We start from the raw sequence: 115,296 nt of genomic DNA on the forward strand, positions 1-115,296 counted from the left end.
TGCCAAGTGCGTAATTTTTGCTCTGAAATGCCTGCTGTGGGTCTGTCATCGTCGAGAAAGGCCCAGTGATCAATGGCACAGGGCTCGAGGCAACCTGCTTCACCTGCTATGGCTGAGCAGCCTTCCGAGGGAGAAAGGACAGGTTTGGGCCGAAATGCGGGAGTGGGGCCGGAGTTGGCAGGGCGGAGGGGTGTCAGAGGTTGCCACGTTCATGTCCCTCTTGGAGCTTCAAAGCCCAGCCTCGACTGACCTTGCTTCCTGTGTGGCTTTGGGCAGTTACCTTGGCCTCTGAGCCCCGTGAGACGAATGAGTTCAGTGAGCTGATGTGTAGGCAGAGGCTTAGGGGACCCGATGGCTTGTAACGAGATGCCGCTTCATGGAGCTTCATTCACTCATTCATTTATTCCACATCAGTTTCTTGAGCACCTACTGTGTACCAGGCTTTGGGAACGCAACCGTGACTAGGACAGCCCAGGACCCCACCCACTTGGAGCCCCCAGCGTAGCGGGGTTATTAACCATAAGAGTGGTCAGTGCTGAGCACTATACCTACGGGGCCCAGGTGGCACCTAGGGGGTACCAGGGCAGCACATCGTGCCTTCTCTCCACCCCTGGTGGAGAACGAGGAGCCCGCAGGGGCATTTCGGGGCATCTGCTTCCCTGGCCCTGGGAGCCTTTGCTCCAGCATCCAGTTGTGATGTGATAAAAGCTTATGAAGGAGGAGAGGTAACTGCTGGGGCCCCCTCCCTGGCAGACGATCAGGCTGCCAGGAGAGCGGGGGGCACAGCAAACCAGCCTGGGTGCCCCCGACCCCGGCCCTATACCATCTGGGGAAACCGTAGCCCAGGGGTTTAGGAGAGATGCTGACTTCAACCTCCGGAGCACCCCAGTCTGGCTGACACGGCTGAAATGCACACTCCCTACTCTTCCTGGAAGAGACTGTTATCTTTCTTCAATGGCTTCACGGCGGTAAGTATGTCACCACCCAGACCCTGGGGCTTTGCCGCCCTTCCTCCATAGCTGTCTCCCTCAAAGACAGAAATAAGTTGATCCAAATTTCACCGGCATCCGGATCGGTGGTCTCCGGGGAAGCAGGAGGGATGTAGGGCAGACGGACGAGGAGCAGGACAGGTTGCGAACGGGTGTAGGCTCCATGGACCCAGAGTTGGTGAAATCAAGCACAGAAGAGTGTGATGGGGGAGGGGGGCCGGGTTGGCCGTGGAGGAGGTCGGCTCTAAGTCAAATCTTGCGGAAAATTAAGTTGTTTGGGAAGGGCAAAAGGGAGGGGGTATTTGCCCGGTCCTTTACATTTTTCGAAAAAGGCTTTTTTTTTTTCTTACTATGAAAGTGACCCAGAATGTACCTCATTAAAGAAGCAATTGTTTTGGTAGCAGAATCGCACTAAGGAAAGACTGCCAGGAAAAAAAGAAGGGTATTAAAGACCACTCTTCATCTTGTTACCTGTGATGTAACATTTTCACGGGAATTAAATGAGACAAGTACATTTCTTTCCTTTTTTTTTTAAAGTACATTTCTTTTTTAAAGCAGGCTCCACGTGCGGCGCCTGGGTGGCTCAGTCGGTTAAGCATCCAACGCTTGATTTCAGCTTGGGTCATGATCTCACGGTTCATGGGATCAAGCTCCTCATGGAGCCCCGCAGGGGGCTCTGCACTCACCGCCCGGGGGCTGCTTGGGCCTCTTTCTCTCCCTCTCTCTCTGCCTCTCCCCCACTCGTGAGCACATACTCTCAAGATACAGAAGCATTTAAAAAAATTTTTTTTTCTTACATTTATTTATGTTTGAGAGACAGAGAGAGACAGAGCACAAGTGGGGGAGGGGCAGAGAGAGAAGGAGACACAGAATCCGAAGCAGGCTCCAGGCTCTGGGCCGTCAGCACAGAGCCTGACTCGGGGCTCGAACTCACAAGCCGAGAGATCATGACCTGAGCGGAAGTCGGATGCTTAACTGAGCCACCCAGGCACCCCTTTTATTTTTTATTTTTAAATGTTTATTTTTGAGACAGAGAGAGACAGAGCATGAACGGGGGACGGGCAGAGAGAGGGAGACACAGACTCTGAAACGGGCTCCAGGCTCTGAGCTGTCAGCACAGAGCCCGATGCGGGGCTCGAACTTACAGACCGTGAGATCATGACCTGAGCCGAAGTCGGCCGCTTAACGACTGAGCCACCCAGGCGCCCCCAAACCTTTAACATTTTAAACATGAACTTCGAAGGGTCCTCCCGCACACACGCACACACGCACACACACACACACACACACGTCTGTTGCCTGGCAACCATATATGAGCCAATCTCTCCACATCCTCGCTAACTCTGGGTACACGGGTGTTATCATTTTTTAATGTTTTTGCTGACTTTATCCGCCTTTGCTCTTCTCCCCTCCTCTGGGAGAGCTCCATGTGTATACAACTGACAGACTGTTTTTCCCTGTCTGACTCCTGTCCCAAAGATATCTGGTGTGATCCTCACTGGCCGGGGCATCTATGGCAGCTTCAGAGGGGCTGTCCTGGCGAGGGTCCTCGCGCTGTCCTCCGCATACCTCCTTCACGTTGGCTCCCTGTGCCCGGCAATGAGCTGCCTCACGGGGCCGCTTGGCTTTGCCCGGTGGTCTGGAGCAACCAAAGGAGGCAGAGACACTCTCTTGTTTGTAAGTCGGATCTGCACACAGACCCAAAGTACCCTCCCGTGTGAATCCTTCCTCGCACGCATCACAGCCCCCTGACAGCAGGCATCCCCTACTCTTCAGCGTTTGTGGTCTCATACGACGGCATCAGAATGCATCCGTGTTCTTCCTTTATGTTGTATCTCGGTCGGGACTCGTCTCCCACCCAAGGCCATAAATTACAGTCTCCCGGGTCTTCTTCCCATAATTTTAAATCTTGCTTTCTCACTTTTAGCTCTTTGGCTTTTGTAGGTTTTATTATCGGAGCGTGGTGTGAGGTAGGGGTCAGTCCTCTCCCGCCTGCGCTAATTTCCATTTTTCTTGGGTCTTTTCTGGGCACGCTGGTCTGTGTCATCAGCCCGTGTGTACGTTCCCACTCACGCAACACTGTGGCCACTGTCGTGTGTGTCCAAGTTCACGAGGTACAAGAGTGTTGAGCACGATCGTGCAGACGGCGTGTTGCAGATTGTACGTGTCTTGCCCCATCCGGCCTTGGCTAACCCCCCAAAGTCTGGCCCCCAGTCTCCCCACTCCCATTTCCCTTAGAATCGTGTCTGAGTGGATTATCCCACCCTAGGTAAAATTTGTCTCCAGCATTTTTTGTTTGTTTGTTTTCCTTCCTCCACTGTGTTGCTGCAAAACTCTGGTTATTTCAGGGTGGGGGGTTTCAGGGAGACCCTCAATACGGTCATCTCCCAGAGCGTAAACCACCTCCACGATTAAAAGCACCCCGCCCCCACTCCCCTCCTCCCTGAAGCTCTCTCATCTTGATTCTTCAGTTACTCCCTTCAGCAAATAGTTATTTATTGGACAGGTCCCGTGCCTGAAATATTTCATTTCCTTTTCAATCTGATGCAGACGCTATTTGCTAGTTTATTTATAGTTTAACTTGGAGGAATCCGAGTGCTCTCTCTCACACGCCACGTCCAACCCATCAGCAAATCCGATTGACCTTACCCTTAGTACCTGTCCCTCCAAAGCCTCTGAGAAGTCAAAAAAAGCAAACTCAAGGGGGCGCCTGGGTGGCTCAGTCGGTTGAGCATTGGACTCTTGCTTTCGGTTCAGGCCGTGATCCCAAAGTCGTGGAATAGAGCCCAGTGTTGGGCTGTGCGCTGAGCACGGGGCCTGCTTAGGATTCTCTCTCTCTCTCCCTCGGTTCTCTCCCCCGCTGTCTCTGTCTTCTTAAAAAAAGAAAAAAGAAAAATTAAATTAAAAAAAAGCAAAGCAAAGCAAAGCAAAATCATTTTGATGGTGTGGGGAGCCACAGAGGATTCTGAGAAGAGGTAGGAGCCCTGACTCAGGGACTCACGGGCGCCCTCTGGTGGCCCTTGGGGGAATGGTGTGGGGAGACCGCTCTGGAGGGACTGTGCTGGTCCAGGTGGGAGACAGTGGGGGCTGGGAGGCATGAGGCTGCGGAGGGGGGGAGAAGCGGGCAGATTAGGGGTAGGTTCTGAAAATGGAACCTATCAAGGACATACAGACGCCTGGATATCAGTACTCTGGCCACCTCGGTCACCGAGAGGCGGGGACATGGTAATAACATTAATCCTCGCTATCTGTCCCATGAGCCGCTAGTCTAGGGTTCCACAACTGCTAAGCCCTGCATCCGTGTTTGTCCTTGTGGGTCCCTGGATGTGTACCCGCTGCTGTGCCTTCCTGCCTTTCCTAGCTAGATAAGGCCAGCCACGGGCCGGTCTGGCAACTCCAAGCCTGGATGTGCAAACAGATTTTAAAAATCATGATCATAATAGGCAAAGATGGGAATAGATGAAAGGGGGGCCAGGAGCTGACCTTCCTTTGCCCCCGTCTGACCCCCAGAAGCTCTGCAGAACCCACTGACGCCCCTGGAGCTGGTCCAACCCCCACATTGTACAAATGGGGAAACTGAGGCCCGGGCTGAGCAGCAGTTTCTCCTTGAGGGGTAACTTGGAGACATCTCCTCTGTTTGCTGCCTTTCACATTGTTTTCCCCTGGGCTGGTGAATTTTGTCTGAAACATAAGCCAGCAGACCTAAGTCCCCCCCCCCACCACCCTGTAGCCACTAACCTGTCCCCCCGTGTCTTCCCTACAGTCCCCTTTACCTCTTCCCCCATTTGCAAAGGTTTTCAGCCCGTTTCTCCTCCCCTCCTCTTGCCTCTGTTCTGTCCTTCCAACCCTCCCTCCTGCTTCCTCCATGGGCACACAGCCTTTATTGACCTGGAGGTCCCTCATAGGTCTTCCTGATGCCCAGAAAGTTCTGGGCATGACATGGAGGTCCAGCTAGTGGCTCCCAAGAAAACCTCGGTGCCAACATCCTGGCCAAATGCAGGAAAATGACACACAGAGGAAATAACCCCCACACCCCACCCAGGCTGAGTTCTTTCAAACTGAAGAGGCTACGTGGCCTGGAAATGAGGGGAAGAAGGACAGGTCCCTCCCCTGCAGGGACAAGGTTGCACAGGCTCCCAGCCCCCTCCCTCCCTTCCCTCCGCGTCTTCCAATGTTTCCCGTTCGTGGTTATCATTCTCATCGCTGAAATCACAGTGGTCCTCGCCTTCTTCCCCATTGTAAGCACAATGTTGCCTCTCCCACGGCACATTACAAATCAGTCGAATCAGTAGAGGCACTGCCCCTCCCTCCCCCACTCAGTGATACCTGGCCCACGGGTCCCTGGGATGGGGTACCGGGTCTCCACAAATGGGGTGAGGAGCCAGAAACCTCCGCTGTCCCCTCAAAGCCCTCAAGAGACTGGCCGAGTTAATTTCACCATCTCTGCTTCTCTCCTGCATTTGGTGGTAAGGTATCAGAAAGGAATGGGGGAAGAAAATAAGACAAAAAATAAATTTAAAAAAAAGGTAATGGGAAAAGCGGTAAAATTTGTTGGGGTTTTGAAACGTGTTAGAAACAGAGGGCTATTTAGCAGAATCCGTCAAGATGATGAGGCATGGATGCTTTGACCCAACTGTCCCATCTCTAGGAATTATCCAAGGATTTGCTTGCTCAGGTGCAGAAGGACATATAGCTCAGGGCGTGCAAAAGACTGCCACGGGCCTCGTAAGCCTCGGGAGGTGGGTGGCTAATTTATAATAACGCATACAAGGAAGTCCAATGCAGGGGGAAAGAAGGAAGCAGGAGGCTCCCCATGCACGAGGTGGTGCCTTCTCCGGGACAAGACGCTCTCCTCCATTGCATCAACCCCTCCAGAGGCAGACCCTGAGACGAGGTTCTGCAGGTTCATGGTTTATTAGAGAGGTGGTCCCAAGAAGCACCTGTAGGGGACAGGGGAAGTGAGGCAGGAAGGGGACGCAGCCCTTAAAGGGTGACGCTGCAGGGCTGCCGGGCTCATCGAATGTGTGCCCCCACAGGGGACAATGTTGACGTACCTCCCATCGGGATTGCCTGAGGGCCGCCCCCAGGGCACCTGTGGGCTGAGAGGCCACAGAGAGCCAGCCCTGGGTTGCTGGCCGCGTGCGCAGAAATGACAAATGCCATGGGGATGTGAGCAGGGCACCGAGAGCAATTTCTACTCTTGTTGAGAGCAGCCAGATGCCTAGGGCGCCTGGGTGGCTGGGTCGGTTAAGCAGCTGACTTCAGCTCAGGTCAGGATGTCACGGTTCGTGAGTTCGAGCCCTGCGTCAGGCTCTCCGCTGTCTGCTCGGAGCCCGCTTTGGATTCTGTGTCTCCTGCTCTCTGTGCCCCTCCCCTCTCTGTCTCTCAAAAACAAAGAAACATTAACAAAAAAAAAAAGTTTAAAAAATAATAAAAAGAACAACCAGATGCCGACCAGTGAGAATAGTTACAAAGCAGGGAGAGGAATGATGAGAATATGCTTTGCTTTGACACACATTGAATACCTCTTTTGGGACACAGGAAACAGTAACAGTCACCCGCGGCCGGGTGGGAGGCACTTGTTGGCTGGGAGAAAAAGGTGGGAGGGAGACTTTTTCGCCGCGTCGCCTTCTGGGCTTGGTGGATATTGTGCCACGTGACTGCTCCACCTCGTCCAAAAAGCCTGTTTTATTTAGACCCTTATTTAAAAAAAAAAAAAAAAATAGAAAATTACATTCGCCCCTTTTGTGCGGAGACCGATTCCGCGGCTAAAGATGATCGCGGAGGCTTTAATGGAGTTACAGCCAAATCGGGGGTGTAGCAGGCCTGTGGGCGATTCAGAAGAGCGGACGATTCAGGTTTGTGATGGGTACAACCAGATGCACGAGCTCAAGACCCACGCTCTTCTCTGGATGGCAGCCAGGATTTATCCTCCTTCAGTGCAGACCCAGAGCTCAGGCGGGGCATGGGCTGTGAAGGGGACAGAAGGGGGCAGAAGGGACACCCCCGCCTCGCCGCTCTGTCCCCGAGAAACCTCACCGAGCGGGGCACCTTGCGCTGCCGTGTGTCCGTCACTTCCCTGTTTCGTCTCTGAGGTTCAAGAAGTGGCCTTGGAGCACGTCTTCGCGACCCTGAGGAAGAATCTGTAATTACAGTGAGCCGGGCGACTGTTCCGCGGAATGGAACTTGGTCACGGGGACGGTGAGGCTCACACCTTGTGTGTGTTATTGTGGCAAAAGACACGCCACATGAAGTTACCCGTCTCAACCGTTAGAAAAATTTAAAAAAAAATTTTTTTTAATGTTTATTCATTTTTTTGAGAGACAGAGCGCAAGCGGGGGAGGGGCGGAGAGAGAGGGAGACTCAGAATCCGAGGCAGGCTCCAGGCTCCGAGCTGCCAGCACAGAGCCAGCCCGACGCGGGGCTCGAACTCGCGAACCGCGAGATCGGGACCTGAGCCGAAGTCGGACGCTCAGCGTCTTGGTGTTTAGGGAACCGGACCGGCTGGCCTGTGGTGTCTAAGCTCTTGGGGCGGGTGGGTTAGCAGCGTCCCTGAAGCCAGGAAGGGTTTGGAAGAAGAGAGCATTCCCTGTCTCTAGAAGTGTGTCACATCCGGGGCTTGGGCCCGGAAACTGCTGTGGGGCCACGTTCAGGCTTGGGAGGGGGCCCCACCGTGGGTAGGCGGCCTGCCCCATCCCAGTTTTGGCTCCCGAGGCTCGAGACGGGAGAGAACGTCTCTTATACATTCGTACGGCCCTTGCCCTGATATTTATTGAGCACCTACTGCGTGCTGGGCACTGTTCAGGGCTCTGGGGACACAGCAGGGCACAGAGCAAAATCCTTGCCCGGTGTTCCTGGCGCTTAAGTGGGGACACGGACGAGAAATCAGTAAGTGAGCGTGGGTGTCCGAGGTGATACGTGCCGTGAAGAAGAACAAGGCAGGGAAAGGGCAGAGAGAGTAAGGGTCTGGTAGTCAAAGGTGCTGTGTGTCATCCATTGTCATCACACAGTGGGATGCCGTGTCCTGGCCCCTTTGCGGGGGTCCTGCCATGCGTTCCGGCCAATGAGCCGTGGCCGGAAGTCTTGTGGGTCGCTTCTGGGCCAAATTATTTAATTGCCAGTGCAGGTCCCCCCCCCCCCCCCCCCCCCCGAGAGCTCTCTTTCCTCCTGCCACGACCGTAGGACATCTGGACGGTGGCTGCTTCCCCAGCCTGAGTTCCTGAGTCATTCTGATAAAGCAGAGCCCCCCTGCCAAGCCGTGAGGGGCGTGTAGCATGCGTGGGAAGTGAACTGTGGAGATTGAGGGGCCATCTGTTACGCAGCATCACCTGACCCCGCCTGGCTGATACAGGGGCTGTGGCTAACTTGGAAAGAGGGTACAGGGCAGGCCTTCCCCGGGCGGGACGTTTGAATAGAGAGCTGAATGAAAAGTGAGTGAGAGACCCGAGCAGGTATTTGAGGGCATAGCGTTCCAGAAAGAGGGAACAGCCTGTATAAAGGCCCCGGGGCTGGAGGTGGCTAAGTGCGTTTGAGGAACCGTGAGGGGACCAGCGTGGCTGGCGCTGAGTGAGTAAGAGGGAGAGTGGAGGGAGATGAGGGCCTGGGGGTGACTGGGCAGGTCGCGCAGGGGCTCGCGGGCCATGGTGAGGAGTTCAGCTTTTACCGCCCAGTAAGATGACTAGGCACCGAGGGCGCCTGGGTGACTCAGTCATTCCGCATCTTGACTTTGGCTCAGGCCAGGATCGCACGGTTCACGAGTTGGAGTCCCACACTGGGTGAGCTCGTACCCCGCTTCTCTCTCTCTCTCTGGTCCTCGCTCACTTGCACCCTCTCGCTCTCAAAAAAAAAAAAAAAAAAAAAAAAAAAGATGAACACCCAGGGAGGGTTCTGAGCCTTGAACGGCTAGAGGGAGGGAGGCATTTAGCACGAGAGCCCCCGGCATAGGCCTATGTTGCCGACTCTAGACCGTAGCCATGGTGACCATGCTTTCTATTGTGTTCATTATTTCCAGAGTTGAAAGGGCACCTTCAAGTGCCTATCCTCCTCTCTGCAGCTAAAGTGCTGTGGGGCAAGGAACTACACAGGCTTTTCTGGGTCTTCCTTTGAAATGACTGCTGGTCCCTCGGACCCCAGGGGCTGCAGCCCACAAGGGTGACACCATCCACCAGGGGGTCACTCAAGATTTTGTTGGACGGCACCTAGATAGACCTCCTCACCGCCCCCCCCAACACACACACCCCTGCCCAGGGCTGGTGACTTTTATAAAAATTGTCTATTTGCAGGAAGCCCAGCAAAAAAGGTCAAGGGAGGAAGAACGTAACTGGAGCTGGGTGTTCAGCTCATTCTGACCCCACAGCCTTGGTGGGGGAGGTCAAGGTTACCACGCCCATTTCACAGACGGGGCAACCGAGGCTTGGGGGAAGGGACGGCTCAAGGTCACGTGGCCTTGGCAGAGCTGGGTTGGAAGCTGGGTTCGGGGCTACACTGCCTGCCTTACAGAGGGGCTGAAATACAGCGATAACGAGGAACAGAGATCACTGTAGGATGGTGACAGCGGCCACAGGACCAGGCACTCAGTTTGTGAGTTCAGTCCCCATCACATACCTTGAGGTGGGGACTGCTTTGCTCCCATTTTACAGATGAGGAGACCGAGGCACAGAAAGGTTCCGAACAGCGAATCGGCACCTTGACAGTGTTATCGCTGTGTTTTTCACCTGTGTTCGCCACTCAAATGTTGGCTCGGCCGAGGCAGGGGTTACGGCTTGTTTCGTACATTGCTGGGCTCCCAGTGCTTGGCTCCCAGCAGGCACTCAATAAATGCCTATTAAGTGAAGGGGGCCGGCCAAGAGCAAGGTCAAGGCAGCTCAGGCTTCCGGAAGCAAGAACTGCCAGGGGCCTAGAGAGCGGAGCTTCTTTGTGACTGTCCCCTCGCCTGCAGGTGGCTGTTCCGCCCACACACCGGGGCTTCCGCTCGTTGGCTCTATGACCGAGGTCAGGACCCCAGCCTCCCTCTCATTTGTAAGTTTGCGCAGGCCCATTGTTGAGTCGCTCGTGATGGGGAGGCCATCCGAGGCTTCGCACCATGTCCTACCCAACTGCAAGCCATGAACTGATTCTGGGAAGTGACTGTCACCAACGCCAGGGAGGTCCTGCCCAAGGGAAGGGTCCCAGGGAGGCAGTGGTGGAAAGGGGATGACTTCTCCGTCATCTTCTTCTTTGAGGTGCTCTCCCTCTCTCTCTGCCCCTCCCCTGCTCGCGTGTACATACACACACTCTCTCAAAATAAATAAACTTTAAAAAGGAAGAAAATCCTTTGAAAAATAAACAATAAAAGCTTAAAAGAAACGAGGCATGCAAAGAAACAAGAAAGTGGGGAGAGAGAGACAGAGACAGACAGACAGACGGCGTGAGTGGGGGAGGGGCAGAGAGAGAGTGAGGGAGACACAGAATCCGGAGCAGGCTCCAGGCTCTGGGCTGTCAGTGCAGAGCCCGACGTGGGGGCTTGAGCCCGAGAACCCCTGATCTGTATTTTTTAAATAGGCATTTTTTTCATTGTACAAACTTATATTGCATCTATGTTTACAAACGATACCACACCCTCTTCCCCCAAAGAGGTCACGATACTCAGGATCCCAGCAGGGAACAGAATCGAGCCCCGAGGTGGTCCTTTTAAGAAATTTTCAAGGGCGGGGCACCTGGGTGGCTCAGTCAGTGAAGAGACCAACTTCGGCTCAGGTCATGATCTCACCGTTCATGAGTTCAAGCCCCGCATCAGGCTCTCGGCTGTCAGCACAGAGCCCGCTTCGGATCCTCTGTCTCCCTCTTTCTCTGCTCCTCCCCAACTCATGCTCCATTTCTCTGTCTCTCAAAAATAAACATTTAAAAAAGAAAAAAAGGAGTTTTCAGGGGCTTCCTTGCTGAGGTGCGGGCAGGGTTAAGAAAACAAGGGATGAGGGGCGCCTGGGTGGAGCAGTCGGTGAAGCATCCAACTTCAGCCAGGTCACGATCTCGCGGTCCGTGAGTTCACGATCTCGCGAGATCTCGAGTGATCTCGCGGGAGTTCAAGCCCCGCGTCAGGCTCTGGGCTGATGGCTCAGAGCCTGGAGCCTGTTTCCGATTCTGTGTCTCCCTCTCTCTCTGCCCCTCCCCCGTTCATGCTCTGTCTCTCTCTGTCCCAAAAATAAATAAACGTTGAAAAAAAAAATTAGAAAAAAAAAAAAAAAAAACGAGGGATGAGGCACCGAGAGGCTAGCAACATGGGGAGCTTTTTACTTCTAAGTCTGAAGGGGTAGCAGAAGAGGGGCCATCCGACCTACGGCTGCAGTCTTGGAGGGCTCAGGGTGGGCAGAAGAAAGGAGGGAGTGGGGAAGAAATACTCCAACTTTTCCTCCAGCCTCGCCCATCTCCTGAAGGTGTTTCCTATTGGCCAAAGCTAACAGGAAGTGGAAGGGCGGGAGGTTCTGGGAAATGTAGTTTGCACGACCCAGGGCAGAGCGGAAGAGAGTGAAGATAGGTGGGAAACAAGGGGAAAACGGCCAACGCTCATGATGAAAGGCCTCCACTTTCTGCTTCTAAGACTGATTGTGTAAACCGAGCAAAGTCGCTCCAGCCTGACCATGAGGGGCCTTCAGCTCTTTGTCAAACCCCGCCCTTTACTTTTCTGGAAGAAGATGCTTCCCTTCTCAGTGTCTCCAATTTGATTTGGGTTCCAGAGGCCCCTCAACTTGGTTCAATATCTCTTTCTTTTTTTTTTTTTTTAAGTTTATTTATTTATTTTGAGTGTGTGTGTGTGTGTGAGAGAGAGAGAGAGAGAGCGCGCGAGCGAGCAGGGGAGGGGCAAAGAGAGAGAGAGAATCCCAAGCCAGTGCAGAGCCCGACTCGGGGCTCGAACTCACGGACTGCGAGATCGTGACCTGAGCCGAAGTCAGATGCCTAACCGACTGAGCCACCCAGGCGCCCCATGAGAACTTTTGAGATGTGCTGTCTTAGTAACTTTCAAATATGAATTAGGGTATTATTAATTACAGCCCGCATGCTGTACGTTACATCCCCAGGACTTACACATTTGGTTTCTTTGAATCGGATCCAAATAACGTGCACACATCATGTCTTCTTGTCATGTCTCCTAAATCCCTTTTACTCAAATTAGAGCGTGCGTTAAAATCCTCTGAATATTCTGTTCAAGCCCAGAGGCCGGCGGCCCCACCTCCAGGGCTTCTGACTCCAGATCCGGAGTGGGACCCAGGGCTCTGATTTCCAAACAGGTTCCCGGCCGGTACTCCAGAACATGCACAGAAAACCGCTGTTCCGGGTTCTTCCTCCTCGTCTCCAGTCCCACCAGCGTTCGATTTGTGGCAGAAAGAGCGGGGAATACTGGGGAATGCCATGCCTTCTGGATTGACTCCTCAGTGCTGTTGTGGTCCCTTTATCTTCTTCCTCCCTCCCCCATATTTCCTGTAAGTCACTTGTTGCCAGCCCTGGCTGTCCCTTAGAACCTCCTGGAAGCTTTCACAAAATACCCAAGCCTGCACCCCCTCTCCACCTTCTGGTTTGATTGGATTGGGCGGGGGGCCTGGGACTCGGATTGAATTGGATTGGATTGGGCTGGGGACTCTTACATTTACCAGACGATTCTGAGGGGGTGGCTACGGTCATTGCGGAGAATCGATAAGCGAAGGGCTTCATCCAATGACCTCAGCCACCTGGACCAGTTCTGTCACTGGGGATTCCAAAATGGCGGTTTCTCTCATCTTTCCATCCTTCCTTTGGGGGGATTTGGAGAAAGACAATATGAGTACGTGTGGTATTTGTTATTGCTGCAATCACTTCCCACTTCCGGAAAGGAGGCTCCCGCTTTCCTCTGGAGCCCCAGCCCACCTCTCCGATTTCCATCCCTAAGCCTGTCGGGCAAGTGGTCTCAGTCAGCCAATCAGAATGTTCCAGCTTTCTGTCCCATGTTCTGGTTCAGGCAAGGGACCCAAGCTGGTCAAGGATGCTCGGCTTGGGGACTTTGGATACGGTGCCCAGCTCCCATGAAGCTCACCTCGCCTCGTGAGGGCAAGGCTGCAGAGCAAAGGCACTGGGAGCGGCCGAGAATCCTGGGACGGTATGCAAGTCCCTGGACCCAGCTCACTCTTGAGCCCTGCAGTTCATACATTCACTCAACAAACATCGTGGCGTGCTTGCTGTTAAGTCACAAATGAACCGTTTTTACTCACAACACTTCTGGCACTGCGTGTGTGTGTGTGTGTGTGTGCGCGCGCGCGCACGTGTAGGGGTTTCACAGCCAACAATTCTCTCCAGGGACCAACTGGGTGTCCTAGAGTTCAGTTCCGACACTACCCAGAGTTTGAGGCAGATACCAAAAATGTAGAGACTCAGTCCCACGAGACTGCCCCCACTTCAGACACCGGTTACAAGGATTGGGTCCCCAGGTGACCTATACTGTCTGACTTGGCCCCCAACCCCAGGCAGAGGGTTCCAACGATACCCCTTCCCTTTCAGGCTTCATAATTAGAATGACTCACAGAACTCAGTAAGTTTGTCAGTTACTATTGTTAATTAGGCACTTAAAAAAATTTTTTTTAATGTTTTATTTATGTTTGAGAGAGAGAGAGAGAGACAGAGTGTGAGCAGGGGAGGGGCAGAGAGAGAGAGGGAGACACAGAATCCGAAGCAGGCTCCAGGCTCTGAGCTGTCAGCACAGAGCCCGACGCGGGGCTCGAACTCACAACCCTGAGGGATCAAGACCCGAGCTGCGATCAAGAGTCAGAAGCTTAATGGACGGAGCCACCCAGGTGTCCCAAATGATGAAAGGGTATAAATCAGGAACAGCCTAATGGAAAAGACGCACCGGGCAAGGTATGGAGAAGGGGCGCGGGGTCTCTGTGTCCTCTCCAGGAGCGCCCCCCACCTCCCTAGCCCCTTAATTGGCCATTGGGTATGAACTCGATCTCCAGCTCGGGCCTGTCTCCCCTCCCCGGAGGTCAGGGTCTGGGCTCGGAGTTCCCACCCTCTCGTCTTGGCTTGTTCTTTCTGGAGACCAGCCTCCATCCCGAAGCATACAAAACACACTCTTAGCACTCCAGAGATCCCAAGGGCTTTAGGAGCTGTGTGCCAGGAACCCCAGGACAGAGATCTAATATTTCTTTTTTATTCTGTCAAACAGGAAATGAGCTGGGGGTGGTGGCGAAACATTTTTAAAAATCCCTGCATTTGAGGAACTGTCATTGTATTGAAAGAGGCACTTGCTTACGTTAAAGAAGTAAATTGTATAGCAGTTTCCATTCTAGGGGCTATGTGGAGAGGGACACAGGGAAATGACATTAGAAATGCTGCAGAGACCCCTCTCTCTCTCTGCCCCTCCCCCGCTAGCACTCTGTCTCTCAAAAATAAACATTCAAAAAAATTTTTTGAAAAAATGCTGCAGAGAGGTTACAGCACTAAACACGGGGAGGGAGGGAAGAGGGAAAGGGGGTCAATGAGAAGGTGAGATTTGCACAAAGAGGGCTTGAGTGAGAGGAGCCATTTGACTTCAGGCAGGGGGCATAGCCAGTGCAAAGGCCCTGGGGCAGGGGCCTGGTGTGTTCAAATAGCAGCAAGGCCAATGTGACTGCAGCATTGCAAATGTGGGGGGGGCAGGTGGGAAGAGCTGAGGGAAGCGAAGTGACAGGTCAGATCATGCAGGACCTTGTGAGCCGCAAGGAAGACTTAGGCATTTACTCTGAGTGGGAGCCATGGAGGGTTCTGAGGAGAGGAGCAATCTGCCTCGACCCGGGTATTCACGGGCTCCCTCTGGCTGCAGCGGGGAGGACAGATGTCTTACCCCGCCCCCCCCCCCCCCGCCCCTCCCCACCACACAGCAAAGTTTCCAGGGCCCAGGTGGTGGGCACGAACCTTGGCTAGAGGCAGCCCCAGACCCGAGCCTCTCTAGCCTGATTCAGGTTCTGCCACGGAACGCACGGCCCTCGACCAAGCATCTACTTGGCTGATTCAACCCCTCTCTTCCTGGAAACCACGTTTCACTAATGGAAATACAAGAACAAGGGCATCTGGGCGTAACGGCTTTATTTTCTCTTGTGGATAAAAGTGCTCGTCTTGCCGAGTGGACATCAAAGAATCGCTTACACAGGAGAACCACATCCAGTAATACAAATGACCCAGCCGAGAGCTCCCTCCGTAGTGTTTCGGGATGGAGGCGAGAAGCCGGTTCGTGGCCTCTCCCGACTCCACTCTCCCCGGAGAAGCGGCTTTCCCGCGGCTTTTGGCTTCGTTTTGGTTTGTAAAACTCAACAAATCTCCGTCCCCCTGCCCGTGATCTTCGAGGACATTGGTTGCGGTTCCCCAGAGACCATCGTGAGTTAAGCCTCCCACCTCAAATTATAAAATAACCACTTGCATTATTTTTAGAAGAAACGAGCCAAAAAAGAAAAAAAAAAAAATCCCTCTCCTACATAAACCTAGTCTTGAGAAAACCCAGAGGCAGCTCGCTGTCTCAGGGCTACTCAAAGCTGAACTGTTCAAAAATCTTGTGTAAACACAAGGCTTAGCCCACGTCAGTTACGAGACACAGGTTGGGCCGTCCCCTTAGATAATAGCAGTCTGGTCCACTGTTTTGTTTTGGTTTTGTTTTCTGGCAGCAGCCTGAGAAAATGGGCTGGCCGACACACTCTTGATAGACCATGATGCATCTTAACAGGCTTTTTCCTAGCTGTCTTAATTTCTCTTTTACGCTAGAGCAACTAACATTTGACTCCTGCCCCGAACGTTCCCCAAACTCGCTGTGCGTGTTTCCAGAAACTTGTCCGTCTCACCCCTGTTGTCTGATGTGTTGGCTTACAAAGCTACCCTCGCTTTGAAAGCTCTAAGGGCAGCCCCCGGCAGTGGGATGAACGGGGGGCCCTCTAGAAAGAAATTCAATCCACAGCTTCTACAAAGGGAAGAGCTAAGTTGAATTTCCAGCAGGAGGAGGCTGAGATCTTTAAGGCTCCAGGAAGTCATTTTGGTGTCAGGGGCTGGGAGTGGAATACGAACCATCTGTTCAGGCCATCCTCACAGGGCCTGTCAAGTTATGGGAGGTTAGTTGGTGTGCCGGGGCCCAAACAGGTGCCATGCCACCAGAGTTCGGACTTCGGGGGGTAGGAGGGACACTGAGTTGGGGTGGGGGATGGAGGTCAAGATGTAGATCCTCAAACTGCACATAACCTCCCAGCAGGAGCCTCCCTGCCGGCTGGGGACCCCAGTCAACCGGGGAGACTGATTTCCAGCCCACCCCCATCAGCCTGCCCCTCCCGAGCTGTATCTGCGAATCCCATGTGGCAATAACCATTGCACAACGCTGCCTTCTTGCCTCTTCTGCCCAACCCTAAAGCCTCCCTTAGAGGGACGCCTCCATTTGTAGGAAGCATCACATCACTGGGCCCCACCACTGATGTGACTCAGGAAATGGACTCTGGGTCCTCAAGGGTCCTCGATGGGGAAGAGCCCAAGTCCTTCGGTCGGCAAGCCGCCAGCAAGAGCAGGCTATAGGAACATTGCTCAATTTCCTTTTCTAGCAGGATGTAGGATGTGGAAAGACCTTGCTTAAAACATCGCCAGGCAAACGGGGTCTGGGAGAGGCAGGTATGGGCAGGAGGGCCGGGGCTCCTGGCTCTGAGGCTAACTCCTGGCAAAAAGTCCCAGGCAGGAACACCCAGGGTTGGGCCATTCTCTGCCCAGCCTGATGCGGCCCATAATTCTGGAATTCAATCCAGGGATCAGAGATCTAGCGAATAGAGTAAAACAGTGGCAGGGTTGTGGGTGATGTGGAATACTGGGGAAGCTCAGAAGGCACTTCTGGGGTCCCTGAAGCCGGCGGGGGGGGCAGGGGGGGTCCTGGGGGGTGGGGCTCTGACTTCCTGTCCCTTTACAATGGGAAAACCTGCTTTAATACTGTGTTCACAGGCAGCCGATCTGCAGGCCAGAAGGGAAGGGTCTGTGTGCGGGCCAGAATCGCCTCCCCGCCTTGGAAGCTTGAGGTCTGAGGAGGTTCACGGGCAGGCTTGGGACCACCCCGGGGGACCCTGAGAAAGGAGTCGCCTTCCACATCTCCGAGGGTGAACTCTGAGGACTCACACCGCAGGAGGGAGAAGACGAACGAACCAGCTTGTGAATTCCAGGCAACGCCCAACACAGAATGGACGAGAACAACAGTTCTAACCCAGAAGGCACTGTGGATGCCCCTCCTCCAGACGGGGTGGGACAGGCCGCCCTTGCTCCCTCCATTAAAATGGCTGAAAAGCAGCAAGCTCGCGCACGTCAACATCCCCAGACCCCGCCTGCCGTGCAGAGACCCCAGGGTCTGGAGCTCATGATAAGGCTGCTTTGGGCAAGTTGGCGGCCATGGCGAGAAAATGAGCCATGCGGGAGTCGGGGCGGCTGACAGCTGGGGGGAGGGAAGGGGGTGCCCTGAGCTTAGCAACAGCCCTTGTGGCTCATGCCTCAGTCACAGTCCCTGCCGAGGCAGGAAGGGGTGGACAGGGGTTGGGGACCATCTCTAGCAGCTGCAACCGCTGGGCTCGGGGGGTGGGGTGTCCCCCAAGGCCGGGCCTTTCCCATTGCTGCCCGGGCCAGAGCTGGGTTCTAGGGACTCATTCATCTTCTCACAGATGACGTCCACGAGGCGCTCGAAGACCTGCTTCACGTTGATGTTCTCTTTGGCACTGGCCTCGAAGAACTCGAAACCTGGACGGACACAGGGTGGGAACACCAGTGAGCCCGGGCTGTGGCATCACCCAAACATGGCTTCCGAGCCCAGGTCTGCCCTTCGTGCAGCCGTGGGACCTTGGCTGAGCGCCTCGATCTCTCGAAGCCTCAGTTTGCTCATCGGTAGGATGGGAACGACGCTGATGCTGATAAGACCTGTGGCGGCAGCCCCCCGTGGGGACTATTCTAAGACTCTCCTTGTCACAGAGCAGTGGCCGCAGGTGACGTTCTGGTGGCCAGCAGGCACGTAAGGAACGGCAGGTTTCCCAGGGGTGTACGCGATGCATACCGTTCTTGACCCACAGAACGGGCTAAAGATGGTAATAAGGATAATACTAAATAACAACAACAACAATAACAATAATAATAAGCAGTGCTGACGTCATCCTTACCATGGCAAGTGCTTTTCTCAGCATTTTCTGCAAACTGACTCATTTCATGACGCTCTGAGGTTCATGCTGTCAGAGTCCGTTTTACAAATGAGGAAACCAAGGCAGAGAGAGGAAAAGCCACTCATCCAAAGGTATCACACGGCAGAGCTGGGATTCACACCCAGGCCGCCTGGCTTAAGTGACGATAGTTAATAAACACGAAGTACATATTTCGGATCTAAATAAATAAATGATGATAACTACCCCTACGGTCCCACCTTGGGCCTCAGGAGGGAAGACACGCTGGTTGAGTCCTTCTGGGGAGGAGGACACGAGGGTCCTTTATATATATATTTTTTTACCATTTATTCATTTTAGAGGAACGGAGAGACAGAGCACGAGTGGGCGAGGGGCAGAGAGAGAGGGAGACACAGAGCCCGACGCGGGGCTTGAACCCATGAACCGTGAGATCATGACCTGAGCCGAAGTCAGATGCTTAAGCGACTGAGCCACCCGGGCCCCCCAGGATTTTTTTTTTAGGATTTTATTTTTAAAGTAATCTCGACACCTCACGTGGGTTCAAACTTACAAGTCTAAGATCAAGAGTCGTATGCTCTACCAACCGAGCCAGCCAAGTGTCCCTGAATATATTCTTAGCATCAGAGTGACCAGCATACCTGTCTCTCATTTTAAAAAAGCTTGTCCTGGGGCGCCTGGGTGGCGCAGTCGGTTAAGCGTCCGACTTCAGCCAGGTCACGATCTCGCGGTCCGGGAGTTCAAGCCCCGCGTCAGGCTCTGGGCTGCTAGCTCAGAGCCTGGAGCCTGTTTCCGATTCTGTGTCTCCCTCTCTCTCTGCCCCTCCCCCGTTCATGCTCTGTCTCTCTCTGTCCCAAAAATAAATAAACGTTGAAAAAAAAAATTTAAAAAGCTTGTCCTGGGGCACCTGGGTGGCTCAGTCGGTTAAGCATCCGACTTTTGATTTTTGGCTCAGGTCATGATCTCACGGTTCGGGGGTTTGAGCCCCATGTCCGGCTCTGTGCTGACAGTGTGGAGCCTGCTTGGGATCCTCCCTCTCCTTCTCTCTCTGCCCCTCCCGTGTTCCCTCTCTCTTTCTCTCAAAATAAATAAATAAACTTGAAAAACAAAAAACAAAACAAAACGAAACTTGTCCTCTCAAACGTGGAAGGTAGTAAATATACTTTGGGGACTTGCCTATCGTCCCTCGGCTACAAAAAGCGGGCTGTCAACCTAAAAATAAGGGCGTACACGTACATGACAAGGCTTCCCGCACCCCGGAAGGCTGGCTCAGGCTCTGCCTAGGGGTCCCCGATATGTCCGCACCCACCACACCTGCCAAGTTGGGCCAGGGATTCAAACACCCACCATACTATGCACACAGCACCGGGCAGACAGGCCTCTCTCCCAGCACCTGTCATCCCGCACTATAAAAATGTAATTGCAATTAAGTAATTACGTGTGTAATTACCCATTTACTATCCGTCTCCACTACTGGAATGCCAGCTCCAAGGTGGATTTCTGTCTGCCTCGTCTGGTGCCTGGCCCAGAGCAGGTGCTCAGAAACTACTTGCTGAATGAATGAATGAATGGATGGATGAACAAACGAACGAATGACAGAGGCAGGGCATGAACTCAGATCTCTTACTCCAAGCCTCGTGATCATAAGTGTCACTCCACTGTCCTCCTAAGCAAGACTGGCATTTCCTTATCTGCGTGCAGCTCTGTCTCCAACAATCTTAGTTTTTTTTTTTAATACTTTTTTTTTGCTGATTATAAATATTCAGTGGAGAAATCCACTGAAGAAGTTAGAAACTCCTGAAAACTACCAAGACAGAAAAGCAACCTGTGATTTTATCATTGAGAAACACTTACTATTGGTGTCTTGATATTTAGCTTTCCGCTATATACTTTTTTAACATAAATACACAATCATTGGGGTTGGGTCTGCAGGGGGTATGTGTGCGCGTGTGTGCGTGCTTGTGCGTGTGGTTTTTTTTATTTTTTTAAGTTTCGAGAGAGAGAGTGCAAGCAGGCGAGGGGCAGGGAGAAGAGAGAGGGAGAGAATCCCAAGCAGGGTCCGCGCTGTCAGCACAGAGCCCGACGCAGGGCTTGAACTCACGAACCGTGAGATCTTGACCTGAACCGCAATCAAGAGTCGGACGCTTAACCGCTGAGCCATCCAGGTACCCCATGTGTGTATTCTTTTCCCTACAAAACTGGGGTCAAATTCTGCCTCCTGCTCTGTATGTCAATATTTGAAACTTAATGCCAGGTCAGACACCACCCCCCCCCCCACTAGATGTTCTCTGCAAGGTGTGGGCAACATCCCCAAGGGTTCCAGCCCATGGCTGGGTCATAGCTGATTTTTCCCGGTTCCGGGCAAATTGGGGATCTAGTCCCCAGCAGCAAAAGCTGACTCCCCAGCATACCTGCAATTGAGAGCCAAAGCCAGAGCTCCCAGAAAACACAGGGAACAAAGGAGCAGGCTAAATGACACCGCGAGGGAGCAAAGAGGCAAATCTCAAATGGGAAATATTCCATAGAACAAAGACCCAGTTTGTCCAACAAACAGATGGTAAGAAGAAAAAAAAAAAAAGAGAGAGAGGAGAGGGGCGCCCAGGTGGCTCAGTTGGTTAAGCGTCTGACTTCGGCTCAGGTCATGATCTCACGGTTTGTGGGTTTGGGCCCCACATCGAGCTCTGTGCTGACAGTTCAGAGTCTAGAGCCTGCTTCGGATTCTGTGTCTCTCTGCCCCTCCCCCGCTTGTGCTCTGTTTCTCTGTGTCTCTCAAAAATAAATACACATTAAAAAAAATTAAAAAATGACAGAGCTATAATTAAAAAGAGAGAGAGAGAGAAAACCGTTCTAGTCCGGGGTCCCTGACCTTTCTCTGTAAAGGGCCAGATAGTAACTACTTTAGGATTTGCAGGTTGTTATAAGGTGCCTAGAGTTTTTTGTACAAAGCATCAATAATAGTTCACAATCACGCTAGCTGAGATTCCGATACATTCTACGTGCGTGCCCGGCTGTGATACCTGCTTCGTAGGTCGTAACTCATTTAACCCCCGCGACAACTTGACGCGGTGAGGCTGTCACTAAATCCACTTCACACAAGAGGGAGTGCGGGCCCAGAGGGCTGAAGTCACCAACACAAGAGCACAAACCGATCGAGAAATAATACGAGTTAACGTTCAAACGGGGCCAGTGTTGGCTTATGTCATCTTTCTAACAGCGCTAGGAAGTAGGCACAGTTTTCACTCTGTTTCCCAGATGGAGAAATGGAAGCACAGAGAGGGGAGGCGATGTGTCCAAGGTCACACAGCTAGTGGGTTGCATAATGGGATTCTAGCTCCTGAGTCTGGGTCCTTAACCCACCTTCCCCTACAGTGGTCACACCGTCTCCTGCAACGGGAGTCCTAGGCAGGGCTTAGGATACTAGAATACTCCAGGCCAGATTCCCTTTGAGCTTAAATTTCCATTTACCTGATTCAAAAAGGTAGGCTGAACCCTGGCCTGGGAAACCCTGGCTAGTACCCTGGCCCCCAGTTCTCGGACACACACAGATCATTGCTGTGACCAGATCCCTTGTATCCTCCCGGAGTGTCTTCAGGCAAACATAAATATATATTCTTATTCTTACCCTTTTTATACACTAACGCAGGGGTCAGAAAACTTTAAGTCACAGGCAAGATCTGGCCCATTGCCTGTTTTTATAAACAAAGTTTTGATGACAGTCACACTCACTCATTCAGTTATTTTCTGTGGTAGCTTTCAAACAGAGCTGAGGGGCGACAGAGACCCTAGGGCTGAAAATATTTCCTATCTGGCCCTTTAAGAAAAGATTGGCTGATGGGGCACCTGGGTGGCTCAGGCGGTGGGTGTCCGACTGTAGATTTCAGCTCAGGTCCTGATCTCTCAGGGTTGTGAGTCTAAGCCCTGTGCTGGGCTCCACGCTGGGCTTGAAGCCTACGTAAGGTGGCTCAGTCAGTTAAAGCATCAGACTCCGGCTCAGGTCACGATCTCACAGTTCGTGAGTTAGAGCCCTGGGTCGGGCTCTATGCTGACCGCTCAGAGTCTGGAGCCTGCTTGGGATTTTGTGTCTCCCTATCTCTCTCTCTCTCTCTCTGCCCCTCCCCTGCTCACGCTCTGTCTCCCTCTGTCTCTCAGAAATGAATAAAACCTTAAAAAAATTTAAAACAGGGGCACCTGGGTGGCTCAGTCAGTTAAGCATCTGACTTCAGCTCTGGTCATGATCTCGCGGTTCGGGAGTTCAAGCCCCGTGATGGGCTCTGAGCTGACAGCTTGGAGCCTGGAGCCTGCTTCGGATTCTGTGTCTCCCTCTCTCTCTGCCCCTCCCCTGCTCACACTCTGTCTCTCTGTCTCTCTCTCTCCTTCAAGAATAAATAAACATTAAATAAAATGTAAAAAATAGATCAGTAAAGTTAAAAAATGACAACAACACTTGCTGAGCCGCAGACTAAAGGAAGCAGCCAAGCCCATTTTTCCACAGTAAGCATATAGCCCAGAGATCTTGCCAGAGCAGAGCATAAGGAAAGTGCTCGCCCTTTTTCACAGCTGTGTAGTATTCCACAACGTGACTATACTTTATGTTTGGCTGCTTCCCCCACCGTGAGACATTTAAGAGGTTACCGAGGTTCCCCTCCTGCCAACAGCGCTGTGACTCGATATCCTTGCCACTTCCCACATGCGTGGCATGTTTGTAGGATACATTTCCAGGAGTGTTTCGCGGCAGGGAGGTGGGGAATACCTGTAACTGAATTCTCTGAAATTAAGTGCGGAAGGTGCCGCGCATATGGGTATTTTTCCTAGCAGATCCTCAAAGGGCAAAGGGTTGCTGACTGCGGTTGGACCTGGAACCCAAGGGCGGGGACTGGGGTTTGGTCTGAGGGGTCCGGGGCCTGGGGCCCAGGCTGGGCACTAACCAAGGTCATCAGCGAGCCTCCGGCCGTCCTCGGTAGGCACAACACGCTCATCCTCCAGGTCACATTTGTTCCCCACGAGGATGACCTGCGCGTTGTCCCAGGAGTAGGTCTTGATCTGAGTGGCCCTGTGGAGTGTGAGGGCCATTAGGCTAGAGATTGAGGGTCAGGGGGAGAGGGCGAAGGTCAGGGTGTCAGTGGTCAGCAAGCACTCACCAGTCCTGCACAGCGGTGAAGGACTCCTGGTTGGCAACATCATACATGAGCAGGAAGCCCATGGCGCCGCGGTAGTAGGCCGTGGTGATCGTGCGGTAGCGCTCCTGGCCCGCCGTGTCCTAGGAACACAGCAGGGTCAGGCGGCTGGGTGCTACTCTGCTCCCCACCCCCCCCTGCAGGGTCCCAAGCGGGGCACCACCCCGTGCTCATAGCCCCGGTCTGCCGGAAGACGTGGCCCTGCCCCTGAGGAATTGCCAGTCTGAGGCGTCAGTGCCTCCCACAGACTCGTAAGCTCCCTCGACCTCGTCTCCAAGACTAACGTGGCGACCAGGGTCAGAGAGCGCCGTCTTGACGCAGACACCCCGGGGCTCAATACCATGACAATCATCACCAGCAGCCTCGCTGGGAGGGAGAGCATCTCCGAAGAGCGCAGAGGCTCAGCGGGGGGACCCTGGGCTCGCCCCTGCGATGGTACCCAAACCTCTGCCCCGCTGGTCACCAGGACATCTAACCTGCCTTGGATGGGCACTGTCTGCCCCTCAGACCCCACAGGGCAGGGCCTACCCCCCTCATCTTGATGAATTCATCTGTGGGAGGCCGGACCCCGGTGCCAGGCTGAGACCGGGTCGAGCAACGGCTCCCTGTTGACTCAGCCTGGCACCGGGATCCGGCCTCCCACATTCATCTCATAGATACTATCCCCCTCCTCTTCACCTCTACCCCAAGCCCCCTCCCCAACCCTGGACCCCTCCCCACAGCCCCACACCCTATCATGGACATCCTCGGAGGAACCCCAGGCCCTCCCGGCCCGCAGACAGACTCCCGTCCTTTGCCACAGACCCACAACAGCCGCCCGGCCCACCCAGATCTGCAGCTTGATCCTCTTGTCATGGCGATAGACCGTCTTGACCTTGAAGTCAATGCCCACGGTGCTGACGAAGGCAGGTGTGAAGGAGTCGTCCGCGTAGCGGAACAGGAAGGACGTCTTGCCCACGCTGCTGTTGCCGATAAGTAGCAGCTTAAACATGTAGTCGAAGTTCTGGTCCGCTGCATCCCGTGGGCCTGTGGGGGGGTCTCCGGCCGATGCCATCTTGGCAGAGAGCCTGCTGGGGGCGGAAGGGCTGTCGCCCTGCAGAACAGTAAAACACCAGGAATGGCTGCGGTGTATACACCAGACCTGGCTTCAAATCCTCCCTCTGCCACTTGGAGGCTATGCGACCTCCGACGCGTCACTTGCTGTCCGTGGGCCTCAGTGTCCTCGTCTGGAAAATGGGGACGTTTATCAAGTGCAAGGGCCCAGGTTGTAGGGGGCACACGGAGTGCCTCCTGTGGCCACTGAGGAACCAGACCCTGCAGAAGGCGCAGGTGTGGACTTTGCCCCACAGTGAGCAGCTGGCTGGGCCCAGGTGTGAGATGGGGGGGAGGGGGGGCCTGCCAGCTGGTGGATAGAGCCCCCCCCCCCGCCCTGCTCCTGGGCCTGGGTGTTGACTTTGGCAGGGACACCTGCCATGACACCCCCTCCAAAGCTGGGTTTAACCCCCTCCCTGACCTCCACGGGGAGGGGGGATTTCAGGGGACACAGTCCAGGCTTAAAGCCCAGATCTACCCCCAAATGGGTACTGCCACCTTCTGTTTGTCAAAGGGGTGGGCCCGTCTCCCTCCGGGCAGGGCTGACTCACCCGGGCCCCAGCCCCAGCCTGCAGAGGCTGCAGTGACAGTCCCCAACTCCAAGGAAGCCACACAATAAGAACCCTACCACCACCCCTCCACCCCTGATCCTGCCTTTCCTGGCAACCTGTCCCCACAGCTGGGCTGCTTCAGCTGCGTCAGGGACCCTCCCTCAGCCCTCACTGCCTCCCTAGGCCTCAGTTTCCCCAGCTGTCTATGGCTACTCCCTGAGCTACACAAGGAGGCGATCCAGGAGGCCTGGTTGAAAGGAAGGCACCCGGGCGGAGGAACCCTTAGCAAAGCTATTTCTCAACTGCCTGTGGGGCTTTTTTCCATTTTAAAAGAGGACCGAACCTGTGCGCTTTCCTGCCCAGCCCTCGGGGCCCCACCCGGTGTTCCGGGAGAACGAGTTCGAGGAGGGGAAGACGAGTGGCAGGAAACCTTTCCCCATGCTGGGCAGGGCCGCCAGGCTGGGGCCCTTACCCCACCCCCCAGCCCCAGCCCACCTGTCAGCCTGTGCCACCTCTTCCTGACCATCTGCCCACCCTCGCTCACGCCTGGCACTAGATGGGGGGCCCCGGAGGGCCTGGCCTTGTCCCTCTGCTGGATTCGGGGCGCCCCCGCCGGTGCAGGGGGGCTCAGGAGCTTCCTCCCATCACCATATGGTCCCATCTCCGGTTCCCAGCTGGACTCTCCGCCCCGCCCGCGCCCCACTAGCGCTCCCCGGGGAGCCCAGCTGGGTGGGGGCGAGGGAAGAGGCGTTCCCCCTCCGCTCGCCTTTGTTCCCGGGGCCCCGGGCCCTCCCTCTAACCCCCGGCCCCCCAGACCTGCTGGGAAGCGGATGTACGGGGCAGGCTACGCTCCCTCCGAAGGGGTCACCTCGCGTGGCGGAGGCGCTCCCCGCGGGCGTTCGTCCTCCGAACTCGCTGCGGCCCGGCCCCCGCCCCGACGCCGACCCCTCAAGCCGCCGCCGCTGCCACCGCCGCTGCCCGCAGCCACCCGGATCCCGCGCCGGCTCCGCCCAGGCGGGGGAGGAGGGGCCGCTCCCCGGAGAGGGCGGGGCGGGGCCGAGTCCGGGGCGGGGCTTGTAAAAGCCGGGGCCGTGAGGCGGCGGGGAGGGGGTAGCAGAGGCTGGAAGCGGCCCTAGGCTTGGAGCAGTCTAGAGCCCTCCCGTCACCAATAAACTTCTCATTTTTCCTAACTATATGTAGAGCGCCTACTACGTGCACAGAAGTGAAGAGCGTGGATTCTGGAGTCGGGTTCGAATCCCCGCTCCATCAATGTCTAGTTCTGTTCCACTTTGGACGTGTTCCTTAACCCCGCGGGCCTGGTTCCCCAACCGTCCAGGGGTCCATAACAAGAGTCCCTACCGCACAGCGCTGTGTGAAGGCTCTGATCGGAGACAGTGCTTGTAAAGTGCAAACCCTGACCCTAAAGCCGGCTAGTCCCTGCGAAATACACTTCCGGGCCCTTAGAATTAAAACCTTTTACAGATAAGGAAATGGAGGTTCAGAGCCGGGCAGTCCCTTGCGGGACACACTTGGCATCCAGGCCCAGCTGAGGCCCCAGAGTTTTTCTTCAAGCCATGAGAGGATCTGCAGGCTTTGCTGGGATCCATACCCCAGTAACTGCACCTGAAGCCACTTCTCCGGGTCCCCTGTTGCTTCCAGGAACAGTAGGAGCTCCCTCTCAGGGCTATCACGTGCCGGTGGGGCACGCACGATTCAGGAAGGGCCGCGTGGGATCAGTGACAAGCAGTCCCCAAATCTCCATGGCACTCAACATCCAAAGCGTGCTTCTCACTCGCCCTGGTCATTGTGGTGAAGGGGAAAATGTGGCTAACCGTGCATGGGCTCCCACGCCCGTGACTCTTCACATTTCCGTGGCTTTGGCAAGTCCTGTGGCCTTCCCGATGTCGGGGGGGGGGGGGGGGCGGGAAATACGATTGTTCCCTAGGGATCAGAACCAGCCGTTGTTACAATAAGACACGGTTTGTGCAACGGTCAGTGCCGTGTCCGGCACACGGAGGAGCCCAGTCAATGGGCCCTGTTATGGGAAGAGCTTGGGGGCTGTGATGGTAACATCCCGAATCATCAGGCCGCGGGAAGGAGGTCGCGAGGCTCTACCCTGGCCCCCGCCTCTGCCAGCTTTCCGGTTGGGAGAAAAATGACAGCAGCCGTTTCCAAAGAAGTGTTTATTGACACCGGGGCCCTCAGCAGGGCCAGAGAGGCAGCGGGTGCTACAGGCTACTGAGGCCCAGGGCGAGGCCTGCAAGACACAGCCCGTTGCTCAGGACGCAGCCCAGGTTGCACATGGAGGACAGGCCGTGGTAGTGGAAAAAGATCTGGCGGAGGACACCGTACTTGGGGTCCTGTCCCCGCAGCTGGCGGTAGGGGTCGGGGCCCTGGTGGCTGCCGGGCACCTCCCCGCCCAGGCCCCGCTCCTTCTCCACTGCGTGCAGGGCCCACATGGCGGCCGTGGTGCGGGGCTCTAGCCAGCGGGCGTTGATGGTGGACAGCGTGAGGCTCAGGAACAGCAGGAAGAGCTGGCGGGGTGGTGGAAGGGCAAGGTGAGTCACGCGCAGGAGGCAGGAGGGGTCCCCCTGCGTCCTTAGAAGCCCAGAGGGGGGTGGGAGACAGCATTAGGTGAAAGCGAAGGCCTCCCTCTCCTTCCCCGAACCCAGTCTAGAGGCCGCAAACGGAGCTCTGGCTCTCAAACCCTTGAGGCCAGCAGCTCCTAAGGAAAGGCTCTATCACTGTCTCCTCTGTTCCCCCCAACACCTTCTGAGCCTCTCCTCCTCCGATACCCAGACTGGAAGTTTCCACAACACAGCCTTGTCTCCTCCCTTCCTGTTCCCCCAAACTGGGGGCATCTCAGGGCAGAACCTCTCTTTCCCAAACAGAGACAGAACACCATAACCTTCCCCCCCCCCAAAGAGAGACGAAGACGGGGTCCATCTCCTCTGTGAACCCCGCCCAGACTCCAGAAGCCGAGACTGGGCCCACAGGGAGCGAAGAGAAAGTCCTGTAAATTCTAGTTACAGATAGTCCTACCCTGTCTCAGTGGGATTATTCTGGAAACCTTTGTCAGGCCTCACCTGCCTACAGCTGCGGAACATAATGGGGGGGGGGGGCAGGGGGAGGGCAGGATAGAGAAATATGAGATGCAGAGATGGTTCCCTGCCTTGTGGCTGGGAAAAAGTGTGGATGGGAGTGGGGAACTGTAAATTCCCAGTCGGGCTGGTTTTTAAACAATGAGCTGGGGTCACTGCCCCAACCCAGCTGAGTCACCACAACTTGGCAACAGGCCTAGCCAGGGAAAAGAGAGGGAGCAGCAGCCAGCAGAGAGACGCTGGGGGATAGACAGGGCTACTAGCGATGGTTGTGCAGGCTGTGCACTGCTCAAGGGTATCCAGAGCCCAGCTTTGTACCCACCAGGAAGGTGCAGTGGCTTGTTTTTTGTTTTTGTTTTTGTTTTTAGTTCTCACAAAGGTATAGCCATAGGTGCTCAGTGGGGTCTCGGGAACGAGTCTCCAGAGGGCAGTGGAGCCCAAGCCCGCATACCTGGCTGGCTTCCCAGAATGTGAGCTGAGCCCAGGCATGTTGTGGAGCCAAGATGCAGAGGTTGATGAAGGCACAGCCCATGGAGATGTGGAAGTAGAAAGGGAAGAGTTTGCTCTGCACGAGGCCGAAGGTATGTCGGGGAAGGCTTCGGAAAAGCAGGAAGCCTGTGGGGTACAAGGGACCACACACCTGTTAGGACGGTTCCAGGTCCCCCCCCCATTCCTGTCTCCACCCCGGGCACCCATGATGTCCAGGTGGAGGGTGCCTACCTGAGACGAAGGTCACCCACATTTGCATGCCCCAGGCCCCTGACAAGACCAGTAGATGGACCATCTTAATCAGGCTTCCTGGATTCCCACTTTCCTCCATCCTGCAGGCCTGGGAAAGAGGCACCGGGTGGCTCAGAATTTTACCTTTGCCCCATGGCCTTCAGCCTGTGAGCCTGCTCAAGGCCAGGGTCACCGCCAACCCAGCAGAGATCAAGGGATACCAGCCCGGGGAATGGGAGTGGGGAGGACCCAGAACAGTCCTGTGACAACCTCCAACCCCATCTCTCCAAAGGTCAGCCTTCAAGATCTCAGGCTCTCTGGACCCCAGCATCCACGCCGCCTCCGACAGCTGAAAATTTCAGTTAGGCCCAGGAGTACAAATTCACAGCCCTGGGTATTCAGAGGTCTTCCTAGTGATTCCCCCCAGTCAGCTCAGGGACCTAATTCTGACAGTAAAGACCCCTGTTCTCATCTCAGGATCCCGGATATCACTACGAAGATCCCCATAGCACCCCCGGAGATCCCGTCGAATCCTGGGAAACCTCAAATCTCATCCCGAGGACACCGACCCTACCACTGCACCCAGACCTCAACCCGCAGCACCCAGGAGTCCGAGAACAGAGGCACCCAGGCCGTATCTCGTAGGGCAGGTGGCCTGGGCTTGCTACCTCACTCCCGCGCTCCTAGGTAGCCCGCAGACCTCGTCAGCCACCTCTCAAGAATTCATCCCGCCTCCCAGCGAAGTCCGAAGCCAATTGGATCTTAGATCTGCCGCCCCCCGCACCACCCTCTTAGATATTGACTAATCGATTAGCGGAAACCAGCCTGGAATCCCGCCCCGTCGACTAGATTTTATCCAATTACACCGCGGCTCCTAAGATCGGCGGAAGCAGGAAGGCGCCAATGAGGCCTTTGGCTGCATCGGAGGGGGCGGAGCTAAAATGTCAGCCACACCCCTCTCTGTGACTCTACCTTTAGGCTTTGCGCGTTTTAATGCGATGGTGTCCCCACGGGATCAAATTTCAGCGTCACAGCTGGGGACTGGCTTTGCGGTCCCTGAGGGGAGAGCATGAGCAGGTGGTATGTGATAGGTGGGGGTGGAAGGGGGTAGGGAGCCAGGAGGGCGCAGGATTCTCGGTCCGGAGGGCGGGGCTCAGGCTAATGACCCCGCCCCCTTCCTCCAAGAATTCTCCCGGGGACAGCGGGAGAAACAGATGATGTGGGAGGGGTAGGAGGAAGGTTATGGGGAAGGGAGGGGGGCTCGACTGGGGACCTGCCCGCAGTTGGGGCTCAGAAATGCATCTTTCCTTTTTCCCTTCAAGCCTCCCAGGGCTCCTATGGTTTCCCAGGTTCTCAGCGTGACGTGGGAGGACAGTTGCCCACTGCTGTATGTCAGGCACTGGCATAGATTAATTTACTTAATCACAATAACCCAGCAAGGTGGATAGTATGACATCCCATTTTTATAGCTGGGGACGCCGAGGCATGGAGAGAGGTTCAATAACTCTCCAACATCACACAGCCAGGAAGGGGCAGAGCTAGGATTCGAACCCAGGCCACCCAGCCCGAGAGTCTCCTCGCTTAATCATCATGCTCTACTGCCTCTGGAAGTGCGGGCCTCCCGAGACAGTGATTCTTGAAGGGGTAGCCTAGAACATTTCGGGCAGAAGAAAAGCTCCTATATCGCAAAATGGGTATAAAGACCCAGTGAGTGCTTATGGTGGTGCCCAGCACTCAGTGCGGTGCTCAGAAAATATGAGCTTAAAAAAAAAAAAAAGACTAAGGAAGATTTTACAAAGCAAATGCTGAGTAGAGTTGTGAAGGGCATAGAGGAGTCTTTTAGGAGGACTGGGCCAGAGGAAGGGCACCAGCCAACCCAGCAAGGGCAGAAGGAAAAGCCCTGGGGTGTGGGCTTTTTGGCTGAATGTGACTCAGGACAGAATGCCTTTCGCCTGGGAGTTTGTCCAGGCAGACCTGCCCCAGGTCTCCATCTGTACCAGACCTGACAACACTGGAATGTTGAACAGGGGGCATGAACAGGGGGCATGAACACCGAGAGCTGTGTTTTTAAACTTCCCTGCTTGGCTTTCAGTGCCTTGCTTGAGCTGCCCTGCTAACCTCCCGCTTCTTCTTGGACCCTACCTTAGCCATCCTGAATTTACCAGCACAGAGCACGCGGTTCCACACCTCCATGTTTTTGCAACACGCTCTTCCCTGCCGGGAATGCCCTTCCTTTAGTGCCCAATGCCAAGATCCTTTTTTGCTTTTAGGCTCTTCTGAGGCCTCACTTTCTCCTGTGGGGGGTCTTCTGGATCCTTCTCACTACCCAGCCAGTGCCTGGGGCTGGGATCATCTTTCATCCAGCTTCTGCTCCTGCCATAACTGGGAGGCCTTGGGTTCAGGGCTGAGGCCTCTCTGGGGTATTAGGGAAGGTCTGGGGGTGTCAGGACATGGGGGCTGGTCTCAGGGCAGCCCCCTGTCCCCCCCTTGTTGAAGCGACCCTCTCCTGGCTGGCCTACCCCAGGACCCTGACTACTCTCTGCCCTGCTCCTCATCTCCCTTGCCCTCCAACGTGTGTTTGCCTGCTAACGGGAAGTGTGACAAGTACTGGGGTTTGTTGAGGCGCGTCCCTAGGGCTGGGGAGCTGGGAGGGGCTGGAGGGCTCTGGGTTGGCCCCAGAAAGCCCTCACCCCCTCATTCTCCCACCCCCACCCTCTGTTCAGACTCTTCCTCAGACAAGACCTTGGACTATACAATTCACTGGTCCAGGACCCCAGAGCCAGAGATCTTGGGGCCAGCTGCTTCTGAGAACACAGTGCGGAGTATAGACTGGAGGCCTGGGAGGGACTCAGGGCCTCAGTCGAGTGGGTCTCCTCTCATCCAGAGCCCAGACTCACAGGAGCAGTGTAATGACCAGGACCTGAAGAGGCATCAGAGCATCGCTAAGGTCACCCCCACCCGGGGAAACCCCTCCTGGCCACACCACAGTCTACTGCTCCGGGACTTAGGGAGGGAGCCATGGGGGAGGGGGACGGGTCCTCCTCAAGATGTGTGTCTTCAGCACCCAGAACAGCACCCGGTGCTCAGCCGGCCCACACTAAAAATGTCTTTTTTTTTTTTTTAATGTTTATTTATTTCTGAGACAGAGAGAGACAGAGGATGAGTGGGGGAGGGACAGAGAGAGCGGGAGACAATCTGAAGCAGGCTCCAGGCTCCGAGGTGTCAGCACAGAGCCCGACATGGGGCTCGAACTCACAGACTGCGAGATCATGACCCGAGCCAAAGTCGGACCCTCAACCGACTGAGCCACCCAGGCGCCCCAAAAATGTCTTAAATGAGTGGATGAAGGGATGAATGGAAGGGACGCATGATTGTTTCTTTGTGGGGTCTTGTCTGTGATTGTGTCTATGGTGGCGGTTGTGGTCGTGCGTCTGAGATGGAGGCGGGTGGATGCCCTGGCTGTTACCACCTGGCGGGCATGGCTGTGTCCGAGCTTGTGTGGCTGTAGCTGTGTTTCAATGATCGTGCGTGGTTGTGCTTCGGGGCTGCTGGAGCTCCCCATAGGCATGGCCTATGTCATTTGCCCCTAAGGAGGAGGGCCGTTGCCTGAGCCCAAGCCAGGGACGGGGCTCTGCAGGCGTGTGCTGTCATACAGGGGCAGCCCCCGGGTGTGCGCAAGAGTATACCCCTGACCGTGTGTGGGCCGGTCGGGGGGTGGGGGTGGGGTGGGCGGTGGTGCGCACAGGTGCATAGAGGCAGCTTTGCCTGCACGCAGGGTCCGGGACACCCAGCACTCAGCAGACCCAACTCACGCCCAGCCCCACACACAATGGGTTGGGGTGAGCAAGGAGAAACACAGAGATGAATTTCTACTGCCCTCATGTCCCTGTTTCCTAGAAGCCCTTGGAGGCCAGCTCTCCCAAAGCCAAAGGTGAGAAACCTCCCTCCCAACACAACCGTGTGTGGAAGATCTGCCAGGTCCTACCTCCACCCTCTGCCCCGGCCTGGGAGGAGCCACGCCATTGCTGCCCACTTATCAGCTGGAGTTTTGCCCCTGACCTTGTCCCGCACGCCTGCCTCTCTACCTCCGCCTCCACAGACCCTAGCTCTTTACTTTGCCCCTGCCCCTCGCTCTCCCCTGAGTTTCTGCTGACCCCTGACCCCACCTTGCCCCCGCCCCCACCCCTCCTGGCCTCGGCTGACTCTTGCCTCTGCTCGCAGTTAAGTCCACCATGATGATTCCTGACTCCCAGAAGCACCTGCGATGCGAGCTGGAGTCACTCAAGAGCCAGCTACAGGCCCAGACCAAGGTGTGAGCCACCTCTGCCCCTGGCCCTGTTCTCCCAACCTCTGGCCCTCTTCTCCCGCTCCCTGCCCCTGTCCCCAAGCCCCACCTCTTCCTCGCAGGCTTTCGAGTTCCTAAACCACTCCGTGACCATGTTGGAGAAGGAGAGCTGCCTGCAGCAAATCAAGATCCAACAGCTTGAAGGTGAGGACGGGCCAAGGGTCAAAGTCAGGCTGGGGGCTGGTCCTGTTGAGGTCAGCTGGGTTAGCCCAAGGTGAAAGAAGTTGGGCGAGTCTAGGGTCAGGGTCAGGGTCAGGGTCTGGCCAGGGATAGGGCAAGCTGGGTTCAAAGCCGGGCGCAGGCGTGGAGGGGGCTCAGTCAAGATCCCAGTCTCATCTGCAGAGGTGCTGAGCCCCGTGAGCCGCCAGGCAGAGAAGGAGCGACACAAGTGGGGCGTGGAGCAGGGACGGCAGGAGCTGTGTGGGGCCCTGGCTCAAGGCCTGCAAGGGCTACAGAGGACCCTGCGTGACAGTGAGGAGGTACAGAGGGCCCGCACCACTCGCTGTCTGCAGCTGCTGGCCCAGGAGATCCGGGACAGGTGGGCATCGTCAGGAGGGCAGGTGGGAGATGGCTGTCGGGGGGGGAGGCTCAGGGAGAAGGAACGGAAGGTGGGATGAGGCGGGTGGGACTAGGACCCTGGAAGGCTTGGGAGACAGGCGAGGGGATGAGGAGGCAGTGAAGCAATGGTGGGGGGAGGGGTGTGTGGGAAGCCGGAGGCCAGAAGGCAGGGAAGACAGGAAGCCGGTGATGGGATGGGGAGAGAGAGCAGGGGATCAGGAATCTGGAGGTGACCTGGGAAACCGGAGGGAGGAGAGGCTGAGGGTATGGGAGTAGAGTATGGGAGGCCAGAGGGGCAGAAGGCGGGAGACGGAGGCCAGGCAGCAAGAGGCTGAGGCAACGGGAGGGAGGCCGGAGGTCAGGAGGCGAGGACGAGGGGGAAGGATTGGAGGTGGGGGAGTAGCTGTAGGAGGGGCAAAGTGGGCTGGCAGGTTGCGGGAAGGGGCAGACCCTGGGGGGGTGTGGGCGGGTGGTTGACCAGATGGGAACATGGGAGCTGGAGGCTTGAGGAGTCAGGCTGGCAAACGGGAGGGCAGAAGGCCAGGAAATAGGAGGCCGAAGGCTGAGCAGGGGCTGTGGGTCTAGGCTGCACTGTCCCCTCAGCAAGAAGTTCCTGTGGGAGGAGCTGGAACTGGTGCGGGAGGAGGTGACCTTCATCTATCAGAAGCTCCGTGAGTGCCCGGAGCCCACAGCCAGGAGGGGGGGTCCTTCTGCAGCTCTGGCCCCCCTGAGTCCCCTCCCCCCTACAGAGGCTCAGGAGGACGAGATCACGGAGAACCTGATGAACATCCAGAAGGTGCAGAAGACACAGGTGAAGTGCCGCAAGGTGAGCGGAGAGGACGGGACCCTGTGGGGGTTGGGGGCAGGGGGAATCTCTGTCGGCCTCCTCCATAGGACTGGGGCTGGAAGGTCTGGGTTCAAATCTCAGCTCTGCCACTTACTGCTATGTGACTGTGGTCAAGCCACTTCATCTCTCTGGGCCTCAGTTTCCCCATCCATATAATGGGCATAACAGTCCATCCCTACCTGAAGGAGTAGCTGCATGAACCGGATGGTAAACGCTTTGAGGGCAGCCTGACGTGTAATACACAGTGAGCGTTTTTCACCACGGCCATTGTTAGTACTATTGTACTAACATCCCCCGCCCCCCATCCCCACCTCGGCCCCAGGTCCTGACCAAGATGAAGCAGCAGGGGCATGAGACCTCCCACTGGCCGGAGACTGAGGAGATGCCACCAGGAGGCAGTGGCTCCTGGAGGGATGACCTCCAAAAGGAGCTGAGTGACATATGGTGACGCCCTGTTCCCACCTAACCTCTGACTCCTGACCCTCACCGCCCCCCCCCCCCGCCCTCCCACCAGTCAGATCAAGCAGCGACCACCAGAACCCAGAACCCACCTGAGTCCAGACGTCCCTCTCCTGCCAAGACTCACCTCTACCCGTGTCCCCACCATGGCCCTCCTGCCCCAGCCCTGAGCAGCCTGGAGTCCGCCAGGGCCCCCACCTCCCCATCTCCCTGCAGGTCCGCCGTGCACTTGCTGGAGAACTCCTTTGATGGCTTCACCATGTCCGCAGGGGGCTGCCCCAGGGCCTGGAACCTCAGGGGTGAGGGGGATGAGATGCCCTCTGGGGAGGGGGGAGGTGTGGGGGGGTTCCTTCTCCAGTTACACACATAGAGGTCACGTTCAGAGGCTGTGTTCAGGGGCCACATCTGTTGGATCTTGTTCTAGGGTCGTATTAAGGATTTCCATCCAGGGGTCACTCAGGGGCACTGGGATCTTTTTAAAAGATCAGTGGGGTAAAATTCAGGGGTCACTGAGGTCATACTTTGGTATCGTGTTGGGTCACATTCAAGTGGCATAATCAAGGGCCACTGGCCCCTGATCATGATGCCACTCAAGGGTCACACTCAGGGCTCGTGGGTAAAAGGCCAGAATTGCACCTGTCCCTCCTGCAGGCTACAAGGGGCACCGATGCCTGAGCCCTCTGTTCCCCTCCTGGGACTCGGACTCAGACTCAGACCAGAACCCTTCCCAGCCACCGTTCAACAAGAGCCACTCCTTCCCACCTGGTGCGGATCCCCCCTTGCCTTACCCCACCCTTCCCCTCTTGGCCCGCCCTGGAACGGACCCTCCCAGCTCCCCACCGGGGCATCGGCTCCCTGACCTCCAGCCCTGAGGTCCTCTGGGCTAAGCCGGGCCCTGACCCTACTCTCTCTCCACAGCCTGAGCAGCCGGGACTGCTCTCCCTGAAGACCCCTCCAGAGAGAAAATAAACTAGCCAAGACCCTCTTCCACCTGTGGACTTGCTCCTGCTGCTTCCTAGGCCTGAGAATGATCCTCAACATCCTCCCCCCCCCCCGCCCCCGCCGCTTCCCCACCCTAGTTTACTTCCCAGGGTTGGGGGCGGTGTGGAGACCCCAGAGGCTGTTCAGGATATGTAGGCTTAGGGTCCGGGGACAGAGTGAGGCCAGATTTAGTATATAACAAAGTCAGGGGTCAGTCTGTCCAGATAAGAGTGTCCAGACGGGATCGTTATTATACTAGCCACCAGAGTTCCTTTGGGGGGGGGGGGCAGGCCATCCAGCCTGCTGCCTGTACTGCCCCAAAGGGGAAACTGAGGCACCGGGAGAGGGTCGAGGCCCAGGGTCACCCTTTCACACCCTGCCCTCCTCTTCCCCTCAGCGCCCGTCCCCCCCCCCCCCCACCTAGTTCTCCCTCCACCTGCAGCCCTCATTCCCTCCCGAATTTGTTCTAACGCTCTGGGTCCCCAAGAGCAACGGTGGTGGCCCCGCCCGACCATGCTGATAAGACGCCTCGAGTCCCCGCCTCACAGGATTATGCAAATGAGGCGCCCGGAGGCCCCGCCCCTCGCCCCTTCGCTGAGTCTGCGCGGCTCGGCGGGGCCGACGGAGTCTCCCATCTCCGCGTCCGCCCGCCGGGCCTGCCGTCCGTCTGTTCGTCCTGCTGCCCGGGTGACTTCTAAGCGGAGCGGGGGCTCAGGCGGTGACAGCCTCGACCCGGTGAGGGAGAGGGGCTTGGGGCGCCCCCTGCTCCCCCCCCCTCTCGCGGGCTTCCGATCCTCGGTCTGTCTGTCTGGCCAAGGTTCAGTTTCTGCGGGTCGGGTCCCCTGTGGGTCCAGCCCAGGGAGGGGGAGGGGAGGCAGTGAGCTGGGGCTCGCGGACCGGGTTCGGGGAGGGGAGCGTGGAGAGGGGACCCCGGACCCGAGAAGCCAAGCGGCGGTGGTGAGGGTGACTGTGATTGTGTGGTTGTCATTATGTATCAGTGTGTGGTTGTGTAACTGCAATTGTGTGGCTTTGGCGATGCCTGTGTGGCGCGCGTGTGACTGTCTCTTGGGGCTGTCGTTGTGTGGCTGTCGTCACGGGGTATCACTCTGAGGGTGTGTGTGGCTGTGTGGTTGTGTGCACATGACTGCCATTGTGTGTTCCTCCTGATGGTGTGGGGGGGCCCATTTCTATGTTTCAGTGTGGCGGTGATCACGCGCCTCTCTTGTGTGGCTTGGCGTGCAAATCCGTGTCACGGTCCGTATATGTGCCCTTGTGTAGCCGTGTGGCTGAGCTGGTGGATGACATCGTCTCCTATGAGTGTCCGCGTGGATGAGAGATGGTTAATGTGCGTGGCTGTCATTGAGTGCCTGGCAATTGGGGGCGTGACGCTGTGCCCGGCCGATGACCCCCACTGTGTGTGGTGACTCTTTCGGATGTGGCTCCGAAGTGTGCTGCCAGTATGTCCCTGACGATGGGGGGCGGGGGTGAGCGCTTGTGTGGGGCTGTATGCGGGGCTGCGAAATGTGTGGAGGGCCTCCTCTTGTGTCCCTGAGTCTGTGTGTGTGTGGGGGGGGGGGGATTGTTTGATCTGTGTGGGTGTCTGTGACAGGCCGTGTGCACACTGTGCCGTGTGTGTGAGTGTACCGTTGTGTGCGAGTGGGTGTTGGGCACCTGTCTGAATGAGCAGGCCCGTCTTGTTCACCACAAGCCAAGTGCCTAAAACCCGGCAGGCCCTGGATCCCTGTTTGTGGGATGGACAGACGCCGCGCCGTGTGTGTGGTGTTGGCCACGGAGGCTGTGGCTGAGTTGTGTACCCTAGGGATGCCAGCACGTGTGGTTGTGTCTCTGGAAGGGTGAGGGGCCGTGGCCAGGTGCGCATCTGAGATGTCTGGTGACCCTTACCCCACATGTCACACTTCAGGGCAAGCTGCGTGGATGGGGCACTGGACCCAGAGTGCCTACCCTCACCTTCCTGGGCCTCAGTTTCCACCTCTGTGCAATGGGGTTGACCGTCCCCGTCCTGCTGGCCGCCAGGAGCGGCTGTGAGTCTGTGGGTGTGGCGGAGGCCTGTGGGAAGCCATAGGGCCTTTTCGCAGGTGAGGTCAGCCTGGGAGAATGGGTCGAGCAGGTGTGGCTGTGTTGGCCCCTCCGTGCTGGGGACTGAGGTTACATATTGGGGAGAGGGGGCTTGTTGGGAGAAGATAGCCCCCTCATGATCCAGAGAAGCAGACAGGCTGGGAAGAGGGGGAGAGGGAGAGGCAGCTGGGAGAGAAGGAGGGCCTGGCCATCAGCCCAAACTAGTTAGGCACAGCCCATGGGGACAGGAGAGAGAGGCTCCTATGGGCCATGGGGGAAGGCGTTTAGAGGAGGAGCCTGGGAGGGGTGGGGGCCACGGAGCAGGGGGTCCCTGATAAAGCACACGGAGAAAGAGGATGGGGTCCCCTAAAAACCAGTGGGGGCCTAGATCCCTTCTAAATGGATCCTTCTCTGTGGGGGAGGGGTCCCATTAAGCGGAAGAAGCCTCTTCCAGAGGCCGAGGGGAGGTGACCTACAGGGTAAGGAGGAAGGCCCTCCTAAAAGGCATGGGGTCTGAATCTCCTCTGTGGGCTGTCGGGGGAGACCACTGGAGAACCTCTGGGATCCCTGGCAGAGGCTGACCGCTCGTTGGGTCAGGGGAGGCCGGAGCCTCCGATGGGCAGCGTCCTGGATGTCCAGAGTCCGGGCCAGGAGGCTCAGTGGGTGGAGCCGGGACTCCTTTGTGGTAGTGTTGGGGCCTAAGGGGCCCAGGCGACCAGAGCCTCCCCCTGGGCCCCGCCCTGGCCGCCCCATTCCCTCCCCACCTCCGCAGGCCCGGCCTTCACCATGGCAGGAGGGAGACCTCAGCTGAAGAGGAGTTTCTCCATCATTCCCTGCTTTGTCTTCGTGGAGGTGAGGAACCCGGGAACTCTCTGCCTGCGCCTGCGTGCCCCCCTGACTTGCTCCCAGACCCTCAGCGGGGAGGAGGTGCGTTCAGGAGCCACACTCCCAGAGTTCGAATCCCGCTGTGTCCATCCTTCCCGCCGAACCCTGGGTACCTCGCATACCCTGCTCTCGAGCCTCAGTTTCCTTGTCTGTCAAATAGGCACATAGAGTCCCTTTCTCCTAGCGTGGTTATGAAGGTAAAATGTATTATAATTCACGGATGAGGGTTAGCATGACACCCCAGCAAGGATTGTACTATTTATCTTCTCCCCTGTTGGTCTGTCCTCCCCCCACCGACTGACCCTTCTCTCTGGTCTGAGCCCTGGCCCAGTCCTCACTCTCGCTCTCCCTAATCTCATCTCCTCTTTCCTTCCCATTCTATGAGTCCCTTCTCTTTCTCTTCTCCCTTCCCCTCCCCTCCTCTCCCACCTTCTGTTTCCATCTTTTTGTGTCTGCCAGGCCCTGACCATTCTCCACCTCTCTCTCGCTCTCTCTCACCCTTTTTATCTCTCTCAGTCTTGATCTCTCTGTCTCTTCCCCCCCCCCCCCCCCCCCCCCCCCCCCATCTCTGTCTCTCACCACGGCCCCAGCTTGGACCTGACCCTGTCTCTTCTCTCTCTATCTCTCCGCCATGACTGGGTGGCAGTCAGTGCTTCTGGGCATCGTGGTCCTGCTCGCTTACCGCCTGGAGTTCACGGACACCTTCCCCGTGCACACCCAGGGGTTCTTCTGCTATGACAGTACCTATGCGAAGCCTTACCCGGGGCCTGAGGCTGCCAGCCGAGTGCCTCCTGCTCTCATCTATGCCCTAGTCACTGCTGGGCCCACCCTCACGGTGAGACTGGGGGTAGCCTTGGGCAGGCCCAGGCAGCGGGAGGACGAGGTGGAGGTGTTGGGGTGGGAGGAGGGTTGGATTTGAAGGCCAGGAAGACCCTGCCTTGATCTTGCCCACAGATCCTGCTGGGGGAGCTGGCGCGTGCCTTTTTCCCCGCGCCACCCTCCGCTGTCCCCATCATTGGGGAGAGCACCATCGTGTCAGGGGCCTGCTGCCGCTTCAGTCCGCCACTGCGGAGGCTGGTCCGCTTCCTGGGTGAGTGACATGGCCAGCCGGTCGGCTGTGCAAAGGAAACATGGGCCAGATTCAGCCATAATAAGAAGTTTATAGGGCAGAGGGCCTAGAACTCTCATGATGGTGACTTCCTGGAGCAAAAGGGGACTTGGGCTGAGGCCAGGCATGATGGGGGTTCTAGGGACATGGGTGGGGCCTAAGCCAACCACGATGGCAACCGGGAGGGCTCCCAGATTGCTACAGGGAGAATCTCAAGGCAAAAAAGGGGGACACAGGCCCAGCCCAAATACCATCCCACCTTCCACCGCACCCTGAACAGGACGGTGAGATCCCACTGTGCTTTAAGGGCGATCCCAGCCACAAGTGGCGGAGAAATGTAGGAGAGGGGCAGAGCTCATCCCAAACGGTGGCGTCTGTGACAGAAGGCTACAGATACAGCTCTGGCTAATTGTTCGTCCGGGGAAAAAGTGATCGGCTCAGTGAGTCCAGGACAGGTGCAGAAAGGCCCAGAAATGCCATCAGGATAGTCCTAGGAGGTTCCAGGCATAGGCCCAATCCTGATGTAATGCTGTTGAGGGGTCCTGGGCCTGGATATATGGGGGTCCCAGGGGCGGACCCCCTCCTGATATGGCAGCAATCCAAGAGAGAGGCAAGATGCTCAGAGTGCCATCAAGGGAAGAGGACCTTGGCCCAGCTGTAAGGTGATGTGGCTTTAGGAGGATTCTCAGCTGTGCTTTAATGACGGTCGCAGCAGCAAGGAGACAGGACGCCCAGATGAGCCATAGGGACTCGCAGGAGGCGGGCCCCTGGCATCTCAGGGGCCCAGCACGAACCCTGTCTCCCACCCCACCCCCAGGAGTCTACTCCTTCGGCCTCTTCACCACAACCATCTTCGCCAACGCTGGGCAGGTGGTGACCGGAAACCCCACACCGCACTTCCTGTCCGTGTGTCGCCCCAACTACACGGCCCTGGGCTGCCCACCGCCTTCGCCCGACAGGCCGGGGCCCGACCGCTTCGTCACCGACCAGGGTGCCTGTGCCGGCAGCCCCAGCCTGGTGGCCGCTGCGCGCCGTGCCTTCCCCTGCAAGGATGCTGCCCTTTGCGCCTACGCGGTCACCTACACAGCGGTGAGCCCCAAAATAGGGGCACAAAAGGGGGGGGGGGCGGCCAGTGGGTAGGAGGCCACCCTGGGCTGGAGCCTCTGATTCCTTCCCAGGGTAAGGTCATGCCCCGGTGCTGTGATACGGTCCCTAGGGTGGCCCCACCCCTCTGGATGGCCGGTCCCAGAGTCTGAGTTTATTGCTGTGTTCGTGACTGCCCCTTTTGGGTCTGGCCACGCTGCCTGACCCAGGAACGCTGTACTCAAAGGAGGCTGTTGGCTCCACCCTGCGGGACCAAAACGCTGTTCCTGGAACACTGGACTCCGTTTCCGGGAGCCTAGCCATGTCCCCATGATGCTACAGGTGCTAGATACTGGCTGGGAGACTGGACAGAGGTGCTTTCAACTTGGTCCCCAGGAGCCTTTTTGTCCTTGCCCTTTGTTGATGTGGCCATGTCCCTGACTTGACCCACTGGGACTTCCTTTGTCCCCTGCTTTTCCCTGGTTCGCACGTCCTGTTGCTTTGACTCCTTTTTCCGGTGTTCGTGACTAGCTTCTATTCTTGTCAGTGGTCCGGGGCTTTGGGGATTCCACCTCCTGGAGTTCTTGGACCTGCCCCCTGAGCCTTGACTACACCCTTTGGGCCTGAAGCTTTGTGTTAACCTAGCAAGCGTCTTCCCCTGTCTCTGACTGGTCCTGGGGAGACCTGGGCCCCAGACTCTGTCCTCTGCTCTTTGGTGCCCTGGCCACTCCCCCATCCCTCCAAGGGCCCACTGGGAGTTCACGACTCCATTCCCGAACTCCCGTTCCCCTGATTCTGTTCCCTGGAGCCCCTGGCCGCAGCCTCCTGCCCCAACGCCGTTCCTAGAGATTCTGGCCACGCCCCCAGCCCGGAATGCCGTATCCGGGTTCGGCAAACTGCACTGTGTCCCCTGACTGGTTGGCTCCTGCAGATGTACGTGACGCTTGTGTTCCGAGTGAAGGGCTCCCGCCTGGTCAAACCCTCGCTCTGCCTGGCCCTGCTGTGCCCCGCCTTCCTGGTGGGCGTGGTCCGCGTGGCCGAGTACCGCAACCACTGGTCTGACGTGCTGGCCGGCTTCCTGACAGGCGCTGCCATCGCAACCTTTCTGGTGAGCCATCCATCCATCCCGATACGGGAGACCCTCTGTCAGCTCTGACCCGAGAAGCAGGACCACATGATAGTGAAGGGTGTGGCCTCTGTGTGACCTTGGGCAAGTCCCTTACCCTCACCCTGCCTAGATGTTCTTCTCATCTGTGAAATGGGATAACAGGATGAGGGTAAGTAGAGTGAGGTCCTCGCTATGAATGCAGAATTTAAGGGGGCACCAAAACAGTAATCAAGGAAGATAATGTCTTAATGAAATATTTTTAAAAATCACAATGAGTGCAAAAACACATAATGTCCCAAGCATCGAAAACTTAAAGACACGATCAGATCCTGTCCTTGCACGACTTAGCTCTACTTGTCTCGCCCTAGTCGTGGCCCTGTGGGATAAATAATAATAGTACCTACCTCTTAGTAAAGTAGAAAGAACAGGGCCTGGCACATAAATGTACTGCTAAAATGTTAACTGAGGTTAACTGAGCCTCAGTTTCCCGATCTGAAAACTGGGGATGGTATTTACACAACGCCTACAGTATTGGCTTCAGGCTTCGAATGCACCTCTCCCTCTGCCCCAGGTCACCTGCGTTGTACACAACTTCCAGAGCCGGCGGCCCTCTGGCCGAAGGTTCTCCCCCTGGGAAGACCTGGGCCAAGCCCCCACCATGGACAGCCCCCTCGAAAAGTTAAGTGTGGCCCAGGTAAGGGGGGCCGGGGTCTGCTCCCGGCTGGAGAGGGTGGTGGGTGGAGGGGGACCAAGGAGGCAAGGAATTCGGGCAAGAGGTGGGGGTCTCTGGGCCACAGGGAGATAAAGGGATTGCTCGTCTTTGTGGACCTAGGTCCTGGGGGACAGTCACACAAAATAGAAGAATGTGTCATGGTTAATCTGGAAAACCCTAGTTGTCTTTTCCATTGGGCTCTCTCCCCAAAGAGCCCCTCATGGCTGTGGCCGGTGGGGCCCAGGGGGCCGCTAGCCCCTTCCCTCTGCCTCTTTGTCTCAGGAACCCGAGGCCTGCAGGCCGCATTCGACACCGGCACGGCTCACCCCATCCAGTGAGTGTCGAGGGGGTGGGGGGATAACCGGGGGGACTGCCAGGTCCCAGTCACTGCCACAGAGGTCTCGCCTATGCTCTTGTGGCCCCCTCCCAAGCTTTCTGATCCCCTGACCTCTGACCCTGACCCCCAGAGTCGCAGAACTGTGCCCGCCGTGGCCACCTGATCCCCAGCTGCGTGTCCTCCAGGGCTCCAGCCATGTGTTCGTCGCCCCGTGTGCCCCGCCCTCGATTGAGGTCTGAGCCGACGCCCCTGCCTCTGCCCCTGCCCCTGCCAGCACCAACCCCCAGCCAGGGCCCCTCACCCTCCTCCCCTGGGCCTGGGGGGCCGGGTGGGGGTGGTGGACGTGGTCGGAAGCTGCTTCTGCCCACACCCCTGCTTCGGGACCTGTACACCCTTAGTGGACTCTATCCCTCCCCCTTCCACCGGGACAACTTCAGCCCTTACCTGTTTGCCAGCCGTGACCACCTGTTGTGAGGCCCCACCACCCACCCAGAATCTTCCAGGTCCCCATTCCTTCCCTGCCACACGTGAGTGTGCGTGTGCCATGTGAGTGCCAAAGCCCCCTGTGCACAAACCAGCCAGGCCTAGATGTTAGAGGCTGGCTGGAAGGACATTTGGGGGGCCCCTGCCTCTCTTGCCCTCTGGAACATCCAAGTGGGCATAACTGGGAGGTGGGCCCTTGCCCCCAGGATGGCTCTTTTAGGGCCCAAACCTGACGCCATTGGCCATTGCTGAGCCAATGGGAGTCCCCAGTTCTAAAACTTCTACTCAAAAGGAGTTTACTCCAGCCAATGGAGCCTCCCCTCACGTCTTAGAATCCTCAGGCAAGAGGGTAACTCCAGTTTGTGTTCAGTGTCTGAACAACCAGTAGGAGTCCTTGGTTTTCAGAACTTCTAGGATGGGTGGGTATGATTCCAGTCAATGGGGGACCGCCAATGTCTAAGCATGTGCAGAGGAGAGGAGGGAGATGGGGTCATCCTGTGTCATTGGGTCCTCTCTCAGAATCAGAGAGTCCAGCTGGAGAATGGGGGGCAGGCTCCCCCGTGGCAGGGTTCTTGGAGCACCCCTTCCTCTCTCAGCCCCTCCCCCATGTGCAACCTCTCACTCAGTCCCTCCTAACTCCCAACTTACACAGGGCTTGCCCCAGTTCAGAGGTTTTGGGGTTCAGGGTGCTGTCTCTCCCCTTGTCTGTGCCCAGGTCACCTCAAACCCCTCTGTTATTAGGGCTGTGGGAGGGACTTTTTTTTGCCTTGGAGTCTGTCCCTGTTCTTTACACTGCCCCCACCCCGGGCTCCAGCCTCATGCAGATGTGCCATCATGGGGGGCATGGGTGGAGCAGAGAGGGCTCCCCTGCCCCAGGCAGCCAAAGGCAGTGGGCAGAGGAGATACTGCCCCCCTTTCCTGCCCCCACCTTATCTTTAATAAAGACCTGTTTGTAACAGAAGTTTGGCCACCTGCCTTCCTCCTCCCCCAGGTGTTGGGGTGTGGAAGACTTTAATTGTGGGTCTGTAGGTGAGGTTGGGCGAGGGTTTATTGTCACAGCGTATCTGAGAGGGATGTGGAAAAGCAGTGTGGGGCCATTGAGCCAGCGGCTTGGGTTTAAATCCTGGCTCAGCATTTCCTGGTCGCGTGACTTCAAGAAAGTTCATTAACCTCTCCGTTCTCTTGTTTCTTCATCTGTCAAACGCAGACAGTGCCACATGTAAGGCACACAAACACATGGTGAGCAGCCTCACACGACCGCCTCCTCCAGGCAGTTGGCCTGTTTTTGACTATGGTCAGGTGCAGAGGACCTGGGGAATAGGGTGAGGGCACTAGGACCCCCATGCCAAAACCTGGCTTCATGGATGAGAGCAAGGGTTCTGACTGTGAGGTTGTGCTGAGACCCAACCCTTGAGGACCCAGTGGAAACCAGGAGGGTAGGAGGGGCATGGAGGCACAGACCTCCCCACAACCCACTGCGGGTCTGAGGGGCTTCAGACAGGCCATTCGGGCCATGGAGTTATTCCGGAGCCAGGAAAGGGTTATCTGCTTCCCTTCCCCCCTTATTTCATTCATTCATTCATTCATTCATTCACTCATTCATTCAACAAACACTATGGATCAGCTACTGTGTGCCAGGTTCTGTGTAGTTAGGTACAGAGGTTGTAGCAGTGAACAGAAGAGACAAATTTCTGCCATCAGGAAGCTAATATTCTAATATGTGAGAGACAGACAACAAGATAAATACACTAGACACAGAGTCACAACTCCAGATTTCAAAAATGTCTGAAAACCAAACTTCTTTCATAGCTCATTTGTGGCAAAGCCTGACCTTTACTGACATACAGTTATTATAGCTTTTATTTACTGAACTTTATGTGAATATTCTTTTTTAAATAAAGTTTATTTATTTATTTTTAAGAGAGAGGGAGAGAGAGAATCCCAAGCAGGCTCCATGCTATCAGTGCAGAGCCCGATGCGGGGCTTGAACCCATGGACTGTGAGATCATGATCTGAGCCAAAATCGAGAACTGGAGGCCTAATCGTTTGAGTCACCCAGGTGCCTTTTGATTTGAATATTCTCATGTTTCATTGCAGATAAAGGAAATTGTTTGATTTTGAGATGTTATCCCAGGCCCCACTAGGATGTTATGCAATACATAGTATTTATACCATAGTACCTTTCAAAAAAGATCTGAAGAATTCTGAATTCCAAATTCTAGGATCAACGATTTAGGTCAGGGTTTGGGTCTCTGATACATTAGATATTGACAAGCGATAGGAGAAAATTCAAGCTAGAGAGGACAATGGACACCTTTGGGATGGGAACAGAGCTTGCAATTTAAGGGGGCATAAAGGGGAGCCTGAGTGGCTGAGTTGGATAAGCATCTGACTCTTGATCTCAGCTCAGGTCTTGATCTCAGGGTCATGAGTTCAGGTCCCGTGTTGGTCTCTGCACTGAGCGTGAAGACTAGTTAAAAAATAAATAAATAGGGGCGCCTGGGTGGCGCAGTCGGTTAAGCGTCCGACTTCAGCCAGGTCACGATCTCGCGGTCCGTGAGTTCGAGCCCCGCGTCGGGCTCTGGGCTGATGGCTCAGAGCCTGGAGCCTGTTTCTGATTCTGTGTCTCCCTCTCTCTCTGCCCCTCCCCCTTTCATGCTCTGTCTCTCTCTGTCCCAAAAATAAATAAATGTTGGGAAAAAAAAATTAAAAAAAAATAAATCTCTTAAAAAAATAAATAAATAAAATATAGATAGGTAGGTAGATATAAAGAGTTCAGGCCCTGAGTTGGGCTCTATGCTGGGCGTGAAGCCTGCTTATAAACAAACAAAAGCATGAGGAGGAAGGGAGAGAGCCATGTAAATAGGCAGGGGGGAAGGAACGTTTGAGGCAGAGGGAACAGCAAGCACCAAAGCTCTGAGGTGGAAACCAACCCCCTGTGTTCAGGGACCAGTGAGGAGACCTGTGCAGCTGGAGCTGAACGAGGCAGGGGGCAGATAGGAGAGGAGGTGGGGTAGGTGGCAGGGCTGACTGTGGGCCATGGGGAATTATATGGGGGCATGAGAGGGCTTAAGGCAGAGGAGAGAGAGAATCACGGAGCCCTCTTCTTCACCGAACAGAGCTTCTATTTCCAGGGATCCCACCCCTGAGACCTTGGTTCCTTCTGTTACACAGCTACCTCCACACGGGCCAGGAAAGAAGCAAAACTTCAGCACAGCGGACAGCGTTCCAGCCAGCCCAGCTAGCGCTGTCCGTGGTTCTGAAACCAAGTGCCGGCTAAGAAAGGGTAAAGTGAAGGCCGCCAGACACAAAGAAGTGTTTGGGCCTGCTAGAGGGGGTGGAGACGGCCGATCTTACCTTGTCCACACCCCATCCCAGGATGGATAATTTTAGGTAGAAAACCCAGACCAAGGTATATGTACTTACTCAAAAGATTTGTTGACATGCCCTGTACGCTTCACAGAATCTCAAACTCAACTCAACCAAAACTGAATTCTGGTTTATCATGCAAGTCAGACCACAACCTACCTCTGCTCAAAACCTCTCATGGCTGGTTCCCATGCATCCTGGTAAAAGCCAAAGTGCTCCCAGTGTCTCAGGGCCTTTGCACTTGCAGGTGCCTCCACTTGGAATGCTCTCCCTCCGTGCTCTACATGGTTTACTCTCTCAGCTCCTTCAAGCCTCTTCTCAAACGTCACCTTCTCATTGAGACCTGCCCCCTCCACCACCCTCTTTAAAATGGCAAGAAACAAACAACTGGTCCTTTCAGCTTCCCCCCCCCCGCGGGCAAAATTTTTTTGCATACACTTATCCACTCATAGACTACTTAAACTCCTCTTTATGCTTAGTGGCCATTATCTTCCCCCTCACTAGGATGTCAGGTCCACGAGGACAGAGACTTCTTTGTCTTTTTACTGCTGAAGCCCCAGGGCCTAAAACAGGGTCCGACACACAGTAGGTCCTCAATAAAATTTTGTTAAATGAATTATTTAATCACGTGACGCTGAAAAACAAGGGAGAAACACAGACTGACTGAGATGTCTACTCCCCAGTCTCCTCACCCTTTGGTCCTCCCTCCCAGGACCTTCTCTGTGGTAAAAGTCCTTCCATCGGGATATGAAGACAGGCTTCTGAGAAAAGAAAGAAGTACTGTGTGTATAAAAAACATGCCAAACCTCTGCATCTCTGCCAATGTACTCAGTCTATACTTATGAGCACCTGCTGTGTGCTGAGTACTGTTCTAGGAGCTGGGGGCCCAGCAGTGGACAAAAGAAAGAACCTCCCTGGTGGAGCTGACATTCTAGTGAGGAGAGAGGCAAGAAGAACAAGACATTGGAAATGATAAGTTATTTGAAAACAAAGACGGTGAAGCCGTTAAAAAGTGTAGGGCGTGCAATGTCACACAGGTGATCAGGGAAAGCCTCTGCAACGAGGTGATATTTGACCATGACCTGAATGGTGTGGGAACATGAGCCACAGGGATATTTGGGAGCTGAGTCCCCTCAGCAAGGGAATAGTGAGTGCAATGGGGCTGTGTTGGACGTGCTCTTGTGTACGTAACTGCTCGACGACGTGATATACGTGTCACTACTGGGTGTTTGTGCATTTGGAGTGTTGCGAAGTGAGGTGAATCATGGTTGTGCATCTGCTGCGGGGGGATTGAGGTGATGCCTCTGACAAGGAATGCAACACGGTGGTGTGTGTGTGTGTGTGTGTGTGCGTGTGTGTACAGAAAGAGCTGCAGTCACATTAGCTAAGGAAATGTGTCTGGGTGTGTGCATGTGCGTGTGCATGTGTAATAGCAATGGTATGGTTGTATCAGAGTGTGTTCTTGTGTGTGTGCAAGGGAAGGAGTGTGGGGACATAAGAGTGAGAGAAAGTGTGTATGGGATGTTTTGTGTTAGGATAGGGCTGTGAGCATGTGGGTGATGGGGTTTTTGAAAGTGGAATATAGGCAGAGATGCGTGTGGGTGTGCGCGCGCACACGTGTGTAAGGGGGGGGGTGTGAGGTGCCCAGCTGTGTGGGTGGATGTATTGCGGGATGTGGCGGATCTGTTTTCTGGCCCCAGAGGGAGAGAGAAAGCCCAGGAAATATCAGTTCCACCCCGCCCCTGTGTCTCCTGGCAACAGCACCACTTTGAAGTTACCAGGAGAGAGTTGCCAGGGCAACAGGGGTGATTGGCAGCTCTGGGGCGAGGTCTGGGTGAGGAGACCCAGCCAACCCTCACTTAACCACTCACCTTGTTTCTCCTCTCCCAGTTTCTCAAAAATCCTATCTTCCTTTCTTCACTCATTCATTTAACGAGCATATATTGAAAATCTGCAACCATCTAGTCACTGTTCTGGGCGCTGGGGACACCTAAGTGAACAAGACAAACAAGGTCCCCTGCCTTGGCTGTCCCTTAGTCTCCCACCCCCTGTCTTTTTGTCTCTCCTGGTGCTTCTTTGATCTGTGGTCATGCCCACCCCACTTATTCCAAGCAAAACCCGAGGAGCCCCCAGGCCAATAAGGAAACCGGTTGAGATTCCTCTTCTCACAGACCCTCAGAGACGGTTGCTGATGTGTTGCACGTGAATGTTCCTGAGCCTGCAAGCCTCCAACACAGCTTGTGCAGATACTAAGGTGCAGAGGGAGAGACAAGCACACAAGTGCCTCCCTCCCTCACTTCCTCAGTTGTCATCGGGTGACATCAGCAGAAACACACACAGACAACATTCCCATCACAATAGTCCTCTGAGATATCACGAGCTCCATTTTATAGGTGAGCAGACTGAGGCTAGGAGACTTTAAGTAATGTGTCAGTGATTCGGGCCTGCTTCCTCCAACTCTCAACCCTTGTATGTGTCTAATTAGCTGATTAATTCACAATAGTAATATTCGCGTTGCTTCCTTCAGCGGACTCGCACAAGGGAAGGGCAATCTCTCCTTCAAGCGCCTCTATGCCTCCTCCCTCAGACTGTTATTTGCCCCTTCACCAGGGGAGGAGCCAGTAAAGGCCGATCTAACTTTGATGGCAGATCCATGGACCAATGGAGACGCTAAGTGCATTGTAACCAATGAGACCTCGGCTTGGGCGGGACTAAGGGCAGGAAAGGGCCGCTGACTGGACAGGAGTATCTTACGAATGGCGGAGACGCTGAGGCGGGTGCTAAACCTAGGCACCTCAGCAAGGTCCGGGGAGGAGGATACAGCTGAGGCTGGACCGCCTTTGCTGCTGCTCGGCGGCCCAGGGTCTGGAAAGACAGCGCTGCTATTCGCGGCGGCCCTGGAAGCGGCAGGAGAGGGCCGAGGCCCCGTCCTCTTTCTGACTCGAAGGCCTCTTCAAAGCCTGCCCCGCGGGACTGGCGCAGCCCTCGACCCCCTGCGGCTACAGGTAACCGAGGGGCGGGACCGGAGGCGGGCTAGTGAGTACTGGGCGAATTGAGGATTGAGTGACAGGTAGACAGACCAATGGAGGAGAAGAAGGAAGAGCGAGCCTTAGCGGCCATTGTGGGGCGGAGTCATGAATGCGCGGGGCGGAATGATAGGGGCGGGACCATAGGAAGCTTTGTTAAGATTGGGAAACCGTTTGGTGGGGGGGCGGAGTTAGCGAAGAAAGGCGGTGCCCAGCGGGTGGGGTTAGTGGGGGGGGAGTGAGTAAGGGGTGGGGCTAAACCTGAGTCCAGTTTGAACGGCAGCTTTTCCTTTGGAGCCGATCAGGAGGTCCGACTAAGAACGCTACGGGCAGGTTTTCCGTGGAAAGATTGCCTTAGATACTTGGTAAGAAAAACATACCTTGTTCCTAGCTAACACCGGGCAGTGATAAATGCGGGATAAAAAACGGGGGTGGGCGCAGAGCATGTGACTCTTGAGCATGTTGAGTTCCAGCCCCACGTTTGGCATAGATGACTTAAAAATAAAACCTTGTTATTAAAGAAAAGGGTGGTGAGTGGGTACGAATTGAAGAGCATGCGGCCATTCTGAACGGCTTCACTCGGAACCAGCTGTCTGGGGTCTGAGAGCCTAGTGCAGGGAGGTATATACAAGGAAGCAGGGCAGCTCTAGCTTGGAGCCTGCCTTCCTGAGCTGAATCTGGCCGTTTCCTTTTTTCCAACCTCTAGAAGATCCGCTTCCAGTACCCACCCTCAACCCATGAACTCCTTCAGCTTCTGTGCTCTGCCCATGAGGCCCGCGGTCCAGCCCCCTCCCTGCTGCTACTGGATGGCCTTGAGGAGTACCTAGTGGAAGACCAGGGACCCCAGGACGCCGCCTACCTGGCTGCGCTGCTTCTGGACACAGCTGCCCACTTCAGCCACCAGACTGGGCCTGGCCAGGGCTGTGGGCTCATTGTGGCCCTACAGACCCAGGAGGAGGGAGTCAGTGGGGATGCCCTGCAGGTGTCACTGCTCCAGCGGTATTTCCCTGCCCAGTGCTGGCTGCAGGCAGAGACACCAGGCCCAGGACAGCACCGCCTCCGAGCCTGCCTGGATCCAGGTGGGCTGGGGCCTAGGGCAGAGTGGTGGGTGGCTTTCCGACCAAATGGAGAGATGACAATCACCCCGTGGCCTACCCAGGCTGGTAACCTCAGCTTAGACAAAGGTTCAAGCTCTGGAGGCCAGCCTTGAGCTTTGGTGTGTGACAACCTCTCTATGCCTCAGTTTCCCATGCCTGGAATACTTACTTCAGGGACACATGCACATTCAAAGACCTAAAGAATATAGGGACACATGCAGATTCAAAGACCTAAAGAATATAAAATGCTTTTTCTCATTTAAAAGTAGCATTATCAGGGAACCTGGGTGGCTCAGTTGGTTAAATGTTGGACTCCTGATTTTGGCTCAGGTCATGATCTCATGGTTCGTGGGATCGAGCCCCACGTCGAGCTCTGCACTGACATCATGGAGCCTACTTGGGATTCTCTCTCTCTCTCGGCCCTTCCCCCACTCCCTCTCTCTCAAAATAAATAAATAAACTTAAAAAAAAAATAAAAATAGCATTATCATGTACCTGTTATGCCCAATTAACATTGTTGAATTTTGCTGTTTTGAACTTTATAAAAAGTTTCATGATAAATGTAATCTTCTGAGACTTCCTTCTTCTCCCACTCAACATTATCATTTAAGATGAGGCCAGTTTTGGGGTGCCTGGGTGGCTCAGTTGGTTAAGTGGCCGACTTCGGCTGAGGTCATGATCTAGCGGTCCATGAGTTTGAGCCCCGCATCGGGCTCTGTGCTGACAGCTTGGAGCCTGGAGCCTGCTTCACATTCTGTGTCTCCCTCTCTCTCTGCCCCTTCCTTATTCGCACTTTGTCTTTCAAAAATGAATAAATGTTAAAAATTTTTTAAAAGATTAGGCCACTTTTTAGTTCACTGCTTTCTCCCTACTGCATATAGTTTCATGGGTGACCATATCCCAATTTATTCATCAAAGGACATATCTGCTGCTATGAACATTCTTGCACACATGTCCTGGCTCACGCGTGTGAGAGTTTTTAGGGTATTTAGCTAGGGGTGGCTTTGGTAGAGCTTCTAGAAGGCCTGCATATGCCCATCTTTCCTAGGTCATGTCTAACTTAGTGATATCATTATTATTCGTGGCAGAAACTAGCCAGAGGCTCAGGCAACAGCTTTCCTTCCCCCAGGGAGCACAGCCAAACTGCATTTCCCACCCCACCCCACCCCCACCAGCAGTCCATGGATCAAGCTGGGGTCCTGGGACTGTTTCTAATCCCTAAAATGGCCCCCAGCATCTTCTGTTTTCTCTTTGCTGCTCGGTTAGCAAGATGCCGGGGGGTCCATCTACAGACCAGCAGGGTCTGGGCTTCTGACTCATCCCAGAAATGGCTGCCTGCCTGCTTGCATTGGAATATGAGAGAGAAACCATTTGATGTGTAGAGCCAGTCATATTTAGGAGGTTTTTGTTGTTGTTGTTATGGCAGCTAGTATAACATATACTGAGTCCTTCATTCTATTAGGATTATTATTCATATCGCCAGGTCCAGAATTTCAGACTGAGCTCGAGGCCTTTTCCCGTTGCCCCTATGGTCTGGGCCCAGGGAAAGATGGGGCCTCCAAGGATGTTTGTAGAAGTCATGAAAGGGGGAAAAAAATTACATACACACACAAACACACATACACTCATACAACTCTATACATTTTAAAATACTCCAAGGTTGTACTGAGCAGGACGGATTGGGCAGAAAGCCGAGGTTAGCAATGCCCCTGGTCCTGAGGGAGCCCTCACCAACCCTGCTCAATAAGTCTAGGGCCTGGGCTAGCACTTGAGGTCACGCTGGGTCCCCAAGCATCTGAGGGCTGGAGTCCTAGGAGCAGGCCACGTAGCTGGGCGGTGAAGGCTCAGTGGCCGGGATGAGGCTGTTCTCATAAGGGTTCAAGTAGGGGCCAGTGGATGAGTCCCCCTGGGCTTCCTGGGAGCCCCCTGAGCTGTAGTCCGTTGAGATGCCAGAGTCAGACACCATGAGGTACAGGTACTTTATGTGGGGTGGGGTGGGGGGCAGCTCAGGGGGCAGCGCTCTTGGGCGCAAGAGCTGGGAGCTGGGATCCAGGATCGTGTACTCAAAGCTGGCACCCAAGGCCCCCTCTGGCCCAGGCTTCAGGGACAAGGCAGATGAGCAGGAGGAGGCTTCTGAGCCTTTATGCATGGCTACCATGTCCAAACTGCCATCAGGCCGCGGGAGATCCTCGCTGGGTGGGTTCCGGGGCAGCAACCACTTGTCCAGCACCAGGTAGGTGTCTTGGGTATGTTCACTGCCCAGCGGCTCCAGCAGGGGCCCCTCCTCTGCCCCCGGCTCCGCTGCCTGGGTAGCCCCCCAGCAACGCTCAGAGAGGACTTCCAGGGGGGAGGGTGGGTCCTCTGCAAAGGGAGTGCAGGGGCTCCACCAAAGACAGCCCTCATTCTGGTACAGCCACAGCTGGGGAAACAGCACCGGCCTGCTCAGAGACCTACGGTTCAGCCACAGGAGCAGGGAAACCCCAGGCCCCGAGGGGACAGCCAGGCCACCTACCTGGAAGTTACCCTTGTGGGTGGTGAAGAGGCCCTCAAACTCACTCTCGGGGCTTGGGATACCAGGCCAGATCTTCTGCTTCAGAGTCCTGGTGAAGCCAACAAGAAACAATTACATGGGTATGTGTCACTGGATGCTCACCAATACCCCCCTAAAAAGCAGCCACAGGGGCACAGATAGTCCTAGTCCCTCATAATCACAAGGCAGAGGAGTGCATAGGGGCTGAGGAACAGAGGCTCTGGCTGAAGCATCTGCAAGGCCCCACAGATGGGTGACTGGAACAGGGTTTTGAAGGATGCATAGGAGTTCCACATACACTGCCTGGTGCTCTCCCTTAACCTGGCCCAGGCTTGTCTGGAGGTTCATTATGTTACTTCCCTTCTCACTCCTTTCCATAATTCCCCGAATGTACTCAGAATAAAATTCGGGGGCACCTGGGTGGCTCCGTCGGTTGGTTGAACATCCGACTCCTGATTTTGGCCCAGGTCATGATCTCACGGTTTGTGAGTTCGAGCCCTGCATTGGGCTCTGCACTGACTGCGGAGCCTGCTTGGGATTCTCTCTCTCTCTTTCTCTCTCTCTCCCTTTCTCTCTGTCCCTCTTCATCTTACGTATGCTTTCTCTCTCTCCCTCTCAAAATAAAGTTAAAATATTTAAAAAAAAAAAAAAAAGAATAACAATCTCTTCTCCACAGCCCTGCAGACAACCTTGCATGTTCTGACCCCTGTGACCTCCCTCACCTCATCATTCACCACTTCCTCATAATATATTCTGCTGTAGCCAGAGATACCCTCTTGGCAGCTGTTTCAGTGCTCCCAAGCTCATTCCCACCTCAGGGCCTTTGCACTTGCTGCTCCTTTTCAATTGTCTTGCGGCTGCCTTTGTCCAACCGTCAGGTTTCCATCCTGATATCATCTTCCAGAGGCCTCCCCTGACCATCCTGTCACGGCCCCACACCCCATTTGCTTCTGTGATAGCACTTACCACAATGGATAATCAAATATCTGTTGGTGGGGTGCCTGGGTGGCTCAGTCGGTTGAGCAGCCAACTCTTGATTTTGGCTCTGGTCATGATCTCATTGTTTGTGGGATCAAGCCCTGCGTCGGGCTCTACACTGACAGCATGGAGCCCGCTTGGGATTCTCTCTCTTTCCTCTCTGCTCCCGTTTATGTTGGTACCCTTGTTTGCTATTCGACTCAGCTTTGAGATCCACAAGGTCAGAGAGATGTTTGTTTTCCACTTTCTCCCCAGTGCCTAGCACAGAGTTGGCACTCAGTATGTATTTTCCAACCAAATAAATAAACAAGGCCCTTAAAGACAACAGAATACTGCTTGGCAGACAAGGCAGGAAAGGCATTGCAGGCAGAAGGAACAGCATGTGCCAAGGCTTGGGGGTATGAAACCACATAGTATGAGCTACGAATAACAAAAACCTCAGGATGCCTGGTCCTACCATAAACAATCTAAGGAGCTTGATAACAGAGGCAGGAGGCACTCAGGATGTTAATTAAATCTTTCCATGCGGCCCATCTGGGGATTTTACAAAAGTTGATGAAATTGGGAAAAGGAACAAGCAAAGGAATTCAAAAAGGAGCAACCGCTGAGGTTCAAGGAAAACCAGGTGAATGTTCCCAAGAATTTTAACTAAGATTCTGGATATGGTCTGGCTTGCATCCCAGCCCTGCCACGGACTCCTCACTGTGTGTCCCCGGGCAAAGTGCCTTTCCGTCTCTGAGCCTAGCTTTCCACAGCAAAAGGAGAACGTAAGTGCGTTGGAGTCTGGGCTAGGTGCCCGAATGGGGCGCTCACCGGCGGTGGGAAAGCAGGGCGAGCACGGCCAGCAGCAGCAGGATGAGCACGAGGATGAGTGAGAGCGTCAGGATGAGAGGGTCCAAGTCTACAAAGCAGGGAGGAAGTCAGGGCAGTAGGATTACCCCATGCTCCTCCCCAGGCCCTCCTAGCTCCTAGCTGGGGCCTCACCACTAGCTGTCAGCAGCGACGCAGGCTCGGACCAGGCGCTCCAGAAGCCACCGAAGCTCGGCTCAGCCATACGCGCGCGAACCATAAAAGTGTAGCGCGTTCGGCCGCGAAGGTTGCTCAGTGCGCACTCAGTGCGGCCATCCAGGATCTCCACCTGGGGGCGGGGCCTGGGTGAGAGGCGTGGTCAATAGGGGCGGGGCGAGCAGAGAAAAGCTTGGGGGGGCGGCACTGAGCCAATCAGAGAAAGGAAGGACAGCTTCGCAACTCTGCGGTGAGGGGGAAGGGCAATGAAAGCAAGAGGCGGGTTCCAGGAAGGCTCGGGCCAATCAGGACGGAGGCCCAGGGAGCAGGGGGCGGTCTCGGGCTATTTAGGGGCGTGGCCAGGGAGCCAAGGGTCGGGATGTTGAAGGGGTGTAGTATTTGGGACAAGGGGGTAAGTGGGCTTTGGGCTTGGGTCCAGGTGGACTGGGAGGCACTGGGAAGGAAGACATGTCAGTGGGAGTTGATGTGTTTTGGGCAAAGAGATGACGGGCGTCAGAGGTGGACCTGGAGGGGCGAGGCCAGGAGGCGGGGCCATGCTGGCCATCGGGGCGGGATTTAGAAGGGGAGGCGGGGCTGTCCACCACACAGCCTTTTGGACTGGCGGTCGGGGCGGCCTCACCTTCTGAGCGCCCCCTGCGACGTTGCCTGAGGAGATGTTCACTTCGTAGCGGATCAGACTTGCGACGGGGGCTCCAGGAGGCGGGAGCCAACGCAGTACCACGTGGCCGCCCTCGTCGGCCCGCCGCGCCAGCAGCCCCGCGGGGGGGTCCAGGAGCACTGCGAGAGGGGTTGATCAGGTGGGCGGTGACCGAGACTCCCTCACCCGACAATTTCCCCATTCCCTGCGCACGTACCCACTTCGTTGATGTGGATGATACGGTGATAGCGTGGAGCGCCCGAGGATACGGCTGTGACGCGCAGCTCTAAGGGCACAAAGCTCGACGCGTCGGCCGTAGGCAGCGAGCACCAGAAACGCACAGCGCCGCGAGCCGTGGGCGCCTGGTGCAGGCTGCATGGCTTCCACGGTTCGCCCCTGTGCGCCAAGGGGCCAGAGAGGGAAGGGAGCAAGTTGGGGGTGGGGGGTGCGAGAGAGTTTGTATTGCCTGGAGCTGGGGCCCGGTTTGGACACCACCACCAGGGGGCGTCCGGCCCCCGACTACGCTACGCCTTCGTCCTAGTGGGAGGGGTGCTGGCCCCGCCCAAATGTTTGGGATCGCTCCGCAACAGAGATCGCGAGACTGTTCCGGCCCCAGCCACTAGGGGGCGCGTCGGCACTGACCCCGGGGCTTCCCACCAGTGACCGCCAGTGGCCTCGCGTCCCACCAGTGTCCTCCCGCTCCCGACGCCAGCAGATATCCCAAAGTGTGAGCCCCTGCCCACCCGCCCCCTCCTCAGAGGATGGGAGCGCCCCACCTGCCCCGCCGCACTCACTCGAGCTGGTAGAAGAAGCTGTAGTTGTCGGGGCCGACCCCGGCGCTTGCCGCTTCCTCCCAGAAGCACACCAGGTCCTCCAACCGTTCGGTGAAGCACAGAAGCTCTTCGGGCCCGCGGGCAGCCAGCAGGGCCGCTGCGGGGGGGAGGGGGACACGGGGAGGGGGTCGGGAGAGCCCAGTCCTCGGGCCACAGCAGCCTCCCCCTCCCTCCCGCCGCCTGTGCGAACCGATAAGCAAAAAGCCCCGCCTCGCTCGCTAGCCCAAGCGGGGGCCCTCGAAGGGTCCGCGGAGGTGGTGCCCCCCGCCCCGAACTCCGAAGCGCTGGTGGCTTGCCTTACTGTTCCCACACACGCCCCCGCCCACCCCACAACCCGCTGGACCGCGCGCGGCTTGGAGGGCCGCGGTCCCCCGCTGCCCGCCCCGCCCCGGCCCAGGACAGGCGAGCCACTGGACGTGTGCGGAGAAGGCGGGGCCCCCTATCGGCCCCGGCAGGCTGCCGGCAGCCCGATAGCGCCAACCGTGAACCCCTCCCTCGCCTCTTCCCTCGACCCGGCAAGCCGAGGCTTCTGGCGCCCGCATACAAACCATGTTTACAGTCGCCTGAGGCCCGGCCCCTCGGCCTCGACGCGGGCTTTGTCCTCCCTCCCCCGGTGGAGGGTCGGCCAGATCCCCTCTCCTGGGGACTCTAGATTTCGAGGCCTAGACCCAGCACCAACCCTGCCCCGTTAGGATTTATTATGTCCCAGGCTCCCTGAAAAGATAAAACGGGAAACTTATGCCCCCCACCCCCCCCCACCCCCGCCCACAACACAGTCTGGAGTCTTAGACCCCAGCATGCTACGCCAGGTGCCACTCTAAGGAGGTTCAGCCCCCAGCCCCCAGATCCTAGACTGTAGGGTCAGAACCCGGCGTGGCTCCCAGGACCCAGGCTGGAAGTTCAGGCCTCGGCATTGCCCTCCAGGAACCATTGCGGGGGTCTACACACAGATCCATCCTTACCTTTACTTTCGAACTTGGGGTCCAGGGGGTTGGGTGGGGGAGCCCAGGCGGCCCCAGCGAGCAAGAGACAGAGAGAGCCGACTCCAGGCCAGAGGGGCGCCCAGAGGTGATCCATGATGCAACCCCCCGCCACGGGGGGCGCAGGGCCCCTGCTCCCCTTCCGCCCCTGGCACAATCCACAGCTGGGTCAGCAGCTGCCTCCGCCGGACACAGCTGACCAGGCCCTTCCCGGCCAGGCGCCTCCAAGTGGCAGCTCCCCCGAGGGGGCGGGACCACACGCAGCCTGGGCCGAGATAAGCGGGAGGCGGCCGCCCTGCCGCCCCGGCGGGAGGGGGCGGGGCCTTAGAGACCCCGCGCCTGCTTGGGGGTCAGGGTCAGTGCCGGTTTCTGCACTTTCTTACTGTGTGTCTCTGGACAGGTGGCTTATCTGAGCTTCAGCCTTCTCATCTATCAAATCCGGTTTGGCACATAGCAAATATTCCAAAAATGTAACATACTGGTATTATCGTGCTAATCAACATCTCTTCCCAGTCTGGGTAGGAATAAATAATCGTAATAGCGACGGGCGGTTGAGTGCGCAGTGCTAGACAGTGTGGCCAGACGATATATACCATACATATATTCTGGCATGTTGGTAAAACAACATTCTGGATGTTGAAACTTGTGATTTTTAAAAACGTTTTTATTTATTTTTGACAGAGAGAGAGACAGAAAGAGAGAGAGAGGGAGACACAGAATCCGAAGCAGGAATTACAGTACAAAGCGTGAAAGCTATTTGCTTGGGCTCAGCTTCTTAAACTAGGGTTAGCACCGGAACAGAGGTAAGTGCTTGGGGGGAAGGGGTGGATACTTGCGCCTGCCCTGCCCCAGAGTAGCCAATCAGAACACTCCATTTTCTGGAGCACTGTGATTGGTCCAGCGTGGGCATGTGACCCAAAGGGATCCAATGAGCCTCCGCCCTGGGACTTTACTCAAAGTTACTGGGAAAAGGGTGACTGTTTCTATTGGGCCATGAGGGCGTATCCAGAGGTATCTTCTCTACTAAGGGGAGAAATTACCTGATGGTGAAGCTAACACAGGTTTTTACACCCTGTTACCTCTATCTGAAACTCTTCCTCTAAATATCCACGGGGCTCAGTCCTTTATTCAGGCCTCTGCCCAAATGTCACCTCCTCAGTGACATTTGCCCCCTGGGATGACCCCATTTAAAATAGCGCCCATCTGGGGGTGCCTGGGTGGCTCAGTCACCCAGCTTCCGACTTCGGCTCGGGTCATGATCTTGTGGTTGACGAGTTCGAGCCCCATGTCCGGCTCTGTGCTGACAACTCAGAGCCTGGAGCCTGCTTCAGATTCTGTATCTCCCTCTCTCTACACCCCCCCCCCCAACTTTCTCTCAAAATAAATAAACTTAAAAAAAAATAGCGACCTTCTCATCCCACACCCCTGTCGCCCTTAAATGGATGATGGTGATGATTTTACATTCCCTGTTTATTATCACCTAATAAGCATTTGATGTTCTGTTACTGATTTGCCGCCCTCACTAGTTCATTTTGTTCATTTGTGTATCCCTAGCACCTAGAACAGGGCCTGGCACACAGTAGGAGAAATAGTTGTGGAGGGGTACGTAGGTGGTTCAGTGGGTAAGCTTCCCACTCGATTTCGGCTCAGATCATGATCTCCTGGGTTGTGGGTTTGAGCCCCATGTCGGGTTCCTCGCTGACAGTGCAGAGCCTGCTTGGGATTCTGTCTGTCTCTGCCCCTCCCCTGTTCTCTCTCTCAAAATAAATAAATATATCTGTGGAGTAAAAGATTAGAGAAACACAAGCCAGGAGATGTAAAGAAATGGGTGATACTGTGTCAGCCCCTGGATACAGCTGTGCCTGAGCGCCCCTGAACTTAAAAAAAAAAAAAAAAAGCCATAGTGATGCAGCAGTAATCCCTCCCTCAGGCAATTGGCCTTTGCACCGTGCGTGAAAGAGCGTGAGAGGCAGAAAGTATAAGCTGTGGTTATGAGAGGAAAAGTAACCCAGTGGTTAAGGGAGGGCATGTGTTCTGGCACATCACACATCATTCAAGTTTGAGCCCCAACCTTGCCACCCTGGATAAATTACTTAATCCTCACTAGGCTCAGTTCTTCATGTATAAAATAGACATATGGAATGTATGCTATTCCATAAAGCTAGTATCAGGATTTGGTGAGCTCGATTAGGTAAAGTTCTTAGGACAGTACATAGTAAGCCCTCAGTAAAAATAAGTTATTTTATTGAAATATAACTGACATATTACATTGCGTAGCAATTATTATTTGCTTAAGCTATGTCAAGAAGGATACTGTTACTTACATCTGACTGGTCCTATGGTCTTAATATTCATAGCCACAACAACAAAAGCCTGCAAAATAGCATGTTCTGTTCTGTAATTGGTCTTTTTCCAGACGGTACGTGATGCTTAGGTTCTCCTTTTTGTTGTTGTTGTTGTTGTTTATTTATTTTATTTTATTTTATTTTTGAGAGAGAGAGAGGGAAGGCGGGGCAGAGAGTGAAGGAGACAGAGCAGAGGATCCAAAGTGGGCTCGCCCCTGACAGCAGACAGCGCGACCCAGGGCTCGAACTCAGGAACCATACATTCATGATCTGAGCCAAAATCAAGAGTCTGATGCTTAATCTACTGAGCCACCCTTCCCCTAGTAACCGTACTCAAATGTAATTTCCATGTATGCGCCCTCCCAGGCTCTAGTCTTTGTGATCTGAAGTTGCTCTTCTGGCTCAAAGCATGGGCACAGGACCCAGACCTGGACAATCTGCCTATTAACATTTCTCTGAGCACAGTGATTGGTGCAGGGGTGGCCACGTGACATGAGTTGGTCCAATGGGCATCTGTTCTGGGACTTTTGCTTGACCTGATGGAAAGGAGGGGCTCTCCTTGCATGGGAAGGTGTGAGCCTGCCTTGCAGTGGGGCTATATTAATTAGATGCTATTTTGGCTACTGTAACAGACCCAAATAATAGTGGCTTAAGTAAGATATACATCTATTTCTCTCTATGGAACAATCCAAGTAGCGCCAATACAATATGGCTGCACCCTGGTCTCAGAGGGCCAGACACCTTCAAGTTTGTTGCTCAGTTATTCAAAGAACATGAACCCCCCTCAATCCAAGATGATCCACTCCACTGCTTCATTCTAACCAGCGCGGGGGGGTTAGAAAAGAGGGAAGGGGAGGACACAGGCCTTAAACCCAGACTAAAATTTGCTCACAACCCATTGGTCAAGACTTAGTCACATGACTGCACTTTGCTGCAAGGGAGACTGGAAATGTGTTTTCTACTCTGGGTGGCCAGCTAAAAATCAGTGGTTGCTCTATTCCCACAGATGGTGGCTAGATTTGGTGGGGGGGGGGGGGGGGCGGGTACAGTCTCCTCAGCAAATCAGAGCCCAAAGACCGCAACAAAATCCTGATATGTTTGGAAACACTGGATCCAACGGTGACTGACGCTGGACTCAACTGAACTTTTCGAATACACGAGCCATTCGTTTCCCGTTTTGCATGTCTGTTTGAATTGGGTTTCTGAACACTCGAAGCACAAAGAACCCTGATTAACAGTGAGATATATAAAGCCCCTAGTTGATGTACAGCATGGAATAGAAGTCCCTACGTGAACACACTATTGCTAAGAATGCGGTTGTGGCGGGCGCCTGGGTGGCTCAGTCGGTTAAGCGTCCAACTTCGGCTCCGGGACATGATCCTGCAGTTCGTGAGTTTAAGCTCCGAGTCAGGTTCCGAGCCCCGCATCGCACTCAGCGCAGAGCCTGCTTGGGATTCTTTCTCTCCCTCCCTCCCCCTCTCTCTCTCTCTCTCTCTCTCTCTCTCTCTCTCTCTCTCTCTGCCCGTCCCCACCACACACTCTCTAAATAAATAAATAAACTTACAAAAAAATGAATGTAGTTGTTTCTGTTGTTACGACTGTGTTGCAGGTGGCCTTATGGGTCCCTTTATCTCTACCTGCTGTTTCTTCTTCCTACCCAAGCACAGAGAGACAGGGTACCCCTCTCATCCTCACACCCCATTGACTTAAGGGTGATGATGTCGTTTGTCTCAGATGCCAGTGGAACTTGACTTCTTCAGTCTCCCACACCCATGGCGGAAAAGCAGCGTATCGCCCCTCCAAATGTTGGGGAGTCCCGCCCCCTGCGTGTGTGACAGCCCCTCCCCCTCCGGCATCCGGTCATGTCTCGCCCAGACCCTTTCATGAGGCCGTTGGGGTTTTTTTTTCAGTTTTTGTTTTTTAATTTTGATCTTGATCAAGAGAGAACACGAGGCACAGAACAGACAAGACCCATCTCCTGTTTCATAACCTTGGGCACTGCTTTCATCCACTTCCGTCCGCCCCGGTTGTCAGATTTCTCTGGGGAAGGGACTGACCCCCCCCCCCCCCCCGCCCCCCTCCGTGCCCCACCTGCCTTCTATGTTTATGGGATGAAACTCTTCATCCGGCCACTCATGGACTGATGGCTTTGGAATGGGGATCAAGTACCGGGAGTGTCAGAGAGATGGCATTCGATGAAGCTAGGGGTGGGGGGTGGGGGTCACACGGTACAGAGCACAATGGCTCTATGGGGCAATGGGACTTTTCTGGGAGAGGAGGCCTCTCCCCACATCCATGGGGGCAGGGACCAGGCCCCTAGAGGGAGAAGAGGGCCCCCTCAGGTCGAGGAGATGGTAGCTGTGTGCCGGGCCCCGGTCTTCCGCCGCAGCACAAAATCTCTAGGGGCGGCGGGACTCATTGCATAGAAGACATTGGCGTTGTCAGGAATCGGCAGCTCTGGCCAGGGGTGGACATGATGGTAAAAGGCCTGCACCACCTCATATCCCACCACGAAAGACCGAAGTAACCTTCTGCCATTTACTCTGGCACGACCACCTTGGGTCCCCTCAGCCAGTGCTGAGCCGTCCTCTCGTGGGGAACCTGGACAACTTCCCACTCAAAGCCTGCACAACCTCAAGTCTCTCCCACCACATCCACCACGGACCTGGACAACCTCCCGCTATATCTCTCTGGAGTCTACGCAGCCCGTGCCGGAAGGCTGGACAAACTCGGGTCACCCATCCCAAACAACTTCCTTTTCACCCGGCCAACTCCCAGCCAAGTTCCTGCCGCCCTCACCATGAACTTGGACACCTTCTGACTTCTTACATCCAGCCTGTATAGTCTGTGGCCCTCACACTTGATAGTTGAACAATTTCCTATATGCCTTCTTAACGTCCCCCCAAACTCATGTCGTGCCCTCTCCTTCTTGAGAACTGGGGAACCTTCGATCTGTGTCTGGATTGGGCATCATTATGTTCCCCCTATCCTGAATTTCAATACCACGTGGCGTGCCACATTCAGAGACTTCAGGGTCCCCATGCTGAGCTGGGACAAACCCATTTCTTCACAAACTCAAGCCCAGACCCCTCTTTAGACCCCCACCCCGCCAGGCTGAGCCTGAACAACCTCATGATCCTACAAATTTAAGCCAAGGCAACCTCCTTTCCTCCCTCTCCCATGTGACCCTGGACAATTTCATTTCCCCACAGATCCCAACAAGACACCTGTCGTGTCCCCCTTTCTCTCACACAGCCAGGGCAACCTCATGACCCCACAAAATCAAGGCACGGATATTTTACTGCCTCTTACCCCCACCCTGCTTTATCTTACCCTTACTCTGTGTCCAACTGGAACCACCTCATGGCCCTGTTAAGGCCAGTCTTGACCCTCGTCAACCTGCTGCCCTCCTAGCTAATCCCCAGTCCAGCCTCCAAGCAGTCCCTACTCACCCCTGTCCCCCGGAAGGACTTGGAAAAGCTGGTAGTCACGGGCCCAGGGCTCGGCCACATTGTGCTTTTGCAGGGCTCGCTGCACCACGCTGGGGGCCTTGTCCTGACTGGTGAGCTGGGAAGAGAAGGTGGGTGGTGAGGTGTGACCGCCAAGTTCCAAGGGCAGGGCTGCCCCGGCAGGTTCCCGGCTCAACCCCTCACCAAGATGCTCCGATACAGGTTCCCGTGGTCATTGTCAATGCTGACGCGGATGACTCGAGCCTCTGATCCCTGCTTCCCCGGTAAGGAGATGTGAGAGCTGCTCAGAGGCAAAGCCAAGGGCCGGGGGCCTGCCAGGTCCGGGCTCAGGGGCAGCTGTAGGCAGTGGGGGTGGGGGCTGATTGGTGGGAGCCTTATACATCCCACTACACAACTGGAGCCTGGGGACGGGCAATCAGGGTGCACTCACGAGCCCACATCTACACCATCCCATCACATACAGACCTTCGTGCCCTGTTACAAAGACAAACTCACACATGGCCATAGACACATGAGAAATCCTATGTACACGGACAGCAGCAAATACACACAAACGCTTATGATTGTTGTACATCCACAAGTCCATCAACAGCCCCGTTCACGATCCCGTGGATACTGGGGATATTTATGCCCATGTTTCCACTCTAGGTATGCGCATTCCTGGGGACACACATATCCTTGCAAAGGTATGATCACACCCAAAAGTGCCCTGTGGGCAAGCTGACTCATGGGTCCAGGTCCGAGCACAAGCCAGACTGAGGGATAATCCCTCAAACAGGGCCATGGAGATGCACGGGGTCTCCTGGACAGACACCCAGGGTGCTCACCCAAGCACGTGTACAGTCTCTTATGTACATGCCCGGTCATGAAACCACACACGCGCATGCACGTGCACACACACACACACACACACACACACACACACACGCACACACGGCCCTGGATGCCCACAGTCCCACACGCACACAGGCAGTCTCGGTACCTTGGTGGTGGGGCTCTGGGGCCCTGGAGAGGCCGGGGGACTGCCAGGAGGAGGGTCTCTGGTTCTAGGACTAGATGGCGGGGACCCTGGGGAAAGACTGAGGGAGATACAGAGCCTGAGGTCGAGCGGCTGCCCTGACCTCTGACCCTGCCATCTCCACTCCTTTCACTAACTGGGATACTCACCTGGAGGTGGGGGACGAGGGGTCCCCAGGACTCCCACCAGGGGATGAGCCCTTCTCTCGGGACAGCTTTCTAAAGATAGAGACAAGGGATGAGGAGGAGATCAGTCTCGGGCCCGGGAGCGCTCTCCCGTCTCTGCCCACCCCTGTCCCCACGCACACCCCGAGACTCACGCACTGAGGCGCTTGGTGAGGCTGAGGCGCCGTCGGATGCGTGGGGAGCTGGGGCAGGAGGCAGCTGGCGGCTCAATGACACGGGAGACATGGTAGCTGAGGAGTCAAGGTGCACATGGGGCGGGGTGGGGCCAGGAAGCAGCAGGGAATGAGCTGAAAGCTTGGCTAGAATCAGTGAAGAGCCGCATTTTGGGGGCATGGAGGGGGGGGTGCGGCAGGAGTTGGGCACCAAGTGTCAGTGTAGGGGTAGTAAATGGCGGGCTATTAGGCCACCGGGGTCTTATTAGTTATGAGAAGGGATGGCTTGGTTGGCAGGTCACGTGGGGATTGGCTGCGTGGGATCGAGGAGTAAAATTGGGTCAAAGATAGAGTTCCAGGTCGAGTGATCATTGGGGTCAATGGCAGGGGCAATGGATTCAACAGAATGAAAAGAAACGGTTGGGAGAGTTGAGTTGGATGGTCAGATGCACATCAAAGTTGGAGTCAGTTATTCAGAACCGGGGGTCAATGACTGGGCTCAGAGATCCAGACTGGGGTTACACATGGGGTCACAGGTCAGATAGGGTCAGAAGGTGGGGGGGCAAGCGGATGGGACAGGTGACTGGAATGGCCGGCTGTCCCTTAAAGGCTGAAGTCAGAGGGTCAGATGGGGTCAAAATCTGAGGGGAACTGGGACCCTCGGTGGACTGGGGAAAATGCAAGGTCATAGGCTGGGGGTCGGGGCTCAGGAGGGTGTCTGAGGAGGTGGAGCGATGCGTGTGTGCCATCGCGGGGGGATGGTGGCTGGACTGAGTCACCTCTGCTCCTCGCTGAGCTGGCGCTGGGCACGCAGGGCCACCAGGATGGGTGCGCGGGGACTCAGGCAGTAGTTCCGACAGCTTTTCTGCAGCTGCTGGATGTGGGCCAGGATCTCCCACTCCTGAGGGGGCGGGGCCTCTGAGAACCTGCCCTGGCCCTGCCCCCACCCCGTCCCCCCCCCTGCCCACCCAGTGCCACTCACCTTCCTCCTCTTCTCAAAGTTGATGAGATCCCCCTGGGGGCAAACTTTGTCTGAACTGGAGCCTCCAGAATCGAGGACTGAGGGTCAAGGTCAGGGGCTGGGATGTCAGGAGCCCCACTGCGCTAAGGGGGCCGGGGTAGGGAGTGCGGGCAGGGTCAAGGGGAGGATGTCAGGAGGCCCACTGTGCTGAGGGGAAGTGGTGCTGGGGTCAGGAGTCAAGGGTCAGGGGTCAGACCTCCAGCATGTCCGGCAGGGCTGTGTCCAGCATAACCAGGTCCGTGAGAAAGGTGCCAAGGTAAGGGACAGGGCCTGGGGGCAGTTTCTGTGGCCCCAGAACTCCAGTCACTCTCAGCCGTCACTGACCCCATCACGTAGCACCCCATTCCGTGAACATCTGCTCGTCCCCCCATCCCAAACCACCTCACTCACTGGGGGCGGGCTTCCTGGAAGGGGGTCCTCCTCTTGGGGGCCCTCGGTGGCCTCCTCCTGGGGGAAGGGAAGAACTGAGCAGTCCTGGGGTCTCTCTGACCCTTTTCTCAGGAAACATGTCTCAAGACCCACCACCTACACCTGTTTGCCTTCAGCGGCCACCAGCCAGTTGTAAAAACCAAACCCAGGGAAAACCGAACAAGGGAAGCGAGCCGATTAGCAGCCTCCTCCAGGGCTGGCCTCCACCCGGGCGAGAAGGCTTGTCCCGGCCTGAATGGCACAGGCCTGCTATCCATACCCTGAACCTTGTCTTCACAGCATCGCTCTATCTGGTAATTCATTATATCATCGCTAGGCCGTTATTATTGCGTTGTGTGTCTCCCTATATAAGGCCTGATATCCCCCCCCCCAGGGCAGGAACCTCGTCTGTCTGGCTCATGGTAGGAGTCTCCTGGCACAGTGCCCGCCACACGGTAGGCGCTGAATTCAGAGCTCCCTGCTCCTTGACCTCTTATCCTTATTCGAGACATGCATTCACTCACAGATATTTATTGAGCAGCTACTCTGGGCCAGGCTCTGTTCTGAGCGCTAGGGAGGGAGCGGTGAGCCAAAGAGACCAGAAAATCCTGGCTTCGCAGAGCAGACATTAGCCAGGGAGAAGCAGCAATAACCAAGCTGCACATGTACCAAGCAGAGATAAGGGCGATAAGGCAGCAAGCGAAGCGAGACCTGAAGAAGGTGAATGTGAAGAATGTTCTGGGCCGAAGGAACAGGCTTCGCATTCCATCTAGTCTGGATTCACCCTAAGAACCAGCACCCAGCTGCAGTTAAAATCTAAATCTGGCCTACACCTCGTCTGCCTTGCGGGCACGTAAGTTTTAGTTTTGCTTCTCAAAGTCAAGTCCTAGCACAACTTTATTTTTTTACTCTTTGCTAGGACTCTGGCCCCAAGCGACCTTCTCCATGTAACTTCTGGTATTTGTTGAATGAATAAACAAGGCAGTCACTGCATGTGAGCTGTAAGGAGGGCGGCCGAGGCAGTAAAGCCCTGGGCTGTCCGCTAACACGGGGGGGGGGGGGGGGGGGGGGGGGGGGGGGGGGGGGGGGGGGGGAGGGAAGGTCATCGCTGAGGTGTGTTGGAAGGACACTGAATGTTATGACAATGACAAGCCATGCCCTGCCCGGCCCCAGGTCCCTTTTTTGGGGGCCGGGGATCCTCGGGGTCCACACCCATCTTTACCTGGGAAAGAATCTCTCTACTGCTGAGGTGGTTGTTCTCATCGGAGAAAATCTGCGAGAGTTTTCTGAAAGTGGATAACCGTTCCCTGGGGCGGGGGCAAGAGAGGGGTCACGGATCAGCGCCTGGGAAGGTCAGAGCGGCGCTGGGGAGGAGGAGGGCCCGCCCCAGCGTCACCAACCCTCCTTCCCTCCTTCTCCCGTCCTCACCGGCTAACGGCGCCCCAGCTCCGCTTGAGGCGGTAGATGGGGTTAGACTGCAGGGCCGACAGTATGGCGCGCAGGGAGGAGAAGTTCCGCAGTTCGCGGCAGCGCTGGACGGGTGGGGCGGGGGCGCTGGTCACACCCCAAGCCTGACCCCCAGCTATGATCCACCTTTGATCCGAGACTTCTGACCCCAGGCCAGACTCCTACAACTCGCCCCCCATCTGACAGGCTACCAAGAGTCAGCATCCTCCCTCGGGATCCTCCACTCTCCCCCACCTGCCCCTCCACGCCTTACCTGGCACCTGTCCCCGTTCCTCGCTTCTCCCCGAGCCCTAGAGGTACCCACAGTATCTCCCCAGGACCCAGAGCTCTCCTCCCCGAAGCTATGTCTCACCCCGCGTGGGTATCAACCGTTTACCCTCTTTCCCCCCTCTCCCCCCCCCCTCCCATTCTAGTGGGCCCCCCATTTGTTTCTCTTCTTCAGCCTTGAGGCTCTTGCCCCGCCCCTACCCTACCCAGTCCCTGTAGGGACCTCCGCCCCCTTCTCCGGGCTTCGGTCCTTCCTCCAATCCACGGCCTCCCCATTACCTTCTCCCACCCCATCCTCTTATCCCTAAACCCACAGTGTCCCTCTGCAGTCCTGGACCCTAGCCCGGGACCCCTTCCAGGCTTTCCCTTAGGTACCTCGCAACCCCAACCCTCCCCTCGTTGCCAGAGCCCTGTCTTGGGCCTTCCGCCTCCAGTCCCCGGCCTCTCACCAGGCCTGTTCCCCACCCCATGCCCCACCCCCGCCCCCCACCCCCCAACAAGCACCTGGGCGATGCGGATCCACTTCTCCAGCCGCTGCGCCCTCTGTGGGGCGGCCAGGCCCTGCGCTCCGAGCACCGAGCCCAGCACGCAACCGATCACCATGTTGAACTGGGTCACAGTGGCTCGCACAGTGGGGGCAGTACCTGCGGCCCCTGGACGGTCTCGCTGTGACCACACGGAGCCCAGGCACTCGCAGGGCCGCACCCGAGAAAAGAGCTCCTGGGCGAAGGGAGGCGGCGGGGGTGGGTGGGTAGGATCTGTGCTCCGCGGAACCCGCCCCGTTACCGCGTCCCACCCGGGCCTCACCACATCCATCAGGGTCAGCTGCTCGGCCACTTCGTCTACACTGAAGTCTAGGAGCTCAGGGCCTTCCCGCGCCACTGCTTCCTCCTCTTCCCAGCAGCCTTCTGGGGAGTCTGGGCGTGGGGTCTGGGTAGCTCCAGGAGGTACTGAGGGAGTATAAGAAGGGGTTCGAATCCAGGACTGGCTTTGGGACCTTGGACGAATGCCTTAGTGTCTCTGAGTCTCACTTTACTTATCTGCAAAATGGAAACCTCCCTGAGGATTTTTAAGGGTGTCAGAGCAACAGAAACGTTCATTTAGCGCCTTGGGTGGTAGTCCACACTAGGCGATTTAACACAGTAACCCAGTGAGGGAGGTATTATTATCTACCTTCCACAGATGGGGAAACTGAGGCAGGAAAATTTTGCCCTAAGTCGCACCTTCAGGGAATGGCAGGGCAGGGATTTGAAGCCAGGTGCTTACAGGTTAGAGTAGAAGAGAGAGGTTTGTGGGTTTTGTTTTGTTTTGTTTTTGAACCTATATTAAAATAAGATCTGTCTACCCTATTGTGGCAAGAGGTGGTATAATTTTGTAGGTAAGGGAAGGCTATTGGCAGTCCCAAGTCCAAATCCAAATTTGTCCACCAGGCTTGCTATGTGAACTTTAACCTCCCTTGTGCCTTGATTTCTTTATCTGGATTTTTAAAAAAATCAAACAGGATCATACATACTTGACTGTCATAAAATAATCAATAGGAATGATTTTTGGGGCGCCTGGCTGGCTCAACCAGTACAGCATGAGACTCTTGATATCAGGGTCGTGAGTTCAAGTCCACATTGGGCGTGGATTCTACTTAATTAAAAAAAAAAAAAGATTTTTCCCATAGTGGGATTCGGTGGTGGCGCCCCCTAGAGGACATTTTGGAAATTGAAATCTGCCACCAGGGAGCTGACAGGCTCAGTGAATTTGTGCCACTCCACCTCCAAATGCCACTTCAGGACATTTGCGTCTTTGGAAAACCTGTTTACAGTAATCTGCACCTACAACCCAACTCTCTTGCTCATGACCACCCATTAGTTTGGCTCCAGGACTGCAAGAGCTGTCAAAGTCTGGATCCTTTGTGTTTGGAAATTACGAGTGTTCGCCATTCTGGAAAGCAATGTCCCCAGTGTTTATGCTACTGCACCTGTGTGGTGCATTAGTTGGTGTTTGTGACTGTCACCTTCACCATGACGCTATGAGAGACAAAGGCTCTGGACAACGTCATCACGTCCCCTAGTAAGACATGCCTAAGGGCTAACACAGCAACAAGCATAGTTTATTATTGTATGAACTGCTTTCACTTTATTTCTCCTTCATATTAGAGTTACAGCACCATAGTATTATTTTTTACTTACCTTTGTAAGTGCATTTAATTAGCTGTCTTTAATTTCAAATTAGGACAGATGGTGTTGCAAAATCATAGTTTTAAAAAGTTGTCATTGGAAAAAAAATTGCACCTCAATTAATCAAATCTGTAGGTCTCACAGCAAATATGGGGATAGAAGAACATGCTACATGTCACCATGAGACAGCGAACAGGTAAGTGGAGAATGTGAGACCTTCCTCAGGACAAATGACTCAACCCCCCGCCTACCCGCCCAATGACATAAACAAAAGGCAAAGGGAGAATGTGATAGAATAAAAGAGACCTAAGAAATGGAAGACCAAGTGCCCTGGGGTGCCTGGGTGGCTCAGTCAGTTAAGTGTTTGACTTTGGCTCAGGTCATGGTCTCACGGTTCATGGGTTCAAGCCCTGTGTCGGGCTCCATACCGACAGTCTGGATCCTGCTTGGGATTCTCTCTTGGCCCCTCCCTCATGTACACTTTTTCTCTAAATAAATTAATTAATTAAAAAAAAAAAAAAGGAAGGAAGATCAAGTGCCTTAATGGATGTTTGGATTTCAAAGAAACAACTGTAAAAAAAAAAAAAAAAAAAAAAAAAAAAAAAAAAAAAAGAAGACCATTTAGGGACAATGAGGGGATTTGATTCTGGACTAGGTTTTTTTTTTTTTTTTTAATTTTTTTTCAACGTTTTTTATTTATTTTTGGGACAGAGAGAGACAGAGCATGAACGGGGGAGGGGCAGAGAGCGAGGGAGACACAGAATTTGAAACAGGCTCCAGGCTCCGAGCCATCAGCCCAGAGCCTGACGCGGGGCTCGAACTCACGGAGCGCGAGATCGTGACCTGGCTGAAGTCGGACGCTTAACCGACTGCGCCACCCAGGCGCCCCGGTATTTTTTGATATTAAGTAATTATTGCTGATTTTGTTGGAAAAGATTGTAGGCACAAGGTTATATTAAAAAAAAAAAGTCCTTGTCAGGGGCGCCTGGGTGGCTCAGTCAGTTAAGCCTCCGACTTCGGCTCAGGTCATGATCTCAAAGTCTGTGAGTCCGAGCCGGGCTCTGTGCTGACAGCTCAGACCCTAGAGCCTCCTCCAGATCCTGTGTCTCCCTCTCTCTCTGCCCCTCCCCCGCTCACACTCTGTCTCTGTCTTTTTCAAAAATAAATAAATATTAAAAAAAAAGTCCTTGGCAGTTAAGGTGCATACCTAAGTATTTACGAGTGAAGTGACATCAGCATGGGATCTGTTTTCAAGTTATCCTGAAAAGACATTTTTGTGTCAAATTCTTAATTGTTAAAAATGAGCAAGGGGTGTCTGAGGGCTCTTTATATCATTCTCTCTACTTTCCTGTGTGTCGGAAATTTTTCATACTAAAAAGTAATGCCCCCCAGAAAGGTGTTAAAATGCAGTGTGTCCCAGAGCAGGGCCCACAGTAGGTGTCCAATAAATGCTCATTTCTCCTCTGACTTCAAGAACTCACAGCTTAGGGCGGTTCTTTCAATAGAATTGTCTGCAGTGGTGGAGACATTTTGCTACCTGCGCTGTCTACTATGGCTATGAGCACCAGAAATGTGGCCAGTGTGACCAAATCGCTGACATTTTTATTTTAAGTTCAGTGTCTATAACCCCATGCGGCTAGTAGCTACCCCATTGGACCATTTAGCTCTAATGCCTTGAAATCAGCTGGCGAAATCCTGCAGGCAGAGGAAGAAAGACACTTAAAAAAACCAAGAGGGAAGACGGAGGGATAAAATATACATAAATAACCGAGACTTTGTCACCAGGGAGAGAAAAAAATAGCTGCTACTTTGTAAAGCAGAGAGGAATGTGGCCGCTTTAATCTGAGGATTAAAAGATGGGGGTTAGGGATTTAGATGCTTTTGTGATAGGGATCAGTTCGAACACAGATGGGTGAAAGATGATACTTTATAAGCAGGATGCAATTATTCAGTCAACAAATCTTGGTTGTTCCTGCCCCTGGGGACAGAGTCTGCGACAAGGCCAATGAATGCTCTGCAGAAAAATAAGGCTGGCAGGGACGCAGAGTAGGGGGATATATTTGCTGGGAGATGATCAGAGAAAGCAGGTCTGAGGAAGTGAACGAAGACCTGAATGAAGTAGGTAGATATTTTTCCCTCCCCCGCAAAGCTCTCTACAACACGGGTGGGCAAACTCGGTAAAGGACCAGATAGCTTGCTGATGCCTCTTCTACAAGCAAATAGCAATCGCACTATGGCTTTTTATGTATTTTCGTTACAGGTGGTAGATTCCAATAAGCGAGAATCCGTGATAACCACAATAATGAAGATAATACTATATGCCAAGCCCTCGCTGTTTACTTATATCCTTGTTGACTGTTGTCCTCCCTAGGGAACTGGGAGCTCTGCCCACTGTTATTTCCCAGAGCCAGTAGCTACGCATGTATTGAATGAATAAAGAGGTCAATCAGGCAAATACTATTATCAACCCCCTTTCACAGATGAGGAAACTGAGGCTCAGAGACTGAAGTGTCAAGGTCAGTCAGCAGATGGCAGAACTGGGATTTGAATCCGGCTCTCTGTGGCTCCTAGGGTAAGTAGCAATGGGAGGAGTTGTAGCTAGAAACACAGGGCGTCCTGACCCAATGGTAGAGTGTTTTTTGTGCTGAGGATTAGACAGATGCTAATATGTTAGACACAAGGTCCATCTCACAGGTGGGGAAACTAAGGCTCAGACTGGGTTAAGAACTTTGCCCAAGATCTGTAGCAGCTCTGTGAGGGGAGAAGGCCCCTGGGGGACGGGTCGTGGAGGAAAAGTCCTGCTCAGGGCACTATTGTGCCCCATACTCCTCACCTGTCCACGCCTCAGGCTGCTCCTCGTCTTCCTGCTTTCGCTCGTCCTCTTCCAGGAAATCTCCCAGTAGCTTCTCTGCCTCCCGGGCCTCGGGCCCTGCTGGGGCCGCCCAGCCCAGAAAGGTGCAGACGCTGCCTAGGTCCGAGTGGGCAGGGGGAGCCCGGAAATCCTGAGGGTGATCCCGCAGCCAGGAGCCCAGCACGGACACCACAGCCCTGGGCAGAATGGAGGGCCTCAGAGCCCAGCCCAGAGCTCTGGACCTCGGGGGCCCCTACACCTCAGATCGACCTTGGACCTCTAGGACCCCCTACCCTCACCTGGGAGACCAACCTTAAGTTCTTGTTGACGGGCAGACCTCCTGCCTCTGTCTTCTTGATCTCTGTCCTGGGAAAAGCAATCCCCCATCAGGAGAAGAGGGAGGCTAGGGGGAGCTTAGGGGGAAGGAATGCAGGAGCGAGCACCCAAAGGAGAGTCTGGGGGTGAGAACACGGTGGTTACCCGTTGGTACTGACCCTGGAGGCAGGGGCGGTGGCGGTGGTGGCAGGAGAAGGCCCAGCACACGGGCAGTGGATACAAAGGCCCTGTGGGTGGCCAGGAAGGCAGGCACAAAGCCCGGGTCTTGCTCGTGGTCTCCAGACACCAATTCCCCCACCAGCCGCTCCAGCCTCGCGGCCCTCAGCGCCCGCACCTTGCTCGTGCGGTAATGGAGGAAGGCGTCCGCCCCGGGGCTGGAGGCCTGCGGGGCAAGGGGGGGTGGGGGGGCAAAGGGACATAGAGGAATGGCCCGGAGCACCCCCTTTCCAATTAAGCCCAGCGCTAAGCAGCGCTCTTACGTCTGGTCCCGCCCATTGCTCGGAATCCGGCCTCCTGGATTCATTAATCTGCTCCAGGCCCAAATGACCCTCGCAACTCGCCCGGGACCAGGTCGTCCTCCGGGCCCCGCCCCGCGCCCTCACTCACTCGCCCCCGCCCCTCCCCGCGCGGCTCCCAGCTCTCCCGACGCGCTTCGCTGGTCTTTCCCGCCCCAGCCCTCCACCCCGGTCCGCTCTCACCCGGCTGCCTCTAACGACGACCCCTCCCTCCAGCGCCGCCCACTAAGCCTGGCGGACCTAGGCCAGGCCTGGCGGACCTGCCGTCCAGTTTAGTCCCCAGGTCCCCGCTCCGGAAGCGCGCGGCCAACCGGCCCGCCGCGCGCCTCGACCCCATTCACCAGGCCGCCCCCCGGGGCGCCTTTCTGCCGCGACCACGTCTGCCTCTAGGCCCCGCCCCTCCCTGGGGCTCAGCCCCGCCCCTCGGCTTCGCCCTCACCTTTTTTGCCTGCGGGCTCCTCCACTCAGCCCCGCCCTCACCTGGTCGCCTCCGGCCCGGCTCCGCCCTCCGGCCCCTTCCTCACCTGGCTGCCCCCAGGCCCTTCCCTCGGGCTCGAGCGCTGACTGAGCTGCCGACGTAAGGACACGCTGAACACCGCTCCTTCCTCGGTCTCCTCGCCCCAGTCCTGCAGCGGCGCCTGGACGCGGAGGCGGGCTGAGGGCGCCGCGGGGGGAGGGGGCCCGGGACCTCGGCGCCCCTCTCCCGCGAGGACTTAAGTCCGGGGCAAGGACTCCCGGCACCACTCCCCCTTCCCGGTCAGACTCTGCGAAACTCGGGGCGGCGTCCCGGGCTAGGGAAGTCCCCTCGGCGCCGCGGGTACCCTCCTCCCTGGTCCTGAGAGGATGGAGTGGCATTCGGGGACGTCCTAGGGTCCAGGCTCACGGAGTCTGTCCCTGTCCCCTCCCCCCCCCCCCCAGATGAGCTCGGAGACGCCCCCATCCTTAAGAGGTTACCAGCCACTTCACTGGGTCAGGGACCGGGAGGCCAGGTTGGGAACCAAGTGTCCGATTTGAGGGGAGATAGGGTCCGGAAGGCGAGGACCTGGAGCTTCGGGACCTTGGGATCGCCAGGGATGTGGCGTCCGGGACCCCTGGTCCCCTTACCAGGGCGAGGTCCTTGCCCGCTGTCCGATCCATGGCCAGTGCCCGTCCCGCTCCACGGCGCGGCTGAGTGAGGCGGAAGGGCAGACGGGCGGCGGGCAGTGGCCGGGCGTTGGGGCCCGTGGGGCAGGGCGGGGCGACCTGGCCGTGCAGGGGCGGGGCAGGACCCACGGCTCTCGGATGCCCCCAGCTGGACCCCAGCGCCAGCCCAGGCCCAGGGAAGAGAGGTCCAGGCTTTCCCTATAGGGGTATATCAATCTGTGCTCAGGTGAAAGGACACCTGTCTCTCCCAGGGAAGGGTTCTTTTCTGTGTCTCCAGGTGTGGGTGAGCCAGTGTGTACAGCTAAGCGGGGGGGGGGGGGGGGGGGGGGGGGGGCGGTCTGCGGCCCCAGGAGGAGAGTACCCTGTCCTCAAAGTGGACCACACCTGGTCCTCTCCAGGTGTGGAGGTATCTCCTATTTTCCTGTTGGTGGGGGTGCTCAATCTGTGTCCCCAGCTGATGGGAGTCCTCACTCCCCAGGTCAGAGAAGGTGGGGTCTACGGGCCCTGGATCTTAGGGGCGGCCGGTTCAGTTTGCAGCGGTGCAGGGTCAAGGAGAGGCAAATACCCAGGGGGCTGGTCGGTGACCTTTATTGCGCTATTCCGAGGCCAGCGCGGGCCCGCCTTGGAAGATTTACTGTGGGAACGTCCGGCGGCCCGGCCCCTTTTTCTACTCCCGGCGCCACTGGCCTTCTCCGCTCCCTTGTGCCGGCCGCGTTTAGCCCTCCAAGGGGCCCGAGGGCCTGAGGCTGGACCCAGAACGGTTGGGAGCTCGCAAGGGCCCGGAAGCACCAGGTGGGTGTGAGCGTGAGCCTAGGACTTCCTCGAACGACTGCGCTTCTTGCTGCGGGATTCAATTAATTTCTGGGAACGCATCTTCAGCGCCGCACGGGTCGCCACGTTGCTCTCTTCCTCCTCACTCTCCTCTTCATCTGCGGAGGGCAGTGAGGGGACCCGGGTTCCCATTCTTGGCTCAGATTTCTCTTCCCCGATTTTACCGCCCCTCCCCTCCCCCTTGGCCCCAGGCCCGGCCTCGGACCACTGTTCCTTGCCCCGCTTGGGCCCCCAGCCCCGCCCCCTTTTCCCTGACCGTACTGACCGAAGAACTTGTCCTTGTGACTGGCGAGGGGCAGAGCGATGCGGGTGTTGTACCGGGGCAGCTTTCCCTCCAGGATGGAGTAGAACTGGAGGGAGGGAGGGAGGGAGAGGGAGAAAAGAGAGTGGGCGGGGTAGAGGCTACAGGGAAGTTCTGTACCCCAACCCTTCCTCACCCCATTCCAAGATGTACCCTGATTCCACGGGAGACCTCTGCCCACCCCTCCGGTTTAGTTTTTCTCGGGCCCAGCCGAATTCTGCGTTCCGAGATACCCAACCCCGCCCCTGGTCCCTGGGGTCCCGCCCCTTGATCCCCGCACACGCAGGCCCCAGCCCTGCCCAGTGGCCTCCCGGTCCCTCTGGAAGGTCTCCCGGCCCCTCAAACCTCACACGTTGCCCCTGAAACTCATTCCCGGCCCATAGGCCTCCTCCCTGGTCTCCCAAGGGGTGTCCCCGGCTCCCTGGTTTTCCGCCCCAGCCCCTGCATCCTCAGCCCCGCCCCCTGGCTGAACCGGCACCTCGCGGTTGGCGAGGTGGTGCACCATCGCGGCAATGTCCTGGCTCTCGAGTTGCGCCTGCAGCTTCAGCAGCTTTTCTTCCACGACGCCCAGCAGGGCTGGCAGATAGTCATCTGCCTTGGGATCCAGCACCTTTCCAGCGAACCTGCCAGCGTCCTGAGGCCGGGGGCGGAGCCGAGTCAGCCCGGGGTGGGGGGGAGGGACCGGCTTTCCCCCTCCAGAACCAGACTTTTGAAGGCGAGGGACCACCAAACAGGGGTGGTACTATCTCCCCTGTGCGGCGGGACCTCTGTTGTCAAGGGGCCAAGCAGGTGAAGGGAGAGCCTCTGAACTCCAGAGGGAAACAACTGGTGGAGCGAGGGGTTTTAGTGGGAGAAGGGAGTATTAACTCGGGAGAAGCCAGAAGAAATGGGACTCTGCTTCCGGCAGGCTGGGGCTTCCCCTGTCTCAGGCCGCCCAGGCATTGCAGTGGGGTCTCTGGGGTTTGGGGTGCGGAGGCAAGGTGGGACTTTCCCGTGAAGCCGGGACAGGCTCTCTGAAGTCCTGAGCCTCTTGAGAAATAAGGGGTTTCTCCGCAGGGACAGGGGTTGGGGACTCTGAGCAGTGGGGGAGGTCTCCCCCTGGAGGCAGGCCTCTGACATCCCGGACAGGGCATAGGGTGGGTCCCCTGGAGTAGGCTCCCCTGAGAAGGGGCGGGAACCCCAGCCTCTTGGGCTGTGGGAGGCTGTGGGCCCAGCTTCCTGCGGGTGAGGCCTACCACGGCGATGTGTTTCATTTTGCCCGCCAGGTGTTCAAGGCCTTCCCTGGCCATCTGCATGGACTGAATGGTGTGTTCCAGCTTATCCTGGGCCTCGGTGCGCCGCTGCTCTTCAGCCTCGAGGCACTCCTGCAACTCAGCCTGCAGCTTCTGCTCGCTACAGGCGATGGGGAGGTCACCGCTGGAGCGCCTTGGAGCCCCGGGGCCCCCGTTCTCTCCCTTGGGCACCGGGGCCTCACCTCACCAGCGTGGTCTCCCCCGAGTACTTGAGGCCTTCGAACTCTCGCTGCAACCTCTGCTTCTCTTGCTTCAGTGTCAGCAGCCTCTGCTTGTTCTTGCTCTTGAGCGCCTCCAAATGCGTGAGGGTGTCGCCCTGTGCCAGGAACCGCCTCACCACCGCCTGCAGGCCGCCCAGCCCTAGTCAGAGGCAGGGCCCCGGGCAGGCCTGGGTGCACCCCCTCCTCCTTTCCCTGGGCACGCGGGACAGATGGCCTAAGCTGGTGGCTTCTGCACAGTGATGCTTCTGGACTCTGTGAGCTAGACTCAGAGCTGCCTGGAGGGTGGGCAGTCCCCAACACACAATTTTTGTGGGGCCCTTGTCTCTATAAGGAATTTGAATCAGGTAAAAACCAGCGTGTGGTGCAGGGCAGCAGAGAACACAGTTGCTTTCCAAAATCAACCTGCCGTCCGTGTTAGGCCTGTGAATCTCGCCCAACCCAGTGAGGAAGCATGGCCAATCTCCGGAGCTATCTGTCCATCAGGTCGATTTCTGGAAAGCTGCCTGGTCACAGTGCCCCAGATGACCCCATAGGTCGGGGTTGCCCTATGGGAGGAGTAGCGAGTGGGAGAGTGTCCAAAGGGGAGAGACTGAACTGGGGTCCAGTGGGACCAGTATCCACCGGCGGGAAACATAGGGTTTAGCAAATTTCAAGGAAAATGCCGCAAAGCATAGGCCCCAGGGCAGGGGCCCAGCTTGCCAAGGGTCTGAGAGTAGCACTGGGCAGTCAGTCTACCATGCCCCGGACCATGTTACAGACACTGGAGACACAGGAGAGACCAAACTCACAGTTCTCACAGAGCTGACATGCCAAAGAAGTTAGTGCTAGCATGAGAGCAAACAGGAGGGGGAATGGTGGCGAGTGTAGACAGCTCGAGGGGGTTTTGCTTGTGAGGAGCGGCAGGAAAACGGGGCAGTAACTGGAGGAGGAAGGAGTGTCTTTTAAGTAGAGGGCAGGCTTGTGTGCTGAGGAAACTGGGCCAGCAGAAAGGGGCGGCTGGGTGTGCTGGCTTCACTGGCCTGGGCTCAGTTTGAGCGTGACTGGAGGGCGGGGAGGGTTGCGGGCAGCGGGCAGCACTCACGTGGGTATCGGCCACGCCGGTGGCTTCCTTGACCTTGCCGAAAAGCATCTCCATCTGGTACATGCTCCAGCGCCGCTTCAGCGTCTCCTCCTTGGCGCGCAGGCTTTGCTGGATCGAATCTTCGGACTGCAGCAGCACGTGCTCTCGCTGGGCCTGCGCGCAGGTCGAGGTCAGGGCTGGGGCTAGCGCTCAGACAAGGATTTAGGGCCGAGGCCCAAGAGGAGTTTCGGGACAGGGGCCCGGGAGGGGGCGGGGCCAGGAGTGCGGGAAAGGGCGGGTCGGGGACCCGCAGCCTCAGAGGCAGGGCAAAGAGGCGGGGTCAGGAGCGAGGGCGGGGCCTGTGAGGAGGGGGCGGGCTAGCAGGCAGGCTCAGCTTTCGGAAGTGGGGGGTATGCAGACGGGGAAGGATGGGGAAGACCCGCGAGTGAGGGGCGGTCCGGAGGTTCTCCAGACGAGGCGATCAGATGGAGGGAGGGCGAGGTCAGGGATGTGGGAGCGGCGCTGGCATCCAGTGGAGGTGGGGGCGGAGTCAGGACCCGTGTGGCGTAGGGCCGGGTCTAGGGTGTGGGCCAACAGTAGGGGTGTGGCTGGGACCGGGCGGGGCCACGTCGGCCCCGCCCCGCCCCTGGACACGCCCACCTTGCGCTCCAAGCGTTGGTTCTGCAGCTTCCTCTCCTCCGCGCGCTTCTTGCACTCGGATAAGTGGCGCTCACGCTTCTTGCGCTCTCGGAACACGGACTCCTCCAAACACTGCAGCTGATTCTGGAGAAACGACAGGGGCACAGCAGGACAAGCTGGGACCTCCCAGGGACCCGGGAGGTAGGTGGGAGGGGCTCGAGGACAGCTGGGGTTCCGATTCTGCGCCCCAGGAGACCGTGGCGCCGGGGCAGGATCCCCGGGGCCCGGCAGGCTGGCACCTTGGCCATGTCCCGGGCCTTGGACGCCTCCTGGTCCACCACCTGCAGTTCTTCTAGTTGACGTTTTGTCTTCACCACCTCGGCCTCCATGAATTTCAGCCGGTTTTCCAAGTGAAGGCTCTCCTCCTGGGGGGTGGGGGGGGGGTGGGACAGGCCTGTGACCGCCGTCCCTGGGCAGGCTGGCCCTCCCGCTTGCCTCCACCCCACCCCCAGACGTCCTGGTCCCTACCTGGAGATGGGCCTTGAGCTGCAGGTATACTCTGGTGATGTGTTCGGCCTCTTCCGCCTTCATCCGGGCCTTCTCCAGGCGGTTCTCCAGGTTCCGCATGGTCTAGAGGGAAGCAAGGATGGGCTGAGTCCCCTCGCCTCTCCAGTTCTCCCAGGTCCCCCCCCCCCCCGCCCCGCCCCCTGCATCTCAACAGCCTCACCTTGGCCACCTCCGTGTTGCCACTTTGCGCCTCTGCCCGCTCCAGCTCGCGTAGGCTGTACCGCAGCCAGAGCTCATCCAGCAACTTCCGCTGCAAACCCACCTGGTGCCGCAGGGCGTCCAGCTGCTTCACCTTCTCTCTCAGCTGGTGCTCCAGGTACTCCAGGGCCTGCTGGGGGGGGGGGGGGGGGAAGGGAGGGGGGCCGAGAGCGGGAGCCTGAACCCTCCCACCTAACCCTCCCTCTCTTCTCCCAGATCTTGTTTCGCATCTCCTGGCCTCAGCAGCATCTGACCTGGTTGATCCCCTCTTCCCGCCCATTGTCTCTTTGGTGGCTGCCAGGACCCCCGCTCCCCAGTGTGCCACACCGGCTGTCTGTCGCTTCTGCATTTCCTTGGACTTGGGAGAGATAGCCTCGCCTCTGTTCACACCCACCCCTCGACGATCCTATCCAGTCTCAGGGTTTTATTTTTTATTTTAGAGACAGAGAGGGTGAGCTTGGCGGGGGGGGGGGGGGGGTGGAAAGAGAGAAAGAGAGGGAGAGAGAGAGAGAGAGAGAGAGAGAGAGAACGAGTGGGGGAGGGCAGGGAGAGAGAGAGAGGGAAAGAATCCTAGGCAGGCTCCGTGCTGACAGATGTGGGGCTCGACCCCTGAACCATGAGATCAGGACCTGAGCCGCAATCAAGAGTTGGACGCTCAACCGACTGAGCCACCCAGGCACCCCTGCTGACTCTCTCGACCTCATCTCCTACAGAGCCCCACTCCCTCCTTCCCGTGCAGCCACACTGGCTGCCTTGTTTCGACCTCAGGGACTTTGTGCTTACTGTTCCCTCTGCCTGGAGCATTTTCCCCACATCATTCCCTGCCTGTCTCACTCTCTGGTCAAATATCACCTTCTTAGAGAGAGGGAGCTTTGCTGACTCCCACCCCCCAATCTAAAGTGCAAACCCCTGGCCCTATCCATCTCTAATAAGACACTCTGTTTTGTTTTATTCATTTCTCCTGTCACTACTGGAAGTTATTTTCTTCCTTTCTTTCTCTTTCTTTCTTTCTTTCTTTCTTTCTTTCTTTCTTTCTTTCTTTCTTTCTTTCTGCTTTCTTTCTTCCCTCCCCACTACGATTCGAAGTTTTGGGGAGTGGAGGTTTGGTCTGGTTTTTTTTGACTGCATACTCCCCAGTACCTAATACCACGCCTAGCACATGGTCGGTGTGGGATAAAGATTAATTGAGCCAATAACTGAATGCCAGCCGGTGTGGAGAAAGGATAGAAGAGGGTGAGACGGGAGGCAGGGAGTCCAGCGGGGAGGGGACACGAGCTGGAGATGAGGGCGGATGAGGGCAGATGGTCTGTGGAGTGGGGTGGGACAAACCTGGCCTGTCCTGTTCTTCAGGTATGGCTTCTCTGACTTCCACTCCCGAATCACTGCCTGGACCATTTTCTCATCTCCCTGCAAGAGGGGAGCTCAGTCACCACACACCCAGCCCACCTGCCCTCGGGGTGCCGCCCTGCCTCTTGGGACCCTCTCGTCCACTTCGGCAGCCTCACCTGGAGCAGGTCCGCCAAATGCAGGTGCAGCGTCCTGGTCTCCTCGTGGAGCTGGTTGATGGTCTTCTGATTTTTCTTGATGGTCCACTGGGTGCTCTCATAAAAGGCCTTCCGGTCACCCTCTGAGTCATGTGAGGTACACAGTCAGTGTCACAGGGGGTGGAGGGCTTCCCAGAGGGAAGCCCTTCCTCTTCTTATCGACTTAATATTGTAACCAGACTTCAGTTGGAGCTCTTATTCTATGTTGGATGCCGGAAAAAGAACTTTCCGAGTATCAAATACCATATGTCAATAGGTATGTATTCATATCCATATCATACCCATTTTAAAAAAGTTTTTATTTACTTAGAGAAAGAAAGAGAGGGAGAATGAGCGGGGCGGGGGGCAGAGAGAGAGAGGTGGAGAGAGAGAATCCCAGGCAGGCCCTGAACGGTCAGCACGGAGCCCGAAGCCGAACGGTGAGATCATGACCTGAGCTGAAACCAAGTGTCATGTGCCTGACTGACTGAGCCACCCAGGTGCCCCCCACATCATACCCATTTACAGATGAGAAGAATGAGGCTCAGGCTTACTAGATTGTTCAAGGTTACAGAACGTCGGATTCCAGAACCCATTCCTTCAACTACTGTGCAAGATAACCTTCTAATAATAACAAAACGATAATGCTAATGGTGTATGTCAGGATTCCCCGACCTTGGCACGACTGACATTTGGGGTGGATAATTACTTGTTTTGAGCTGTCCCATGAACTGTCAGGGGTTGGGCAGTATCCCTAGCCTCTACCCACTAAATGCCAGTAGCACCCCCCTCCCAACAATGTGACAACCAAAAATGTCCCCAGACATTGCCAAATGTCCATTTGGGAGCAAAATAGCCCTCTTCCATTGAAAAACATTGGTTTACACTTTAGAGTGCTTTACTAATGTGCCAGGCACTGTCCTAAGCACGTTATACATTTCAACTATCTGGGGTGCTGTACTCCTATCCCCATTTTATGAACAGAGAAACTGAGACCTAGTAGGTTACTCACAGTCCCCCAAGGTCAAACAGCGTGCGCAGAGCCTAGATTTGAACCCAGCAAATCTGGCTCTAGAATCTATGTTCTTCACCACCCCGTGCGTGATGGGAGTTGACATTACCCAAAAGTATGAACCACAGTCCAGCTGGTTCTGGGCCCAGGGAAGATTTTATAAGAGGGATGAGGAAAACCACGAACGAGTACGGATTTTTGCCTCCAGAAGCTGGTCACCTGGATGAAGGCCGGGGAAAGGCCCTTGTCACACCGTGCCTGGTCGAAGGGCTGGGTGGACACTGTTGACTCCTGATTCTTGGTGCCCTTTCGAGCTATCTTACCTAACACTTGTATCTTCTTTTGTAACTCTGCCACCTGCGCGTTCACAGTGGACGTCCCCCCGCCGGTGTGGAGGGGTCCCGCCTTGGAATGGAGTGGGAGCCAGGCGTGGGCAGCGCCCTTGCCTTGGGGGTGGCGGTGCTTGGCCCGAGTTGGACTGCTCTTGACCTTGGAGGAGGTCGAAGCCTGGTCCTGAGCACGCAGGACGTTGGTTGACGCACCCCAGCACAGGGGAGACGTCATGACTAGGTTGGGGCCTAGAGCCCCTGCGGATTTTAAGGCGGCAACCAGCAATCGCCCCTGTCCGAGATCCGTCGTCGACGCGGGTTCCTCAGGCTCAGGGAGAATGCACTTTCTGACCGCTTGGCGCGGCCTCGCAGCATCTCCCGGTTGCTAGGTAACCTCCGTCCCCTCCTCCTTCCAGCGCTCCCATGGAAACCGCCCGCGTTCCATACCACCACTCTCATTGGCTAGCGCTGCGCAGAGGGGCGGCCCAATAGGGGGCTGGCAAAGCGGCGCCTCAGGATATTGGGGGGAGGGTACTTTGGGGTCACGTGCTTACTTTTTTTTTTTTTTTAAGATTTGGTTTGATTTTTAAGTAACCTGTATACCCAACGTGGGGCTCATACCCAACGTGGGGCTCGTACCCACAGCTCTGATATCAAGAGTCGCAAGCTCCACAAACCGAGCCAGCCAAGTGTCCCCATGTTTTTGTTTTTTTCAATCCCCCTGTCCACCACTCCGCGGGCACTGGAGAGCATTTTTCAGGAACCTTCTTTTCCGGCTGCAGAATCTGCCACTCCCAAGATGGAGGCATCTTGTGCCGCCATTAAGCGGGAATCGTCACAACGATCCCCTCTAAGACTTCAGAGTCCTATTCAAGATGGCCGCCTGTGTTCCAGCCCGTCCCCTCCTCCACTTGCCACTCCCAACATGGCACCCTCGAGTCGCCGTCCCGAGCCGCGCGGCCTGATGTCGGAAGTGACGAGTCCCACACATTTCCGCTTTCTTTTTTCGAGAGGAACAGTTGGCTGCAGAGCCGGGGGGCGCGGTGGATATTGACCTTTGCCCCGGCCTCGTGTAGGTGGTGAACTAGCGCGGGGGGGGGGGGGGGCTCACCCCAATTTCTTACTGGGGGCAGCCGGAGGGTGTGCGTCGGTAGAGAGGGAGACTGTTAACCCCTTCGGCCTATTGGCGGGAATTGGAGAGCTCACCCCCCCCCCCCCCAACAGTGAGCGGAGGTTTTGAGCCACTACTGATAAAAGCAAAGTGAGACTCCCTCTGGCTCAGATTGGGGAGCCCCCACCCCCCTATCGGAAGCACATTGAGCCCCCATTGCCCGGAAGCGATGGAGGAATCCAATTGGCTGGAGGAAGAGGTAACTTCCTCTGGCTGGAAGTAGCCCTCTCCCACTGACCTGCCGTCCCTTTCTTGTCGCAGCGTGGGGAAACAGCACATCTCCCCGCAGCCGGCTTCCTCCTCCCGCCCCCCCCCCCCCCGCCGCCGAACCAGTTTCCGGCCTGCGAGCTTCCGGCGAGATGTTACTGTTGCTGTTGCTGCTGCCCCTGTGCTGGGCCGTGGAGGTCAAGCGACCCCGGGGCGTCTCCCTCACCAGTGAGTCAGCCGCTGGAGGTGGCAGTAGGGTGTGGGAGGGCCCGACTCGAGCTTTCTGCCTCAGTTTCCTGGCCTCTGGGTAGGGAAGGCGGCAATGCTCAGTTGCCGGGTGGGGGGCAGAGGTGCCATTCGACTGAGAGGGCTTCTTCTGGCCCTGGGCTGAGCCCCTTACCCCCGTCCCCAGACCATCACTTCTACGACGAGTCCAAGCCTTTCACTTGCCTGGATGGCTCTGCCACCATCCCTTTTGATCAGGTCAACGATGACTACTGTGACTGTAAGGATGGCTCAGATGAGCCAGGTGAGTTTTTTTTTTTTCCTTAGTTCATTCGTTCATTCATTCATTCATTCTTTCTTTCTTTCATTCATTCGCTCCTGTGTTGTTTGAGTGCCTGGGAGATGCCAGGCCATGTGGTGGTGACCAAGATAGACCCAGCCCTGCCCTCACGTGGCTCCCTGTTGAGTGGGGGAAAGCAGGCACTTAGAAGCAAGTGGTTTGTGGTTTGGCGAGGAGGGCCACTGCGCCCCCGTGGGAGCCCAGAGGGGCCCCCACCTAGCCCGAGGGTCAGAAAGTGAGGTCTCAACTGAATCCCCAAGTGTGCGGACAGTGGAGGTGCCAATATTCGGGGATGGGAGAGCAGGTGGGGTCCAGGGGCGGACAAAGAAGTGGAGGCAAGGGACGGCGGTTGGCATGGCCCTGCTCTGAGCGCCCCGCACGGAGAGGCGGGAGGGGGCATCGGGGGGGGGGGGGTTATTTCAGGCCCTGAGTGTGGGGCTGCCCTTGCTCCCCTTCCTCCGCCTCGGTCACGCTCTCACCTTTCACGCGCTGTCCACGTGCACGTGGGTCGGGGAACGGGGGTCTGCCTGCGGGTGGATGCGGCATGCTGGCCCCGAGCACGGCCCGAAAACTCTCCTCCTCCTCCTCCCGCAGGCACCGCCGCCTGCCCCAATGGCAGTTTCCACTGCACCAACACTGGCTACAAGCCTCTGTACATCGCCTCCCGATGGGTCAACGATGGAGTTTGCGGTGAGTGAGATCCCCCGGGGGCTGGGGTGGGGGGAGGGAGGAAGGAGGAGCCACCGCCAGGGCTGATTGAGTCCGTCCCCCCCCCCCCTTCTGCTCTCAGACTGCTGTGACGGTACAGATGAATACAACAGCGGGATCGTCTGTGAGAATACCTGCAAGTACGTGGGTGATGCCCCCTGCTCCCTGGACCTGGCCTCACCCCCCGGCCAGGGAACCAAGCCCCTCTCTTTCCTGCTTTCGTGTATCCGTACCACGCGTCTCGTGAACGAATGCCACATTGCCACATGACCTCGGGCCCAGAAGCGGGTGCAGTTGTTTCCCTATTCAACAGATGAGGAGACTCCAGCGTAGAATGCTAAAAGTGACTTCCCCGGGTGTTCCTGTAGCTGGGAGATTTCCGAGCCGGGACTCGAACCCAGGCTCGGTCCAGCGCGGGACTCCGATCTTTCAATTGCTGCACTCTTGCGGCAGGACCGGAAACCTGAAAGGCCCCCAGGCAGGTGGCCTAAACCCCAGAAGCCAGCTGAGTACGAGGCCGTAGGGAGTGGCAGGCGTTATGGCTTCTGAAGGGACAGTTGCCCCTTGACTCCTGTCAGTTGAGGGCGGATGGCCAAGCTACATTTCATTTTTCGGAGAAGCTGGAAGTCCCAGTACTTCGGTAAACTCACCTGACGGACGATCGTTTAAGTACGGGCTGGGTCAGGTGCAACACAGTCAGTGATCTTTTCGTCTGGGAATCTGTGATTTCCGTGCTTTTCTTTCTCTTTTGGGAGCCGACTTCTAGCCCCACATCCCAGCATTCCCCAGCCCCTTCCCTAGATCCCTAGAGTGGCTGAGGCTCTGACCACTGTGTTCCCTCCCAAGGACAGGGGTGATGGGCTCTGAAGCCAAGAGAGCCTGGGGAAGGGGGGGAGGAGGGTTTGCCTTTGATGTTCCCAATGGGGAGGGGGGCCAGGGAGCAGCAGATAGGGGGCTGGGCCCTTTTGGAAGAGGCAGACCTGGTGAGCCCTAAGGGCGTCCTTAGTGGTGCCTGTGTGTCCCCTGCCCCGCAGAGAGAAGGGCCGTAAGGAGAGAGAGACTCTACAGCAGATGGCAGAGGTCACCCGAGAGGGGTTCCGCTTGAAGAAGATTCTTATTGAAGACTGGAAGAAGGCTCGGGAGGAGAAGCAGGTGAGGGACCCCTTGGGGCGGACCCAGGACCATCTGGGCCCTGAGGCCTGGAGCCATGGGCTGGCGAGGCTGGGTTGGATTGACTCCCGCCCCTGACTGGCGGCGTCCCGGGGCCAGTGACCGTCTGTCCGCTGGGTGTTTAGCCATCGGTGAAGCCATTCCCAAGTGCTGGTCAGTACAGGTGTCCACCAGGGCCTCGGGCGGCAGGCTGATGTGGGCTCAGAGGAGCGCCCCTCCTGCCTCTGAGAACAGGGGCGACGCCTCTCTGCATCCTGGTTCCGTGGTACCATCATCTGTAAGATGAGGCCGGTGACCATGTGACCTCCCGGTTCTTGGGGGAGGACTCAGGACATTGTCCGAGCAGCCGGGTTGGTCCAATAGGGTGAGTGCCGCGGGGACTGGAGGAAACGGTGTCCCCGGGCATGTGTCTCTTCCTCCCCTGCCTGCCACCCCCTTGGCTGTTAGATGGGTCAGAATCCTCCACCTGCTCCCGGACTCCTGCCAGACCGCACAAGGGCTTCAGCTGTATTTTGCTGCCCAGGGAAGGTTCCAGATCTTTCTCACCTCCGTGCCCTGGCCAGTGAGGTCCCTCCCGAGCTTGGGGTGGGGAGGGCAGCAGAGTCCTTTCTGACTTCAGGGGCGAGTGGGGGCGCCATGCAGTGAGGTTGGCTCCAAGTGACCTTTGCCCTCCTGGAAGCAGGCCCGGCTGAGGTGTTGGCCGAGGTCTGAGGAGGAAAATGATCCCGTGGGGGTTGGGCTAAGACCCTTCAGCTTGGGGCCCCATCCACGCGGCATGCTCGTCCCTTCTCAGAATGTCCACAGAGGCCCAGGATGTGCCGTGTACGGGGCCCGAGATTGCAAGCAGACCTGGAACTCCCTCAAGGGCAGGTCGTCCGATGAGAGGAACAGACGACAAAGTGACACCCAGGGCCCCTGGAAAAAGGGACATTTGGGGCTATGAGGCATAGAGGAGACCCGTGCCCGCCTCGTCTCCCTCCTCCCCCGTTGTGGGGCCAGGAAGCAGGGAAGGCCCCCGGAGGAGGAGGAGGCGGCGGCCTCTGTCTAAAGCGAAGTCCGTAGGGTCATATAGAATTGGCCACGCAGAGCGCTCTGGACGGGGGGGAAAGCACGTGTGAAGGATTGGAGGCAGAGAGCATTTGGGGCCGTCTAACTTGTTGGGGGAGCCGTGGGCTACAGTCCGAGATAGCCGTGGGCAGATGCCGCAGAGGTGGGCCCGGTGATACGGGACCTCGGGGGCCACGTTGGGGCGTTCGGGTCTCTCTCCGGCGAGCCGTGGGGAGCCACACGAAGGGGGAGATCCAGGGAGGTGCGGGGGGGGGGGCCAGGTCGCCTGTGGCCGCCGGGTGGTGTGGCGGGGGGGGGGGGGGGAGGGCGGCGCTCGGGAGGAGGAGGGCAGCGCGCGAGGAGAGGTGGAGCGGCGTGTCTTTGGCCCACGCAGGAGAAGCTCGCCGAGCTGCAGGCCGGAAAGAAGTCCCTGGAGGACGAGGTGGAGGTGCTGCGAATGGCAAAGGAGGAGGCTGAGAAGCCAGAGAAGGAGGCCAAGGACCGGCACCAGAAGCGGTGGGAAGGTGCGTCATGGGGTTGGCCGTGGCTGGCCCGTGTCTCCTGCCCGGGAAGAGCCTGGGCCCGGGAGACTCTTGCTCGTTATCGTTATCCGCTGTTTCTTGCGTCTACCAGCCTCTATTTTTTTTCACTTACTTATCTTGAGAGAGAGAGCGCGCGCGCGCGCGCCCGCGCACACGTGAGCAGGGGAGGGGCAGAGAGGGAGAGAGAGAATCCCAAGCAGCTCTGTGCTGTCAGCGCAGAGCCCGATGCGGGGCTCAGCCCCACAAACCTGACCTGAGCCGAGATCGAGAGTCAGGTGCTCAACCGGCCGAGCCACGCAGGCGCCCCGTGTGTCTACCGACTTTTGATCGTGGTGCCTCTGCTCCCCACGCCCCTCGTTGCCTTTGCCTGTCAGTCATCGGATTTGAAGCTCGTTGGTAGGAATCCTTTGCAGCTCAGCAGAAGTGATTGTGTTCTGGGAGGAGAGGGTTTCCTTTCTGCCAGCCGCGTGGGAACACTACCTTCGGTGTGGGGGGAGGGGGTCTCCCGAGTCCAGATCGAAGGCTGGAGATCCCTCTCAGGCAGAGTGAGCCGAGGTGTGAGCACAGGCTAGGTGATCTCTGGTCCAGTCTCTCCTTAAGGGGATGGCCCTGAGGGGGTCACAGCTTAGTTACCCCTTAATGGGGCGGGGGCGGCTCTCCTCCCCACCTGGGGCTTTGATTTCCGCTCTCCCTGTGTCCCATGTTCTCATCCAGACAGACATCCCCATTTGCCAGGAGCTTCGTGCTTTTTTCCCTTCCTGAGTTGTTCTTCGTCCCGGCAATCTATGTCACCTTGGTTGCTTGGAGGTGGTTTTTTATGCTTTGTCCAGCACTTTCTCGCCTGTGGCGGGTTGTGCTGCCATTATGGGAAGTCAGAAGCCTTGGCCCCGGTTCTCATAGTCTGTCCAGTGGGGTCACGCTGTGGCAGCAGATAGTGGGGGGGGGGGGGGGGACGGGCGGACAGGAGGCCACACCGGACCAGTTGAAGGACGTAGCATTGCCGGAAGGACTTGGAAGCGTGGCCCTAGCTGCTCATAGGGCTGGTAACCAGGAGTCGGGCAGCCTGACTCTGAGTCCACACTGATGGTTCCCATCTCCCCGACTGCATTCTCTGTCCGTCTGTCTGCCCTGGCTGCTCATAGTCAGTAATCCGGGAGTTCCACCAGCCAGCATTGGTGGAGTGGCTGCTACGTGCCAGGCACACCGCAGGTGCCCGTGGTTCAGCACCGAACAAGGTGGAGAAAGCCGCTGCCTGCTGAGGGGAGGAGTGAGCCAGGCAGGGGGCACAGGTGCAAAGGTCCTGAGGCGGCGTCGCGTCTGGTTTCTAAGGAGCAGCAAGGAGGCCCTGTGGCTGGAGAGAATGAATGAGAGTGTGGAGGGAGACCAGGGCAGGGCCTTGGGGACCATGGGGAGGGCTTTTACCCCAAGTGAGGTGGGAGCCGTAGAGCATTCAGAGCAGCGGAGGACCAGAAGCCAGGAAGCCAGGGAGGAGCTGATCGCGTTGGTGCAGGCGAGCGAAGAGGGGCTGGACCGGAGTGGGGGGCGCAGGGGTGGAGAGAAGTGGGCAGGTTCTGGATACGACCTGAAGGCAGACTGGAGCTGTTGTGCCCCGCCTGGGGCAGGTGAACAGGGAGGCCTCCCGTCCAGAATCCTCGTGGCGTCTGCGGACTCCCTTTTTCCTCCCCTCAGCACGGGCTGTTTCTGCCCCCAGCCCCTGGCTTCCCCCGTCCGCTGCTCTTTGGAGACCCTGGGCTTTGTTATCTCCCCTCTTTCCCTGGCAGTCTCCAGCTAGAAGCACGCTCAGGCTCTGGTGGTCAAATGGCTGTCCCCAAGCCCTGCCTTCCTCTCCCCGCTGTGACGTTGGGGAGTCTCTTCCCCGCAATCTGGTGGACGCTGACCTTGCTAAACCTTTTTGCGTTTCTGCCCCTGGCTCTGCGCTTTGCCGGCCCGGTAACCGTGGGCAGGTCCCTTCGTCCGGCCTCATGTGTGAGAGGGGCACAGTGCCAGCCTGGTCTGCTGGGACACTGCGGGGTCTCCGGGGGGGGGGGGGACCCACAGCGTGGCAGAGGAGACGCCGCTTGCCCGGCTAAAGAGGGCTGAGTTGAGGGCTGGTATACAGTATGAGCTTAGTAATTGCAGCTGCGTTGTGGCCTCTCTCCCTCCCCCCCGGCCTACGTGGGGGGGGAGGCGCCGTCGGAGCAGAGGCACAGCTGTGGCCCCTTGTCCAGCGTCCACCGGCCGCAGCCCAGTTCCTGCTCTGGTGGGGCTGGCTTTCCCTTTTCCTGAGACGCTCCCTGCCACCCCCCCACCCCCATAAGCCTTCCTGGCTTGGCCACACCCCACCCCGGAGCCCAGCTGGAGCCCAGTGGGCCTGGTGGGGTGCGCTGGCTGCTTCTCAAGGGGGGCCTCCCGGACACGGGAAGCCTACGCCTGGTCTCCCCCCTGCCCTTGTGCGGTCTGCCAGCCCCTTCTTGTCGGGGCAGGGCCGGTCTCGGGGTGGCGAGTGACAGAGCTGGTCCCTCCACAGAGCAGCAGGCTGCCTCCAAGGCCCAGCGGGAACAGGAGCTGGCAGCCAGTGCCTTCCAGGAGCTGGACGACAATATGGATGGGTTGTGAGTCGGCCTGGCCTGTCCCGGATCCGGGGCTCCCTCTTCCCACCTCCCCCTACCCCACGCCCCAGCCCCACCTCCCCTTCGAGTCCTCAGCTAGTCCCAGATTATATCTGAGCGAGCCTCTGCTCGCTCAGGTATAAAGTGGGTCCAGGAAAACCTTGAGGGTAGGAGGTGAAGGAAACTACCCCCTCGAGGAGCCAGGCGAGGTGACTGGGGGTCCCATTACTTTTCCCAAGTCTATTCTGTGGCCTGGGACTCTTTGACGAAAGCCAGACCCCTTCCAGTCCCACTGTGCCCCTGAGCTCGCTGGCCGGCCCCAGGCTAACGGCTGAGTGGAGGGTGGGCTGCTGGGAAGAGGGAGTCTGTCTCTCCTGGGAGCCCCTGGAGGGTTGTGGGGTCCTCAGGATGGGGTAGGAGACGGGGGACTGGGCCCCACTCTGACCCCAAGGCCAGAGCTCACCCTCTCCCACCTTGTGCTGCCCTCCCCACCTTTGAGGTCCTAAAACAAGTTCTGGGGAGGGGTCCTGGTTGGGGGGTTAGCAGGTAGCTGGCCCGGAGCCAGCGGGCCTCACCCCTCCGTCGGCCTCTGCCTGCACCCCTGCAGGGTCTCAGTCGCTGAGCTGCAGTCCCATCCAGAGCTGGACACGGATGGTGACGGGGCCCTGTCCGAAGGGGAGGCTCAGGTATCTCTTCCTCCTCCTTGTCCTGGGACTTGCGGAGGGCATCGCCCTAGGGTGACCTCAGGGCCGGGAGGCGGGGGGAAGGGGGGGACAGGCTGGCTAAGGACTGTCCTCAGGGCCCCACCTGACCTTGCCTGCATGAGGCAAGAGGGTAGCAGCCCTGCTTTCCTCCCTGTCCTTTGGGACCTGGTGGCACCACACAGGGGCCACGGGGGCATCTGGTTAGGAAAGCGCCCCATGGTGCTCCCCCAAGTGCGTGTATGCACTCTGCCCCCCTGGCATGCGGGTCGTGGCTCCCTGGCCTAGCCGGGTCTGGATCCCTGTTGCTGGGTCCTTCCCTGCCTTGCCTGGGCCTCTGCCTCTCCCTGAGGGCCCAGCGGCCTCGGGCACTTGTGTTCTGTAGCCCCCTCTCCCTCTCTGTCCATCGGTTTCTCTCCCTGGCCTCTCCAGCCCTCACCCCCACCTGCCCCCCTCCTCTGGGTCCCCTCCTCTTTCCCTCGGGCCGGTGCTGCCCCCTTCAGCCTGTTCCACTACAGCCGGCCGGGCCCGGGCCTGGCCATGGGTGGTCAGGGCCCATCCGTGCCTGGCACCGTGGCCTGAGGCCCCCCTCGAGAGTGCCTGGGGCACAGGGGGGCACGCGGAAGCCCTGACGTTGACGCCACCCCCGACACGCACACAGGCCCTTCTTGGGGGAGACATTCAAAGTGACGCTGCTGCCTTCTATGACCGCGTCTGGGCTGCCGTCAGGGACAAGTACCGGCCTGAGGTCAGTGGGGGTAGGAGAGGGGATGCGGCACCCCCTCCCCGCCCAGTCTCTCCCCCCCCCCCCCCACCGCTCCACCCCCCCCCCCGACCAGTGCCTCACAAAGGAACTGCCTCTGGTTCTGGCGCAGGGCCACCCTGGCCAGCTGGGTGACCCGAGCACCCTCCGTGGAGGCCCCCCCCACACAGCTAATCTGTCCCTCCCTCCAGGCCCCTTGGGAGGGGTGGAGTCACCGAGGCCGCCCATTGGGTGATGGTGTGAGCTGGGACCCGAGCCACGGCCGAGTCCGTGGCACGACTGCCCGCACCCCCACCAGGTACTGCCCACCAGCCCCCCGCCCGCACCTTCGGAGCCTGACCTGACGGAGCCCAAGGAGGAGCGGCCTCCGGTGCCCTCACCACCCATGGAAGAGGAGGAAGAGGAGGAGGAGGAAGAAGAGACAGAGGACGAAGAAGAGGACGAAGAGGAGGAAGAAGATTCCCAGGTGCAGGGGGAGCAGCCCAAGGTGTGTGTTTGGGGGAGAAGGGGGGTGACTGGGGGGGGGCCGGGTCACTCGCTGACTCTGCCCCTCCCCCAGGAGGCCCCGCCCCCACTGGTGCCCCCGCAGCCTGCAGCCAGCCCCCCGAAGAGGACAAAATGCCACCCTACGATGAGCAGACGCAGGCCTTCATTGATGGTGAGGGCTGGGCAGGGGAGGGAGGGGACTGTGTCCAAACCTGTGCCCCTACGACCTGTACCCGCAGGGGCCCGTGAAGCTGGCCTCACTTGGTTCCCAAGGTGGGCTCGCCTTGGCCCTGAGCAAGCCTGGCGGGGGGGCGGGGGGGGGGGTTGGGCCATCCTGGAGGGGGCATTTGGAACTGGAGAAACCATCGCCACCCCTATCAGCCCCGGGGGGCCCTCTCCTGCCTCTCCGGCTGCGGCTTGTTTGCGGCTTGTTTGTGTCGTAGGGTTGGCGGGTGAGGAGCCAGCTAGGCCCCGAGAGTGCTGGCCCCGCTCCCTCAGGGGTTGAGAGCCTGGGCAGCGGGGTGGGGTCTGCTGGCGGGAGCGGGTGTATCTGCGGCCCCCCCCTCCCTCTTCTTCCCGGATGGGGCCTGGGGCACCTCTGACCTCCCCCGACACTGCCCATCCCCTCCAGCCGCCCAGGAGGCCCGCAACAAGTTTGAGGACGCCGAGCGGTCCTTGAGGGACATGCAGGAGTCCATCAGGTAAGGCGGGCGGGGTCTGGCTACAGCAGGGCTGGGTTTCCAAGGCCGCCGAGCTCCCCAGAGGAGGTGTAATGGGAAGTTGCCCAGGCAACCTCTGCTGAGTAGTGGCTCCTGCAGGGAGGGTCCCCAGACGTCCAGCCCCCGAGTGGCAGCGGGCTGCCGGAGTGGGCCTTCCCGTGCTGTCCTGAATGAGGCTGTGGCGCACCCGGCTGCCCCTTACCTGCTTGGCCTCCCCTTCCAGGAACTTGGAGCAGGAGATTTCCTTTGACTTTGGCCCCAACGGAGAGTTCGCCTACCTGTACAGCCAGTGCTACGAGCTCACCACCAACGAGTGCGCCCCCCCCCCGCCCCCCCCAGGCCAGCGGGGTGGGAGGCGGGGCCTGGGCCAGGACCCAGGGGAGTGGGCGCAGGGGCTGCCTTAAGGGCGGTCAGTGGAGTTTGGGGCGTCCGTGTGGGCACGTTGAGGAGGCCGGGGCCCTGTGTCCCCTGCCCACCACCCCCTTCTTGTGACAGGTACGTCTACCGGCTCTGCCCCTTCAAGCTCGTCTCACAGAAACCCAAACTCGGCGGCTCCCCCACCAGCCTCGGGTGAGTGGGCTCAGACTGGGCTCCCTTTCCCCGGCCCCCCTCCCCCATACCCCCCCCCCCCCCCCACTGAGCCCGCCCCGCTCTCCCGCAGCACCTGGGGCTCGTGGGCTGGCCCCGACCACGACAAGTTCAGCGCCATGAAGTACGAGCAGGGGACGGGCTGCTGGCAGGGCCCCAACCGCTCCACCACTGTGAGTGCCCGAGGGCCTTTGGGGGGTGCCGCGGGGGCCCCGTCCCGCCCAATCCCACCCGAGCCCCTTCCCGCCCGCCCCAGGTGCGCCTGCTGTGTGGCAAGGAGACGGTGGTGACCAGCACCACGGAGCCCAGTCGCTGCGAGTACCTCATGGAGCTGATGACGCCGGCCGCCTGCCCGGAGCCACCGCCCGAACAGCCCACCGAAGGCGACCACGACGAGCTCTAGCCCTCCTGGGCGCGGAGGTGGGCAGGGAGCGGGGGTGCGGCCAGGCGCCAGGAACACAGACCCGGGCGGCCGCCGCTTCTCTCCCCGCCCGTGCGCCTCCAACCCCCTCTCTCTCACTTGATCTCTCTCTGGTTCCAGAACCTCAAGGCATGGAAATAGCCCCAGCGGTGCCGCCCGCCCGCCTGCTCCTCAGTCATGGACCAGGGCCCGCCCCTCCGGTCTCCTCGTCCTCACGGTGGGGCCAGAAACCGCGCGGAGCTTTGTGCCCTGCTCTCGGGGGTCGGGCAGGGCACGGCCACGTTCCCAGGCCCCGGCGGCCTCCAGGGGTGGAGTAGAGGAGTTCGCCCTCCGTGGGTGCCCCCCTCCCTACCCTGCCCAGGGTGTCTGCCTCCCTCCTGGTGGGGACGAGTGGCTTGACCTGTGACCTCAAAACAATAAACGTGATCCCCCAACCAGGTCGCGTCTGTCTTGCTTTGCTCCGGTCTGGAACGGACCCCTGGGATGGGCAGAGGGCGGAAGGCAGGGCCGGCTCCGCAGTTAGGGTCTCACCAGCCCCCCATCTCTGCGATGGCAGCGAAGCCCAGCACCACAGGACAGACGGACCCTGGGCCACGCCCATCTGGGTTTCTGCCTGCGTCAGTTTCCCACCCGCCCCACCCGAGTCTCGTGTGTCCTGGGGAGGCCCAGGGGCTGCAGATGAGAGCTGGGCCCAGAGGGGGACGGCAGCCTAGGAATGGCCACGCAGTCAGGGCACACGCTCCTAACGCTCCCCTCCCACCCACCCGCACACAGATGAGCCGAGGCCGTAAGATTCTGAACTTTTATTTTCTGGCATGAAAAGTACAAATAATTAAACAATTCCATGTAAAAGTCTGTTACCGCGGCCAGGCCTGTAATCCCGGTAATAAATAGTCTAAACGCAACGCAAAGTGTTCTTGTTGGGTTTTGGGTTTTTGTGATTTTTTTTGTCTTTTTTTTTGTTTTTTTGTCTTTTTTTTGTTTTTTTGTTTTTTTACAGTTCTTTATCACCTCCAACATGGACTCTGTCGTGATTTGAAACCTTCTGAATAAATAACAGGATGAAGGGAGGGCTGGAGGGGCTGAGCCCCCATCCCACGGGCCCTGCCCCTGACCCCCAGGGATGTGGAAGACCCCCAGGTGCCCCCCCACCCCCAGCCCCTGGGGTGAGGGGCTGGCCTCTGGGGAGGGGGCCTGGCTGGGCTGAGTTCTGTGTTTTAGAAAAAGAAGTCCCCTCCCAGATTTGGGGGTGTCAGGGGCCTAGGCCTCAGTGGGGGTGGGGGGGGTGGGGAGGTGCCCCCTCCGCAGAGCCTGGCTGCCCCAGGGTAGGGGACAAACCCATCCCTTATTGCTCACAGACGCCTCCTGCACGCTGCCCACGTGTGCCCACGTGTCCCCGCGCTCGGAGGTCGGAGGGGAGAAAGCCCCAAGAAACAGCAGAGGGAGAGGGGTGGACCCGCTGGGGGTGCCCGCCCTGCTGGAGGGGAGCTGGGAGGTTGAGGACTTAAAAACCACAAGAATAAATAGGTTCGTGTATCAAGAACAAGCTAGGGTTTTCACCAGCTAAATAGGACTGAAAAAATTCTCAAGACGAGCAAAAAAGAATCCCATTGAGACCCCGGACGTCGCTGGCCGCGGGGACCGCCCCACAGAGCACACGCCCCCCCGGGCGCTGCTCGGCTACCATTACTGTTATTAATAATTATTATTACTTTAATGATTCCACTTCCCCTTTTATAAATAAATTAGGCATAACCACGTCTCAGCAAAACTTAAAGAAACAAAGAGAACATCGTGGTTCCTTTAAACTTGCAAACTGGATGAAGTAACAGAAATATACACAAATGTCCTTACAGGGCAACAAGGAGAATAAATAGTTAACATAGCAATAAGTTAAAACTACAAGAAGCTAAATTCGGCAAAAAAGTACAAGAAAGTTAACTGGTGCCAGTTTATGTCTTTTTTTTTTTCTTTTTTTTTTTTTTTCTTTTTTTAATCTCTTCTGTGTGTTTATTTTTCTTCCTTTTTTTGTTGCTTTTTTTCTCTTCTGTTTGTGTTTTTTTGTCGCTTTTTTGATTTTTTTTTTTTTCTTTTTGTTCCTTGCAGCAGAAGCTCCACAGACGTTTAATAACAAACACCGGGAGGGGTGGGGGAGAGAGAGCTGGGCAGTCAGATGGGGCCATGGCCGGACACCAAACGCAGGGACACCGGAGGAAGGGGCAACTGAAGCTGAATTCGGGGTTTGCAATTCTCAGTTCTGACTGGGCCCACTGCGGGGGGTGGGGGGCTGCGAGGGCTCCCAGGGGCTCCGGCCTCTGGCTTCTGTTGGATTTTTTTTTTTTTTTTTTTTGTCTTACAAAGAATGAAAACTAGGAGAATGGAAAATCCAGACAGAAGCCGGTGGGGGACCGGGGCTTGGGATGGGGGGCTGCGTCCACCGCCCTCGGGAATTTGGAAAGACGGAAAAACCCAACAAACTGAAAGGGGGTGACAAGTGGGTGGGAAGGGAATTCGGGGGGCTGGGGGGAGGGGGACTGGAGGGAACAGCGGGTACTTCCTGCTGGGGAGGCCCCTGGGGGAGGGGGAAGGCTCAGGGCCCAGCCTCCCCCCTCTGCCTCTGGGCCAGGGTCTCGGCCCAGGGAGGTTCAGCCCCGGGGACAGGGGGTCCTTTGGCCTCAAGTGTTGGGGGGGGGGGGCTGCCTCCAGCCCGCCATGACGCCAAAAGTGAAACGAGGTATCGTGTGTTTGGATGCATGGATGCTGTGTGTGCACGCCTGTGTTCGTGGGCCGCAGGGACCACCGATGAGCCAGGAGAGAGCTCTGCAGAGAACCTGGGGCGAGTGGGGCCACGTGTCCGGAGGAGGCCCGGCCGCCTAGCTGGAGGAAGCGGACTGGGCCAGGATCTGGGCTACGACCTCTCGCCTGGGCCTGAGGGAGGCTTTGTGCATGTCTGTGTCTCCTGGGTGTTGTGTCTGTGTCTCCGTGATGGCGTGTCTCGACTGGTGTGTCCGAATGTATCTGTCTCTACTTTCCCGTGTCCACGTGGAAATGTGTGTACCCCGCACCCACCTGTGGCTGCATTTGCCCGCGGCCTCGTCTACATAGCCCCGTACATACTTGGGTCTCCCGTGATTATCCATATGTCTGTCTGCGTGTCTGAATCTGGCCAGCGAGCTCCTGGAAGGTGTCCGGGGTGCGTCTCTGGGTCTGTCAGTGCTTCCGTGTGTCCCTGCAGGATGTGTGTGTGCGCGTGCCCCCGCATGTCTTTGCGTGGCTGTGTTTCTCTGTGCGGCCCCGTGGACCCCCGGGCCCCAAGCCCTGCTCCCTGCCCCTGCCCCAGTTGGTAAACATAACCTGCCAAAATATTTTCTTTTTTTTTTTTTTGTCTTTTTTTGTGTTTTTTTTTTTCAAGTTCAAGAATCCCCAGTAAAAATTCTCCACGAGGTCTTTTTTCCCTTTTTACAAAAATAGAGTTTTTCTTCCCCTCCCACCCCCCCCTTTTTTTTTCATTTTGTTTCTGTTTCCAGCCCCTCCCCCTGCTCCTCATACTCCAACCAGGGGGCTCTGGGCCAGGGATGCCCACACCCCTCCTCCGTTTTGCTTTTTTGGGGATTTTTAAACCTGTTCCCCCCCTCCCCTCAGGCTCATCTAGGTGTTGGGGAGGCCTGGGCAAGGGGGTCTGGGGGGCACCCCCAGCGCCCCTGCAAAGCCATCCCGTGGAGGGTGGTTGAAGGCGGGGTGGGGGCACATCTCTGCTTTCTTTTTAGCCGAAAAAAGAAACAAAAACCATCGCCATGAACAAAACCAAGACGAGAGAGTGAACAGCCCAGCCTGGGGTGGGGGCAGGAGGACGGGGAGGGGACCCCCAGGCACCCCCCCATCCCCTGCAGACTCTCCCACCCCGAGTGCTCACCCTGTGGCTTCCGCAGGGATGCGGGGCCCGTGTGCCGTCGGTGGTCTGCCTGCGCTGTCTCTCTCGGGGCCCCTCTCTCTCTCTTTCTCTCTCTCTCTGCTGCCCGGGGAGGGTGGGGAGGGCGGGCGGCGGTGGCTCAGGCCTTGTGCTGTTTGCTGGTCTTGAAGGACACCTGCAGCACGCGCTCGCCCAGGCGGTAGCCATTGAGGCTGGCGATGGCCATGGCCGCTTCGTCGTAGTTGGTCATAGTGACGAAGCCGAAGCCCTTGCACTTGTTGGTGGTGAAGTCGCGGATGACCTTGACGTTGGTGACGGCCCCGAAGGGCCCAAACAGCTGCCACAGCACACTCTCGTCTGCCTCCGGTGACAGGTTGTACACGAAGATACACCAGCCAGCGCCCGCCGCGCCCCCCGAAAGGCCCACACCCGCGAGGCCACTCATGCCGTCGATGGCGATGGGCGAGAACCTGGCGATGAGCGACAGGGGACTACTTTGGGGGTCACGCGGGCTCTGCCCTGACCCCCGGCACACCCCTGAGTCCCTGTGACCCCTGATGTGGTCATGACTGCTGGGCGTGCCACGATCTTGGGACCGTGTGATCCCTGCATCGTCCTGAGCCAGCCACGGCCTCGCGACCTCCACCTCTGACCCCACGCGAGACACCTTAAACTGCGGCCTGCTCTGAGACACTGGCCCCCGGTCTCCATCCTGACCTATAACTTGTGACCTTCCCTGCACATTAGGCCCTCACTCACACTCCTGCCTAGAGCCCCAGTCTGCACCCTGACCCCACAACCTTTGACCCTACTGGGTCCTTGGCCCTGTTGACCCCGACCCCTTCCCCACTCCTGACCACTACTCCTCCCTTGGCAGATTTTCCCACCCCTCTTTTGCCCTCCCCCCACCAACCCCACGCTGCCCTCTGCAACGCTGTGCCCCCTTTGCCCCTGGTCACCCTGCTACCCCTACGTGGCCAGAAGGGCACCGCGCAAGGCCAGGCCATGACTGCAACCGGTGAAGCGCTGCCCTGCGTTATCAGGTCCCAGGGCAGCGGCCTCGCTGCCCGCCGCCTTCCTCTGACCCTTGCCAGCCTTTTCCTGTTCAGATTGTATATTTAGGATCCACTCCACCTTCCCTGCGGTGCCCCAGCCCAGAACAGCTCCTGGAACAGCAGGGCCCCTGGGAGGGTTTGTTGACGGACCGACTGACGGACAGGATTGGCTCCACCCACGTGCCTCGCTGCCTTCCTGCCCCCCAGGCCTCACTCAATTCAGGGGGAGCCCCAGGGTCTGCCCCGTTCAGTGTGACCACTGGGGACTCACTGCTTGCTCCCTCCTTCCCGATTCTGCACAGGCCCTGGCACCTTGGGCGTGTCGGGGTGGGCGGGGGTCTCTGCTGGGTCCCCCTCACCTCTTCTCCTGCCCCCTTCCCAGCCCTGCTCGCTGCTCCCTCCCTGCTAGACTGAGGTAATTGACAACAGGAACAGTAATCGTCCGAGCGGCTACTTTTATTGAGCGCTCACTACGTGCCAAGCCCTGTGCTCAACAGCATTTCATCTCCACGAGGGATCACGTCTGGCCGGGCCACGTTGGGTCCCCAGCCCCGAGCCCAGCGCCCGGCACTCAGTGTGTGCTCAACAGCTCGCGATGCAATAAACACGGGGACCTTCACAGGGCTGGGGATGTGGACAAGGTCGTGCGGGCCTCAGGGCCCGTCCCCAGACTATGCGGGAAAAGAGGGTGGTATCCTGTGACCCCAGCCATCAAGAGAGGCAGGTGGAACTCAGACTTAACGTGGGAACCGGCGGGGGGAGGGGGGGCATGGCTGTGACCAGGCAACATGGCCGGCCTTTCCCTGGGCCGGAGGGGGCCACGGACAGGCCCTCCAGGACCCAAAGAGTAGTGGTAGCTCTTTCTAGGCATTCACTAGGTTCCAGAGCCCCTGATTCTCTTAATGGACACGCTATTCCCAGACAGGGCAGACCCAGCTAAGCTGGCAGTCCCGGTGGTGAGGCGGGGGAGGGGGCCCATGGGGGCAAGAGTCCAGGGAGGGACGGCAGGGAGCTGGGGGCAGCGGGGAGCACTGTTACCTCTTGACTCCGTAGGCCATGTTGAGCAAATTATCCAGCCTGTGGAAGCAAAAGGGGTGGTCACCGGTGGCCTCCGGGCACACCCCCAGCTGTGATGTCGGCCTGCCTGCCTGCCTGCCCTCCCCGCCCCCACCCAGCCGGCCGGCAGCCCAGCCCTGCCCCCACCCGCCGGCTCCCCGCCCGGCTGGACACCGCCTGGCACGGAACCGTGGTCACTCGGGCACTGCCTCTCGCCTGCCCTGCCGCTGCCTGGCCTGCACCCGTGTCCCGTCCTGCCCGGCCCGGCCCGCCCAGCCCCACTCGCCTGCCCCCACCCTGCGGGGCTCAGGACCCCAGAAGGGAAGGTTCGAGTCTCTTCTCGGCAGTGGCAGGTGGGTTGGGCGAGTGACAAAGCCTCTCTGTTCGTAAAATACAGACAATCTCCGTTCTCTTGAGGTATAGATACCTGGGGGCGCAGAGAGCTGGAGCCCCATGCCCGAGGGAAGGGCGGCCCCAGCGGGAGACTCTAACACTCCTAACACCGAAAATGCCACTCAAAGTGCCCTGCATACATTGACTGCCTGCTGCGTACGAGGGCCTGGCCTCAGCACCTGACAGACACACATTTCCCCTCTGCCGCCCTCAGTGGCCCCGGCCTGCGGGCACCCTCCCGGCGTCCCTCTGCCCTGCAGGGATGGGGTCCAGGGGTCTGTGGGGGGCGTCAGGGGGCTTACCGGAAGCGCTGCGTCTGATGGTGCAGGGGGCCTGCGTAGCGCCGGGCTGACGACTGGTAGAGGTGAGTGAGCAGGGCCTGTCCGGTCTTCTGACTCGGGTTGTTGGCGAACTTGACCGTGATGGGCTCCGCCGCGCCCAGCGGCTTCTGCCCGTTCAGTCCTTTGATGGCCTCCTCGGCCTCAATCCTCTTGTCGAAGCGGATGAACCCCACACCCCGAGAGACACCTGCCAGGGAGTGAGGGCGTCATGAGCACCCCTGCCCCCTCCTGTGTGGCCCTCTACCCCGCTCCTCCCCCGCCATTCCCGGTTTCTCCATTTTGGCCCCACCTCCGTGCCTTTGCCCAGTGCGTCATCCCCAGCAGCCTGACCTGTGACCTGGTCCACCAGGATTCGAGAAGTGATGATACGGCCATACTGGGAGAAGAGCTGCTCCATTTCTTTCTGGCTCATGGTCTTGGGGAGTCCACTGACGTACAGGTTAGCATCTCGGATGGATGCAGAGCTGGGTCTGGCATAAGACACCTGGAGTGGGGAGAGGGGGGCAGGTGGACAGAGGTGAGGGGAAGACCCGTTTCACGGATGGGGAGGGTGAGGCCACGTCCAGACCACCAGTGGGAGGCAGAAGTGCCTCGTCTGTTCGCTCAACAAGTATCTCTTGGGTAGTCTCCATGGGCGGGGCTGGCCAAGGCTTGAGGGAGGGGACGTAGCTGTGGCCGATGATGATGTGGGCCGGCCAGCATAAAGTTGTGGGGGGCGGCGCCTGGGTGGCTCGGTCGGTTGAGTGTCTTAATTTCGGCTCGGGTCCCGGTCTCGCAGTCTGTGAGATTGAGTCCTGAGCCGGGCTCTGCACGGACAGCTCTGAGCCTGCTTGGGATTCTGTGTCTCCCTCTCTCTCTGCCCCTCCCCTGCTTGTGCTCTGTCTCTCAAAATAAATAAGTAGACGTTAAAAAAAAAAAAAAAAAATTAAAGTGGTGGGAGGAACATGTCGTCGCTGGGCCCTGGAGGTCAGATGTCCCCAGCTCCTGCTCTCACGAGGTACATTCCATCAACACAATGCTTCCTACTCCTTTGGAAAGTGAGCCTGGGACGCTGGCCCTTTTCCCGTCCACGTTGGGACCCTCCGGGTGGCTCAGGTCTTTAGCCACCAGTTCAATGCTGACGACCCCCAAATGTCCGTCCCCAGTGTGGGCCTGACCCCCAAACTGCACACCTGTGTGACACCTGCCTCCAGGCACCGCACGTGGCACCCCACAGGGGATCACAAGCAGCGAGGCGGCATCCAGTCCCCAACTTGCCCCAGCTCAGTAATGGCAGCTTTGTCCTCCTGGGTGCTCAGGCCCCCATTGTCCTTGATGCTGGTCTTTTTCACACCCACATCCAATCCACCACGGATCCTGCCTCATTACTCAGCTCCCACCAGAGCTCCCACAGACCTCCCTAACCTCCCCAGTCTGTTCCCTCCACAGCTGCCAGGGGGCGCCTGTGAGCAACTGAGGCAGGGCACATCCTCCCTTTGCTCAGAACCTTCTGTGGCTCCCACCTGCCCCACAGTTCAAGTCCTTCTCCCAGCCCACAAGGCCCTGCCCAACCCCCCCCCCCCACCTCATCCCATACCCTCACTCCCATCTCTGCCAATTTCTCCCTCGAGTGCTCTGTTTCAGCCACACCAGCCTCCTCCCGTGTTCCTCAAACACACCAGGCACATTTCGGCCTCAGGGCCTTTGCTCTGGCTGTTCCCCTCAGGCTGGAACGCCCTTCCTCTCCTTGCTTCTTCCAGTCTCAGTCAAAAAGTAACCCCTGTCCTCTTCCCATCTGAATTTGGTCCTCCGCCTCAACTCCCCCCCCCCCCAAAGCACTTCTCTCAGTGGGGATTAGACGCGTTTTGGTACGGGCATTCGATTTGTGTCATTAATTATGGTCCAGACCAACAATGAAACTCCCTGCAGCTGGTTAAAAAATGGTGGACGTGTATATTTATTTCCCAGAAACAGTGGTGAGTATTGTAAACTGGGGGAAAGAAAAGTCCATTTACAGAGTGGCGAGATGTGTGACCCCAGCTCACTGTTGTGCTTATCAGTGTCCTGGAAACACAGTCTGCAGGGCCCGCCCCCAGATGCTGACAGGTGGGCCTAGAGCTGGCGGGGGGCAGCAGGGGACAGGAGGTGCCCTTTCCACTTATTTCTGCCAATGTCTATTTCCTGTATCTTCTAAATTAACCTCTGGGTAGATAAGGTCACGGTCAAGGGTCCGGCTTTTGTTTGTGGTGGTGAGTGGAGAGGGCATAGCCCTGCATTAGAAGTAACTAATTTAAAAAGCTAACAACATGAATAAATTGGGCCAGGGGTGGGTCAGGGTGAAGGCACTCATGGGCTGGAGGTAGAGGGATTCTAACGAATGCAACTGTGAGCACCCGGGGTCCTCCGGGGAGAAAAAAACCCACAGACACATCAGCTGCTGGTTGTTTTCGATAATATTAATTAAAAATCACGGCCGCGTTTTTCATGGCTTCCGCTCTTGCCCGTGGGGCGGTGAGTTTTGAGGGGTGAGGACTTGATGAATCAGAGGGAGGGGTGAGGGGAAGAGAGGCCTGAGCTCCTGCGTGGGTGTTTGGGGTCAGGGGTCATTTGAGGCACTGAGTTGGTCTTCGGGGGTCTTTGCCAACCTTCCATGATGTGGGCTGACCCAGGCCCCTCACCTGGGTCTGGGCTCCTCCGGCCCCCCTCACCAGGACAGGTCTTGGGCAAAATCTGCCAAAGCAGCCAATTGGGACCAACCTTACATAGTGCTACCCAGGCAGACACACACAGAGACGCGAGGCCACACTTTGTCACCCTCTGCACAGCCCTAGTGGCTACACCAGCCAAAGGGTGACTCGGGGCCACTGTGACATCCACAGCGGCTCCGGGGGTCTTGGATGATTACAGTAAGAGGCACAGAACCACACACCTGTCACCCCACCACACAAGCCCACATCACACACGTTGCACCCCGAGTAGGGCACAGCCGACACCCCCACGCAGCCCCACCAGGTCACAGCAAGACTTGCAGTGTCACAAAGCACCTGTGAAATAAACACCACATCCCACAGACCCATCGTGACACACCCAGAGTCTAGTAGCCAGACTCGTGTGTCCCACAAACACAATGGCTCCCAGCCCAGGTCTATCTCACACACACACACACACACACACACACAAACGCGCGCGCGCGCGCACTGCATCACATGCATACAGTGGCCCTCTGGATTTGTCACTACCGTCCCCCTCATGCCCCAGGGCTTCTGGGTCTAGTTGGCCATGGAGGGACCCATTAGGTCACGACCTCATCCTCCCCCACAACGGGAAGACGAAGAGATTCCTGCACCTCTGTTCTCAGAGAGAACGGGGGGCCAGATGGGCGCCCCCCCCCCTCAGCCTCCCCCAAGGTTCCAGAGCAGATTTGTGGGGCGGAGTCCAGACACCCCCAGGCGAACCGAGAGAGGGGGGTTTCCATGGCGATCCCCCCCCCAGGGAACCTGGGCTAGCAGAGTCCCAGCTGCAGCTGCTGAGAGGGGAGGTTGTGGGGGGAGGGGCATTGCACAAAGATGGGGGAGGGGCTCACCCCTAATCCCGCCCTCCCAGACCCTAATTAGGCTCCAGATGGCAGATGGACCCCCACCCCTCTCCATTTCCATGACAAAGGCAAGGGGGGGGCTGCCCATCACACCCTGGTCACTCTCCTACTGCCAATGGGATGGCTACCTCCCTGAGCCAGCAGAGAATGTAGAGCCGGTATTCTCACTGACTAATGAGGAAACTGAGGTTCAGAGAGGCAGAGCCATCGGACCCTGGGTGCCCAGCCAGGAATTCTTAGGGGAGAGTCTGAATCCCTCAGAGGATGAGCCACGGGGTAGGAGGGCTGGCAGTGAGGAAGGTAGGCGACACGCGGGTTGAGTGGCAGTGAAGGGGGTAGTCCAAGGGGAAGTGATGTGGGGGATTGGGGACGGTTGCAGGTGGGCAGCAAGGGGGGATGGGCCACAGAGGAAAATGAGCGCACTAACCTTGATGGTCTTCGTCTGCAGTTTGAGGCCGTTGAGGGTGTTGATGGCTTTGTCTGCATCGTTGGGATCAGAGTAGTTCACAAACCCATAACCGAGGCTCTGCCCTGTGGGCGGGACCAGGGTGACGACCTCCCCACACCTACCAGGGTCCTCCCAGACCCAGTCCTGAGAGGCTGACCGCCGTCACTCAAGGTTGACCGAAATCCCCCCCCTTGGTATTCTCCCACCCAGTACCACCCTGTCCCCAGGACACCTCAGATCCCCCAGAGTCCTGCCTGCCCCCATCACCCCCGGGATACCCTACCGGGGGTCATACCTGTCTCCCCATCGCACCTCCGATCCCCCAGGGTGCTACCTGCCCCCATCACACCCGTGCTCCCCAGACTACTATCTCTGTCTCCTCCCTCCCCACCTGCCAGCAGCCACACCTGTGATCTTATCCCGAACCAACTTGCAGGATTCGATGTCACCAATGCTGCCGAAGAGACTCTTGAACTCGTCCTGGGTCATGTTCTGGGGCAGGTAGTTGACGATGAGGTTGGTCTTGCTGTCATCAGTGGCTCCATTTGTACCAAGGAGTGGCCCGTTGGGCAGGGCCGGGCCGGCCGGGCCCCCCGCCACCTGAGACTCCATGGCCCCGAGTATCTGCTGGAGATAACAGGCCACACCCGCTCACGGCCCAGTCCCCACACCAGGGATCAGTGGTGATGCATCAGTCATGTCTGACATGGGCTTAAACATGGAGAGAGGACAACATATTATCCTATTAATCTCTTCCACTCCTCCAGCATCAGGCATAGCACCTTACGTGTGATTTTACTGTGAAAAATTCCATACATGTCTGGTGTCTACATTTGCCTGTTTGCCTAAAATCAGTCTGTGCATTTCCAGAAGAGTAAAATGAACACCTTTGTCTTCAGAATAAGAAATATATTTTTATTAGCTTTGAAGTCCTCATAAGCTCCTCCCTAGCCATGGACTGCCCTCATCCATCAAAGGATGAGGGACTGCCCTCATCCCCATCCCAGATGTGTTAATATTTCTTTTGCTTCATGCATAATTTTCCCACTAGGCATTTACCCCCACGTTTTCCCCACTGAGCTCTTTTTCATTTTATTACTTATTGTTATTTATGATTTTTTTAAGATTTTATTTTTAGGTAATCTCTACACCCAGTGTGGGGCTTGAACTCACAACTCTGAGGTCAAGAGTCGCATGCTCTCCTGACCGAGCTGGTCAGGCACCCCTGAGCTATTTATTTATTTTTAAAAAAAAATTTTTTTTTCAACGTTTATTTATTTTTGGGACAGAGAGAGACAGAGCATGAACGGGGGAGGGGCAGAGAGAGAGGGAGACACAGAATCGGAAACAGGCTCCAGGCTCTGAGCCATCAGCCCAGAGCCTGACGCGGGGCTCGAACTCCCGGACCGCGAGATCGTGACCTGGCTGAAGTCGGACGCTTAACCGACTGCGCCACCCAGGCGCCCCACCCCTGAGCTATTTAAATGTATCACATAATAACACCTGCAAATAAGGACAGTTTTAATTATCTCCAATCTAGACTTGTTCCTTATTTTTCTTGTCTTATTGCAGGGGCTACAGTGCGACAGTGGCTTCTTTATTCAGGATGTTAAAGGAAATGCTTTAAACGTTTCACAGCTAAATTTGATTTTTGATATGGATTCTGTGTAGATGGCCTTTATCACATTAAGAATGCTTCATTTTATTCCTAGTATCCTAACAAGATTTCGTTTTTCAAGAATGGGTGTTGAATTTTAGTTAACTTTTTTCCTACACCTGTTTTTTTAATAGCTGACATAGAATATTAGTTTCAAGTGTACAACATGATTCAATATTTGTATATGTTGAAAAGTACTGGGATGGATTGGTATTGTCTGTCATGGGCATGGGAAGGGAAAATACCCAGCATGTCCTTAGGTTTTTCTCCCAAGGCATGGTTGGCCGATGGATGGCCTTCACCTAAAAAAATCAAATCTATTGGTAGGGTGTTCCTAACGGGACAAATGAGGAAGGATTACAAACCAGATTCAGTTTCCACGGGAAAGATCACTGTGATTGATTAGCAATGTCTGTGGCTACAGAATTAGAGTCAGCAGGTACACATCATCTCAGCCATCCTTAACCAAAAATACAATACCATATTTGTTCCCAAATATTGGGCATACTGTGTGCCAGGTATAGGGCAAAGCTCTCTGTGGGCAACGTTTTGTTTTTGTTTTTTTCTTATTCACAACCACCCTGAAAAGAGGGCTTAATTTTCCCTGCTTAACAGATGCTATGAACGTAAAGCCTGTGTTCCCTCGACTTCATATGTTGAAATCTTGACCCCCAATGTGATGGTATTTGGAAGTGGAGCCTTTGGGAGGTAATTGGGTCATGAGGGCAGAACCCTCATGAATGAGATTCATGTCCTTAACAAAAAAATGACAGGAGAGACATTCTCTCTCTCTCCACAATGTGAGGACACAGCAAGAAGACGTCCATCTGCAAAGGAGGGAGCAAGTCCTTACTAGCAACCGAATCAGCTGGCACCTTGATCTTGGACTTCCCAGAATCCAGAAGAAGATTTGTGATAAATAAATGTCTGTTGCTTAAGCTGCCCAGTTGACGGTACTTTGTTATAGCAGCCTGAGCTAAGACAACAGACGAGGAAAGGGAAGTTCAGCGATGTTTTCAAAATTACCAAAGATCGGGGCACCTGGGTGGTGCAGTCAGTTAAGCATCTGACTCTTGATTTCAGCTCAGGTCACGATCACACAGTTGGTGAGTTTGAGCCCTGACGACTGGTCGCTGACAGCATGGAGCCTGCTTGGGATTCTCTTTCTCTCTCCCTCTCTCTGTCCCTCTTCCACTTGTGTGCTCTCTCCTTCTCTCAAAATAAATACATAAACTTCAAAAAAAAAAATGACCAAAGATCACGCAGCTTATAAATAGTGAAACGGGGGTTCGCACGCGAGGTTTCCTCATCCAGAGTCTGTAATTCTAGCTGCTCTAACGTTTCTCAGCCGTGTGTCCTCAGGTAGACTACATGACGCTTCTGGGCCTCTGCTCCACTTTGCTGCAAACTCCAAATTATTGGCGCGGTGACCCCCACCGAAGGATCTGAAGCTACTGGCGCAGCTGGGAAGCATTCTGGGATCAGTTAGCCAGGTCTGCCATGAGCGCAATTGTGAGAAGCAACTCGTCATGTCTGCCATCCCTGCCTCAAAATACGGCTGGTAATACTCATCCTGCCCCTCGGACATCTTCTGTGAGCCAGGCACCGGGTGAGGTGCTTACAGGCAACATTTCCCTTATTTCTCCCAATCAGCTTTAGAGATGGCCACACAGTCTCCATTTTATAAGTGAGAGAGCTCAGAGACGCTGAGTGATATATGCATGCGGCACTTGATTTCAAACCTGGATATGTTGGCGGACGTCAGAACTGTTTTTAATGACAGTGGCCAAGGCACGGGGGCGGGGGTGGGGGGCACCTTCTAGCTGTGTATCCTCGGGGGGGGGGGGGTGATCGTAGCTCTTCTTTGGGCCTCTGTTTCCTTTCCATTTATTCTTATTAAAAGGATGGCCCTGAGGGTCAACCCCCCTGCATCTCCAGTTGGCTGAGAGTGGCTGTCTGGGGGCTGGCTGGAGGGTTATTCTGAAGCCACATCCAGACGGAGCAGGATCATGCACTGGGTTGATGAGCAATGTCTGCCATAGGCGCCGGCAATAAGACAGTAACGCCCGTTACAGATCTGCGCCCAGTTTCATAAGATTAATACCTTCCTGATAGCGTGGCCATGTATTGAGGGCCTGCTCTCCCAACATTGAACATTATGGCACTCTTTTCTCCATTTGACAGAAGAGGAAACAGTCTCCATGAAGGGGTAGGGATTTATACAAGGTTAGGGAGCTCGCAAATGGTGGGTCAAGAATTCAAATCCGGAGCTTGGACATCAGCCCACTTGACTAACAAAAAGGCCAACAATAGTGAAAATAACAGCAAAGTGAAGCTGTGTCCCCGCATTTAATCCCACTCTGCAGGCCAAGTCTACTCAGTCAATTCAACAAATGCTTGCTGGGGACCATCAGGTGCCAGCTCCTGGCCCCACCCTCCTCACTGTGCATCTTCTGACGCTCACATTGCCTCTCCGGGCCCCTGTCCCTCCACTAAAGATATGGCACAGAGGTTTCCCACGTACAAAGATGGGTTCTGTATTCCCTTCTGGCTCAACAGACTAGAGTTCTGTGATTGGTTGATGATGTCTGCGCTGGGAGTCCCCAGAATAGTTAACAGTACAAAACCCGTTCCAGGTCTGGAGCCCCTACTATGTGGCCAGGCACTGAGCAGGTGCAAAGGTTTCACTGACTTCCCACAACCACACTGAAAGCTGGGGATCACCTCCGTTTCTCAGGCGGAGAAAGCGAGGGTCAGAGGGACCTGTGATTTGCCTGGGGATGACACGGAGCCGTGGGAGCGATGGAGTTTGACTACTGATCTGATTACTCCAGACAGAGCCCCCAGGGCCACCCCAAATGTCCTCAGCTTGGACGCGGTTAAAAGGTAATTGGGGTTCCTATCCAGGATCTTGAGACCCAGCCTACTAATCTCCCCACCACCCCATCTCTCTCCCAGCTGTGCCAGAGCTTAGCAGGATCAGTGTCGCGTTTCCTCTGCAGCTCAGCCGGCTGAGCCGATAATAGGGATCGGATTGGTGGAGACCACACCCGCTCTGCCCCAGCCCGTGACAAATGCGTGGCCTGGGATGACTCCGGGATCACAGGGACCTTGGAGGGCTGTCCCAGGACAGGAGTGGAGGGGTGAAGTCAGAGGGGAGGAGGGCAGGCCAAAGATGGATAGGCAGAGATCAAGTGGGAGCAATAGAACCTTTCCTCCCAGTCTCTCCAGCTCTTCCTCTGGATCCGTACCTCTTTCTGTTTCTCTCTCCCTCCCCACCCCCGACCCCCGCCCCTGTTTCTCTCTTCTTCTCTCCCCTCTGAGCCTGTCTCTCTCCCCCTTTCTCTCTCAGCCACTCTTTTTCCAACTCTTTTGCACCATTGCACATACATGACATATGGATTTTGCAGCGGATACACCTGCAGTCACTCTCTATGTAGACCCTTCTGTGTCTGACCCCCTTGGCCCCTAGCTGGGCCCCCTGGCCCCAGTCACAATGATAGATGCCTGGATACTGGCGACAATAGGGCATTGAGTGGCTATGCATGGTAAGGCTAGGCCACCACGTGGTGCTAACTAGGCCTCCCACTTCTGGGCCCTTCTCCATCCATGCAGGGCCCTCACTGTCTCAGTCTATCCCCTCACTTCCTCCCAGCCTGTTCTCATGGTGGACCTCTGCCCGAGTGTCCGCCAGTGGAGTAACCAGGCCTTCCAGGGCTTCAAGGCCCTTGTGTGACCTCTGACCACACCCTCGCCCTTTTGTGCATTCGTTTCCCTCTTTTAAATGAGGGGACAGATCAGAGGAATGGATGCTGGACTGTTGTGGGGGTTCTGAGGGTCCTCAGGAGGCTGCACTCACGTCTCGCCCCTAAGTTTGCAGCCTGAGGCCCAGAGAAGGGAGAGAGCCGACCTAAGGTCACACAGCAGGGAAGCAGGGCCTCTCAGGGCCTCCTTTCTCTGAGCCAGGTGGGCGGGTCCCAGAGTCCCAGACATGGAGGGAGTGCTGAGCATCCCCCCACCCACTGTGCTCGCCACGACTCCAAGAAGAGGCCCAGAGACACAGGGCACAGACACACACACACACAGACCAGAAAGACAGTAAGTACGGAAGAAGGAGGCCTGGGCGCTGGGACCAGACAAAGGACGCGCGGCGGCGCGGGGAGCGGAGTCGCGCGGCGGGGGCGGGGGTGGAGCCGGGGTGGGGCTAGAACTGGCCAGCCCCGCCCCCGGGATACGCCCGGGTAGCCGAGTGGAAATCCGAGGGCTCGGGCGAGGCCGGGCCCCGGGGGCCCCAGGGGGCGGGGTCCGGATGGGCGGGGCAGGGGCGTGGTTATACAGGGCGTGGCCGGGCGTGGCCGCGGGCTCGGGAGCTGACCAGCTCGGTGGCTGCTGAAAGCACCGGGAGTGGGGCGAGCGGCGCGGGCGTGCAGGCGGGCGCGCTCAAGGTCACCCCGAGGCCCAGAGCCCAGGAAGGGTGGGGCGCCTGGACCTGGCCTAGGGGACATCCTTGAGCTCCTTACCCCATCCCCCGTGGGGCGGGGGCCCAGGAGCCAGGAAGCACCCCCCCGCGGGCCCTCCTCTCCCCTCCCCCTCCCCGAAGCCTGAGGCGCCCGCGCGAGGCTACGGCCCGCTAAGAAGCTCCGAGAAACAAAGGGACGCGGCGGCAGCGGCGGCGGGCCCGCGGGGCCTCCGGGCGCGCCCCCTCCTCTCCCCTCCCCGCTTGCCGCAAGGTCGACGGGCTCGAGGACGAGACGCCCGGCTCCCCGGGCGCGGCCGCGGCCCGGGGCGCGCGATCCGACGCCACCCGATTCCCCGGGGCTCTCGGGAACGGCTTGCCGCCTTGTCCTGGCCCAGCACCAGTGATAGGAGCCCTGCGTTTGCCTGGGCGGCCTGCGGGGTCCGGGCCTGGATGGAGAAGGCATCCTCCGCTGCTGCGGCCCCTCCCCCATCAGGCTTGCTGGAGGGGGGCAATCCCGCCCCCAGGACGCCGTAGGACGCCTCCCCAAATCAGAGTTCGGCTTCCTAAGGCCTCTCAGACCAGACTCTATGCGCCCCCAGCACTCTGGGTGCGGTCCTGCCCACTCTCAGGCCCCGAGGCTCGGTCCTACCCCCCCCACCGGGGCCTAGCTAGGCCTGGTCCTACCCCCCCCCCCACCCGCCATCTCCGCGGAGGCTGTGCCTAACCCCTCCCCACCCAGCTTCTCTCTCAGCGACAAGGGAATACCTACAGTGACCATTCTTGTGTGCCCGGCGGGCGCGGTCCGTGTTGAGGGCGGCTCCGGGGGTCGTGCACTCCTTGGGGGGCGCTCGATGCTCACTCCGGGGTCCCGCCCGGGCGGCCTTTGGCGCGGCCGCTGCAGAGGTGTCGATGAAGGCGGCGGCTCCCTCGAGGGCCGGGGACGGGCCCGAGCCCGAGGACGCGCGCGCGGATAGCCGGGCCCCGGGGTGGCCTGCGGGCGGCAGGGGATGGAAAGAGGGAGCGGGCGCGGGATTGAGAACGCCCCCTGCGCGGCCCCGCGGGGCCCGGGGAGGTTGCGCTTCCTGACAGAGATCGCGGCGCTCTGCCTTTCGCCGCCGCCCCCCGGCCGGGCCTGTCCGGTCCTGGATGCTCAGTCCTCTCCCCTCGCCCGCCCTCCCTCCCACCCTCCAGCCCGCGCTGCGCGCTCCGCGCTCTGGGCCGCGCCGCCGCCGCCCCCAGCCCTTTATAGGAGCAGCTGCCAGAGCCGGCGTCGCTTATTGGCTGCGGTAGCTGAGCCCCGCCTCCTCGCGGCGCCCGACGGCGCGGCAGGTGGAAGAGAGCGCGAGCTGGCTAAGACTCCGCACCCCCAGAAAGCACTCCCTGGGGGCTCTGGTTGCCATTTTCGGGCCCCTCTGCCCCCGTGGACCCTGCTTCCTGCATTTCCGCCCCTTCTTGGGCGGGCTTTCTGCCCGCAAGACAGGGAAGGCTCCCCTCCTCTGTCCAACGACCTGAGCTATTGGAGCAAAGAGGGAGATCCGTGGACCGATTGTACGAACTTCCGGAGTTGCTGTCCATCAAGAAGACTGGAAAGGGACGAGGAACCAAGATTTCTATGAGCAGAGGCCCAGGTCCGCAGATTTTGGAGGCATCGGGTGTAGCCTCCCAAGACCAGTGGAGAAGGACGGGGGTGGCAGGGGCTCTCGTCTGCCTACAGAAGGAACTGTGACCCTGAGGCTTTTGAATGGGATAGGTTCAAAAGGTGGGTTCGAAAGGTGGGGACTGGCACTCCACAGCGCAAGGGCACTCGGTACTTCTCCAAAGCGGGTGAAAAAGTTTGGGGCTTAGGATTTCAGGCAAAACCCATTGGTGCCCTGTGTTTCCGGAAAACCACCGGGCCTTCTGAGACCCCATAAATTTTGGGTGGGCAGAGCTGTTGTGTAAATGTCCTGGCTTTTCGGGCTCGTGATTGGTCTGCCTGTGGAGTCACGCTTTCTTTCAGCTAGGGGGAACCTGGCTTCTCTCTCAGGCGACAGAAGTTGGTGCAGCCTCTTTTGGTGAGCGGGCTCAAGGGCACATTTACGTTGGGACGGCTATCAGGCGGGAGGAAGAGTCCTCACTAAGGCAGGGTCGCCTTCGACTGAGACTTCAGCACCACAGACAGCGGCCCGACGTTCTCTCCGAGAGCGCCGTGGGCTGGGTAGCCAGAGACCCCTAATCCGAGAGTCGCAGCCTCCACCCTAACCTCGTCCCTGCACGCCCTTTTAGGTTCCAGACTGTCGGAGAATGCCATCAAACTCAGCGAGAGAGCCTAATTTGACCAATCAAGGCCTGCCCTCGAGAGAACCAATTGCAGGAGGATGCCCTCGAGATTGAACCAATGAGAGAGCGCGCAGCAGAGAGCACTGCCACGCTGATGGAGAGAACAGGCCAATCATCGCGGCCCGCGCAATCTGGGCGGTGGCGTTGCAGGTCCCCGGGTGGCCCCTCTTGAGTTTGCCGGGGCGACCTGGCTGTCGAACCTAGGGACCCCGAGCGGTGGCTGGTTCCCCGCCTGGTGTCCCTCCCGGCTCCTGTCGGATTGCAAATTGTGCCTGTGCCGTGAGCGGAGCTACTCCTGGGCGCAAAGACCCGGTTGCGGTTTCCATGGAAACTGCTGGCTCTGGCTGCAGCGAAGGGGACTGGGCCCTGGGGGACTTGGGGAGCTCGCGTGGGTGGCCCCAACTGCCGGACTTGCGCATCCTCGCCGATACCTCTGTCCCAGGTTAGAATAAACCCCGATCCAAAGCGTAAAATGAAGCCTAGTTGCGGCCCCGCCCCCACGAGCTGGTGAGGCGCCTAAGGGGCCAATCTGCGCGTGGCGCCACAGGGCTCCCTCGGGCACGTGCTTTGGCTCGCGGCTGCGGTCCCCGGGGTCACGTGGCTGCGGCCACCAGGGCCCACGCAGCTTGCGCGCCACCTGGCGGCCGCCGGCCTGGTATCGCTCCCACCTCTTGCTGGCAGCCAGCAGGAGAAGGCGGCGACCTCAGGCATCCTCCTCCGGGAAATGGGGCCAGGGCAGCCTCCCCGCCGCTGCCAGCTCCCCTCCCCAACGAGGCTTCCTGTTCCAGGAACACGCCGAGCCGTTCTACCTCGGGGCTTTGGCACTGGCTGTT

The 115,296-nt window shown here is 57.2% G+C and overlaps 11 protein-coding genes and 1 long non-coding RNA gene across 31 annotated transcripts; 6 read left to right on the forward strand and 6 right to left on the reverse strand.

Moving 5' to 3' along the window:
• The first annotated feature begins 711 nt into the window (after positions 1-711).
• On the forward strand, positions 712-9,144 carry TSPAN16 (tetraspanin 16). Its single transcript, XM_043585910.1, is given in 8 exon segments — positions 712-725; positions 890-968; positions 2,469-2,694; positions 4,500-4,602; positions 5,122-5,227; positions 7,085-7,134; positions 7,136-7,190; positions 9,043-9,144. Coding segments are annotated over 8 exon segments (735 nt in total).
• Positions 9,145-14,913: 5,769 nt separating this feature from the next.
• On the reverse strand, positions 14,914-25,934 carry RAB3D (RAB3D, member RAS oncogene family). 3 transcript variants are annotated; one of them, XM_043586590.1, is made up of 6 exons: positions 25,825-25,934; positions 24,140-24,406; positions 23,278-23,396; positions 23,065-23,189; positions 17,634-17,711; positions 14,914-15,362 (listed from the first exon to the last, which is right to left on the reverse strand). In XM_043586590.1, the coding sequence occupies exons 2-6, from the start codon at positions 24,365-24,367 to the stop codon at positions 14,929-14,931; spliced, it is 984 nt and encodes a 327-aa protein (XP_043442525.1). In that variant the 5' UTR covers positions 24,368-24,406; positions 25,825-25,934; the 3' UTR covers positions 14,914-14,928. The 3 variants fall into 3 exon arrangements, with proteins under 3 accessions (XP_043442525.1, XP_043442524.1, XP_043442526.1); XM_043586589.1 differs by having other exon boundaries at positions 25,773-25,931; XM_043586591.1 differs by having other exon boundaries at positions 15,040-17,711; positions 25,773-25,928.
• A 1,190-nt stretch (positions 25,935-27,124) lies between these two features.
• TMEM205 (transmembrane protein 205) lies at positions 27,125-29,561 on the reverse strand. 5 transcript variants are annotated; one of them, XM_043586603.1, is made up of 4 exons: positions 29,446-29,561; positions 28,778-28,886; positions 28,509-28,672; positions 27,125-27,490 (listed from the first exon to the last, which is right to left on the reverse strand). In XM_043586603.1, exons 2-4 carry the CDS (start codon positions 28,875-28,877, stop codon positions 27,185-27,187), a joined length of 570 nt encoding a protein of 189 aa, XP_043442538.1. In that variant the 5' UTR covers positions 28,878-28,886; positions 29,446-29,561; the 3' UTR covers positions 27,125-27,184. The 5 variants fall into 5 exon arrangements, with proteins under 5 accessions (XP_043442538.1, XP_043442539.1, XP_043442540.1 ...); XM_043586604.1 differs by having other exon boundaries at positions 29,366-29,479; XM_043586605.1 differs by lacking the exon at positions 29,446-29,561 and adding an exon at positions 29,352-29,442.
• Positions 29,562-29,647: 86 nt separating this feature from the next.
• Positions 29,648-35,971, forward strand: CCDC159 (coiled-coil domain containing 159). Of its 4 annotated transcripts, none has more exons than XM_043586597.1 (13): positions 29,648-29,857; positions 31,274-31,389; positions 31,501-31,724; positions 32,675-32,708; positions 32,999-33,087; positions 33,185-33,266; positions 33,465-33,660; positions 34,266-34,351; positions 34,430-34,506; positions 34,850-34,971; positions 35,203-35,285; positions 35,638-35,751; positions 35,905-35,971. In XM_043586597.1, the coding sequence occupies exons 1-13, from the start codon at positions 29,847-29,849 to the stop codon at positions 35,907-35,909; spliced, it is 1,239 nt and encodes a 412-aa protein (XP_043442532.1). In that variant the 5' UTR covers positions 29,648-29,846; the 3' UTR covers positions 35,910-35,971. The 4 variants fall into 4 exon arrangements, with proteins under 4 accessions (XP_043442532.1, XP_043442534.1, XP_043442535.1 ...); XM_043586599.1 differs by having other exon boundaries at positions 34,284-34,351; XM_043586598.1 differs by having other exon boundaries at positions 29,768-29,864.
• Positions 35,972-36,098: 127 nt separating this feature from the next.
• On the forward strand, positions 36,099-44,720 carry PLPPR2 (phospholipid phosphatase related 2). 4 transcript variants are annotated; one of them, XM_043586592.1, is made up of 10 exons: positions 36,099-36,702; positions 37,889-38,009; positions 38,816-38,895; positions 39,575-39,763; positions 39,883-40,018; positions 40,854-41,125; positions 42,051-42,227; positions 42,799-42,921; positions 43,222-43,273; positions 43,407-44,720. In XM_043586592.1, exons 1-10 carry the CDS (start codon positions 36,481-36,483, stop codon positions 43,748-43,750), a joined length of 1,716 nt encoding a protein of 571 aa, XP_043442527.1. In that variant the 5' UTR covers positions 36,099-36,480; the 3' UTR covers positions 43,751-44,720. The 4 variants fall into 4 exon arrangements, with proteins under 4 accessions (XP_043442527.1, XP_043442529.1, XP_043442528.1 ...); XM_043586594.1 differs by having other exon boundaries at positions 42,799-42,905; positions 43,407-43,445; XM_043586593.1 differs by having other exon boundaries at positions 36,589-36,702; positions 39,579-39,763.
• Positions 44,721-48,878: 4,158 nt separating this feature from the next.
• Positions 48,879-51,817, forward strand: SWSAP1 (SWIM-type zinc finger 7 associated protein 1). Of its 3 annotated transcripts, XR_006298267.1 has the most exons (4): positions 48,879-50,133; positions 50,460-50,519; positions 50,861-51,431; positions 51,467-51,582. XR_006298267.1 is itself a non-coding variant. In XM_043586607.1 (3 exons), exons 1-3 carry the CDS (start codon positions 49,885-49,887, stop codon positions 51,362-51,364), a joined length of 813 nt encoding a protein of 270 aa, XP_043442542.1. In that variant the 5' UTR covers positions 48,881-49,884; the 3' UTR covers positions 51,365-51,459. The 3 variants fall into 3 exon arrangements, 2 of the variants coding, with proteins under 2 accessions (XP_043442542.1, XP_043442543.1); XM_043586607.1 differs by lacking the exon at positions 51,467-51,582 and having other exon boundaries at positions 48,881-50,133; positions 50,861-51,459; XM_043586608.1 differs by lacking the exon at positions 50,460-50,519 and having other exon boundaries at positions 49,729-50,133; positions 50,861-51,817.
• Positions 51,818-52,665: 848 nt separating this feature from the next.
• Positions 52,666-59,434, reverse strand: EPOR (erythropoietin receptor). The gene is made up of 8 exons (XM_043586606.1): positions 58,218-59,434; positions 57,217-57,352; positions 56,640-56,818; positions 56,405-56,562; positions 55,744-55,897; positions 55,573-55,660; positions 53,764-53,851; positions 52,666-53,670 (listed from the first exon to the last, which is right to left on the reverse strand). Exons 1-8 carry the CDS (start codon positions 58,330-58,332, stop codon positions 53,062-53,064), a joined length of 1,527 nt encoding a protein of 508 aa, XP_043442541.1. The 5' UTR covers positions 58,333-59,434; the 3' UTR covers positions 52,666-53,061.
• A 3,182-nt stretch (positions 59,435-62,616) lies between these two features.
• On the reverse strand, positions 62,617-75,876 carry RGL3 (ral guanine nucleotide dissociation stimulator like 3). 2 transcript variants are annotated; one of them, XM_043586610.1, is made up of 19 exons: positions 75,543-75,867; positions 74,963-75,076; positions 74,082-74,305; positions 73,900-73,953; positions 73,570-73,784; positions 69,376-69,518; positions 69,073-69,288; positions 68,263-68,366; positions 68,057-68,141; positions 66,817-66,873; positions 66,623-66,709; positions 66,388-66,420; positions 66,185-66,306; positions 65,388-65,483; positions 65,218-65,286; positions 65,033-65,129; positions 64,234-64,386; positions 64,033-64,147; positions 62,617-63,037 (listed from the first exon to the last, which is right to left on the reverse strand). In XM_043586610.1, the coding sequence occupies exons 1-19, from the start codon at positions 75,573-75,575 to the stop codon at positions 62,919-62,921; spliced, it is 2,136 nt and encodes a 711-aa protein (XP_043442545.1). In that variant the 5' UTR covers positions 75,576-75,867; the 3' UTR covers positions 62,617-62,918. The 2 variants fall into 2 exon arrangements, with proteins under 2 accessions (XP_043442545.1, XP_043442546.1); XM_043586611.1 differs by lacking the exons at positions 62,617-63,037; positions 64,033-64,147 and having other exon boundaries at positions 64,269-64,386; positions 65,392-65,483; positions 75,543-75,876.
• Positions 75,877-76,153: 277 nt separating this feature from the next.
• Positions 76,154-84,380, reverse strand: ODAD3 (outer dynein arm docking complex subunit 3). 2 transcript variants are annotated; one of them, XM_043586612.1, is made up of 13 exons: positions 83,549-84,380; positions 82,196-82,317; positions 82,020-82,097; positions 80,653-80,823; positions 80,454-80,555; positions 80,225-80,350; positions 79,947-80,069; positions 79,308-79,460; positions 78,188-78,348; positions 77,949-78,105; positions 77,192-77,347; positions 76,678-76,762; positions 76,154-76,510 (listed from the first exon to the last, which is right to left on the reverse strand). In XM_043586612.1, exons 1-13 carry the CDS (start codon positions 83,787-83,789, stop codon positions 76,392-76,394), a joined length of 1,794 nt encoding a protein of 597 aa, XP_043442547.1. In that variant the 5' UTR covers positions 83,790-84,380; the 3' UTR covers positions 76,154-76,391. The 2 variants fall into 2 exon arrangements, with proteins under 2 accessions (XP_043442547.1, XP_043442548.1); XM_043586613.1 differs by lacking the exon at positions 77,192-77,347.
• On the forward strand, positions 80,015-82,146 carry LOC122486902. The gene is made up of 4 exons (XR_006298268.1): positions 80,015-80,126; positions 80,698-80,808; positions 80,907-81,141; positions 82,041-82,146. It is a non-coding gene; the product is annotated as an uncharacterized LOC122486902 (long non-coding RNA).
• A 123-nt stretch (positions 84,381-84,503) lies between the features above and the next one.
• PRKCSH (protein kinase C substrate 80K-H) lies at positions 84,504-95,688 on the forward strand. Its single transcript, XM_043586614.1, is given in 19 exon segments — positions 84,504-84,626; positions 84,987-85,160; positions 85,345-85,461; positions 86,092-86,187; positions 86,288-86,345; positions 87,240-87,357; positions 88,817-88,946; positions 91,492-91,576; positions 92,181-92,259; positions 92,936-93,022; positions 93,336-93,524; positions 93,597-93,633; positions 93,636-93,695; positions 94,155-94,224; positions 94,466-94,555; positions 94,738-94,812; positions 94,904-95,003; positions 95,087-95,250; positions 95,372-95,688. Coding segments are annotated over 17 exon segments (1,614 nt in total). The 5' UTR covers positions 84,504-84,626; positions 84,987-85,084; the 3' UTR covers positions 95,234-95,250; positions 95,372-95,688.
• A 351-nt stretch (positions 95,689-96,039) lies between these two features.
• ELAVL3 (ELAV like RNA binding protein 3) lies at positions 96,040-113,315 on the reverse strand. 4 transcript variants are annotated; one of them, XM_043586616.1, is made up of 7 exons: positions 112,914-113,315; positions 106,436-106,652; positions 106,008-106,111; positions 102,337-102,490; positions 101,968-102,193; positions 101,255-101,293; positions 96,040-99,652 (listed from the first exon to the last, which is right to left on the reverse strand). In XM_043586616.1, the coding sequence occupies exons 1-7, from the start codon at positions 112,920-112,922 to the stop codon at positions 99,301-99,303; spliced, it is 1,101 nt and encodes a 366-aa protein (XP_043442551.1). In that variant the 5' UTR covers positions 112,923-113,315; the 3' UTR covers positions 96,040-99,300. The 4 variants fall into 4 exon arrangements, with proteins under 4 accessions (XP_043442551.1, XP_043442552.1, XP_043442550.1 ...); XM_043586617.1 differs by having other exon boundaries at positions 96,040-99,631; positions 106,436-106,655; XM_043586615.1 differs by having other exon boundaries at positions 106,436-106,655.
• Positions 113,316-115,296: the final 1,981 nt, after the last annotated feature.

This window comes from Prionailurus bengalensis, chromosome A2 (assembly GCF_016509475.1).
Source record: "Prionailurus bengalensis isolate Pbe53 chromosome A2, Fcat_Pben_1.1_paternal_pri, whole genome shotgun sequence".
Taxonomy (NCBI): Eukaryota; Metazoa; Chordata; class Mammalia; order Carnivora; family Felidae; genus Prionailurus; species Prionailurus bengalensis.

Coding starts and splice junctions, on each gene's coding strand:
- ODAD3 (XM_043586612.1), bottom strand. CDS start 83,789: ATGACGTCTCCCCTGTGCTGGGGTGCGTCAACCAACGTCCTGCGTGCT. Junction 78,106..78,187: donor GGGGAGACCACGCTGGTGAG/GTGAGGCCCCGG, acceptor CATCGCCTGTAG/CGAGCAGAAGCTGCAGGCTG. Junction 76,763..77,191: donor ACCACCTCGCCAACCGCGAG/GTGCCGGTTCAG, acceptor CCCTCCCTCCAG/TTCTACTCCATCCTGGAGGG.
- EPOR (XM_043586606.1), bottom strand. CDS start 58,332: ATGGATCACCTCTGGGCGCCCCTCTGGCCTGGAGTCGGCTCTCTCTGT. Junction 57,353..58,217: donor CCCCAAGTTCGAAAGTAAAG/GTAAGGATGGAT, acceptor TCCCCCCCGCAG/CGGCCCTGCTGGCTGCCCGC. Junction 56,563..56,639: donor CATCCACATCAACGAAGTGG/GTACGTGCGCAG, acceptor CCCCTCTCGCAG/TGCTCCTGGACCCCCCCGCG.
- CCDC159 (XM_043586597.1), top strand. Junction 31,725..32,674: donor GGCATCAGAGCATCGCTAAG/GTCACCCCCACC, acceptor CCTGTTTCCTAG/AAGCCCTTGGAGGCCAGCTC. Junction 33,661..34,265: donor GCCCAGGAGATCCGGGACAG/GTGGGCATCGTC, acceptor CTGTGGGTCTAG/GCTGCACTGTCCCCTCAGCA.
- PLPPR2 (XM_043586592.1), top strand. CDS start 36,481: ATGCTGATAAGACGCCTCGAGTCCCCGCCTCACAGGATTATGCAAATG. Junction 42,228..42,798: donor CTGCCATCGCAACCTTTCTG/GTGAGCCATCCA, acceptor CCTCTGCCCCAG/GTCACCTGCGTTGTACACAA. Junction 43,274..43,406: donor GGCACGGCTCACCCCATCCA/GTGAGTGTCGAG, acceptor CCTGACCCCCAG/AGTCGCAGAACTGTGCCCGC.
- TMEM205 (XM_043586601.1), bottom strand. CDS start 29,249: ATGAGAACAGGGGTCTTTACT. Junction 28,887..29,228: donor TGAGAACAGGGGTCTTTACT/GTCAGAATTAGG, acceptor CCTCTTTCCCAG/GCCTGCAGGATGGAGGAAAG. Junction 27,491..28,508: donor CATTCTGGGAAGCCAGCCAG/GTATGCGGGCTT, acceptor CCACCCCGCCAG/CTCTTCCTGCTGTTCCTGAG.
- RGL3 (XM_043586610.1), bottom strand. CDS start 75,575: ATGGATCGGACAGCGGGCAAGGACCTCGCCCTG. Junction 66,307..66,387: donor ACTTTGAGAAGAGGAGGAAG/GTGAGTGGCACT, acceptor CCGCCCCCTCAG/GAGTGGGAGATCCTGGCCCA. Junction 64,148..64,233: donor ACCTGTATCGGAGCATCTTG/GTGAGGGGTTGA, acceptor TTCTCTTCCCAG/CTCACCAGTCAGGACAAGGC.
- ELAVL3 (XM_043586615.1), bottom strand. Junction 102,194..102,336: donor CCTGGTGGACCAGGTCACAG/GTCAGGCTGCTG, acceptor ACTCCCTGGCAG/GTGTCTCTCGGGGTGTGGGG. Junction 101,294..101,967: donor CATCAGACGCAGCGCTTCCG/GTAAGCCCCCTG, acceptor TTGCTTCCACAG/GCTGGATAATTTGCTCAACA.
- SWSAP1 (XM_043586607.1), top strand. CDS start 49,885: ATGGCGGAGACGCTGAGGCGGGTGCTAAACCTAGGCACCTCAGCAAGG. Junction 50,134..50,459: donor TCGACCCCCTGCGGCTACAG/GTAACCGAGGGG, acceptor GGAGCCGATCAG/GAGGTCCGACTAAGAACGCT. Junction 50,520..50,860: donor AAGATTGCCTTAGATACTTG/GTAAGAAAAACA, acceptor TCCAACCTCTAG/AAGATCCGCTTCCAGTACCC.
- RAB3D (XM_043586590.1), bottom strand. CDS start 24,367: ATGGCATCGGCCGGAGACCCCCCCACAGGCCCACGGGATGCAGCGGAC. Junction 23,190..23,277: donor TTCACCGCTGTGCAGGACTG/GTGAGTGCTTGC, acceptor CACACTCCACAG/GGCCACTCAGATCAAGACCT. Junction 17,712..23,064: donor GAGGCTCGCTGATGACCTTG/GTTAGTGCCCAG, acceptor GTGTCCGTCCAG/GTTTCGAGTTCTTCGAGGCC.